At 33.5% G+C, this 108,885-nt stretch overlaps 6 protein-coding genes and 1 non-coding gene across 8 annotated transcripts; 6 read left to right on the forward strand and 1 right to left on the reverse strand.

The window, feature by feature from the left end:
• Positions 1–4,754: 4,754 nt before the first annotated feature.
• LOC134282807 (uncharacterized) lies at positions 4,755–22,350 on the forward strand. 2 transcript variants are annotated; one of them, XM_062765197.1, is made up of 4 exons: positions 4,755–5,391; positions 5,500–5,562; positions 20,235–20,279; positions 21,928–22,350. In XM_062765197.1, exons 1-4 carry the CDS (start codon positions 4,776–4,778, stop codon positions 22,326–22,328), a joined length of 1,125 nt encoding a protein of 374 aa, XP_062621181.1. In that variant the 5' UTR covers positions 4,755–4,775; the 3' UTR covers positions 22,329–22,350. The 2 variants fall into 2 exon arrangements, with proteins under 2 accessions (XP_062621181.1, XP_062621182.1); XM_062765198.1 differs by lacking the exon at positions 20,235–20,279.
• On the forward strand, positions 22,350–86,986 carry LOC134282806 (ankyrin repeat domain-containing protein 17-like). Its single transcript, XM_062765196.1, has 3 exons — positions 22,350–25,223; positions 38,518–39,011; positions 86,042–86,986. Exon 1 carries the CDS (start codon positions 22,365–22,367, stop codon positions 25,017–25,019), a length of 2,655 nt encoding a protein of 884 aa, XP_062621180.1. The 5' UTR covers positions 22,350–22,364; the 3' UTR covers positions 25,020–25,223; positions 38,518–39,011; positions 86,042–86,986.
• On the forward strand, positions 34,805–38,315 carry LOC134282808 (uncharacterized). The gene is made up of 5 exons (XM_062765199.1): positions 34,805–34,829; positions 35,142–36,146; positions 36,234–36,819; positions 36,863–37,896; positions 38,017–38,315. The coding sequence occupies exons 1-5, from the start codon at positions 34,805–34,807 to the stop codon at positions 38,313–38,315; spliced, it is 2,949 nt and encodes a 982-aa protein (XP_062621183.1).
• On the forward strand, positions 70,221–90,224 carry LOC134282809 (uncharacterized). Its single transcript, XM_062765200.1, is given in 10 exon segments — positions 70,221–70,314; positions 70,763–70,822; positions 71,052–71,671; positions 73,689–73,692; positions 73,926–73,988; positions 75,980–76,024; positions 77,719–78,853; positions 83,912–84,081; positions 84,298–85,044; positions 88,503–90,224. Coding segments are annotated over 8 exon segments (3,978 nt in total). The 5' UTR covers positions 70,221–70,314; positions 70,763–70,822; positions 71,052–71,071; the 3' UTR covers positions 89,717–90,224.
• A 6,113-nt stretch (positions 90,225–96,337) lies between these two features.
• On the forward strand, positions 96,338–105,311 carry LOC134282811 (uncharacterized; the record flags this gene model as incomplete). The annotated part of the gene is made up of 3 exons (XM_062765203.1): positions 96,338–96,443; positions 104,509–105,145; positions 105,249–105,311. Coding segments are annotated over exons 2-3 (454 nt in total), but the record flags the coding sequence as incomplete, so codon positions are not given.
• On the reverse strand, positions 99,729–99,801 carry Trnas-gga (transfer RNA serine (anticodon GGA)). Its single transcript has one exon. It is a non-coding gene; the product is annotated as a tRNA-Ser (tRNA).
• Positions 100,692–102,839, forward strand: LOC134282810 (uncharacterized). Its single transcript, XM_062765201.1, has 3 exons — positions 100,692–101,081; positions 101,531–101,851; positions 102,045–102,839. Exons 1-3 carry the CDS (start codon positions 100,692–100,694, stop codon positions 102,837–102,839), a joined length of 1,506 nt encoding a protein of 501 aa, XP_062621185.1.
• Positions 105,312–108,885: the final 3,574 nt, after the last annotated feature.

Consider the following 108,885-nt stretch of genomic DNA (forward strand, 5'->3'; position numbering starts at 1 on the left):
AAACGCATAAGGTTCAAGTGATGTTCCATTCATCCTGAAAGTTTCATAAGATTTCGTTGAGCCGTTTTCGAGAAATCGCGTGCACAAAATCGGTAAGAAAAAAAAAAATAATAATAAAAGTGAAAAAGAAACCGAAGAAAACAATAAGGTCTTCCGCTGAAGACGGAAGACCTTAATAATAAAAGTGAAAAGGAAACCTAAGAATAACAAGAAGGTCTTCCGCTGAAGACGAAAGACCTTAATAATAATAATAAGAAACAGAGTAAAAACAATATGTTCCCCAACTTCGTTTGGGGAACATAATAAGAAACAGAGTAAAAACAATATGTTCCCCAACTTCGTTTGGGGAACATAATTAATTCTAAAAAATAGATCTAATAACTTTTTGCTAATTCATCCGGTGTTTAGTAATAAAAGAAAACTCATATTCAGCTAATATTTTCTCCGGTACCACTGAACTAATTTAGGTCAACTAGGTTCAAGTGATAAGCATCAATAGATTTAAAGCACGTAAATTTATAAAATGAATATCTATATTCCATTTTTTCTTTGGAGGGGGGGGGGGGGGTATTGGAAAGAAATAAAAAACATAATTTAGAGTTTTTACAAAACTTATGGAACCAGTTGACCTTTTAGTCGCAAGTTTTTAAATTTAAAGAATATCTAAGATCAATACGGTCTCAACTTTGTGTTGTATACTTCTGTTTATAGAATGAAATTCGGCACTTTGAAGCCAAACTCGGAAAGAAACAGAATTGGATGAGCTGATATAGAATTAGACAGGAAAAACATGTAAATAATACATTAGTAAAAACATTTTAAAATAAAATGATAAACCATTGAGATTTTTTGGAATTTAATTGATTCCAATAAACATGCTTTGCATCTTTCCTCAAGCTTAACTAGAAATGGTTCCAAGTATATGAAGGCAAAGCTGTATAATATTATTACATTTTAATTTAATCACGTTTTCAGATTATGAGAATACATTATTACAGTACAGACCATTGATGCTGGAAGTGAGTGGATAGTGTTACTGGAGACTCAAGGATCCAGAAAATAGATCCATAAATTGTACAGTGTATTCATGAAAGTGGATCAAATAAAAATGTTTAATCGAAAAGTAACATTCTTGGTTTGTCTGTTAGCATTTTTGTTGATGTAAATCTAATAACTATCAATTTTTGGCATGCAGATTCATAAGTAGATAGTAGAAGAATCTGAAACATATCTTTATATTCTGCATTTTGAAGTGTCATAATTAAAACGAGGTCATTTTAAATGATCAATCAATTAATTTCAAAACAGAAAGAATTAATTTCAAAACAGAAAGAGGGCTAGTTTAAAGTCAGACGACACGTTCCTCAAATTTATGTTTTGTATCTCTAGGTATTATATAAAAAATATTCATATTTGTCATTCTCTTCTGATTTCTACATTGTTTTCAAAATGTTTTTACGTAAATATAAATACAACAAAAATTTCGATATATGCCATTCAAAAGATTACCCATTTAGGGTTATTAATATGAAATATCTTTTAGGGCCAGTTCAAGTTTAGACATTCATATACCGTATATATATATATATATATATATATATATATATATATATATATATATATATATATATATATATATATATATATATAGCCCTTCCAGATTTTTATTTTAGGTACCAGCAGCTACTGGGATCTTAGGTGTCTTGCAATATTGTTTCTTAATTAGGACAGCAGGAGAATATATCGTAGGTTCAATACCAAAAGTTGCAGTCATTCGTTCTGACAGACATGGTATCATTTTTGAAAGTGCATGGTGTGGGGTAGGCATAAAAGAACTGCAAGAAAAAAAGTGGAGAAATTCTCCAAACTTAAGGGGGGGGGGGTTAAACATCAGGTAATGTTGAGATGGCTGATTGATATGGTTTTATATTAAAATTATGTGAGCTGTCATAGTGACTCTCTCTCTCATAAACTAGAATTATTATGAGCGAGCTCATAAAATGATATCAACCCTCCTGGTATAACATAAAACGTTTTTTTTTTATTACAAAAAAGGTCCAAATATTTATTTTAAACCTTTTTAACATTTTGCTACTGCTGATTTACATACCCAAATGACTATGACATATACTCAAGTCATAGGTAGTAAAACCTTTGTGTAGAACACAAACTTCCAATTTCTCTTCATTCGAAGTAAAATATGTTAATGTACGAAACTCATAAATAGAACACTTTTACTGCAGTGACCTTGAAAAAGCTATGTTGTTGAGTCAAGGTCAAAGGTGTCCAAATGAATTTTTGGTCAAGGTCATGACAAACCCACAGCTCAAATAATAATCCCCTAGATGAAACTTCAAGTCTTTTCATTAGAATATTACAGAATGGGCAAAGATTGCACTATTCTACCAATGACCTTGAACTTGTTCAAAATGACCTTGGGTCAAGTTTTGGACACATCTCCAGATCATAAGCAATCTTAATATCAAGTTTGAACTTTCAGTGGGGCTTCATTGAAATGTTATGGACAAGTCAAAATTTTACATACATATGGATATGTGACAAGGTGATTCCTATAACCCTCCCCCCCCCCCTCTTTTATTTCCAAGTTTCGTTTGTGAGGAATATGAATTCCTTTTGAAATTTAATGTGCATTTATTTATCAACAATAGTAAAATTATGAGTATGCTTTGATCAGACCAATATGACCAATATAATGAACACTGTACATGTATTCAATTTACCCCGACCCCTTCAAAAAAGCTTATAAATGCCAGATTGTCACACATTTCAACCATTTGTAACTTTTTTCTGCTAAAGTTGCCTGCAGATTTTATTGTATAGATATGACATATAGATAACCCCTAACAAGATCACAGCATTCATTTTTCCAGCTGTGGTTGTAGATTTTGTGTATATGGTGATAAACATATGTAATTCTTTTCAAAATTAATAAGCATTGTCGCCATGTTCTTTTCCCGTTGTCATGGCAACAATATCACTACAGAAATTTTGTTTTTCCTGTTTTTTAAGAATAAAGTAATTCCATCTTTCAACAAATAAAGTAACCAAAATACCATATCTTATCACGTTCAGAAGACATATTCATAGAAAAATGTCTAAAAATCATTGATTTTCATAAGGATTTATGAGTCCGTTGCTAAGGAAATGAATTTCCTTGGATACCAGTCCCTTCATACGTTCGATAAAAAATTTAATTGTGTTTTAGCATTAGGTAGGACAAAATCTTTCATATACCAAAAGCTTTTGAAAAAATAAAATTTTGACTTTCCATTCAATGCTCGATGCTTGCTGATTTTGACTCTTTAAAAATATAATATTCATACTGAAATCGTATTGACATTGATGACATTTACACTGTTAAATCCATTGTCACTTTGATAGAAGCGTCAAAAGGGACACTGACCTATTACCTAGTAGACCGTACACTTTGATATCCATTAAAATGGATTAATTAAATTCAATTATCTAAGAAAGAGTGAAATATTCGAGGGCCAAAATCAGTGGCAACCGCTTAGATCATGCTTTGAAAAATGGAAAGCACGGAGGTGGAGAAGTAAAATGAACCTTTGGTTGGTGTGTCTTGGGATTCAATTTCGGAATATTGTCTACAGATAAATGCATTTTTAATATTTTAAAGAAGCCATACAGTATTAAAGAATACCAGGTAAGTCTTTAAGCATCAGTAATTAAAACGAATAAAATAAAACAAAGTGCATAGTGGCGAACTTTCGTTTTCATGCACAGTAACTTGAAGGTACAGACACATTTTATTTAATAAATTTTGCTGCCAGAAAAATGATTCAAATGATGTTAGGTATTAGATAAGGTCCAATAACAATGCTAATGGTAATTATATAATATAATGTTTTAAAGTCTACTTTCGTTTTAGAAAAAACACTCGTGAAAATTGTTAGTATAGCGAGTATGCGATCGGATCTAACATCTAATTTTAATTAGATTGACTCTATGGTAATCTTTGTCAATGTTACCGGGTTCAATGTTATTAAATTCTATCTATCAATAACTAAAAGATCTAGGAAAACATTTACTGAAGACACAACTGGTATTAATAAATGATCTGACACTTTCCTAAGATCAATTAGACATTTAAAAAATACAAATGCACGAGGAAATTCTTGCTTTGGTCATAACTTTGACGTAGCGAAAAATAAGAATGTCTGACACAAAATTTCGTGATAAGAGTTTCCATAATTTAACGGTGCAATAACTTTAGAAGATCATACTTGTACAACAACTTGTAGTGATTCTTTTTGTTTCTAGGATATAATAGGACCCTTACTTTAGGTCATTAGATCAAATCACCGAGTACAAAAATTGTTAATTTTATAAATCTTAAAAACTATATTTTTGAAAAAAAATCTTTTGTTATTGAGGAAGTATTTTGAGGTCACATATGGCATGCGGGTTTGTTACTGTGTACATAAAGTAACACAACTACAAAGTTAAATGTTCATTTGGACACATTATTTTAATTCTTGAATTGATGTAGTCTTATCTTTTCTACTAAACAAAAGACATAAAAAATATACACATGTACATACATAACATTCTAACGAGTCGTAAATTTGCAGTATGGCACTCTAGCAAACAGGCTGAAATCAGTGAACAGTATTTTAATTTAAGCAATTTTACTAGTTGCCTTAGTGCATGAGCAATGTGTAGTTTTAGATAGTTCTAATTTGTTTGTTTATTATCAAATTTTTGGATTGTTTGTTACATTTCAGAAAAGCATTATGGCCTCCTCCTCTTACGCGTCTACAGAGGAGACGACAAATGCCTGTAGAGCCTGTCGGCTTCTCCTGGGTCCATGTACAGATGAGTTACGTGATGTTTTACTTCACCATGTACCTCTACCAACATTCACACACGTTCTGAAACACAACAGGAGTAATCTGCCCCGTCTGACAGCCCAACAGATGAATCTTATTTTACCCAGAGGTAGTAGTTATACAGGAAACTATCATGATATGGACATTTCCTTATTGTACACACTACTTAGAAACATTTGTGGTATACCGCCACACAACAATGGCTGGGGAAATGATCCAGACCCTACAGACAGATCTCTCTCTGCCAACATTGAGAGGATTCGTATTGCCAGAAATCAGTGTGTTCATTCTTCTAGTCCCGTCCTCTCCAATTCTGATTTCAACACAATCTGGTCCACTGTCAGATCAGCAGTCGTAGACCTTGATTTTTTCCTAAATAATGGAAACCAGTTTGAAAGAGAGGTGGACTTTTTGAGACATGAGACAATGGACCCTGTCCGTGACTGCCATTACATAGAAGAACTTAGGAAACAAGCTGAAGAAGATGCAGAAACAAGAAAAATGGTCCAAGGCCTGAAACGTAATTAAGATGACAAAGTTTGACATTTAACCTATGAATAATTCTTTTAATAAACAATGTTTGAATTTGTTTCTGCAGTTAATGCTTGCTTTATTTTTTTTCTTCCAGGAAAATTAGAAGAAAGTGAAACGGATAGAATTGAAAATCACAATAAAATGCTGAAAATTGTTGGTAAGTACATTTATATTAAAGAGAAAACTGAATTACGTTTTTAGCTCACCTGAGCCGAAGGCTCAAGTGAGCTTTTTAGCTCACCTGAGCTGAAAGCTGAAGTGAGCTTTTCTGATCACATTTGTCCGATGTCCGTCTGTCTGTCCATCTGTAAACTTTTCACATTTTCGACTTCTTCTCAAGAACAGCTGGGCCAATTTCAACCAAACTTGCCACAAAATATCCTTGGGTGAAGGGAATTCAAGTTTGTTTAAATGAAGTGCCATGCCCTCATTCAAGGGGAGATAATTGGGAATAAATGACAAATGGTGGCATATTTTAAAAATCTTCTTCTCAAGAAGCATTGGGCCAGGAAAGTTGAAACTTATGGAGAAACATCCTCAGGTAGTGCAGTCTCAAGTTTGTTCAAAGCATAACCTCTGGGGGTAGGGCGGGGCCAAAATGGCCAACCAAAGTTTTATATAGGAAAATTCTTTAAAAATCTTCTTCTTAAGAACAGCAAAGACATAATTGCTCATATTTATATGGAAGCATCCCCAGGTAGTGTACATTCAAGTTTGTTTCAATCATAACCCCAGTGGTAGGTTGGGACCAAACTTTTGGATTTAAACTTTCCAGTAGTAGTGTAAACCAATTTCTAATTTTTCCTAGCCACAATGTTCGGGTGAGCGATGTAGCCCATGGGCCTCTTGTTAGAGATAAAACTTAAGTTTTTTAAACTGCTTTGAAGAATCCCTAGCCCTAACCGTTCAGATGTTATGGCTAAGATTAATTTTTTTTAAAGTAGGTCAAACTCCAAGGTCAAAGGGTCTAAGTTCTTGTTATCAAATGAAAGGTCTTGTCACAAGATTTAAATATGTAAATTATGAAAGCACTAGCCCTAACCTTTTAAAATGTATTCTCAAGGTTTGCTTTTTTAAAGTAGATCAGACTCAAAAGTCAAGGTCAAAGGGTCAAACTTCTTGGTATCCAATGAAGGGTCTTCTCACAATGATTGCATATATATATGAAGAATGAAAGTCTTATCCTCTACCATTAAATAGTTATGGCCAAGGTTAAATTTTTTTTCACAAATACAAAAATCTACAAGGTCAATGTCAAAGGGTCAAGATTGTTGGTATCCAATGAAAGTCTTTAAGCAAGAAATACATATGTAAAGTATACATGTCTTGGTATCTACTGTTCAAAAGATATTGCCATAGGAAATGTTTAAAAATTTCATGTAAAACTGGGTCAAACTCCAAGGTCAAAAGATCAAATTTGGTGGTATCCAAAGAAAGTCTTTTCACAAGAAATACACATGTGCAATATGTGTGTGCACTAAATTAAATGTTATGGGCGAGGTAACATTTTTTTCCGGACAAACAGACAGAAAGACAGCTAGTCAGACAGACAGACACGACAAAAACTATATACAATAAAGTGTTTTGGATGTGAAAGCAATTGATAAAACACATGGAGATAACGAACAGTATTCAAGATCATAAGCCCATTTAACAATTATAAAAATATAGGAGCAAAACACCCACGGACCTCTAAATCATCAGAGATGGAATCAGGTGGTATGGAGGAATGATAATTGTTCTGCGGTACTTTGGAGTGTGGGTTATAAATCATGTCATTCATTCCGGTCTGCACACATCAGTTTTGAGATAGTCCCATTCCGAATTTTATTGTATTTTCGAAACAAGATGTGTTTGTGAAACACTATGTGCCCGGCGTCAACAAAGATAAAATAACATATTTTTAGCATAAAGGTCACAGTCAAGGTCACTAGGTCATTGGTCATTGTCATTTGAGAGAAGTTGATAAGTGAAGTATGCATTCCAAATATGAAGTCTCTATCTAAGATGAGCTTAAATGTTATATCCCTGGTGTTGGCGTCCCACTAAGAATTTCACGAACAGGTCCATTCCCAAGTAATTATAAGCCCTGTCTGGGCCAAATTTGTATGGATGATGCTTCTAGGGATGGACACTACCAAACTTGATTCGGATGCTTGATTTGACCTTCATTTTCCAAAGCTCTCCATAAGTTTTCAAGTTTTCTTGGAGTAGCTCTATATAAAATGATCTTTTTGAATTTAACTTGCACAGATGAGACAATTTCAGGCTTGCCTTGGATGTAGGAAATGAAAGACATTTTATTGATTAGGGAACAAGATAAAGTTTTTGGAACAGGCCAATTCCCAATTAACTGTACGACCATCTTAAACAAAACTGCATTTTAAAGGTGCTATATTTTTTAATTATACCCCCCACAAACTTCGTTTGTGGGGGTATATAGGAATCACATTGTCCGTCTGTTTGTCTGTCCGTCTGTCCGTCTGTCTGTGCAATCGTGTCCGGTCCATATCTTTCTTACAGAGGGACGTTAGAATCTACTACTCCACACTAAGATTGCTCATGATCTAAGGGTGTGTCATGACCTTGACCCAAGGTTATTTGGGGAAGTTCAAGGTCACTGGAAGAAAAATTTCATAATTCGTGTCTGGTCCATATCTTTTTTATGGATAAACTTGGTAGGTTTTTGTTTCACACCAAGATTACCCATGACCCAAGGGTGTGTCATGACCTTGAACCAAGGTCATTTGGGGAAGTTCAAGGTCACTGGAAGAAAAATTTCAAAATTCATGTTTGATACATATCTTTTATGGATAAACTTGGTAGGTTCTCATTTTACACAAAGATTGCCCATGACTCAAGGGTGTGTCATGACCTTGACCAAAGAACATTTGGTGAAGTTCAAGGTCACTGGAAGAAAAATTTCATAATTTGTGTCCGGTCCATATCTTTTTTTATGGATAAACTTGATAGATTTTCATTTCACAATAAGATTGCCCATGACCCAAGGGTGTGTCATGACCTTGACCCAAGGTCATTTGGGGGAAGTTCAAGGTCACTGGAAGAAAAATTTCATAATTCGTGTTTGATACATATCTTTATTATGGAAAAACTTACTTCTGAAAAACCCAGCGGGGGTTTTTTGTCCCGTTTAGACAGTTCTAGTTCCTGCTGATAATTGTGGGTTTATTTGTAAGGTTTGAGACATAAAATCTTGAACATCTGTACAACAATGTGAGCTACAGCTCATTAAAACTGAAAATTAGAAATATCAGCAAGTGTTAAAAACATTTTTTAACATTACACAAATAATGTAAATCTATTTGTTCCTTGAGAGTAATGAGTGGACATGCATCTATTTAAACAATAAAATGCTTTCTTTGTTTGTTTATACTGGAATGAACGGAAGCAGCTGTTGCAGAAAAAATACATAACCCGCGTAAGCGGGTTTATACGCGGGTTATGTAAATTTTTTCTGCAATAGCTGCGACCGTTCATTCCAGTAACAACAAACAAAGAAAGCATTTTATTGTTTATATTTATATCTGTTTAAATAATCAATTAAAGTAGGATTAAAAAGATTAATTAATATTTTAATGATGCGAACGTCCTTATACGTTTCATTGATGGAACAGCTACTGATTAAGAAATCTGTACAGGCGACATGCCAACTGTAGTTTATGCAGTGATGAACGCAATGGGATTTCTTAAGAGATAAAGGAGAAAATATTCAGTGGATGTAAATATTTGAAGATAAATTAATGAGTTTGTTGTGGGAAGTTGTTTTGGCATATATGATCAAGCTTGTGTTATCTTTATCTCCTGGGAATTTGGCACAAGAATTAAATATCTCTCTAATCTCTTTATTTTAATTTATTGTCTTGTCGGAAATTTCTGATAAGTGACTTAGAAGTGATTTATTCTTTTACTTTTAAGTTGTTTATTCTGGACTTAAACTTCACTGATACATTTAAGTTATAAGTGAATAATAAGTTACTCTTTAAGATTTTATATGCAAATGAGCTGCTTGATCTATAATTTATTCATAATCCAGTATTAGCCACTTATGCTTTATGCAAATATAGTCACATATAATTGATTATAAGTGACTTATAAGTCAAGTATTAGCTGTTCATACTTAATCAAATATTAGTCGACTATAAGTCACTTATAAGTGAAGTACAATGCTACCTATAAAATCTTAATTTAGAACAAAACTTTCAAATCATGCGATGGTTGTATATGCTCAAAGTTTTTTTTTACATATGCATATGTTTCTGCACTTTATATGAAATAATCAATCTTAAATGTTATGAAAAAATCCCTTTCATATGACATTTCTATGATGATGCAAACTTTACATTTTAATTCAGTTTACAAACAAGAATGTTAAACAAAATGGCAACAAAATTTAATGACCTTGAATTTTCTTCAAATTTATTAGCACACTTATTTTTATATTCATATGAAGCAGAATTTATGCAAAATCTTATGCGTGAAAAGAAGAAAACATTTGCTGTGGCCTTCAACTCGACATTTAGATATATCGACGACGTATTGTCAATTAAGAATGGTAATTTCCATTCCTACGTCGATACGATATATCCTGATGAGCTTGAGATAAAAGATACCACTGAGTCTGACAATTCTGTTTCATACTTGGATATTTCACTGGAAAAAGAAATTATTAATGGTAATCTAACAACCAAGCTATATGATAAACGTGATGACTTTAATTTTTTTATCAACTTCCCTTACTTATGCAGTAATATACCTTCATCACCTGCATAAGGAGTATATATATCTCAATTGATTCGATACGCAAGAGCATGTTCTACGTATGAACAATTTCTAAAACGAGGTAAATTATTGATAAACAGGTTGATGAAACAAGGGTTTCAGCAGTCTCGTTTAAAGTCATAATTTCGTAAGTTCTATGGTCAATACAATTACCTTGTCAGCAAATAAAATTATCATTGAGTCAAATGCTAACTGACGTTTTTCATACCAATTGTTAGTCCATTATTTATTCACTGAATTGACAACGGATTTTTTCCGTTATTTTCTGATCATGACAAGGAGCACTCGGGGGGTTTGACCCGTCGGCAGGGGATGCTCATCCCTCCATGGCACCTGATCCCACCTCTGATGTCTCGGGGGTCCATGTTTGCTCTGCTCTTATTTTGTATTGTTTTATGGACTTGAATACTGTTCATTATCTCCATATCCATCTGAAATCTGAAAGCAACCAAGTCAGTTGATTCAAAATTTCAGGCAAAGGAAGTTAAAATAGAGAGATTATATGAATTGAACTTACTTGTTGTACCTCAGATGTGAAGGCATACTCAAAATAAATCTGAAATCTCCTCCAACATCTTTTCACAGACACTAGCTTAGTTTCAAATTCTTGTTGCTCATCTCTGCAGAGACAAACTTTTGATTGGTTACCTTGCCTACCCATAATGCTCCTTGAGAGGAGTCAAGTATAGGGTAAAAATTCTAAGTCTACACTTATTCTTGATTGACACATCCTTGCACTTTCACAAATTAATTTTATTCTTAATCCTTAGGAAAAGAGGCAATCTCGTTGTGTATAAATGAAAAAATATTAATACTATAATCCATAAAATTCAGAGTAGACATGTTCGAAAGCAAAACAAACACACAATATATTGTCAGTCCGTGCAGTTGTGGTAAGCAGACTGTGACGTTTGAACGCACCCGGTGAATTGTAAATATAAACAATAACAGAACTCGAGCCCTGTTTACAAAAACTGTGTACATAACACGGGTGTGCTTGATTTGCTACACTCTGTAAGCAACCCTTGGTTAGGAATGACGATATTAGTGAGGGAGTTTCGCTTTCTAACATTTGTACTTGGAATAAAACTATTTTTCTGGATAAAAGTTTTAAGGTTTCGTCAAAGTTCAAAATGTCTAAAAAATTATTTTAACAATAGCTCCAAAACTATGTGTGGTATAAAGTCAAAATGTTTACAGATTATAAATATATCTTTGATTGATAAATAGAAAGTATCGCATGATTACAAATATTTTAAAAAAAGATATATTTTGAGAAAAATTGTATCAGAAAATATGCATATTTTAAGAAAAATGCACCTGCTTAATTTTGTCCTTTCTGTGAAAACCAACATTGTAGAAATAATATATGTTTATTATTGAAGGGCAAGTTGGACGTGAATGGTCTCTGAAAGGCTGTTATTGAAAGCATGCCATGTATAAAGACAAGATCCCTATAGAATCTGCCATTTGCAATCTACTTTCAATCTTAGTCTTAACATTTGGACAAAATAAACAGGGAAAACAACTTTCCAGAGGCTATCCAAGTCCAACTTGCCCTTCATTGATAAACATATTTTGTTCCTGCAATGATGGTTATCACTAAGAGCACGGAATTAATTAGGTGTATTTTTTTGAAAATATATGCATTTTTAGAAGAAGTTTTCTCAATTAATATTATTCCAAGTATTTTTTTATCAAGTGATATTTTCAATCTGTTAATCAATGAAAAATTTATAAACTGTTAAAGTTTAAACTTTATACCTAACATAGTTTTGGGGCTATTGTGAAAATAAATTTTTGGACATGTTGACCTTTGACGAAACCTTAATATTTCTCATTAATACACAACAAGATTGCCACTTTTCCTGAGGATTAAGAATAAGGTTAAAATTTGTGAAAGTGCAAGGATGTGTCAATCAACCCGCCAAAAAATTTTAAGTTTTAATAACTTTCAAATGAAATAAGATTTTTAATTATTTTTTGTGTGAAATGCTATTAAGATATATATGTTGTAATATTATAGAAAAAATATTGACTTCAAATCTGTGTCCAAGTACGTTTAAGCTCTTCTAAAGGATGTCAAAATAGTCTGAAAATGGCCACACACACCAACCCTGCCCCTTTGAAAACATTTGCAATATAACAGAACAGTAACTTTATTTCGACCCGTACATAAACGAGTCTTTACATATAACACATCAATTTTGATAAATAAGTTGTATCTATATGAATGAGTGCTGAATATAATAGTAAGAAATAAAAACTTAGAAAATACAACACATATTAAAATTATAAATGCATAGTATGCTCGCGCATATTTGCAGCTGACAGCAGTTCATTCATTCATTTAAATACATCATTAGAGAAGGGAGCATAATTTATTGGTGTTTAATTTTTATATTAACAAGAGTTTGAACTATATAAATTTTATACGAATTAGAAAAAATCCACATGCAGTTACACATATATAATTAGGGCCCCCTTGCCCTATAGTGATCAGTCTGTCCGTCCTTCTGTCCGTCCGTCCGAGATCGCTTGTTAGGAGCATATCTTCTCTCTCCATGGCCCAATCTGGGTCATACTTCACCAACAGGGTGCCTTTGGGTAAACGGTGTGCAGTGACCTTGAATCTTGTCTCTAGGTCAAAGGTTAAGGTCATAGCAGAATTATTGAAAAATCTTGTCCGGTGCGTATCTTCTCTCTCCTTGGCCCAATCTGGCTCATACTTCACCCACAGAGTGCCTTTGGGTAACCGGTGTGCAGTGACCTTGGACCATGTGTCTAGGTCAAAGGTCAATGTCATAGCAGAATTTTATGAAAAATCCTCCTTGTCCGGAGCATATCTTCTATTAGCTGCAGATCTGTAGCTCTCCGGAAAAAATATATTGATAAACCGGACAGCTACAGTGCCACCCATTGAAAAAACTGTATATTTATTGGGCACAAAAAAGTGCACTCCATTCTAGATTTATTTCTCAATGTTTTTGAGTTGGCTCGCGTAGCGAGCTACTCCCTGTCGACATAGCCGTTTCAGAGCTGTAAAAATTTTCACGCATTCATCAAGGTGATCCATACGCCAAATATAATAGTTCTAGCAAAAAATGCTTTGGTTTGAGTGATTTTATAAACTTAAGAGGTAAAAGGTAAAAACTGAATAAAATTTCATACTGTAACATTATTTTTGCCTCATATGCTTTTAAAGAAATTTTTGATTAAATACCTGTATGATGTAAAATTACTGCGTATGAATATATGTTCAAGCATGTTAGGCGGATCTAATCTTCCCATCTGAAGTTTATTTATAATTGACTTAGAATACTCTCTAACACAAACACCTGATGCTCTCATTAGCTGCAGCTAGTTGTTGCTGAAAATCTATATTTAGAATCCAGATTTGCTGTGGGAATCTTTAACCTAATTATCCCATAACACTGACCACTTCAGCTAATGTGCTGAAATTCATTATAGAATCCAGTCAAAACAATATGGAAGCCCATTAGTGCCAACCTGTATATATAAAGGAAACGCAATATATACACTCTATTTATGAACCGAACATGTATCAGACATATAATATTCAATCTCTTAAGATGCAAAATAAACCGAATATATTCAGGTATGGTGCCCATATGATTGTATGAAAAAGCTCAATTGACTTGAGCGAGTCATCTCGCAGGCCCTTCAGGCCTTTGATGAAAATTGTAATATCATAAATATTGCTAACCATGTGCTCCTTCTTTTGCTGTTTCCACAACTTAACAGTGTGCAGTGACCTTGAACCATGTTTCTAGGTCAAAGGTTAGGGTCATAACAGAGTGATATGAAAAATCTTTGTCTGCAGCATATCTTCTCTCTTGGCCCAATCTGGATCATACGTCACCCAAAGAATGCCTTTGGGTAACCAGTGTGCAGTGATCTTAAACCATATTTCTGGGTCAAAGATGAAGGTCATAGCAGAATTTTATGAAAAATTCTTCGCCTGAGCATATCTTCTCTCTCCTTGGCCCAATATGGATCATACTTCACCCAAAGAGTGCCTTTGGGTAACCAGTGTGCAATGACCTCGAACCATGCTTCTAGGTCAAAGTTCAAGGTCAAAGCAGAATTTTATGAAATATTCTTGGCCGGAGCATATCTTCTCTCTCCTTGGCCCAATCTGGCTCATACTTCACCCACAGAGTGCTTTCGGGTACGTAGTGTGCAGTGAAGTTGAATCATGGTTCTAGGTCAAAGGTCAAGGTCATAGCAGAATTATATGAAAAAACCTTGTCTGGATCATAACATCTCTTTCCGTGGCTCAATCTGGCTCTTACTTTACCTGTGGATTGTCTTTTGGGTAGAGGGTGTGCAATGACCTTGAGGAAAGTTTCAAGGTCAAGTGTCAAGGGTCAAAAATAGCCGTTCTAATTAAATTCTTTGGAGCATATTTTCACTTTCTTGGCTTTATCTGGCCCATGCTTCACAAACACAGTGCCTTTGGGTAACTAAATGTAATGTGCAGTGATCTTGAACCATTTTCTAGGTCAGAGGTCAAGGTCATAGCAGAATTATCTGAAATATCCTTGTCAAGGTTATATCTTCTCATTGGTCCAATCTGGCTCAAACTTCACCCACAGAGTGCCTTTAGATAACTGATGTGCAGTGACCTTGAACCATGTTTCTTGGTCAGAGGTTAAGACCAGAGCAGAATTATGTGTCAATCCTTGTTTGCAGCGTATTTTTTCTCCTATTTGTCCAGTGTTGCTCAAACGTCACTTACAGAGTGTCTTTGGTCAGTGAATGTGCAGTGATGATCTTGAACAAAGTTTCTAGGTCAAGGGTCAAGGTCAAAAAAAGCCTCTCGTTTTAAAGTCTTTGTTCGCTGAGTAATTTCTTTTCCTGAAGTCCACTCAGCCTCAAACAAATTGATTGGATATGGAACATTTGTGATTTTCCTTCCATATTATGATAGAGGATATGCAACAATTTTTATAGAGGATACATTTCTAAAAGTTTTTAAATTGTATTATTTTTCAGGAAGTAATACTTTTTGGCCCATTTTTTCTAAACACCTTTAAAATAAACCCTTTTCAGCTACGTTACATTTTCATGTTCATTGCTAAAAGCGGGGTCCTTTGAGATGGCCACCATCTCAATGATATCCAGTTGACAATGTAGAGAGTAAAAATAAATCAACCATTTTTAGCCCACCTGAGCTGAAGGCTCAAGTGAGCTTTTGTCTCCCAGTGTATGTCGGATTAGACAGGTTTCACTGTATATAGGAACAATTTTAAAAAATCTTCTCAAGAACCACTAGGCCAGAAAATCTTAAACTTATGTGGAAGCATCCTGGGGTAGTTTAGATTTCAAATTGTTCAAATCATGACCCCCAGGGGGTAGGGCGGGGCCACAATGGGGAATCAATGTTTGCAATTGGGAATCAAAGAATCCTATGGAAGTGTATATTTCAAATTGTCTAAATTATGATCAGTTGGGTAGGGTGGGTCACAATATGTATTACAAGGGGGATATCTGGTTATGAACAGAATGGTAAAAGCTTCCAAGGTGAGCGATGTGGCCCATGGGTCTCTTGTTTGGAAGGTGACTATAAATAGGTGTTGATGAGTGCTGTATTAGATCCATCTGCTGCAAATTAACTGGAGTGAAGTGTGTTGAAACTCAGAGTTCAGCTTAAAATTAAAAATTCAAACTTTGACTGCTCATATACTGTTGATAAATTTTCGTGGGCATTAGAGTTCTTTATTTGTTATCTAAAAATGTTTCGTGGACATAAAAAAAATGGGTGGACTTAAGGTAGGTCGCGGGTTACTGCATAAAAATTCTTACGAGAAAACATATCCTAAAAATTTGATATAATGTTCCTTAGAATTCATAGCGTAATATCTGCAATTTTTATTAAATTTACCTACATATGTACGTAGTTTTAATTAGGGATGTCAACGAATATTCGAGTACTCGACTATCGTTCGATCATACCGACTATCGACTAAAATTTCTTTAGTCGGTTATTCGTTAAAAATGTGTTTCATCAAAGTAATTTTGAATTCAAGGCAATAAACTTATATTTGCCCATTTCATTATTTACAGATGAATATTTTCCTATGTAAAATTAAGGGTATGGTATAAGTGCTCAAAGGAAATTATTTGTACATCGATGTATGTTCGGCGAACATGTCTTCAAAATCTACAGTTTTGGTATAGCTTAAAAAAAGGTAAACAGTGTTATCAAGGTTATGTGAAACAGAACTTGTACTCTGCAGTGTAACATCAAACATGGTGTATCATATGCCAAATCAGTCAAACATTTACACAGACTTCAAGTGAAACTTTCCTAAAGTGAAGTTCTTCGCAAAAATGACAAAAAAGCATATTACGAAAGAAAATCTAACATGTTTATAAATAATTAATGAACTCTTCCTGTTTTAAATGGAGAGGGCATTTGTTTAGTTTTGTAGATTCAAACTAAAACTGACGTGATACAACTATCCAGAAAGAATATTTTGAATTAAACGGCTATTACAAAATTGTAAATACATGTACATTGGGGTCAGTTACATTGTATGAGAGTTATGATCAGTAATTAAACCGTGTTTTCTTTTTCTGATATTAATTTCATACAATCATTGATTGTTTGCACAAAATTTCATAATTAAGATTTATCCCAAGCTCTCGCTCTCTTTTTGTTTTTATAAGAGACACGCTTTAATTGTTTACCTGTCAAAGATCATTGACGGACACGTAGAAATTGGCTTCAATTATGCGGTACATGTACTACCGTTATGTAAAGGAAGGACACATTCGAGCGTTTGATATTTTGCATTTAGATAAAATGTGCAGCTAATATATTAATTTTGAAATTAAATACATTGGATTCATATTGACGAACAGTTTTTATAATTGTACTACATGCATGTTTACAATTCAGAAATTCATTGGATAATGGTGATAGCGTAGGTTAAATATCGTAAACTATTTTGTAAAAGACAAACAATGAAAATGATATTTTAAAAAAAAATCAAAATTAAACGAGTATTCGACTATCGTTCGACTAAAGCATCCGACTATTCGACTAAGCTGTCCGAGTAAAATTGACATCCCTAGTTTTAATGCAATGTTACTGTAAACGCGGTATAGTTGTTAGTACTTTTTTCACGCTTTACTATTGAAATGTATGGAAAAATGACGTTTTTGTGAAAATAGTTTCTTTTAAAAAGGTTGGATAACATTTTAAAGACGTAGACGAATTAGTGAGGAATTTCAAAGTGTCAAGATGAGGTAAAATCAAAACTATTAATATAAAAAAATCAATATGTCTTCTCGCTAGATTTTTTGCTAAATAATTTCAAAGTTTTCTGTTATACTGCTAAAATGTTGTGTTTATGGCGTTATTAATATCTACAGCGTCATTCGTTGAACGTAGTCACGTTAACAGTACGAGTATAAATATCTTGACCTTTGGAATATGCAAGAATTAGAAGGTGACATCGATACAAAAGTTAATTTTATTCATCATTTAATTTATTGCAGGGACATATTAGGATGACCAGCAACTTATTGAAATTCGTATTCTGATAACAGTCAGAATGAACGATATAAATATATAAATCCTCGTGCAGCGACATTAACATGCAGCGACAATGTTCAACGCGAGTGAAAAAATATTAGTACATGTTCCCGTATTTTTATGAAATTCATGGTCAATAGGATTTCAGGCATAAATAAAAAATTTGATCACTTTATTTGAAAACGGTAAGAAAAACATTCCGGTACTGAGGAAATAAACCATCCCGATACTGAATATAAGCGCGCGGGTGGGGGTGTACCTGCAATGTTCTTTCTATATTAGTCGCAAGCTATAGTATATGCCACAAAATCTCAACCATTTGTTAATTTCGAATTCGCTGAATCAAATTTCAAAACACAAAATGTAAAACACACTTGCATTTAGCTTTTACACGTTGAGCTTTTGTTATAAAAAAAAATACAGAAAAAATGACTTGTAAATTGTTTACAGTGTTTAATAAGTCTTACAGTCCAGGGTGTTTGAAAAAAATTGATTTTTAAATGCATTTCACAATTTATAAGCAAGCAAAACAAGGCGAGTGCACAAGATTTAAATACATAATCACAACCAAACAATAATGATGATGATAATTTTAAAAACCCCAGGAAAATACATGTTATTAAATTTAACCCATTTTTAGTGATGAGGATTGATTTCGTCCTGAAAAGTATACGCATATTTTCGCCCCAACTTTTATTTGTAGCTATGATACAATACGCATGTTCCCCTGATTTTCAAATAACGTGCGCACATACAATCCCTCAAGTTTCCCGCTTTATTCATGATAACTTTCTTTCTGCAAGCCATAACCTTTACGCTGATTTATTCTGATTGACTTCTAGCAGTTTAGTTACACTTAAAAGAAAATAAATCATTGCTTTCATTTGGTACTGTATTTAATTAGTCCTAAGATATTACATATAATAACACCATAATTCAGACTGAAATACAATTATAAAACATGTACGAGGTTTACATACAAAAGCATGCACTTTGTATTAATATACTTGATTCATACATACTTGAAGTCATTTGCAGAGAATTAAACGGGAAACAACGTAACGTTGCCTTTGTGACGTAACTGACGTCATAATCAAATGTGCACAAAACAACTGCTCGAATCGTTGAAATTGTGTACCAAAATTGATGACAAAAGCAACCCCGCGACCTACCTTAACGCCCTATTTTGGATCTTTTTGCGACTCCTCTACCAAGCTGAAAATGAAGTGAATCCCAAATATATTACAAGCAATGGAAAGAGCTACATATACTTGGTTATATTAGGTGGAACATTATTGCAAAAACAATGCCCTATTGTTATGTATCAACATTGAAGCAACGATACACGAGTGTCGTCTTCCGGAATTCTACATGTATCCGTAGTGGTTTTTATGTCCCACAATCAATATTTATAAGAGGCGGGGGTATCGATCGGCGTCATTGTTGACATCTCTCTCTCTATCTTTCTCTCTCTCTCCAAAAATTTGAATACGTGTTTAGCATATTACGGCAATGTCAATATGAAATTATTTTAAAAATGTGATGACACACAAATTAAAACATTATTTAATTTGCCAAATTTTGAAAACGGCAACAAAACATTCTCAAAGACACAATTTAGATTGAGGTCAGGTTGAAGAATACAATGTAACTTTTTTTGACGAGTACACTCGCAGGTGGACATCACGTGACGAATTGTAATATTTAACAGGTCAATCGCAGTCATAACAATGGAAGAGAGAAGTTTATTTTGAACATGTTTTTTGTAAAATTAAATGTGAGCGCATGTTTGTCGGCACTTCTCCTTTAAATATAACATTATTTTGTTTAATATACAACTACAGTTTTCTTAAGAACAGCCGACAAACATGTGCTGACTATGAATTCAGATGATAAAAACGCGTGACCCTGATTATCTATTGATATTCAAGAAATCTTCAGGCACCATGCCTTAGATATTTATTTAGTTTACTTCGAAAAGATCGTTTTAAATTCACGTCCGTACCATGAATACACAGTTAAGATATTGGGGGTTTATATGATGGAAAAAATAAAGATTTTATGAAACTTAAATTTACGGCATTTTTTCTGGCCAGTTAAGTCCACCCATTCTTTCCATGTTTCGAAATTAAACAAATGCAAAATATAGTCATATAAAATTTCTTGTGGCAATTGTTATCGACGAAATAAACGAAATTTAACGCCCTACGAATATTTCTACTTCTACAGTACTTCCTCCCACCAATACCAAAAATAAATATAGGGGATATGCATTAGTAATTGTCCCTGTATATTTATTGAATGGGTTCAATGGCAATATGTATAAGTCGGATCAGTGACAAGATGTAGATGTAGCCCAAATCTGTTTTAATATACCTTTTGAAATAAAATAAAATAAATAAAAAGAAAGTAATTTTCATAAAAATGGTGCCCAAAAAATCTTATTTATTTTTTTTTTTCAGGTGAAATTAAAACGCCAGAGTCTGTAATCCCTTTGAATGTCAGAGGTATGTTGGTGATTTCAAAAACAAAAACTGGCAAAGTGAAATAATTTGCACAAAATTCGTTAACCTTGACTTTTTTTCAGTCAAAACCAAATATTGTACAGTTTAACACACTTTTTAAACTGGCAGGGTTTTTTGCACAAATTAAAGTCATATTTTTCTTGCAATAAAATTTAAAATTATCGAGTTTCAGTACACGACACAACCATTATATTATTAAATATTTCGTGTTAAAGGTGCAAAGTCTCCACAATCATTATCTTAAGTTTCAAAAGTCAATGTTCGTAAAAAGAATTTGTTTATAGATTGTACAATGTTAAATGTGTATGATTCTATCATAGGTATTTACAAATTAATTGATTTTTTTATACTATTTGCTTGAATACAGCACCGAAAAATGACAAAACTGCATAAAGAAATCATTTAAAAGGATTGGATGATAAAGTGTTATTTATCTTTCAACATAGTTAATTGTAATTATTGAAAAGAAAAGTATTTTAAATTTATGGTCTGAAAATTTTGAATTCTGCGTTGAAAAGTATCTTTCAAGATTCTATATTTCAGGAAGTTAAGCTGAAAAATGCCATCCTTTTAGTATGGAAAGCAGTTGAACAGATGAGAAATACTAATTTCATCTTGCGTTTAGTGTCATATTTATGTACAGAAAATACAGAAGTTACATGATTCGCATTGTTTTTCTATCAAAAGGCAAGGCAAAAATATGCTTTAACATGTCTGAACGGATACCAAGATCATTGCATTTGACGAGAAACCATAAAAAAACCATTTGGAAACTCTCATTAAATATTATGAAGAGCATGTAAAAATCCTACAAATTATTGCGTGTAATTTATGTTTAAAGTAACGGAATAAAATCAAAATCAAGTTAGAAATCATTTCTAAAATATATTTTGTTGTTACGTAACACAATTTTGCATCATAACAATGTGACTTCAATTTGTGCAAAAACCATGTCAGTTTAAAAAGTGTATTGAGCTGTATTTACATTATTGTTTATATTTCCATGGTGGCAATAGACATTCTGAAATACATTATTAGAATAAATTATATATATTTCTTTCTTCAGAACTGTGTAAGGAATAAGACATTATAAAATCTCCATTTTTTGCTTTAGTATATGTAAAAGAACTATTTTTTCTTGATAATTAACATTATTTGTCTCAGTCGCTCGCACGGAACAGTGGTTAGAACGTCTCCTGTAGAGTCACTAAAAGCTGAACCTTATGTACCAGGGTCAAATCCACTACAGGAGTATAGACTGGTCCTTCCGATGAAACCTTTTTAACTCAGTCACTAGGCAATGGTGCCTCTAAAAATTGGGAATGCCATGATGTCTAGTTTAAAGCATAAACCAAAGTCAATCGTTGGAAAGTTGTTGCATGATGCTCAGGCTAACTATATATATAACTATAAGGCCCATGGGCCTCTCGTTAAATATAGAACAGAAATCCATAAATTGCTGCACTTCCTCAAATTCAACCCTGCTTACTTATCTTTCTTAAATAATACTTCATTAAGCATTTGCTTATTTTGCATGTGTTAAACGATGAATTATTGGGAAATCTGGATAATTACATTATTGACAAGATAAAAAAAATATAGAATAAACTGCTGAAACAATTTATTTTAGATATTTTTGAAAAAGATATAAAACTATGGAAAGAGGAAGATGGGGTTTACAGTGAAAGCCACAGTTTCCCTGCAATGTTGGATCAAGTCAAAAAGCAACCTTACATGACATTTGTTGGTATCCCAGGATCAGGAAAATCAGCAACCATTCACCACATAGCCCTGATACTCCAGAAGGAAGAATACGAGGTTGTACCAATTATAGACATCAGGAAGATTGAAGATTATTCTGACTCTCGTCATCCACAGGTTTTTGTCATTGATGATGTGGTAGGTGTTTTAGGTCTGCAAAAGCAAAAGTTAGAGTCATTGATAGACTATGAAAAAAGAATTTCAGGTCCTTCCAATAGAAATACAAAGGTATTAATGTCATGTAGGGAAGCAGTGTTTAATGAATGTTAAAAATCATTTTTCTCAAATGAAAAAAACACAATTAAGATGCATTGTTCCAAAAATGCATTGAACAATGAAGATAAAAAAGCCATCCTTCAGAAACACGGCTTGGATAGAGAGTTGTTGACCCCTGCATTACTGGAAGACACATTGGGTATGTTTCCTCTGTTGTGTAAACTATATTCAAAAGAGGAGAAATTTAGAAAAAATGTTGAAAGGTTCTTTACCCGTCCAGCTGAATGTATTTTAGAAGAATGTGATAAAATGCAAGTGCAAAATAGTTTATGCTATTATACATTGGTCTTGTGCATGTTAAATGACAATAAACTATCAAAAGAAATATTGAAAAACACTGGAAACGCAGTTTTCTGGGAGATGAAATCAAAAGTATTAGAATGTTGTGAAGTTGAAAGTAACACTGATGCATTTAAATTTGTAAAAGCATTGGCAGCTATGGAGGGGACTTACACAAAACTTTGTGGTACTGAGTACACCATTATTCATGACTCTGTATTTGAAATCCTTTCATATCATTTTGGTTCTCAGTTTCCAGATCTTCTTTTGCAATATATTAGCAGTGGTTACATTGCTAATAACGTGAAAGTACAAGAAGATAAAGGAGAGTCGGAGGTTGAATGTAAACAAGTTGAAAATGAAGAGTTTAATGGTCAGGAGAATAAAACATTAAGTAGTGAAAGAAGCCAGGATTTGTTTGATCTCTGTCTTAGGTTAAGAGAGGATAAGTATCCAATGTTAGCAGAGCGTTTGTACAGAGACATAGAAAATATGGAGCTGTACGATGTTTTTATGAATAATATTTTGAAACATCCTAAGGTGTGTCAGGCTTTTATTGAGCTGTTAGAGACCAAGTCTTACACTGAGTTAAAGGCTTTATTCCTGTCAGAACAGAAAGATGTATCTAAGGTTGTGAGTAAAAGAGAGCGTGTGAGTGAGAAGATTGAGAAGAGGAATGAGAGGAGCAGGGAATGGCGCAGACAGAGGGTGTTAGTGAATGAGAAATATGATGAGAATGGTGATGATAGAGAAACAACATACAGTGTGAGGGTTATCAGTTGGGTGGTTTACTACGGACACAATCAGATCCTACAATATATTTTAAAACAGACTGAATTACACAAAGAAACAAAGATTGAACTATTTTGGAATTCCTTTAGCCCCAGGTTAATATATAAAGCTAATAAAAGAGAAAATAATGTTGAAAAAAATAATGCAACAGTCAAATTATTTTTATTAAACTCCATTTATGATACAACAAATCAAAAACAGGAAAATAGTCGGTCTGTTTTTGAACATGACCGCTTATTTGTATTGAGTTGTTACAGTGGTGATTTGCAGACTGTAAAAATTTTAATCAAGTATGTCGATATAAAAATGACAAGTAAAACAACCCAATATTTGTTGAATGATACACCACTGACAGCAGCATGTTGGGGTGGACATATGAGTGTAGTGAAGGAAGCTATAGAAGCTGGGGCTGATATCAATCAACAAGGTAAGTATCATACACCACTGACAGCAGCATGTGAGGGTGGATATTTAATTGTAGTGAAGGAGCTACTAGAAGCAGGAGCTGATATCAATCCACAATGTGACCATGAAACACCACTGACAGCAGCATGTGAGGGTGGATATATGAGTGTAGTGAAGGAGCTTATAGAAGCCGGAGCTGATATCAATCCACAAGGTAAGTATCGTACACCACTGACAGCAGCATGTAAGGGTGGATATATGAGTGTAGTGAAGAAGCTTATAGAAGCCGGAGCTGATATCAATCAGCAAGGTTTGTTTTATACACCACTGACAGCAGCATGTGAGGGGGGATATACGAGTGTAGTGAAGGAACTAATAGAAGCCGGAGCTTATATCAATCAGCAAGGTAAGTATGAAACACCACTGACAGCAGCATGTGAGGGTGGACATATGAGTGTAGTGAAGGAGCTTATAGAAGCCGGAGCTGATATCAATCACCAAGGTGAGGATGATACACCACTGACAGCAGCATGTAAGGGTGGACATATGAGTGTAGTGAAAGAGCTTATAGAAGCTGGAGCTGGTATCAATTTACAAGGTGAGTATGATACACCACTGACTGCAGCATGTAAGGGTGGACATATGAATTTAGTGAAGGAGCTTATGGTAGCCGGAGCTGATATCAATCAACAAGGTGAGTATGATACACCACTGACAGCAGCATATAGGGGTGGACATATGAGTGTAGTGAAGGGGCTTATAGAAGCCGGAGCTGATAACAATCCACAAGGTAAGAATCATACACCACTGACAGCAGCATGTTTTGGTGGACATATGAGTGTAGTGAAGGAGCTTATAGAAGCTGGAGCTGATATCAATCAACAAGGTAAGTATGTTACACCACTGATAGCAGCATGTTATGGTGGACATATGAGTGCAGTGAAGGAGCTTATAGAAGCCGGAGCGGATATCAATCTACAAGGTGAGTATGATACACCACTGACAGCAGCATGTGAGGGTGGACATATGAGAGTAGTGAAGAAGCTTATAAAAGCTGGGGCTGATATCAATCAAAAAGGTGAGAATAATATACCACTGACAGCAGCACGTGAGAGGGGACATATGAGTGTAGTAAAGATGTTACTAGAAGCGGGAGCAGATAACATTCTACAAGATAAGGCAGAAACACCATTGACAACAGCATATTAATGTGGACATACGAGTATAGTGAAAGAGCTGCTAGAAGCCGGAGCTGATATCTATCAGAAAAGAGTATAATACATCACTTGATAGCAGCATGTAAGGGTGGACATATCAGTGAAGTGAAGGAGCTTACAGGAGCTGATATCGATCAAAAGAGTGACATTAATACTCCACAGACAGTAGCGTATAATGGATGATATATTTGTGTAGGTGGGATTGTAGTGATAGGGCTTCTAGGGATAGGAACTGGTCTCAGTGAACTAAATGGGTATCATATACCACTGACAGCATCATGTCGGGTGGACATATGAGTAGCTGCTATAGGAGCAGACTAATATCAAACAGTAAGGTTTGTCAGATACTTACTCCTCTGGTAACAGCGAATGAGGGTGAGATGTTATGAAGATTTACTAGAGGTATGATATTTGAATGGTAAAACAAGACGAATGTTCAGCGAGTTAAGGATAAGCGACATTTTAATATAAGTGTTACTTGTACAGAAAAATGTGCGATTCAGTAAAAGAGAGAATTGTGACTCTGGACAAAGTTATAATGATGGTGGTTTAGTTTTGATGTCTGTGTTAGACGTAAAGGGTTTGTCGGTTTGAATACCTTAAATGTACTGAGAGAAAGATAGCGCTGAGTAAATCAAATTAACATGAAGAATTGATATATTTTAGAAAAAGGTACCTCTTTATAGTGTACATTCAAATATTATAAAAGTAAGAGTATATATCCTGACATAATTCGCAATGTTTTCTCTACCTTCAGTTTTAAAGGTGTCATAAAATTTTGATTTGTTAATATTTATAAGCATTAATATTTGCATTGCTTCAGTAAGAGATTGTTTTGATCAGTCTTCAGTCAGTATGTGTTGCTGTAAGTCATGTAAATTATCCAACTCCTCATGCAATAAAAATGTTTAGTTGCACTCTCATCTTGAATCATTCTGCAAAGGTGGAATAATTTTAATTACAAATGGCATTGAGTGGAAACTGCCATTCTCTAAAAATAATTATATTTTACCTGTTCATCCTTGACATCATAAAGATAAGGATCCATTTTTTGATTCAATACTTCAATATTTTATATTATGGCTGTAATACGTCAATTGTTTGGTTAAAAATGAGTTTACAGTATCATATGAGAGTTGAGGCAAAATTGTGTGAATGCTTTTAGATTTTATTTTTACGTTTTCTGTTGTCCCCTGTTGGCTCTCGTGGTTTTTCTCTGTTGTAAAAGATTGTTCATCAACTTATTGTTAATATGATGTTTAATATTGCATTTGTTTTAAAAGAAATAAATCTTTGAATTAAAAAAAGTAAATTTTTAGAATAAGTCTTTTTGAAAGTGATGGAAGATTTGTTATATTTTTTTTAATCACATAATAAAAGTACTAGTAATTACAAAGATGTTTATCATTTATTTTACTTTAACATATATACACCATTTTTTAGCATTATTTTTTAGTCTAATGCAAAATTTTCTTATTGAAACCTGGCCGAGTCATTGTATAATCAGACATATATTTAGATCATCTAGTGTGCTTCAACTTTTGTCAAAATGTTTTGAATTTGTTATATATAACTGTACGTATATAGATACCTCATGGTATGTAATATGTTGAATTCATTTGTTACAGTTTTCAATGGATATTGTGTATATCAAATAAATGGACAATTGTAATTGATTAATGTTTAGTTTCAAGTAATATTCAATTTATTTGTCCCTTCAATTAATTCTCTTCTCATCTAGGAAATAAACTTACTGTAATGTTCAGCTTCTTTAATTTTTTTTTGCTGTTCTTATAGTCGAATAGCTTATGCAATAGTAAGGTGCCCATCGTCTGTCTGTCTAGTTAGTTGTCTGTCCGTCTGTGAACAATATAATAGAAATATTTTCAAAATGCTACTCCTCCCAAAGTTTTAGTCTGATTTTAAAATAATTATCAGACAATTAGACTAGACTAAATTACAAAAATCTATTTATTGTTTTTTTTTTATTTCGCTGGACCTTGTTGCCATGGTTACTAAAAAAATGATATTTCTTTGATGCTACTCGTCCTACAGTTTTCATTTGATGGCAATAAATCTTTGCCAAGAAAAAATCTACATCAATGATAATTTTTTAAAGCTTGATTTCTTTCTATTGAAAAGATTTAAGTTCAAATGCTACTTCTCTCCCTTCGTTATGAGAATAAACCGGTAGAGCAACAATCTCCTCAGAGTCTTCTGTTCTTTTTTTTCGGCTGAAGACTAAAACTTACAAATAAGCATCGAATATCGCTTCCAAAAATGTTAATTAAAAAATAACAGTGCCTCTATATCGAAAATATGAAATATAATTTTCCAACTGTTCATGTTCTTCTTCATCCTACAACTATAATCTTTCTGAACACGTTATTTCTGCTGATGTAAAACATTTATTAATGAGAACATTAAATCACTTATTCTAAAAGGGCCAAAATAAGGGGATCCTGATCTTTCAAATAGAGTCATATCTTTATTTTAATATGTAGTAATATTATGAATTCTATTAAAAATAACGCTAGACAACGGACCAACATAAAAAGACCTTGACAGTTCGTCAGAGTGGATGAAATATGTGGAGATAACAAACAGTATTCGAGCTCAAAAGTCCATTAAACATAACAAAATAGGAGGAAAGCAAACACAGACCTTTAAAGCATTAAAGGGGGATCAGGTGCCATGGAGGAGTGAACATCTCCTGCCGACCGGCCACATCCGCCGTGCACTACCTGTTATGTTCGGGAAAAAAATCCGGTGAAAAATCAGTGTTTGATAAAAAAAAAAAGTCAGTATTTGAATTATTGATAGATTGTTATTATTGACAAGGTCATTGTATCGACCATAGAACTTATGAAATGATTTTAAACGAGATTGCTGATATTCTTGCTTCATTAATTTGTTTGTCAATATCTTACCTCGTTTTATAAATTGTTCTTACGTAGAACATGCTCTTCCGTATCGAACCAACTGATCGAGATATATAAACTCCGCATACAATATTGCTGCATAAGTAAGGGAGATGACGATAGAAAAGTTAAAGTCATCATGTTTATCTTAGAGTTTGGTTGTTAGATTACCATTTACATCTTTTTTCTAGTAAAATTTCCAAATATAAAACAGATGTGTCATATTCTTTAATATCTTAGATTTCAAGCTCACCGGGACATATCATGTCGACATGAGAATTGACAATACGTAATCAATCTATCTTAATGTCGAGGTGATGGTCACAGCAAGTGTTTTGAACAAATTCTGCTCTGCTTCAAACTCCAATGAATGAAAATGAGGTTAAGCTCCACCCATTCTATGACGTAAGCGGTCCAACATCTCACTCAATGGTCAAACATCAAATTTTTTTTATGCCTGCTCACCAAAACGTTAGAAATGTTAGACTTTTTTCGTATAGATTTGTATAAAAACAAATTTTTAAAGGTATAACAATGTCAAATGTCCCATGCCAGGATCGTTACAGATTTTCTCCTACAACAGAATATTAACACATTACCATGGCCCGCACTCAGTCCGGACCTTTCCCCCATCGAGCATTTCTTGAACATGTCTGGACCTGCCAATGTCCAAGAACACGCTGCAGCACTGCAACAGGAATGGAATAACCTTCCCCCAAAGTGACCTCGGAAGTCTCATTAGGAGTATGCCTTCCCGAATCCGGGCTTGTTTGGCCAACAAAGGGGTTTTTACCAGCTACTGACTCCGTTTCACAATGGTGGTAAATTTGCTGTGTGACCCTGTGTTGGTGTCGACACTTATTCTAAAGAATCTGTCCTTTTCTTACTGCACACGGGGTTTTTCAAAAATTGATAATTGTTTTTTAGAGCTGTTCTGAGATTTGTTTTCTTCCTGATGTCCATGATCTGCATTTCATTGTCCTTGTAAATCAAACATCCCTTCTTTTTTTAATTAGGATATAAAAATGCTAAAGATGTCTGAGATTCTGTTTAATTTTTGAGACAAGGTCTTCTAACATTTATTGTCGGAATACATGTATATTCCATTTGTGCCCTATTATTAGAAGACCTGTGTTTTATTGATATAAAGCAAAATTTATTTCACAACTTAAGTTTGTACATGAGAAGGAGAAAAGTTAACACTTGACCTCAATTTGAAATTAAGATATATCGAGAACAAAATATTTAAACAAATATACAAGCAAATATAACTATCACTGGGTCGTATTTTGTCTGACTTGTTTAATACCAATTGTTAGGCTTTTGTTTTATGTACTGAAATAGACTACGAATGTTACGTCTACCTGATCAATAGATACCGGTAAACCTCACAGAGTGTGTGGCCGGTCAACAGGGAATGTTTACTCCTCCTTGGCACCTGATCCCACCTCTGAAATTTCGAGGCTCCATGTTTATGCCCTCTTCACATTTTTGTTTATAATTTTTTAGATCATTCTCTGCTCGTTATCTTCACCTCATACATTGTTTTAATTGACTTGTTAATCTTCTAATCTACTGGTATCCCGACAGAGATTGCTGTACTAGACACTCAAAGTATCAGACACCATGTCGATTTGTATTCGTATTAAGATGTTGTCAAAGATATATTTACATGCCCAAGAATTTTCCTTAAAATTCTTTGCAAATTAAAAGACTGCCCATATAGAAGGTCGATATCTTTCGGGTAGATAGATATTTCAATTATCCACTATTCGTCAATATAGAGTTACATAGTGAAAATATCTTACAGAATAAACAATACTATTTAGAACATGTGGTTTATTCATAAATCTGTTTAATAATAAGCATTTAACTTAATATCGATTACATAATCTAAACGTGACATTGAATACATTGTTAGGTACAGCGATTTATAGCAAAATATAACTTGCTCGTTGATGTATCCGATGATGGTTGGTAATTAGCATCTGGCAATATGATCGCTAATTTTTTCGCCTAAACTGTGTTCATGTCCCTTTAAGTATTTAATAATAATGTTAGACATTGAATTTTTATTTCAGATATCAAACCAAACGTTTAACCCAGGAAGAAAATAACAATAAAGCAGATTGTTTTAATGCGCCTGGATTGAAAGATCCAAGGAGTATACTGTTTTTTCCTATCTATCTGTCTGTTAGTCTGTCTAGCTGTTTGTCTGTTTATCTGCAAACTTTAACCTTCGCCGTCACTTTTGAACCATGAACAGTTAAGACTTCACATTTAATATGCATACTCCACTTTTAAACTCTTTCAAATGACATCAAGGTCAATGACCTTGTTACCTTGACTGTGACCTTTATGCTAAAAACATTTTACAAAAATTAATTAATCTTGACTTGTTTCAATTAAAACAACATAGTGTATGTACATTCTGGTTTATATTCACATGGTGGCAATGGGAATGACAAATTGTAATAAATTGATTCAGAATTTTAATTTGATTTTGAATTTAAAACATTTTAGCATCAATACATCTTGAAGGACTTTCTAAAATACATAATAAGAAGAATTCATATATTCCTTTCCTACAGAATTGCAAGAGATAAGAAATTATAAAATCTACCTTTTTTGCTCTTGTATATTGATTGATTGTATATTGTTTAACGTCCCTCTCAAGAATTTTTCAGTCATATGGAGATGTCACCGTACGCCGGTAAAGTGCTTCAAATTTAGATCTCTATTTAGTCTGCATCATCCAGACGTTTGCGTTTACCTCCACAAACAGTTTGTGGAGGTAAACGCATATGTCTGGATAATGCAGACTAGACTTATACTGGGCACTCAGGGCAATTGAGCAGTGAATGTTCTTTATCGTGACACGGTACCTACGTTTGTAAGTAGTGGTGTTCCAATCATCGATTATAATCGAAAATCAGTCGATTGCTGACATAATCCAAGCAATCGATTGCATTTTCAAAATTCTGATTAATCGGTTTATTATTTTATTTTACAAGCATAATAGTTTTTAACCCTAATTTTCCATCCACAGCATTGCTTTTGACTTATTTGTGTAAGATAATGGTGGAAATAAACAAACTTTTGTATTTCTACCCGGATAACAAAGCATGTTTCTGGGCATGGGCATACGTTTGGTTCTATAAAAGGAACAAAGGACCAGCTGGATCACCACAGAAGGTGGTCATTTACCTATTCTTACCATTTACTTGTTTAAATTGATATACTTTTTACATATCCGATTATAATCGATAATTAGTTAGTTAGAGTAATCCAATCATCGATTATGAAATTCTTACCGATTCCTATCACTATTTGTAAGGTCATATCGAAATACCCGTGACTTTCACTTCTAGTGCCAAGAGCTTGGCGAAGGAAGTCACCACCTTTGTTTACGTCTAAGGTATGACGCGGCGCCGCGAACGAGAATCGAACCCAGGCTAATGCTCTACAACTAGGCTACCGTGACCGGTGCTCTCGTATATGTAAATTTGTAAAAGAATTATTTTGCATCCCAACACCGACAAATTGTGGTGTCTCCAAATGAGCGAAGAATTCTCGGGAAAGACATTAAACAACAAACATTATTTGTTGCTGGTTTGAAAAGTTTAAATATAAAAAATGTCCCAAAAATATGTAATTTTAATCAATTAGGAAAACTCAAGAAAAAAGAATTTTGCTGCAAGAAGGATAAAATTGAGATAACGAACAGTGTTCAATCTCAAAGTCTATAAAACAATACAAAATAAGAGGAAAGCAAACATCAGATCAGATTAGAGGTGGAATCAGATCAGAGGTGGGATAAATTAATTTTATTATAAAATGTAGTGTACCTTATTTACCTCTTTTGCTTAAATTGAATGTTGATAACTGTTTGTGTTATCTTCAGCACAATCTTGTTTCTTATTATAAGTTTCAATACAAAGCACTTATAAACTGAACGAGAAATGCATTTCAGATTTTAAAATTTAACTTTCAGGAACCCAATTATTTTATTCATGTTATGAATTATACAGCAATGGATTCACAATAAATAAACATTTAAAAAGATATATAAAAGTTCAGATCGATTTTTTAGAAACATAATTTAGGTGAAAGCAGGGGAAAATGAAAATATGTTTTCAATACGTAAATCGGCTTTACCAATTAAAATTAGAAAGTTTTAAAAAGTTGGGTTACAGTGTAATCTATGGTTTAATTATAATTGATTTTCAAATCTAGAAACTTTTAAATTTCTACAGAATATCCTTAAATTGCAACAATTCTTCAAATTCAATCCTGCAAACTTATCTTTCTTATAACCACAAGCATGTACGGTGGTTGTCCGGTAAAATCATAGACAAGATGTCTCGCGTGAATAATAATCATCACTGCATTCTGAAATTTTCACTACTTTATAGTACACATCTTTTGGATAAACATAGCAAATTTCAAATAGATATATTCATAAATAAACGAATTATGAGATTTTATGTTATGTTTTCTATCGCCTTACGGCGCACGGATGATAACGTCAAAATGCCTAAAACAGTGTCAGATGCCTTAAGTTTCATCTTTTCACTAAAAATAAAGTTGGATAAGTCCCACTTAATTTTCGAAATTTCATTTGAAGCACATTTGTAAGTCTCCATAAACAATTGAGGAACCAATCTGTTACAAAAGTACGATCTTCTGAAGATTTATAAGTAAGATAAGGACAATATTCCAACATCATTTAACTAATAGACAATCTTATATTGACGCGGTCAACATTGACAGCGTCTTTAGCTATTACAATTGTAGTTTATCTGTAAGTCTTGTACTACCTTGAGAATCGGTCTAGAAAGACTTTACTCAGAAAACTCCCATTTCATTTATATATTAAAAATTTGGCAATTTGGGGGGATTTTTTTTCTTCTGTATTCATTTTAAGTTTTATACGGCGCTATTACACCATCTGAATCATAGCAAACTGATCTCCGGTGCGCCATAACGTCACCAAACGTCACCATTTTTCGTGTGTTCTGTTTACCACTTTCCCTTTTCAAATACTCAGGAAACTGTCAAAATTTGACCAAATGCATTGAAAATTTTAAGAAGACAATAAAATAAATTAAGGAATGAAATACGGCTAATTTTAACCCTTATCTCATCTATTTAAATCTTTTGTTTCAAATCAATACTCCTCTATTCTCTTATAAAACCTTCGTTTTTTGACCGTGCGCCGTAGGGCCTTACCCTGTGCACATTGGAGCACTATAAAATCTATATTTTTAGGAATATTTTATCCAAAACATTATAATTAACTTAAATATGATAAATATACATTCACAGAAAATTTCAGCTTATTACGTCCATTATTTTTCGAGAAAAATGCTTTGTCCACGATTTTATGAGACAACGCTCGTACACCATACTTTATTAGGTATCTGCTTATTTATTAAGAGCTATTCTCTGTAATGATTTGAACTTTTATATAGGAACTGTGGCACGCATAGTCTCAGAATTTCTCCAAACTCTCTATGATAAAAGTCATTGATACCCTAAACTAAAATCAGGCAAAAATTGGTTGCTATGTGTTATTGTTACCATGGCAACATGTCTGAAAGTTCGAAAAATAGCAGTTTATAACATGTTTAGAGCTCCACATTTAACATCTGCGGCAAAGCAAACCATTGGCAATGACTGTATCCAAAAGTTGAAGGTCAGATGTCTCAAATGCATGATAAACATGTCTGGTAAATCAACTCTTTTAACGTTACTATGGTAACAAAGTATTCAAAAGTAAAAAAAACTTCATTAAATCTTTTAAAGTCATACACATGAAAATAAAAAGCAATTATAGGATGAAATGTGACCAAATAATAGAAAAAAAGAGCCTTGAAACATATACCAAGAACAGAATATGATATTTCATTTTGGTTTTTATATCACAAAGAGCCTTCAAAGTAACATTCTGTATGTTTAAATCTGATCTTATATTTTAAAAAAGCACATTTCCTCATAACTTATGATCAATTTTATAAGATGTTGGTGGGTTCCAAGTTTTCCAATTTGAAAAGAAATTCAGATTAGATTCTTTAGATAGAGCGTTCCTATGGAAATAAGCAGAAAATATATGCTTAAAAACCTGAAAAATATTTTCTTTCCTTGGATACGTACCTTTAAATGTAGATTCCCAAAACTTTTACGATTGATGTTTATTAACAGCTAACTTGACTTAAATTTTCACTATCATCTCTAAGTGGAGGCACGAAGTTGGTACACAGGGTTTAATATTGATATAAAATTCACAAAATCGAAAATTTTCCCTTCTTGGTTACCATAGCAACAGTGTTGTTTTATGTATCAAATTTTATCAATATATGATATTCAACTTCAGTTCTAATAGATAAGTACTATTCAAACTGAGTCCTTTAATTTGTTTCTGGATTAAATGACAATTTAATTCTTAATACAGCGAAAAATAATTCACTTATAAGCAGTAGTACTTTGTTTCCATGGTAACACTGCTAAGTAGCAATTATACCCAATTTTTCTTATGATTTCGGTGTTGCAAGGTTCTAAGGATGCATATTTGCCAGTCTTGAATTTTTTATGTTTTTCCTCAAAACAGTAGCAATAACCCAATCTTAGTTACTGGTTTTGCATGGTTACACTGTGTTACCATGGCAACCTATACTTAAGGTAAAATATTTTCATTGTTTTTCTTAAGTTGTTCATTGAGTTTGAGCATGTAATACCTACCATAAGTGAATACAGAGTGTTTTTTCAGCATTTTAAATATATTCCAAAAGTACCCTTGGTTACCATTTACTTAGAGATGTATTCTAAACAGTTTCTTTACAGTATAACTGACATCATGGTGTCATGTCTTTGTGAGAATGGTTTGTTTGCCTTTTCTAGCTTTTATCAAGCCACAGTCAAGATTTAAAGTGGCTGTAAATCTCGATTTTTCAAACTTTTCCGGCTGTTTCCATGGCAACCGAGACACATAGCAAGGCAATTTTGTTTGATATTTCTTTCTGGTGTCAAGTACTAAGCATGGGTGAAGTTTCATAAAAATCGGTGACCATGCGTGGCAACGAAGTTTAAGTGGTTACAGAGAATGGCTATTAATTACTCTGAAATCCGGGTAATTACATTACTAACAAGATGAAACATTTATGACATAAACTCGATATAACAATTCATTTTAGATATTTTTGAAAAAGAGTTCAAACGATGGAAAGAGGAGGATGAGGTTTACAGTGAAAGCCACGGCTTCCCTGCAATGTTGGATCAAGTCAGAAAACAACCTTATATGACATTTGTTGGTGTCCCAGGATCTGGGAAATCAGCAACGATTCATCACATAGCCCTGATACTCCTGAAGGAAGAGTATAAGGTTGTACCTATTATAGACATCAGGAAGATTGAAGATTATTCTGACTCTCGTTATCCACAGGTTTTTGTCATTAATGATGTGGTAGGTGTTTTAGGTCTGCAAAAACAAAAGTTAGAGACATTGACAGACTATGAAAAAAGAATTTCAAATCCGTCCAATAGAAATTCAAAGGTATTAATGTCATGTAGGGAAGCCGTGTTTAATGAATGTTACAAATCATTTTTCTCAAATGAAAATAACACAATTAAGATGCATATTTCCGAAAATATATTGAACGATGAAGATAAGAAAGCGATCCTTCAGAAACACGGCATAGATAGAGAGTTGTTGACTCCTGCATTACTGGGGGACACATTGGATATGTTTCCTCTGCTGTGTAAACTATATTCAAAAGAGGAGAAATTTAGAAAAAATGTTGAAAGGGTCTTTACCTGTCCAGCCGGATGTATTTTAAGTCAATTTGATGAAATGCAAGGGCGAAATAGATTATGCTATGCTACATTGGTTTTGTGCATGTTAAATGACAATAAACTATCACAAGAAACATTGAAAAACACAGGAAATGGTGATTTTTGCGAAATGAAATCGAAAGTATCAGAAAAATGTAAAATTGAAAAAGACACTGATGCATATAAATTTGAAGAAGCGTTGGGAGTGATGGAGGGTACATATACGAAACTCTGTGGTGCTGAGTATACATTTATTCACGACTCTGTGTTTGAAATTCTTGCATATCATTTTGGTTCTCAGTTTCCAGAATTGTTTATAAAATATATCAGCAGTAGTTACATTGCTAGTAAATTGAAAATACAAGAATGTAAAAAAGAATCAGAGATTGACAATAAGCACGATGATAATGAAAAATTTAGTGTTGAGGAGCAGGAAACTTCAAGCAGTGAAACAGTCCAGGACTCATTTGATCTCTGCATAAGGTTAAGAGAGGATCAGTACTTTATGTTAGCGGAGCGTTTGTACAGAGATATAGAAAATATGGAGCTGCATGATGTTTTTATGAATGATGTTTTGAAACACCCAAGAGTTTGTCAGGTTTTTATTGAGGTGTTAGAGACAAAGTCGTACATAGAGTTGAAGTCTTTATTTCTGTCAGAACAGAAAGATGTGTCTAAGGTAGTGAGTAAAGGAAAACGTGTGAGGGAGGAGATTGAGAAGAGGGATGAGAGGAGCAGGGAATGGCACAGACAGGAGGTGTTGGTGAATGAGAAAAAACATTATAGAGAAACAACATACAGTGTGAGGGTTATCAGTTGGGTGGTTTACTACGGACACAATAAGATCTTACAATATATTTTAAAACAAACTGAATTAAACAAAGAAACAGAGACTGAACTATTTTGGCGTTCCTTTAGCCCCAGGTTAAAATATGAAGCAAAAAAAGGGGAAAATAACATTGAAAAAAGTATTGCAACAGTCAAATTATCTTTATCAAACTTCATTTGTGATGCAACAAATCAAAAACAGGAAAATAGTCAGTCTGTTTTTGAACATGACCGCTTTTTTATTGGGTTGTTATAGTGGTGATTTAGACACTGTAAGAATATTAATCAAGTATGTCGATATAAAAATGACAAACAAAAACATCCAATATTTGTTTAACGATACACCACTGACAGCAGCATGTAGAGGTGGACATATGAGTGTAATGAAGGAGCTTATAGAAGCCGGAGCTGGTATCAATCAACAAGGTAAGTATGATACACCATTGACAGCAGCATGTGAGGGTGGATATATGAGTGTAGTGAAGGAGCTTATAGAAGCCGGAGCTGATATCAATCCTAAAGGTACGTATCATACACCACTGACAGCAGCATGTGAAGGTGGACATCTGAGTGTAGTGAAGGAGCTTATAGAAGCTGGAGCTGATATCAATCCAAAAGGTGAGTTTGATACACCATTGACAGCAGCATGTAAGGGTGGCCATATAAGTTTAGTGAAGGAGCTTATAGAAGCCGGAGCTGATATCAATCAAAAAAGTGAGTTTGGTACACCATTTACAACAGCATGTAAGGGTGGACATACGAGTGTAGTGAAGGAGCTTATAGAAGCTGGAGCTGATATTAATCTACAAGGTAGGTATGATACACCACTGACAGCAGCATCTAAGGGAGGACATATGAGTGTAGTGAAGGAGCTTATAGAAGCCGGAGCTGATATCAATCCTAAAGGTATGATTGATAAACCGCTGACAGCAGCATGTGAAGGTGGCCATATAAGTTTAGTGAAGGAGCTTATAGAAGCCGGAGCTGATATCAATCCTAAAGGTACGTTTGATACACCGCTGACAGCAGCATATCAGGGTGGACATATGAGTGTAGTGAAGGAGCTTATAGAAGCCGGAGCTGATATCAATCCTAAAGGTATGTTTCATACACCGCTGACTGAAGCATCTAAAGGTGGTTATATGAGTGTAGTGAAGGAGCTTATAGAAACAAGAGCTGATATCAATCCTAAAGGTACGTATGATACACCGCTGAGAGCAGCATGTAAGGGTGGTTATTTGAGTGTAGTGAAGGAGCTTATAGAAGCCGGAGCTGATATCAATCCTAAAGGTACGTTTCATACACCACTGACAGCAGCATGTGAAGGTGGACATATGAGTGTAGTGAAGGAGCTTATAGAAGCCGGAGCTGGTATCAACCAACAAGCTAAGTATAAAACACCCTTGACAGCAGCATGTGAGTGTGGCCATATAAGTTTAGAGAAGGAGCTTATAGAAGCCGGAGCTGATATCAATCCTAAAGGTACGTATGATACACCGCTGAGAGCAGCATGTAAGGGTGGTTATTTGAGTGTAGTGAAGGAGCTTATAGAAGCCGGAGCTGATATCAATCAAACAGGTAAATTTGATACACCACTGACAGCGGCACGTACGGGTGGACATATGAGTTTAGTGAATGAGTTACTAGAAGCTGGAGCAGATAACTTTCAAGATAAGTCTAAAACACCATTATGCTGTTGTCAATGCTGACATACAAGTGTAGTGAAAGAACTACTAGAAACCGTGACTGATATCAGGAACGTGAGTATATTACACCACTTGATAGTAGCATGTAATAGTGGACCTATGAGTGCAGTGAAGGAAGGAGCTTATTGATGTCGGACCTTATAATCAAAAGAGTGATATTAATACACTACTGAAGAACCATATAATGGATGATATATATGAAAAGGACGAGTGTAGTGAAGGAGCTTCCGGGGATAGGAGCTGTTCTCAATGAACTTAATAGGTATCATGTTTCATTGACAGCATTATGTCGGGTGGAGATATGAGTAGCTGCTATAGGAGCAGACTGATATCAAACAGTAAGGTTTGTCAGATACTTACTCCACTGGTAACAGCGGATGAGGGTGAGATGTTATGAAGATTTACTAGAGTTTTAATATTTGAAAGAACTGCTACAGACTGGGGCTAATTAACATTCACAAGAGTTCCTTAATGCATTCTGCTAGAACTCATGTATGCTAATTATATATACTGTGGAAATCGTTTTTAATAAAATTGAGACTGTTATTTTTGCAAAATCAATTGATGATTTAAAATTTGCATTTTATCTGTAACATTTTTTGTTTAGAATGATTGATGGACAAAGTTTTTTGGTGGGTGATTTTATAGAGATGATATTATTCCCCTGGATGTGTGGGTTGATGTTATTGTCAGGGTAAGGTTCTGTGCTATTCTAACATGGTCTGTCTGTAAAAGGTTAAAGAAGACGAATGTTCAGTAAGTTTAGGATAAGCAATACTTTTTTGAAATCGTTCATGTGTGCATATAAGTGATGCATATATTGAAGAATGTGCGATTTAGTTAAAAGAGAGAACGATGACTCAGGACAAGGTCATAATGATGGTGGGTTTAGTTTAATTGTCTATATTAGACTTAAAGGGTGTGTCGGTTCTAGACAGGACATGGTGATTATTGAATAAGTTTTAAAAATCGAAGATTTGTTTGAATACCTAAAACATGCTGAGAGGAAGATAGTGCTGATTAATCAAAGAGATGTGAAAGTTGATGTTCTTTAGAAAAAAGTAATTCCGCATAGTGTACATTAAAAAAATTATAAAAATAAGAACATATGTCCTGACATTATACGCAATGTTTTACCTACCCTCTCTTTCAAAGGTGTCTTCAAATTTTGATTTGCTATTATTTACAAGTATTAAAACTTGCTTCAGAAAAAGGTCGGTCTTTATTCAGTATATGTTGTTGTATATTATATAGAACGATTTAACCCTTTCTTTGGACTTTCAGTACGGCGTGACTTTCTCGGCGCTACGTAATGGCGAATACCAGTAGATTTTTATTGGTTACGAAATTAATAACATCAGGAACTTAAAATTGTTGTTGATAACGATAAGACGACTTATGCCCCACCTCTGTACCGTGAGAGAACTTTTAATTGGCTATTTACTTTATCAGTTGACATCTGTCGCATTTCTATCATATGCATATTGCAACAGTGAAGAGACGCTGTGTAAATTTCAGAAAGCTAATTAGGTAACATCGAGAATGCCACGCCTTATTGAAAGTCCAAGCTAGGCGTGTAATGTTCCTAAATTGTCCAATTCACCATGCAAAAAAAAACAAGTTAGTGCATCCACTCTCATTTTGAATCATTCTGCAAAGTTGGGACAGTTTTAGTCACAAATGGCATTGAGTGGAAACTGCCATTCTCTACAAATAATTAAATTTTACCTGTTCATCCTTGACATAAAGAGAAGGATCCATTTTTTGATTCCATACTTCAATATTTTATATTATGGCTGTAATGCATCAATTGTTTGGTTGAAAAGAAGTGTGTATCATGAGTTGCTGCAATATTGTGTGAATGCTCAATTATTCTTTAATCTTTATCATTACTTTTTCGTTGTCCTCAATTGTCTCTCATGGTTTTTCTTTTCAGGTATTGTTCATTTATTTGTAAATGTGATGCATAATATAATATTACATTTGTTTACAATTAAAACGAAAACATCTTTGAAATAGAAAAAGAAGAATTTTTGAAAAAATATTTAAAAGAGTTAGAATATATGTTATTATATATAAATTTTTTTAATTAATCACATAATAAAAACAAATACAGAGATTCTTATCATTCATTTTACTTTAAGTTACATATACAGAAGTTTTTGAGTATTAATTTTCAATATATTGCAAAGTTTTTTGATGGAACCTGAACGTTACATTGTACATATTCAGACATATACTTCGATCATCTAGTTTTTTTTTTCGATTTTTGTGAAATTTTTTTTTACAAAGTTTTATATATAACTGTTTATATATACTTCATAATATGTAATACATGAACTGTAAACGTATTATATGCAGCATGTGCGATATTTGGCGAAAATTGAATTTGGGACAAGTTGGTGTTGATTTGATTTAGCTCATGTCCTAATGTTCTTATTTAAATATAATTACTAGACATTAAGCAAGTGTACTTGAATAAGCGAGAGTTTCTTACAACCAAATGTGCTGGAAAGTATTCAAAGCTTAATGTAATAAGTTTACAGTATGTTGTTCAATTCTGTTGTCACAGTTTTCAATGTATATTTTGTATATCAAATCAGTGGACATTTGTAATCGATTAAAGAAATGTTCAGTTTCATGTGTTATCAATTAATCTGTTCCTTAAATGATTTTTTTCTCATCATTATGTTAATAAAAAAAACTTACTGTAATGTTTAGCTTTTTTTAATTTTTATAGCTCTAATAATCGAAGAGCTTATGCGATATTAAGGGGTAAGTCGTCAGTTGTCCGTCCAGTTGTCTGTCTGTGCAACAATACATAGAAATTTCTTTGAAATATTTTCAAAATGCCACTCCTCTCACAGTTTTGCTCTGATTTCAAGATAATTGGCACACAAGTAGAATAGACTAAGATACTTAATTCTATTATCGGTTTTTGATTTCGATGAGAACGGTGTTGCCATGGTTACTAGAAATATACATTTTTTGAAATATTTTCAAATGATACTCCTACAGTTTTTGTTTAATTGTAGTAAATATTTGCCTAGAAAAGACTAAACCAATGATATTTTTTTAAGTCTGAGGTTTTGCTTCTAGTTCAAATGCTACTTTTATTGCAGCCCTGGATGCACTAACTTGTTGTTTTTTTTTTTTTGCATGGTGAGTTGGACAATTTAGGACCATTACACGCTTAGCTAGAGGACCGGGCTGCTCTATATATATTAAGTTTAAGTGTTGGTGTATGGTGATTGGGGTGGGAGAAGTATTCAGAATGAAAAGTTTTCTAAACATTGAAAGAGTGTTAATCAAAATGTCCTTTCCTTTTCTAAATTACGAGATACATAACATATATACTTCGATAAAGTGAATCTGTAAAAATAAATAGGCTTCACATATTTAATATATAAAGTTGTTGATCATTACAATCGAAAAAAAAAACGACGGATCCTTTTTTGTAGAACTATAGAATTTTACTTCTCGCATAAAAACGTTCTGTGCATAGTTCATCTTTTATATTCTAAAATTAAAAATGAATACATTTTTAATACACGTGATGCATGTGTCTAACTTCAGTTTATATTTAATGCAGCGAAAATTCACATGAGGTTTTGATCAAGTTTTAAATAGTATTGTTTTTGTTCGATTTCTATCCGACTGTAAGTTTTCAAAATATTCGCAACTTTCGTCGCCATTAATTAGGCGCATGCCTTTTCACACACATCAAAGCGGTTTGATGATCAAGATCCATTTCCATTGTTCACCTTATATATTTCCCGGGCACCAATTGATGGTTACATCAATGTTTACTTGTCATCAATGTTTACTTGTCATCAATGTTTTACTTGTCTTCCTTTGTTATAACAATAAACCAGTAGAGCGACCGTCCTGTCAGAGATTTCTGGTCTTTTTTTTTAGCCTCAGGCTTTGAATAAACATCGAATATGGCTTTCAAACTGTTTAATTTCAAAATATTTACTATGCCTAGATATCCATCCATCCAATCCTCCATCTTATCCATGTTCTTCTTAAGGTTATACTCAACGTAGTTTGAACCTTTTTAGATTCTTCCTTGGAGTTGAAGAGTTCCACTAAATGAAGGACCTGTGTGCAATATTTTTGATCTCTATATTTGTACAGAAGCCCGTTGAGGCCAGGTCAGAGAAAGAAATATTTTTTATTGCGTTTAATCGCAATAATTATTGTGTTTAAACGCAAAACATTGCGTTAAATCGCAATAATAATTGCGTTTAAACGCAAAATATTGCGATTTATCTCAATAATCATTGCGTTTAAACGCAAAGCATTTTGCATTTAATTGCAAAGGATTGCGTTTAAACGCAATGTTTTGCGTTTATTCGCAATAATTATTGCGATTAATTGCAATAATTTTTTTTGGCGTTTAGTCGCATTAATATTGCGTTTAATTGCAATTACATTGCGATTAAACGCAATAATATTGCGATTAAACGCAATAATTTTTTGCATTTAAATGCAATAATCTTTGTATTTAAAAGCAATCATTTCTATTGATCTTTGAAGAATGCAGTGGCCCCATACTGATATGTAGTAACCTTTGAGGAGAATTGTGTATTGTTAAGCCTTAGAAAGAAACAATTTCAAGCTTCAGCATGTAAAGATATCTATATTCCTGTTAAAGTTTTGCTCAATTGCTTACAAACACGGATGACATTTCCTATATTGTTTTCTCTACTTTTAAACTTTAATAAAGCTACGTAAACTATTTCATAGAATTTTCGAAATAAAAGACCCGAAAAGAAATAATGATTGAAAAACTATAACTCCACGTTGCGGTCACAAAGTTTAAACCCTTTACCTGTATAAAGGGCTTAAGGAAACAACTGATTAAATGTTTAGACTTATGTATAATTATGTACATAAACATATTATGTATTTATGTATATTTACAGCCTTTCTTTTGATCGCGTGCAAATATGTAAACACAAGAATACGAGAACTTATGAGATGGAATCATTTGAAATAAAATATAAATCAAATGAAAACAAATTAGCCAATGTGTTCTTCCAAATTGATATGTCTAATATTTATGATACCACTGAAGCATCCTTCATTAGCTGTGGTATTTAAGGAATTGATTTATGGCTGCGCACAAAGTGTTGGGCTGTAATAGCTTTGAAAAACTTGGTTGTTAGGAGACCATTTTCAAAAAGACACAAAACCAAACGGCTAAGTGTACTTATTATAATCTTTGCATCTAAACACCAAAAATTTTTGCGATTAAACGCAAAAAATTATTGCAATTAAAGCAATATTATTGCGATTAAACGCAAAACTTATTGCGTTAAATCGCAAAGGCATTGCGTTTAAACGCAAAAGATGCGTTTATACGCAAAAGATTGCGATTAAACGCAAAGTACTTTGCGTTTAAACGCAATGATTATTGCGATTAATCGCAATGTTTTGCGTTTAAAAACGCATGCTGATTTTTTGTCTAAGATCATAAATGATGTTTTGAATCTAGAATATCCTGGAAAATCATCAGTAAATAAGGTACGTTGCATATGTCCTTAACCCTGCAACCATAGTCCTTCTGAACACGTCATTTCAATATTCAATCACTTATTTGAAAAGGGCCTAAATTAGGGAACCTTGATCTTTCAATTGATGTTATATTTTTTTCAAATATGTATTATAAATTCTATTGAAAATTACGCCAGACAACGGGCAAAACATATAAAGCATATAAAGACCTTGCCTTCCACTGCAACATGGCGTGACGCTGGGATTTGTTGCTTAGGAATGACTCTATCCACGAAAAGTTGCGCCGCAGATTCTAAAGTGTTTTTTTAAAACAGATATTGCTGTACTGGACATTAAAAGTATTAGATACCATGTCCATTCGTACCAAGATGCTGTCAAAAATATGTGTGAAATTATAGCTAATTGTTTTTAACAATTAACCTTCTTAAAAGTATATGGTAGGTGTTTTTATAAACGCAATAGAGTTACTTCTCTTTGCTCACAAACTGTTTCGTATTATGAAGGTCAAGGATTCCAGCACCACTACACAAAGACGGTCCCTTCTTAATCAAGCCAGGTATGGCTTTGAGCAGTACATTTTATAGATATAGCATACTCTTACTGGGGGATTGTAAAATTAATAAGATGTAGTAAAAGGGTTAACCAAAAAAAAATTGTAAGAACAATTTGAACCCCCATTTCATTAGTTAGGTTCCTCGATCTCTGCCCCCTCCTCCCACCCACCCACACACACCCTTTCCAACCCTACTTGTACGTGTTTCCATTTTACGGTATTCTAATCTTCATGTAATTATTTTTGGGAATATTGCATAGAGTTTTGCAAAGAATCGATTCCAAATAAAGCAATGAATGGTCCCCGCAAATACTCGGGGAATCCGTCATTATTAACGATCAAAATATAAATCAAAGACAGGCCTTGAGACCTACGAGTAACTATAGCAGACATATTCCGATAACGTTATCAAATAGACGTGGAATTACGAAAGGGACTCTAAGTTTGCTTCCAAGTCTTATATTATATTTCTTTTTCTTAATATGAGTAATCCATTTTGTTAAAAAAATATTTTTAAAAGTGACGCATTTTAACGAATTCAAACATGATATAGAATGTCCCGTCCTATGCACACACGGCAAGGGTAAGTTCCTATGTGAACGTGTTTCATAAATAATTATTTCAAAAGAGGGTAAGAAAGATTTTTGTCTTTTAAATTAAATAGTATTAAGGTAAGATAAAATTCTACTACCGACACACGTGTTGTCTGTAGTCCTGGCGGAACCAAAACGACACCTAAATCTGTTAGAAAAAGCGGGAGCAACAAACTAAAAAGTCTCGCTTCACTCTGTCGCCAGAGCTAACTTATCAGGCTTCCTTTCGACCATCTACTCGCCAGAGACTGATGGTTTTTTTACTAAACATTTGTATTGTTACACCTGAGCATAGTAAAGAACACAGCCATACTAAACATATACATGTATTATGATACACAGAATTAGCAAACAGTATATGTAAGACACCAGAACCAGCACAGACGTATCTATTAGATTTCTTTCATTACGATATTCAATGCAAAAAAAAGAAGAAAAGAAATAGAATTTCTATGAAGAGATAAATATCAAACGATTCGAATAAAAGGTATGATATCATAGTGGTCAGAATATATTTTGAGTTCTATTGAAAAGAATGGCAATGTCGCACAAAATATGCCGGCTTCAATTGGAAAACAAGGCAACACCGGTACCGGTCAGAATATAAGATTGATTGTCTGTTGATTTACGTCCCATTCGAGATTTTTTCACTCATATAGAGACGTCACCATATACCGGCGAAGGGCTTCTAATTTTGACATTTACTCGGCACTCGGGGCCATTGAGCAGTGAGGAATCTTTATATCGTGCCAACACCTGCAGCTGACACGGGGCCTCGGTTTTTAAGGTCTCATCCGAAGGACGCGCAACTTTCACTTCAAAGTGCCGAGTGCATGGCGAAGTAGCAGTTGCAACTGATTTTTGAGATACGAACTCACGACCTACCGATCACGAAGCGAGCTCTCTACAAACTGAGCTACCGTAAACGGTCGTCAGATTATAAGAAAGACAATATGTCGCACCGGTCAAAATATAAAAAGGCAATATATCTTACGGGTCAGAATATGAGAAGGTCAATATGTCCTACTGGTCATAATATATGAAGGCAATGTGTTGTACCGGTCATAATATAAGAAGAGCAATATGTCCTACCGGTCATAATATAAGAAGAGCAATATGTCGCACCGGTCATAATATAAGAAGAGCAATATGTCCTACTGGTCATAATGTATGAAGGCAATGTGTCGTACCGGTCATAATATAAGAAGAGCAATATGTCCTACCGGTCATAATATAAGAAGAGCAATATGTCCTACTGGTCATAATATATGAAGGCAATGTGTCGTACCGGTCATAATATAAGAAGAGCAATATGTCCTACTGGTCATAATATATGAAGGCAATGTGTCGTACCGGTCATAATATAAAAAGCGCAATATATCCTACTGGTAATAATATATGAAGGCAATGTGTCGTACCGGTCATAATATGAGAAGAGCAATATGTCCTACCGGTCATAATATAAGAAGAGCAATATGTCCTACCGGTCATAATATAAGAATAGCAATATGTCTTACCGGTCTGAATATGAGAAGGGCAATATGTCCTACTGGTCATAATATATGAAGGCAATGTGTTGTACCGGTCATAATATAAGAAGAGCAATATGTCCTAGAGGTCATAATATAAGAAGAGCAATATGTCGCACCGGTTATAATATAAGAAGAGCAATATGTCCTACTGGTCATAATGTATGAAGGCAATGTGTCGTACCGGTCATAATATAAGAAGAGCAATATGTCCTACCGGTCATAATATAAGAAGAGCAATATGTCCTACCGGTCATAATATAAAAAGAGCAATATGTCCTACTGGTAATAATATATGAAGGCAATGTGTCGTACCGGTCATAATATAAGAAGTGCAATATGTCCTACTGGTCATAATATATGAAGGCAATGTGTCGTACCGGTCATAATATAAAAAGCGCAATATGTCCTACTGGTAATAATATATGAAGGCAATGTGTCGTACCGGTCATAATATGAGAAGAGCAATATGTCCTACCGGTCATAATATAAGAAGAGCAATATGTCCTACCGGTCATAATATAAGAATAGCAATATGTCTTACCGGTCAGAATATGAGAAGGGCAATATGTCCTACTGGTCATAATATATGAAGGCAATGTGTCGTGCCGGTCATGATATAAGAAGAGCAATATGTCCTACCGGTCATAATATAAGAAGAGCAATATGTCCTACTGGTCATAATATATGAAGGCAATATGTCGTACCGGTCATAATATAAGAAGAGCAATATGTCCTACTGGTCATAATATAAAAAGAGTAATATGTCCTACCGGTCATAATATAAGAAGAGCAATATGTCCTACCGGTCATAATATAAAAAGAGCAATATGTCCTACTGGTAATAATATATGAAGGCAATGTGTCGTACCGGTCATAATATAAGAAGAGCAATATGTCCTACTGGTCATAATATATGAAGGCAATGTGTCGTACCGGTCATAATATAAAAAGCGCAATATGTCCTACTGGTAATTATATATGAAGGCAATGTGTCGTACCGGTCATAATATGAGAAGAGCAATATGTCCTACCGGTCATAATATAAGAAGAGCAATATGTCCTACCGGTCATAATATAAGAATAGCAATATGTCTTACCGGTCAGAATATGAGAAGGGCAATATGTCCTACTGGTCATAATATATGAAGGCAATGTGTCGTGCCGGTCATGATATAAGAAGAGCAATATGTCCTACCGGTCATAATATAAGAAGAGCAATATGTCCTACTGGTCATAATATATGAAGGCAATATGTCGTACCGGTCATAATATAAGAAGAGCAATATGTCCTACTGGTCATAATATAAAAAGAGTAATATGTCCTACCGGTCATAATATAAGAAGAGCAATATGTCCTACCGGTCATAATATAAGAAGAGCAATATGTCCTACTGCTCATAATATATGAAGGCAATATGCCCTACTGCTCATAATATGAAGGCAATATGCCCTACTGCTTATAATATATGAAGGCAATATGCCCTACTGCTCATAATATATGAAGGCAATATGCCCTACTGCTCATAATATAGGAAGGCAATATGTCCTACTGGTCAGAATCAGTTGTGAAGGATGAACACTACAATTCTGAATGTTTGCTTAAATCCTTTATGCATATACACTTAACAAAACTTCTAAGTGATATCAAAAAATGTCTTTATTTAAAAACTACTATATGGAATGGTATAATATCTTTAAATTATTACAAAAAATGAGTCTTTTCAACAATTGTAATAGGAAAATTCAATATCACCGATGAAAACCAATGTTCCGTGACGAAGCTTAAAAACAATAAATCTGTACTTTGCGGCACGTAGTTCTTTTTTAATAAGCATCTTTTTGTGATCATTATCAAATTTTAAAAACTGTTTTCACTAAGAAAAACACAAAACATTGGCAAAATTATTAAAAAAAATCGGTGATCGTGGCAGTCTTTTATCAGCTCAAGCAGTCTGAATTATCCTTAAAGCAGCGCATTTACGTGCTAAACACCCCAGGAAATTGACCAAAAGGCATTTGTGTGACGATACACTGTCAAATTCCCGGATCTGAATCCCATTGAACACATTTGGGATTTTCAAAGAAATGTCAAAGCCCCCCCCCCCCTTTTTTTTCCTCACAATAACAATTGTTTGGAAAGATATATGCAGTACATGTAGGTTTGGCAGAAGATGGGTCAATTTCTTATTCAGGGGTACATGGTATCCAACAATAAAGATTGTCTTGTAGTAATTAGAGCGAGTAGGTGTTACTCAATCGACATTTTTTGTATGAATTTTCATTTTGAGGGTACATCATTTCTTGAGACTTTGTTTAACATTCTGACGAGATACTTACATGAAATTTACGAAAAATCGATTTTAAATCTGCATCATTAATCGAGAATTAAAGAAATTATTTATTGTTTGCATTTATTCTTTAAAACTTCAAAAATGTTAGGTGAACACTTAGAAGTTTGGTTCAGTGTACATGTACATATACAAGTTGATTGTATTGAATAAGTGTTGCAGATTATTGAGGGACACAATTATCATTAATGAGATCTTAACGATTGGAAAGGTAAATTGTAAATCACTGTAGGGAAGCGGTTTTAGTGGATATTATTACATGTTCGTTTGTTTTTACTTGGATTTTTACATAATAGATTGATTTTTATATCAGACAATGTTTTTTATTGAGCAAGAGCAATATACAGTATATGTTTACAAAACTTTTCTAAAACGATCCTTGAAATCACAAGATCGAACAGGTTTAAGCGATAGTTTGTCAGATTACTTTCACTTTTGGTAATGAAAAATAATTACATCTTTAGGATGCGAGTACTTTGATAATTTTAATTTTTTCCGAGTAGACGAAGTGAATCCCGGCACACAAAAATGATAAATCGGTATGTTAGCAATTGTGATTTACACAACATATCCAATGTAAACTGTCCCTTCTTCCAGTTTACAAGGAGGGAAACCCACTCCGCGACGAAAGAGCGCATCAAGGGAAGTAATCGCAAAACTTGCGTATTTGACCAAGCTGCTTTTAATTTTTTAATTGACGTTTAAAAAAGATTGGTACAAAATAGTCAACTTACACCTTTCTAAACTTGATTTCCTAAATGGTCTGATTTAAAAAAAACATGCCAATTTAGAACACCCGTGTCCCCCACTTAAGAAAAAAAAGCATGCAAAGCATCTAGGGAGAAGGGCACTTTTAGAGAGGCAGGAAGGGTCATAAGAAGGTATCAATTTTAATTGCAAAATCGCAAAGGTTTCTGGAGATATAGCCTGAAAATGAACGTATTAAACACACACACACACATAAAGTATGAAATAACGACCTTGATTCTTTACCTCAAAATGAAAAAGGGTCTTTCTTACGCCATAGGTTGTTGTGGTTTAAAAAAAGACCATGCAAAAGCTCAAAGGCTTCTCGACATACTGCACGGTAAAAAGTGTTGAAATAGAAATTTTTAAATTATGACCTTGATCTTTGACCTCAAAATCAATAGCAATCTTCTTAAGGCCCTCGGAAGTTGTTGTGTAAAATTTCACTTCTCGAGATATCGCGTGGAAATGAAATGTTACAGACTGAAATACTGACAGACGGGCGGACGGACAGAAGGACCGAAATTAATACCCCCCCCCCCCCTACTTTTAGCTTTAATAGTTAGTGTTAGGTAGAATTTACTGATTATCATGGTGTTCAATAGGAATTTCCTGATTTACGTTGAACTGATTCTACTGAAAATAAACTAACAGGAGTGATTTAATGAGAACCAACTCTAGAATTTAAAGCGTATTTGATGTTCTTCGAATTATATCAACAAATAAGGAGAGTAGCGTATTAGACACCTTTGGCTAACGAATGACTCTGTGAGCAAATATAACCTATCACTTGATCGTATTTTGGCTGTTTTGTTTCATACCATTTGTTAGGCATTCGTTTTTATACTGAAATAAACTACGGAATGTTCCGTTTACCTGATCAATAGATACCAGTAAACCTCACATAGTGTGTGACAGGTCAACAGGGGATGCTTACTCCTGCTTGGCACCTGAAATTCCCAAGGTCCGTGTTTATGCCCTCTTTATAGTTTTGCTTATAATTTTTGAGATCATTCTCTGCTCATTATCTTCACGTAAACATTGTTTTAATTGACTTGTTAATCTTCTAATTTTCTGGTATCCCGACAGAGATTGCTGTACTAGACACTCAAAGAATCAGAAACCATGTCGAATTATATTCGTATTAAGATGTTGTCAAAGATATATTTACATATCCATGTGTTTTCCTTAAAATTCTTTACAAATTAAAAGACTGCCCATATTGACGGTCGATATCTTTCGGGTAGACTAATATTCAATTATCGACTGTTCGTCTATATAGGGTTATATAGTGAAAATATCTTACTGGGTATATCAATACGATTTAGAACATGTAGTTTATTTATAATTCTTTTTTTAATAATAAGCATTTAACTTGATATTGATTGCATAATCTAAACTAAACGTGACACTGAATACATTCTTAGGTACAGCGATTTATATCAATTTATAACTTGCTAGTTAATGTATCCGATGATGGTTGATAGTTAGCATCTGGCAATATGATTGCTATATTTTTTCGCTGAAACGGTGTTCATGTCCCTTTAAGTATTTAATAATAATGTTAGACCTTGAATCTTTATTTCAGATATCAAACCAAACGTGTAACCCAGAAAGAAAAAAACAATTAAGCAGATTGTTTTTATGCTTCCGCATCGAAAGATCCGAGTCGTATGTTGTTTTTTATACGCCTGGATCGAAAGATCCGAGGAGTATACTGTTTTTGTCCTATCTATCTGTCTGTCAGTCTGTCTAGCTGTTTGTCTGTTTATCTGTTAGTCTGTTTGTCTGCAAACTTTAACTTTCGTCATAACTTTTGAACCATGAATAGTTGAGACTTCACATTTAATATTCATACTCCACTTATTAAGCTCTTTCAAATGACATCAAGGTCAATGACCTTGTTACCTTGACTGTGTCTTTTATGCAAAAAATAATTTTTTTCTGAAAACTTTAACTTCTTCATAACTTTTGAACTATGAAAGATAGGGACTTCATATTTGTTGTGCATATACCACTGAATATTATCTTTTAAATGACATCATGATGAATGACCTCATGACCTTGAATGTGACCTATGTGCTAAATATAGTTTTTGTGTCGGCAAACTTTAAACTTCACCATAACTTTTGAACGAAAAAGATAGACTTGATATTTGACATGTATACTCCACTAAATAAGCGCTTCCACATGACACTAAGGTCAATGACCTTGTGACGTTGATAATGTCCCATATGCTAAAGATAATTTTTTACCTTTGCCATAACTTTTGAACCATGAGAGATAGAAACTTCATATTTTGGTATGCATACTTCACTAATCGAGTTCTTTTAAATGACACCAAGATCAATGACCCTGTGACCTTGACTATGACCTATCAGCTAAAAATATGTCTTTTTTATTTTGTTGCCACCGGGCGCACTTATCAGAAATTTACAAAACACAAGAGAACAGTTTCAGCTATCCTCTTTAATTCATGTAATGAAAACTATGTAGTCAAACACCTTTAGCCTGGTTAGAAAATTAACAGCAAGGAAACAGATGAAGGTTCCTCAACATGGTTTATATAGGAAAAATCCAGGTTTTTTAATATATATTATAAGAATGAGTAAGATAAGAATGCCAGACACCCTTTAACTGTTAATGTCATAAACGAAATTCTGTTAAAATACAACCTCACAAACAGTATCCATGAAGCCACTCGTATCACGGGTTCATCGAACACACTTATTGACCCAATTTTAGTTAACCCAGATTTGTCAGTTCTTCACTCAGGCGTGTTACATACAGATAGCACAATCAGCGATCAAAAAGCAACATACATTTTCCTTAAATCAAACATTAATCTAGACCAATCTTATGAACAGAAAGTGTGGGTATACAAAAATGCTGACATTGACAAACTTAATTCACTTATTGAAGATACCGATTGGGTTAATCTTATTTGTTATGCACAAAATGTTGATCAAGCTACAGAAACTTCTCTTTCACATTTATGAATATAGTAAGACAATGTATACCTGAATAATCTGTTATTATACGGCCCAAAGATAAACCATGGTTTGATTCTGCTCTGCGAAAAACTCTTCGAATAAAAAATAAACTTAAACGAAAAGTTCAGAAAAGCAAAAAAAAAAAAAGAATCTGATTGGATAAATTTTAAACAAGTGAGGAATAAGTTTAACAATATGAAAAAATGTGCAATTGAAAATTACAACAATAATTTAGAATTACATCTTACAGATGCTAGCAAAAACAACTCAAAATTATGCTGGAAAATACGTAAGGATGTATTTAAAACCAAAGCTGTCTCTGATATCCCACCATTACAATATACAACAGATAGTGGTCATACAAGTATTGTTTATTCAAACGAGGAGAAAATAGATGTACTCAATAATTATTTTGCATCTGTATCATGTGTTGATGATAGTGGGTCAGAATTACCTGAGATATATCATGAATGTAACAGTCAAATTAGTAGTATATGTATTACGGAGCAAGAAATAATTGATATTGTAACTATACTTCCTACAAACACAGCTTTTGGTCATGATAATATTAGTCATAAGATGTTAAAATCTGCAAAGTTTACTATTGCCAAACTCTCTGTTTATTGTTTAATAGATCTATAAATGAATGTATTTTTCCTTCTTCATGGAAATTAGCAAATGTACTTCCTCTTTATAAAGAAGATCCTTCTTTGATGTCAAACTATAGACCTGTGTCATTGTTGAGTTGTGTTGAGAAAATCATTAAGAGGATTGTATTTAAATACATTTATAATTTTTTTTCATTACAATAATCTTTTTTATAAGTACCAGGCTGGTTTTTTACCTGGTCATTCAACAGTATACCAGCTGATAGAAACATATGACAACATTGTTAAAGCTATTGATGATGGAAAATTTTGCTGTATGATTTTTTGTGATCTCTCGAAAACATTTGATCGTGTTTGGCATAAAGGTCTCTTATTTAAGCTTAAAAGATATAGGATTATTGGTAATTTGTATAAATGGCTTGAGAATTATTTGAATTATAGGTAACAAAGTGTTACGTTTCGTAACTTACTATCTACACCCAAACCCTTATATGCTGGTGTTCCCCAGGGCTCAGTTTTAGGACCACTTTAGTTCTTAATTTATGTTAATGATGTTGCTGATAATTTGGTTACTTTTTGTAGGTTATTTGCTGATGATAATTCTTTGCAGCATTCGTCTCATAACATGAAAAGAACTGAAATAGACTTAAACAAAGATTTAAATGCTCTGGAACTTTGGTCTAAATAAAAATGGTTATTGAAATTTAATCCCTCAAAAACTAAGGCAATAATGTTTAGCACAAAGAAAAACATAGAATATCCTAAGCTACTTTTTCAACAATGTCAATTAGATTTCATCTCTGAACACAAACATCTCGGAGTACTTTTTTCACACGATGCCAGTTGGTCACTGCATATTGATAATATACTGTTATGCCTACAAAAAATGTCTCTTTTGAAAAAATTGAAATTTAAAGTAAATCGAAAAACATTCTCACTCATGTATACTTCATTCATAAGACCGCAACTTGAATACGCGTCAGTGGTGTGGGGGTACTGTCAACATGGAGATAATGATAAGTTAGAAAAACTTCAACTTTATGCAGCTAGAATTGTAACAGGATTAACAACTATAGCTTCCAAAGATTCACTTTATTTTGAAACAGGATGGGAACCACTTAATTGTAGAAGACAAGAAGCTAGAATAAAAACAATGTTCAAACTTCATAACCATTTAGTGCCAGAATACTTAATGGACATACTCCCTAATATGCGATGTAACACATCTATCTATTCGATAAGAAATTCTCATAATTATGATATTCCAAAATGTCGATTACAAACTTACAAGTCTACTTTTATCCCGACCTTAGTAAACGAATGGAACTCCATTCCATTTGAAACTCGAAATTTACAGTCACGGTCAAAATTCAAATCTAAAATTAGCAATAAAAAATCTTGTTCTACTCCACCTTTTTATTTTGATTACGGTAACAGAAGGCTAAATGTTCTTCAAACCAGACTACGACATTTTTTTTCTCTTTTATTGATAACAAACAATGATATAGGTAACACACAGAAAAACTACATTACACATTGACATATGATGATTCTTTTGATACAGAATAAAGAAAAGCTATAGATAGTACATAGATAAACTACATTTCGTACATATTGACATTTGATGATTCTTTTCACATAGAAAAAAGAAAAAAAGAAAAGCTATAAATAACACACAGATACACTACATTACATATTCACATAGAATAAAGAAAAAAAAGCTATAATCAATTATAAAGAATAATTAAAATGATAATTATACTAATAATGATGATAATAATAGATACGAGAAGCAAATGTTGTAAATTTCTTGTATAATGGAATTATAAAGAATAAAGTATGTTCCTATGTTAGCATGATAGGCCACCTTCCATACTTCAAGAGTCCATAATGCCCTCATGCTAACACACAGACTCCACAACTGGTTTTGTGGACCTGCTGGTAACATAATTTACATTTACAAATTAATACAAACTTTTTTCAGCAATTTGTGAATCTGTACATTTTCATATGAGAATTCTGCAATATACTGATATGTATTTAAAGAGGATTTAACAAAATTAAACAGGGAATCTTTGTTACAAGTTGTATCTGTCAATCTACACTTCATCTTATATTTAAAAATTTTTAAGGCAATGTAAGATATCAATGTATTCATGCCGTTGGTAACATCTGTGTTTTCATAAAAAACCTATTACAATATGCTTCCAACTTATTTTGAAACCTAAAATTGTACTTATTTTGTGCCATATAAAATTTGAGTCATTACAGTTAAATAAAAGATGTATTATATTTTCTACATCTCCACAGTTAGCACAAAATTCTTTCACATTTGGATTCCACTTGCTCACACTCAGGTTATTGTTTAATAGTTTATGAAATAATTTAGAATTAAATTCTGCTATATGCTTATCAGACATTTTCGAGATTTTCACATGATAAATGGAAGCCCATAGATACCTTGGAGTATCAAACAGTTCACTCCAATAATTTTCCGTTATTCGTCTCAAAAATTTCTTTTCGATGAAAATTTTATAAAAAAAACAGATGATTTTATTTTATTTATTTGTGTATACCTGTTTCCTTTTAATAGTACAGTAATATTGCGTCTTATCTTAATATACTGTGCCTTTTCACACACATATATTTTTGAAAATTTATCAAAGATAGTCTTCATAATGAGGTATTCACACAAGATATTATTTTTGTATAAAATTTTATCATAGAAGTACCTAATATCTCGGAATGTCCCATCTGCGTTATAGAGGTCTCTTATGTATAAAATTCCTGATTTAATCCAATTTTCAAGATAAATTGGTTTGTTTTTATGTGTAAAAAGTTTGTTTTTCCATATTGGTAAAGATAAAAATTCATCCGTAGATAGCTTTGGCAAATCCTTAATCATTTTACATGCATTGAATGCACAGATTGATTCTTTATAAAAGATGGGAATGTTTTTTAGCTCTTTGTAATCATCTACATTTGTTAAATTGGTTTTTAAAATGTATTCTAATGACAATGTTTCCCTATTAAAATGATAGTTTAAGAATGATACAAGACTAGAATTTGTATTTAGTAACCTTGGAATCCAAGATGCCTTGGATGCTTTGAGTTTAGATTCAATGTCTATAATGTTAATACCACCTTGTTTTTCATCCCCAATAAGTGTATTTCTTTTTATACGGTCTTTACTATTCCATACGTAGTTAAAGATTAATTTATTTATTTGTTTAATAATTTCTTCGGGTGGATTGGGGAGAATGGTTGCATTATATTGCAATTTTGAAATACACAATGTATTAATAATTTCTTTTTTTCCAAAGATTGTTAATTTTCTCTTTTCCCACGATTCTAAAATCTGTTCTATTTTATCTATTTTATCTTGCCAATTTTTTTCCAAACACAATTTTTTGTTGTGTCCTACAAATATCCCTAATGTTTTTACTGGATCAGTAGTCACTTTTATCCCTTCAATACTATTGTACGAATTTCTAAAGGTTCCTAGTTATAAACATTCCGATTCATTAATGTTAAGATTTGGTCCTGCAACTTTTGAAAAGTTTTGTACCACTTTAATTACATGTTTGACAGATTCTATATCTCTAAGAGGATTTGTAGAATCGTCTGCATGTTGAAGCATCTTAATTTCATTATCATTTTCAATTCTAAAACCGTGTATATCCTCCGAAGAGTTGATGCGTATAGCTAATATTTCAACTGCTTAAATAAATAGTAAAGCAGATATTGGGCAGCCTTGTCGTATGCCTCTAGTCATATTACATGTTTTAGAAATAAATCCATTATTTTTTACTCTAAATTTAGGGTTTTTATATAATATTTTTATCCATTTCATAAAATTTGGTCCAAAATTCAGAGCTTTTAATGTTTCAAACATAAAAGACCATTCAATAGTATCGAAAGCTTTTTCAAAGTCTAAGAAAAGTAGAATTCCGTTTTCATTTTGATCTTCACAATAATCAAAAATATCCTGAATTAATCTGGCGTTATATCCAATATATCTACCTTTTATATAAGCTGATTGGTCATTGTTAATAAGTTTTAAAATAACTATTTGTAGTCTTCTTGCTAGAACAAATGCTAATATCTTATAGTCACAGTTAGTCAGACTTATAGGTCTATAATTTTTTAGAGTAGATTTATCGCCTTTTTATGAATAAAACTTATGATTGACAACTTTTGTGTCCCAGTTAACTCTTCGGCCTCAAATGATTTTAATAAAGCATCATAATAGTATGTTTTTATATCATTCCAAAATAATTTATAAAACTCTACTGGTATCACGTCTAACCCTGGTGATTAATTATTTTTCATATTTCTGATAGCTTCTTCACATTCCTTTAATGTGGGAATATCATCACAATAACTTTTTTCACTGTCTGTCAATTTGGATGAGATGCCTGTTTTTGAAATAAAGTTTGTGATTTCCTCCTTCTGAGGGTTTTTAGATGTATAAAGATTTTCATAAAAATTGCATAGTGATCCTAAAATTTCATTGTTTTTATATAACGTTTTTCCCTCGTCAGTTATTTTTTCAATTACATTACTTTGTTGCCGTTTATGTTCTAAATGTAAGAAATATGGTGTACATTTCTCACCATATTTGATCCAATTAGCTCTAGATCTGATATATGCACCTTGTGATTTTCTCTCATAAATCTCGTTTAATTCTTTTTCAAGTTTTTGCTTTTCTTGGTTATTTATTTCATAAAAAGGTCGATTTTCGATATCTTTAATTTTTCTTTCTATCAATTGGACTTTTTGTTTGAAACTGCTGCTTTTTTGCTTTGAGAAGTCTATTGAAAATTCTTTGATTAAATATTTCAAAGTTTTCCATCGTTCGTGCGGACAAACTATTTCTTTTAATTCAGAATCTTTATCTTTAAGAATTTGAAGAGAATATGAAGAACTAACCCTAACCCTAACCCTAACCCTGAGTTTAAAAGTATAGTCTTTATCTAATAAATTAGATGTGTTCATTTTCCAATATCCTGACCCTCTTTTATTTATGTTCAATATGAAATCTATTCTTAGTCTAAGATGATCACTCATCATATTTTGTTTAACTTGGGGAGAATTTATCACAGTTAAAGAGTCAATGGAGAGGAAAAAGTTATCCGAGATCAAAATATAATCAATTCGACTACTTGGTATATGTTGAGCATTGCACCAGGTAAAACCAGATTTGTTTTCATTTAAATTTCTCCATGTATCAATCAAGTGAAGTTGTTTAATTAAGGAACAGGTAACCAGGTAAAACCAGATTTGTTTTCATTTAAATTTCTCCATGTATCAATCAAGTGAAGTTGTTTAATTAAGGAACAAAATTGATGTGTACTTATGTCAAAAGAATTATTTTTTTTCATCAAGATTACAGTTTAAATCTCCGCCAATGAATAAATTGTCTTTATTTAAAACATGTTTTCGTACCCATGATTTAGTTGTTATAAAAAAAATCTTTTCTATCAAGCACTTTGTTGGGAGCATAAAGGTTTACTATACAGTATGATTCATCCTTAATTTTAATATTAAGTAAACTTTTTCGACCATCAGATGATTTATGACAATTAATGAATTCAAATTGAAAACCATTTCTAACAAGAATAGATACACCTCGACTAGAGGATGAACTCGAAAAACAATGATAGCTGTTTCCTAGCCATCTAGAATTATAAACAAATTCTTTTGATTCAATATAATGGGTTTCTTGAAGTAGAACAATATCAATATCTAGATCTTGTAGCCAATCATATAAAATTGTACGTTTATTATAATCATTCAGACCCCTTACATTAAGGGGAAAAAATTTCATTAGATCGTTCATTATTAGTTCATAGAGATACCTTATTCGCTGTCCGGATGCTGGCTGTCATCCTCTGCACAAAGGCTATCGCGTGAGCGTTTGGTTGGACCGTCTTTCAGCTGACTGACGAAAGAGGTCACCTCTTGTTGTACATTTTTCAGAGCTTTTCGAGCGGGTTGTCTCGGGACTGAGAAACTGCGATTTAGGCGATTTTTCGGGCGGTGCTTCTGAGCCACAGACATGATAACCTTACTCAACTTATTTAAGCCAGGCCATTCTTTGGGATTGGTATTCAGTGTAGCATGTTCACCCAGTCCACTTCCCCAGAAATCGTCATAGGTCGCTTCGACAATGACACATTTTGATCCACACTTTGTAATTTTCTCACGAAATGGATCAACGTGGCTGAATTTAGCTTCAATGATATTTGTCATGACCTCTGACTTTTCAGTTTCCCAGGCGGGATTTGTTGTAACGGTGTCACCGATACGTTTTGCTTCAAGGGCTGTAGTCGCTGTTCTGACTCTTTCTGCGGCATTAACATCACCACTGCGTAATGCTTTTGTTAACTGAAAAGCATGTTCGGCGGATCTATGGGTCTCACCGTAAACTTTGATATCCGTTGTGTAGAAATTCGATAGGATATTTCTATGGCCATGGAAAGCCACGAAATTATAATTTTGCTTTTCGTGGTGTTGACAATCCTCTGAGCCAGGATCATGGCCTGTTTGTTTGCAGACTTTGCATCGCTGTTCGTTTTTGCAGTAGCGTGCATGGTGACCGTTTTTCCAACAGTTCTTGCACTTTATGTCTTGTTTAGGTTTATTTTGGCCATAGTGAAAGATACGGCATTTACGACCGGCACAGTATGCAAACCTAGGCAAGGAGGTTTCGTCTGGTAGTGGAACGATATATACAAAACGATTCCCATTAAGAACGCTGGTCATTTTTCCTGTGACAGGATTTCTGATATTTTCAAAGCGTAATTCACTTTTAAGTTCAACATTAAAGCCAAGTAGCATTTTAATGATTTCTGTATCTTGTAGTGATAGAGGAATACCAGAAACTGTTACTTTCAGCACAGGGTCATTTGGATTCTTGGCACCAGTGGAAAATGGGTTTGAATCGTATACAGAAACAGTTTGGTTCCTAAACTGGAAACCTCCAAGAAGCAGTTTTTGTCTGCATTCCTTGTTTGTTAAGTAAATGCGCCAAAGATCTCGATCTAGTTGTAGACATCTCACAGTGTCTCCAACACTCAGTATAACTGACTGAAGAATATCATAGTCTGTTATGCTCTGGCTGTCAGCAACCAATTCGCTGTTTTTGAAATAAACCGGTTTATCTGTCCTGTTATCCATTGTCCAGTGATCACACTGATCGCGCTGATCATACAGGTAAACGCAAGTGAGAAGTTTCTCACCTGAACACTCGATAACCAGGTAAACAAAAGTATATACACACAATGGAAAATGAATAAATCACTAAATAATCCAAAGAAACACAAAATTTATAGGAAATTAATCCAAACTATATACAATGAAAACAAAAGCACTGGCTAGTGCAAAAAACCCGATTAAAATCTCGAGTTTGATAGAATAGTTTGTTCAAAACACAGAGCCTGCATAAACACGTCCGTCTCGGAGCTCGACACGTGACCTCTACGACATAATTGTGTATTAAATAATGACCTTTATAGATGCAATATAATATCAAGTCTCTTGTGCACATGTGGTAAAGTTGTGGACACATATCATTATTTCTTCGTTTGTCCAAAGTATGCTAAAGCCAGAAATGACTTTTTAAATAAGTTTCTACAATTTGATAAAATCCACATTCTAGATACACATGTCTTATTATGGGGGATTGATTCACTGAATGTTGCAGAGAATGAACGTCTCTTTTCTTTAGTTCAAACATTTATAAAGGATTCTGGTAGATTTCCTTGAATTATTATACCAAATTTATGTTTTTTTCTCAACTTTGTATGTATTTATATACATATCTGCAAAATGCATCAATTGTTTTAATTTGCAAATATTGGATAATTTATAAAGCATGTTTAACTGTGACAATATAAATTTTTAATGTACATGTAGGGAGAAAGCATTATAAATTTTTAGAACTTGTGCCTAATCCCATTGTAATTATAGTACAATAAAATATGTTCAAACCAACTGTTAATCATGTTACAGATATTCTACTTTTCTCCCATATTATTGTTAATTAATTATAGAGAAAGAGGAGTCAAACCAGGGGGGGGGGTTACTCTGAAAACCAACAACCATCCAGCTTACTTAAACAAAGAGTTTGATACAAAGGCGGCAGGCAAAATACTCGTAAGTATGATATATAGCAGGAACCTCGGTTCGGAGATTTCCATAGAGATAGGTTATAAATTAGCGTACTTAAACGGAGAGTTTGATATAAAAGTGGCAGGCAAAATAAGTATAAGATATAGGCAGAATCTCGGTTCGGAGATGTTCTCATTCCTGTTCCATAGAGATAGGTTAGAAATGCTTACAGTTATATGCAATTCAGTGATATGAATATATAGCAGCATTATTTATAATTTTCATAATTGTGCTACACCTGAGAACTTTACCAGGAGTTTATCTAATGAATAACCTGTTTTCTCCTTTATGCAGTTGTCGTGCTCCATTTCCCAGACATAAGAGTACATTAAAGCTCCTTGTTTAGGTGTTTGGATTCTCCTTCATTACTTATGGAAAATCTGGTTAGCATTTTGTAAAGGACAGTTCATCTGCTGCCTTCTCATTTTTCAGTCTTTTTTGTATCATCTCAGTTTAATAGACATTCCAAAGCTTCTAATAGATCTATAAGGAGAAACATACTTTTCACCTATATATTTACTCCCTATATGTTTGGTCTTAGGTAACATTGATACGAGCTTTATCGTTAGCGGTTATACTGCGCATGATTCTAGATTCTTGTGAGAAACACGATTTCAAACGACATGACGTTCCTTATTGCTTAGTCTTACTTGCTTGACCGACACGATTTTCTTTGTAATCTCTGACATTGCTATTTTATGTTAAGAGAGGATTCGATCTCAGGAACAACTCTCAAAATATGACAGAATGTTTATTATTATATTTTTTTCAAATTACATTAATATACATTGAATTTCAAACGTGTATTTTCGATTATTACCCTATAGGTAAATAACATTTCATCTTTTTCTTACAATTTGACCTTGTTACTAGTGTAATATTTACTTTAAAGGTACTTGGACACAGATTTGAAGTCAATATTTTTCTATAATTTTCTATAATATTACGACTTATATATTTCAATAGCGTTTCACACAGAAATTAACAAAAAATCTTTTTTCTTTTAAAAGTTATTAAAACTTCAAATTTTTTGGTGGGTTTGATTAACACACCATTGCACTTTCACAAATTTCTGCCTTATTCTTTTTTTTTTTTTTTTTTTTTTTTTTTTTTTTTTTTTTTTGTCGATTTATGCAAATGATTTTTTTTTTATTATTATCCATTGTATTACATACAAAATTAAATTGAAATAACCGCAAAATTACAATGGATATTTAACACTCACACACCCATCCATACATCCATTTACATTTTAAATTAATATGAAGGTTGCTTTATATTAACACGCAATAATAAAAATTAGTAATAAACAAACATCTGATATATAATCTTACATTTGTTCAAAAATATTTTTCCAAAAAATCCATTGTTCTTCAAAATATTGTAGATTTGAATTGGTAATAGATATACATCTTTCAATGTTGTATTTCATTTTCAAAAAGCTTAGTAAACCAAAAAAGGAAGGTGTTTTTGATTGCAATTAAAATGAGAAAATATATAGTTTTGTGTATAATATCATAAAGTTTTCAATTCTATTATCCTTAGTAAGTGGTAATTCACCCAAGATAATATTTTCAACATTAAATGCAATTCTTTTTGAAATTATTCTGTAAATATATGAACTCAAATTCCTCCATAGAGATATAATATGGTCACAATGAACAAATACATGCAGTACAGTTTCAGTTTCTTGGGCACAAAACCTACAAACATCAGTAGTTTTCATATTGATTTTCTTAAGATAAGAATCTACAGGGAGGATCCTATGTAAAATTCTATATTGTAACCACTGTACAGAAGAATCAGAAGTAGTCTTAAAACAAACTTTAAAAACATCTTTTATACAAATAGCTGTCACACCAAAGGGAGACAAATCTTTATTCCACTTTGGAATTGCTGTAGGTATTATATCATTTTTGTTTATATAGTTGTAAATTCTCTTTGTACATTTTTCATAATGAAAAATATTTTCAAAATAAAATGGTAAATTTGGCTGACAATGTTTTTTCAAGTACATTCTATCTATTGACATGTTCTTTAAAAAATTAGAAATTGCAGAAATAGTACTATTATACTGCATTACACAAACATGGGAAATACTGAATTTTTCTTGGAAGGCAGATTTTGATAAGAAATTACAATCTTCTGACAAAAAATCTCCAATATTTTTTACTCCACTTTTATACCAATTTTCTATAAAAAATACTCTTATTTTGCACCTTAATATTTGAATTATACCATACAGGAATATTACAAGCCTTGCATTTCATTTCCAAATCCTGATCTACATTCTTCACAACTTGTTGCCATGAAACAAAAACATCAACCAAAAAAAAAATATTTTTCTGTATTAGACTATTTAAAATATAAGCATCACCAAAATCCATAAATTTATTTACAACATCTCTACCATTAATTCCTAAAAATATGTCTAGCCATGGCTTACTCCTTTCTGATACCAATCTTTTGACCCATGTACATTTCAATGACTTTAGGAAGTTATCAACATTTAACATTTTTAATCCTCCAGATAAATAATCTTGAGTAACTATATCTCTTTTAACTCTATCACTCTTTGATTTCCATATAAATTCAAAAAGGTCTTTACACAATGAAGATATTATGTCATAGCTAGGGGTAGGAAGAGAAATAAATAAATGAGTAAGTTTTGGTAAAATAAGCGATTTTACAATGGTGACACGACCAATGGGTGTAAGTATTCGCCTTTTCCATTGTTGGATCATTGATTGATTGATTGTATACTGTTTAACGTCCCTCTCCAGATTATTTCACTGATATGGAGACGTCACCATTGCCGGTGAAGGGCTGCAAATTTGGGCCTATGCTCGGCACTCAGGGCCATTGAGCAGGGAGGGATCTTTATCGTGCCACACCTGCTGTGACACGGGGCCTCGGTTTATACGGTCTCATGGATCATTGATTTAATTTTTGGTAAAACAAGTTTGTAGTTTATGTCAATAATATTTTCTAACTCTACAGAAAAAGCTATACCAAGCAAAGTAAAAGTTGTGGATCCCCAATCTAGTTTCCATCTTGGATGATGAAAAACTTGACTTGAAAATTTTTTCGAGCCAATCCAAATAATTTTTGTCTTCGAACTTTTTATCTTTAAACCAGATAATTTTGAAAATAAATTCAATGTATCAAGAGCAGCAAATAAAGATTTTGGTGAACCGTCAAGGGCAAGCGAGGTATCTAGTAGCTCTTGATATTACCATTGAAGACAATAGATTTACCCTGGTAAATGTATATGGACCGAATATTGACTGTCCGGAATTTTATGAAAAGGTTACAGATATTTTTCTAGAATTTGACAATGAATATTTTGTACTATGTGGCGACTTAAATATTGCTCTTAATCCAGAAATAGATACATACAACTATGTTAATGTAAATAATCCAATGGCTCGTGAAAAATTGATAGAAATTATTGAAGACTTACAAATGATTGACTATTATAGGATCTTGAATCCAGATAAAAATGGAGGAAAAAAACCCTGTCAAACAAGGCCGTTTAGACTATATTTTAATATATGAAGGATTATCTAATCTTGTTGAAGAATTTAATGTTAAACCAGGGTACAGATCTGATCATTCTATTGTTATTCTAGAAGTAAAATTTAATCCCTTCAATAAAGGTCATGGCCTGTGGAAGTTTAATAATAGTTTACTGAATGACGCAGTGTATGTTGAAAAAGTGAAGCAAACTATACAAAAAGTCAGAAGACAATATTTACAAAACATAAATGATATTGAAAATAATGATATATTTGTTGAAAATATGGATGACTCTATATTCCTGGAAATTCTTCTTATGGAAATACGAGGAATATCTATTTCATACTCTTCGTTTAAGAAAAGAGAGAGAGAAAAGTTAGAAAAATCCCTTGTAGAAGAAATAGAGAGATTGGAAACAAGTAATGAAAATAATAAAGATATTTTGGAAGAAAAAAAAGTAACCCTTGAAAATTTAAGAAAAGTTAAAATGCAAGGCCATTTAATTAGATCCCGTGCTAGATGGGTAGAAGAAGGTGAAAAGCCGACAAAATATTTTTGTAATCTAGAATCAAGAAATTATGTTAATAAAATTATTAAAAGGGTTGAAATTGATGAACAACATACTGCTTATGATCAATTTGAAATTTTAAACCAAGTTAAATCTTTTTATGAAGAACTGTATTCAAATAAAGATTCAGAATGTATTGATATGGATCTGAATGATATTATCGACCCAGCGGAAGTTAAAAAACTTGACGAGATGACTTCAAATAGTCTTGATAATGATATTGAAGAAAGTGAAATTTTAGATGTTCTTAAGAATATGAAAAATAACAAGTCTCCAGGGAGTGATGGTTTTACTGCTGAATTTTTCAAATTTTTCTGGATAGATTTGAAGAATTATATTTTAAATGCAATTAACTGTATTTTTTCAAAGAAAGAACTTCCCATTTCTCAGAGACTTGGGATTATTTCATGTATACCCAAAGGTGATAAACCAAGACAGTTCTTAAAAAATTGGCGCCCAATTACTTTACTAAATGTTCTTTATAAACTTATATCTGGATGTTTAAGTCGTAGAGTAAAGTCGACTTTAGAATATCTTATTTCTGATACACAAACAGGTTTCATTAAAGGTAGATTTATTGGGGAAAATACAAGATTTATTTATGACTTAATGTCTTATACAGAGTCAAATAATATTCCTGGTCTGTTAATGCTAATAGACTTTGAGAAAGCATTTGACTCAATTTCATGGTCCTTTCTTTATAAAGTTTTAAAGTATTTTGGTTTTGGAAACAACATAATTGAATGGATTAAAATCCTAAATAATAATTTTAAAGCTTCAGTTTTACAATGTGGTTTTTTATCTCAACAGTTTTTTTATTCAGAGGGGTTGTAGACAAGGAGATCCTGTTGCTCCCTACTTGTTCCTCCTTTGTGCTGAAATCCTTGCTATTCTTATTGAACAAAACAGAGATATAAAAGGTATAATAATAAATGAAAAAGAACACAAAATCTCTCAATATGCAGATGATACCTCGATTGCCCTTGAATTTCTACCTTATTCCTAATCCTTAGGAAAAGTGGCAATTTTGTTGTGTATTAATGATAAATATTTAAACTTTTATCCAGAAAAATAGTTTTATTCCGAAAAAAAAATGCTAGAAACCAAACCTCCCTCACAAGTATCGTCATCCCAAAACAACGGGTTGCGTACAGAGTTTAGCATATCGAGCTCACCCGTGTTATGTACATAGTTTTTGTAAACAGGGCTCGAGTTTTGTTATTGTTTATGCTTAGAATTCACCGGGTGCTTCAAACGCCACAGTCTGTTTATTACAACCACACGGACTGACAATATTTTGTGTGCGCAGCACAGTTAAGGTTACAAATGGAAATATCGGCGATTTTTTAAGATAAAAAATACATACTTTATGAGGATGGGCGAATCTTTTTAGGAATTCACTGATATCAAAAAATGTAATGTGGTTAAAATCTACATGTTGGGGACATTTAGATTTTTTATTTAGACTTGTCATTTGATGTCGACGTCACATGACTTTGACAATTATACTTGCAGTTTAGAGGTCATCTATAAATTTCAATATTGCAAGGGCATAACCAAGCTAAAATCTTAGTTTATTTTATAATCCTTTTCAATACTATATGTAGTTTGTGAAAAGTGCTGCGAACCTATATAGATTCCCTTTTTTAATTGGCAAAATTTAATTTGTTGGACGGCAGGTTGAATATTTTGCTGGTCAACTACATTAGATATAGCTATAATTAATTTATTTGCAAGATTTCAAGAGGTTCGCAGCACTTTTCAAATATCTTAATGCTTCTTGAGTTTATATGTAAAATTTTGACAAGATACATTGAGGGTATGCCCTTGCAATAAATCGATTTATTAGGGCCCTTCCATTACTTTTTCAATGAATCTGCATACAAACACACGACAGTATCGCTTGTCTGATAAATGCACGTACAGTTTATAAATAAAATACTAAAATAAACATCGCATCTAAGTTAATGGCTTTTTATTTTACCGCAAATAATATTTTATTTGAGAACAAAAGACATTTTTCATTGTAAAAAATGTGACTTGATCAGCCTCTCACTGTGTAAAAACTGCGTCATTTTTGCGAGATGACGTCACATTGACAAGTGCATTGCGATCGATGCATCGTTTATATACTGTTGTGTGGGATTTAATAAACGACAAAACTGCATGTAATAGTAAGTTTGTATGTAGTATACAGCTATCCAGCTGTTTGAAATAGCAAATAATTTCATTTTGTGGTATTTTGTAGACCGTATATTATGCGTGACGTCATAGTTAACATTTCCCGTACAAATTAGGCCCCGCCTCCTTACTGTAACCTTAACTGTGTTGCGTGTCTGTTTTACTTTCGAACATGCCTACCCTGAGTTTTCTGGATTGAAGTATTGATATTTTTCATTTATACGCAACGAGATTGCCACTTTTCTTAAGAATTAAGAATAAAATTAATTTTGTGAAAGTGCAGGGATGTGTCAATCAAACACGCCAAAGAATTTGAAATGTTAATATCTTTTATTTTAGTTAGATTTTTAATTAATTTTTATGTGAAATGCTATTAAAATATATCAGTAATATTATAGAGAAAATAATAACTTCAAATCTATGTCCAAGTACCAATAATAATATGCATGAATATCTACATTTACTACCAAAAAACAAGGATTTAAGTAATATGATGGACATTGTTGTGAAGTACATATCCTCATCAGTGTTTAAATGCTGAAATTTCCTTTGATAATATTTGCAAAGTTATGTAAAAAATTATGTGTGAAAAGTAGAAAACACTTGCTATGGTCTTCAAATCGACATTTAGATTTATCGACGACATTTTTTCAATTAATAATGGTAATTTCCATTCCTACGTCGATACGATATATTCTAGTGAGCTTGAGATAAAAAATACCACAAAATCCGACACTTCTGTATCATACTTGGATATCTTACTTGAAAAAGACACAAATGGTAATCTAACAACCAAGCTTCATGATAAACGTGATGACTTAACTTTTCTATCGCCAACTTCCATATGCAGCAATATACCTGCATCACCTGTATACGGAGTATATATATCTCAGTTGATTCGATACTCAAGAGCATGCTCTTGACAATAGAAAAGTTATAGTGATCGCATATATCATATAGCTTGGCTGTTAGATTATCATTAACGTCTTTTTCAAGTAAATATCCAAGTATGAAACAGATGTGTCAGACTCTGTGGTATTTTTTATTTCAAGCTCACAGGATAGATCACATTGACTAAAGAATTGAAATTACAATTGTTTATTGACAATACATTGATATATAGATCTAAATGTCGAGTTGAAGGCAACAGCAAGTGCTTTCTTCTTTTCATGAATAGGATTTTGCAAAAGTTCTGCCTCATATGAATACAAAAGTAGATCTGTTGATAAGAGGTTGGTGGTAAAATAAAGGAATGAGGGTGGTTTCGCTCCAATAGCGTTCGCGCCCGGTGGTTTCGCGCCAATCTCTTGTTCGCGCCGAGTGGATTCGGTTTCTACTGTATAACTGTATAACTGAAGATACCGCTTATCGGATAGTCGTTTGATTAATCATAATGTATATATTAAGATATAATAAAGAAATGGTATATGCAATGAAATGGGAAGTCTAACAAAGAATAATCGTCATGCAGAAGAATCCTTGTTCTACATAATTTAATATTGTAAATCAAATGAAAAACAATGACAACATTCATTGAAAAGTCAATGAGATTTGTGTTAATTGTAAAATAAATTTCTACTTTGACAGCCAGTCTTAATTATTCCAAATTAGTTCAAATATAGTCATAATTTGGCTAAAAGTGGCCTCACTTTAAGTATTAGGCCTAATACAAAATGGGATAATTATCTTACACATGACATTTACGCTTGGGGTTAATTAATTACACGGTACTAAGTTGTATAATTACAGGTAATCGGGGGAAGCCATACTGTATACTACCCATATCTTACCTGTAGATAAACGGGGCGAAACCACTCGGCGCGATACCACTCAGTGCGAACACGTAATTGGCGCGAAACCACCCTACACCAAACAAAGAAAGGGTGAATTATTCTAGAGCCGAAATAACTGGCAACCGCTAAGACCTTGCGTTGAAAAGTGGAAATCCCAGAGAATAAAATGAACCTCTAGGGGCGACTTCGATTCGTACCCGAGTACGTACTAGAGTTACTTGAGTTTCAATCGAACGACCATAGTTACTACTCAAAATACGTCATATGACCTTATGAACTCTACCCAAGCTAACCCAGCCATACAGTAGGATTACTTGAGTTTCGATATGGCGGCGTCGAAAGAAAAACCCGAACGTAGGAATTTTTTTTACTAAATATTATATTTAGCATCGCTTATCCTTAAAAGCAAACTTCGAAACGCACTTTATACATGAACGCTTTATAATTTATATGAATATATGTTTATTAGATTAGATTTTTCAGGTTTACTGCCCGATAACAGCAGAGACATAAATTCAAATTCGAAACCAAAAAAGTTCAGAGCTGAAAAAGAAAAACATATCAACTGCAGCAAAAGCTATAGAAAAAATTAACTCAACAGATGATGTCAAAAAGGACCTATTAGACCGCCTTTTAAAACTCATAGAGGAAATATATTTTATTTTCGCTACCCTTCAAACTCATATGAGTTCGCTTGAAAAGCACATGTTTGTGTAAACATCCGGTCATGTGACGTCAACGAAGAGTTAATACTCGGGTATGAATCGAAGTCGCCCTAGTAGATTTGTCTTAGGATTCAATCTCGGAATATAGACTACAAATATCTGCATTTCATCATTTATAAAAGTCGGAACATTAAAGAATATCAAGTAAGCTTTTAAATGTCAGAAAAACAAATAAATTTAAACAAAAAATAGTGGCGAACTTTCGTTTTCCTGCACAGGCACTTGAAGGTACAGACACGTTTAATGCTTACGTGTTTTATTAAATTTGAACAAAAACTGCCAGCAAAAGGATTCAAATGACGTTAGATATAAGATAAGGTCCAATAACAAAGCTATTCGAAATTATATATTTTTTTAACGCCTACTTTCGTTTTAGGAAAACAATGGTGATTCACGACTCTGGAGGATCTAAATTTCTTCAAATTTTAAAAATCGCTGACAACAAACAGTTTATATGATCGATTAGAAATAGTTTAATACTTTCTATTGTTAGCCTAACTCTATTAGAAATCCTCTCATGTTCATTTATTGGTAACATTCTTCTATAGTATGATGATTTTCCTAGTTAAAAATAATCGTGTTAATTTTTCAGATTCTACGGACCCTGGACCCAATTTTAGAATGGAAGGAAAACTTTGGAGACATCAATTCAGTTGGTATTTTCAGAATTAGAATGTGAAAATATATACATACATAACATTCTAACAAGTCAGTAAATTTGCAGTATGGCACTCCAGCAGACAGGCTGAAATCAGTGAACAGTATTTTAATTTAAGCAATTTGACTGGTTGCCTTAGTGCATGAGCAATGTGTAGTTTTACTAAGATAGTTCTAATTTGTTTGTTTATTATCAAATTTTTGGGATGTTTGTTACATTTCAGCAAAGCATTAAATGAATGCTATGGCCTCCTCGTCTTCCGCCTCTACAGAGGAGACGACAAATGCCTGTAGAGCCTGCCGACTTCTCCTGGGTCCGTGTACAGATGAGTTACGTGATGTTTTATGTCACTATGTACCACCGTCAACATTTCCACACGTCATTAAAATTAAGAGGAGTAATCTCCCCCGTCTGACAGCTCAACAGATGAATCTTATTTTACCTAGAGGTATTAGTTATACAGGAAACTATCATGATATGGACATTTCATTATTGTACATACTACTTAGAAACATTTGTGGTATACCACCACACAGCAATGGCTGGGGATATGATCCAGACCCTATAGATCGATCTCTCTCTGCCAACATTGAGAGAATCCGTATTGCCAGAAATCAGTGTGTACATTCTTCTAGCCCCGTCCTCTCCAATGCTGACATTAACACGATCTGGTCCACTGTCAGATCAGCAGTTGTGGACCTTGATTCTTTCCTTAGCAATGGGAACCAGTATGAAAGGGAGGTGGACTTTTTGAGACAAGAGACAATGGACCCTGTTAGCGACCGCCATTACATAGAAGAATTGAGGAAACAAGCTGAAGAAGATGCAGAAACAAGAAAAATGGTCTGAAACGTAATTAAGACGACGAAGTTTGACATTTAACATATGAAATAAAGCTTAAGGAGGTACAACACACCTACCCCTAAAAATTCCTGTCGTTTAATTTTCGTTATTTTTGTATATTTAGTATATGACTATATCTACTGCATGTATGCACATTTTGGTCAAAATCGTTCGAGTGGTTTTTGGACAGGAACTTCCAAAAGTTACCCCCCTTTAGTTGTTTACAAGGAGAGAAAAATTTTAATCAATGAACTACTTAAACCTTGATTTTCAAAAAAGCCAGGTTAGATATAAATGTCAAATTTCATTGACTTATTCCTTTAACCATTTAACACAAAAACATAGTCATCTTTTTTATATACATATCATCAAAACAATTTGTAAAGACCTTAAAGTGAAAAACTATGAATTATCTAAGCCTTGAAAATTGTGTATTTTTCAAAATCAAAATTTTTTTGTGAAAAAACCTGTCGTTTAATTTTGGTAAAAGACTTTCTTTAGGTAGCTGAAAGCAAAAATAATCTTCATAATTTTTTGTGTAATTTTTGTTCGACCAGTTTTGATTTAATAGCGGAAAATTACCCCCTCCCCCTTTTTCAATAAATCACGTTCCCGCGCGTCTTTCAGACGGGGGTCGATCACTTTGCTATGAATCTACAAATACACATTTTAAAAAAATCAAATTTGAATATTGTTTTTGCTTCAAAAATACATTAACTTACAAATTAAAAAGTTCTCATATGTAAATCATATTTAAATGAGGGTATTTAGGCAATTTTCGAATACCCCTACCACCCCCACCCCTTCCTTTTTTTTCGTCGTAGACCATTAGCGTTTGACGAAACGTCGTTTACAGTGCAAATATACTAGTATTTCGTCATTTGAATCCCGGAGGTATGCATTAGTTTTTAATTTCATGAGTGCAGAATAAATATTGACTACTGTTTTTATATGTATCAGGAAAAAATTACTCAAGGATAATAGTTTTAGTCCATATATATATGCGTTATGCATTCCATATCACATGAAAGCTGGATACGAATTCAAGTTATGTTGAACTTGAATATGTTGATTTTTAATTTTATTTGCTTAAATTTTATTTATGAAAAATGTATGTTCAACTCTCCTGTGATATAAATGGAAATAATTGTAGTTTCTCTCTTGCATTATTTCAAATGAGACAGTATGTGGTCGTGGGGAAACATCGACATTTGCATAGATGTACACCCTTCATGATATTATACGCATGCCATTCTTTCAATGTCGTTGCTTCTAAAGTTAAAATGAAAAATCCGTATTCGTCCACATTAACTTCAAAATATCAAACATTAAACTCTTCATCTATTTCAATTGATATCAAATCGCACATTGATATTTTAAAAAAAATCTTATAGGCTACGTTTTGTTTTGATTCGAGGAAATGCGAACCGACATTGTTGACAGAGAATGTCAAACGATTTGCTGCGACAGGATAATCATTAATGCCGATAATTTCAGTACTAGTGAACAATTCTTTTCAATTTTATACTTACATTGTGTGTATGAGGTCTATAGTATTCAATTCTCGGATTTATCAGGTCTTGCTGTAAATGTGTATCTGATTCTGTGGAAAACCGTGAATAAAGGGAGGAAAATAAATATCTCCTACATTTTCAGAGTTGTTCCTCTTTGATCAGTAAGGGTCTGAGAACAACATCGATTTTACATTGTAAAAAGTTTGTTCTTTTATCTAATTAAAAAAGAAAAACAATATTTACATGTATATCGTAAATGCACAAATTGTAATGAAGACCATTAATCGGAATGTCATATAGCCAATATTGTACATAATAATGAGAATTTCGGCAATGTAAAATAAAATTTTCAGAATAAAAAAAATGCTGCGCTTTGATCAAGAATACAATTTATTGTATATGAAATGAGATGAAATAAACATTAAGGGATGGTATTTTACAATGTATGTCTGGCATTTTACGGAGTTTAATCGGGTTATTTAAAAAAAAACTTATTGATTGAGTATGGTACGCATAATAAAAGCCAAGCCCCATATCACATTTTTCTTTTATGATTGATATACATCGTGATCGTTTTACTCGTCCTTTTGACGCTTTATTTTTGACGTTAAATTTGACTTAACGTCAAACGTTGAATTGAAATCGCAAGAGTTATCTCCCCCAGTGTGTTGTACGTCTTTAATACTGTTTAAATTTGTATCTGCACTTAATGCTTACTTGAAATCTGTTTTTCTTCCCAGAAAAATTGGAAGAGAGTGAAACTGAGAGAAATGAGAATCACAATGAAATATTGAAAATTGTTGGTAAGTACCATTGTAACATTGATACATATTTATGAGCTCATAAAACTGTTCTTTAAAACTGTATGATATTCAGATTCCACACAAACTGATATTCTAATATTATGAAAAAACAACGGAAACACTTTAACTTGTGTAAAATAAATAATGATACATAAGTATTTGAAATAATTTCAACTTTAGTATCTACAATGTATTTGAGGGTTGGGAATGATATTTTCTTTGATTGAAAGACTCTATTACAGACATACTATTTGTGATGTGAATGTATGAATTATCATGTTATATTTTCTACATGAAATACTGTATATGCTAATTGCGTATAAAGAGCTAACCATTCGTAGATTTAATCACATCTTTAAAGAAGCTTAAAAAGATGATAAACTAGTCTAACGACTTTATACACAGTAAGCGCATGTTTGTCTATTGTTCTCCGTTTAACGGCAATTTGTTTTGATAATCATGTGTAAAAACAAGATTGAATAAAGAATAAATTAATAAATTAAAAGCTATTATATCAAAGAAATCTTTCTTCATTGTGAAAAAAAAAACAGTAAAAGCTTCCACTTTTATGTAAAAGGTTTAGGTGCAATTGTAAGAAATTTTTTTTGTGGTACTTAGGAGTGTGACTAATAGGCAATCATTCCTCTGTATAGAGCCAATTCAAATTTGTTTTAATCCTGACCAAGAATTCTCGTACTAGCATGATAAAAAATAAAAACAATGCCCTGATATCTTAGTCTATATCATGGTAAGGTCCCTCTTGTTTTCACGGAAACTTTTTCAATAGCAATATTTGGGGAAAATATATTTTGGGAACATGTCACCAGACCTTAATATAATGCTGTGAGTGTTTGCTTAAATATATAAAATAAAGACATGAAAGTATCGGGTACACATGATGTAAAACTATCTTCTATAACACATTTGTTTATAAGTTTAATTCAATAACCTTCTTCTTTCCCTTCATTTTCATCAGTATAAAGCAATGCCCTCATTGGCCAACCTTTTCAAAGCTGCTTGTTTGTTGGGTACTATCAGATCAAAGGGGGAGGATGGATTATTCTGACAAGCTAATTTACTTTCGCTTTTGTACCAAACTGGAGCTTAGTAGCGAGTTCTTCTTTCACAGTCGCCCAAAAGTTTGGTTAAAAAATCGAGATTATTATACCTCTATTGATAATACTCGATTTTGATTGGCTTGTAAGAAAACTTTAAAACACAACAATGATTCCAAATGGTCCTGCTAATAGCAATAAAAAAGACCTGTATGAAGGAAAGCAGAAAGATCAAATTAATTTTATATCTAAAAACAGAATACATCATAAAATTTAAATATCCCAGTAGAAATCCCAGATTTTTTAAAGTCATTCTTACTGAGTATTAATCACAAAGTCCTAATAGAGAAACTTAGAGTGTTCCAAGGAATGCATGTGTTGTATGCTTTAAGCTTCATTAAAGGAGTAACTAAACTCTAAGAATGGTCAGCTATTCATCTGATACAAGTGCATAGTTTATGAAAAAAAGAATAAAAGTCTATGGATACTAAGACTCTATTACAGACGTGGGAAAACACCAATAAACAAATAAATATCGAAATTATTTGATGTAAATTAGATATTGTTAATATATTGTAAAATGCAGTATCACATTCATTGTGCTAAGTGTAGTATGTTCCACAATGCAAGTTCAAATGTTAAAATGCCCAATGAAAATCTAAATCAATTTAATTGTGAATGTGGATGATGGTCAAAATCCCAGTAAAAAATCTCTTTAAGCATTCTTTTGCCATTAGTTTGAAATAAAATCATACAATAAGTTTGCCTTTGATTGAAATTACTATTTATTTGTTTCATATTTATTAAGCTTATATCTAACTGTATGTGAAAAATGTAATGAAAACTTGCTTTGCAAAGGTTGAGTTTTACCACAAAAAAAAAGAGAATAATTTTCATAAATATGCCACCTAAAAAGTCTTTTTTTATATTTTTCAGATGAAATAAAAAAACCAAAGTCTGTAATTCCTCCAAATGTCAAAGGTATGTTAGTGAATTCAAAAATAATAATTGGCAAATTTGAAAAAAATTAATTAACCTTGACTTGTTTCAATAAAAAACATAGTGTATATTCTTGTTTATATCCCCATGGTGGCAATGGGATTGACAAATTATATTAAAATGATTCAAAATTTTAATCTGAAACTTAATTAAAAACGTTTTAGTATCAATACATCTTGAAGGACTTTCTGAAATAAATAATAAGAAGAATTTAGATATTCCTTTCCTAAAGAATTGTGCAAGAGATAAGAAATTATAAAATATACCTTTTTTGCTTTTGTATATTGATTGATTGTATATTGTTTAACGTCCCTCTCAAAATTTTTTCAATGATATGGAGACTTCACCGCACGCCTGTAAAGGGCTTCAAATCTAGACATATTCTTAGTCTGCATCATCCAGACGTTTGTGTTTATCTCCATAAAACAGTTTGTGGAGGTAAACGCATATGTGTGGATGATGCAGACTAGACCTATACTGGGCACTCAGGGCCATTGAGCAGTGAGTGTTCTTTATCGTGACACGGTACCTACGTTTGTAAGGTCATATCGAAATACCCGTGACTTTCACTTCTAGTGCCTAGCACTTGGCGAAGGAAGTCAATATCTTTGTTTATCTCTTAGGTATGACGTTGCGCCGTGAACGAGAATCGAACCCGGGCTAATGCTCTACCACTAGGCTACCATGACCGGTCCTCTTGTATATATAAATTTGTAAAAGAATTATTTTTTGCTCTTGTATATGTTAATTTGTAAAAGATTTTTTTTCTTGATAATTAATGTTATTCGTCTCTGCTCTTGTTTTGAATATTGTTTGATGGACTTGAGATTTGAGAACAATCTTGTTTCTTATATAATTTTCAATACCAAGCTCCCCGTGGGGATACGGGTTAGAATAGGTCCTCAGTACCCCCTTGCTTGTCGTAAAAGGCGACTAAATGGGGCGGTCCTTCGGATGAGACCGTATAAACCGAGGCCCCGTGTCACAGCAGGTGTGGCACGATAAAGATCCCTCCCTGCTCAATGGCCGTGAGTGCCGAGCATAGGCCTAAATTTGCAGCCCTTCACCGGCAATGGTGACGTCTCCATATCAGTGAAATATTCTGGAGAGGGACGTTAAACAGTATACAATCAATCAATCAATCAATACCAAGCACTTATAAAATGAACGAGAAATATATTTCAGATTTTAAAGTCAAACCTTCAGGAATCAAATTATTTTATTCATATTATGAATTATACAGCAATGGATTCACAATAAATTATCATTTAAAAAAATATATAAGAATTCAGATCGAAATTTTTTTAAAGATATAATTTAGGTGAAAGCAGGGGTAAATGAAAATAGGGATATTTTCCAGCATATAAATCGGCTATATCAATTAAAATTAGAAAGTTTTGAAAATGTAGATGACAATGTAATCTATGGTTGAATTATAATTGATTTTCAAATCTAGAAACTTTTAAATATCGACAGAAATCCATAAATTGCAGCAGTTCTTCAAATTCAATCCTGCAAACTTATCTTTCTTATAACCGCAAGCATGTACACCATACTTTTTTAGGCATCTGCTTATTTTTCATATGTAAAACGTTTAATTTCTCTGAATTCCGGGTAATTACATTACTAACAAGAAAAAAAAATATAACATAGCTTGCTGTAACAATTCATTGTAGATGTTTTTGAAAAAGATGTCATACGATGGAAAGAGGAAGATGGGGTTTACAGTGAAAGCCACGGTTTCCCTGCAATGTTGGATCAAGTCAGAAGTCAACCTTACATGACATTTGTTGGTGTCCCGGGATCAGGAAAATTGGCAACGATTCATCACATAGCCCTGATGCTCCAGAAGGAAGAATACGAGGTTGTACCAATTATAGACATCAGGAAGATTGAAGATTATTCTGACTCTCGTCATCCACAGGTTTTTGTCATTGATGATGTGGTAGGTGTTTTAGGTCTGCAAAAACAAAAGTTAGAGTCATTGATAGACTATGAAAAAAGAATTTCAGATCCGTCCAATAGAAATACAAAGGTATTAATGTCATGTAGGGAAGCCGTGTTTAATGAATGTTACAAATCATTTTTCTCAAATGAAAATAACACAATTAAGATGCATAGTTCCGAAAATGTATTGAACGATGAAGATAAGAAAGCGATCCTTCAGAAACACGGCATAGATAGAGAGTTGTTGACCCCTGCAATACTGGGAGACACATTGGGTATGTTTCCTCTGTTGTGTAAACTATATTCAAAAGAGGAGAAATTTAGAAACAATGTTTAAAGGTTCTTTACCTGTCCAGCCGCATGTATTTTAGGTCAATTTGACGAAATGCAAGGGCGAAATAGATTATGCTATGCTACATTGGTTTTGTGCATGTTAAATGACAATAAACTATCACAAGAAATATTGAAAAACACAGGGAACGGTGTTTTCTGCGCAATGAAATCGAAAGTACTAGAAAATTGTAAAATTGAAAAGGACACTGATGCATATAAATTTGAAGAGGCAATGGGAGTTATGGAGGGTTCATATACAAAACTCTGCAGTGCCGAGTGTACATTTATTCATGATTCTGTGTTTGAAATTCTTGCATATCATTTTGGTTTTCAGTTTCCAGAATTGTTTTTACAATATATAAGCAGTAATTACATTGCTAATAAAGTGAAAGTACAAGAATGTAAAGAAGAATCCGAGGTTGACAATAAACACGTTGAGAGTGAAGGGTTTAGTGTTGAGGAGCAGGAAACCTTAAGAAGTGAAACAATTCAGGACTCATTTGAACTCTGCATAAAGTTAAGAGAGGATCAGTATTCGATGTTTTTTTTTTTTAATAAGATTTTATTCAGGATATTTAAATAACAACAATACAAAAACAGTACAAAGATAATAATATGGAAACATGATTATATATATGTTGTCAAATATATCAATTGTTACATATTTATGTCAAGTTATTATAAAAATAATAAGTAAATTAGCTGGGTTTTTTTTCCGATTATAACAATTTTTATAGTGCATATACATATAATGGAATAACGGTTTTTTTAACACAAAGTATTGCAGAGGGTAAATATACAAAAAATATACTGAAACAGAATTGAAATAGCAGTTATGGTCCACCGGGGTCCTAAAATCACAAAAGAGTCCATCCAAACACTCCCCGGTGGACGATGCTACTTGAGACTGTTCTCTCGAAGTAGCTAATTAATTGATTAAAAAAACAAAAAAAAGAACATTTACATCATATTCACAATGTGTCTGCAAATTTTGTAAAAATATGTTGTTTATCACATTTCATAAAACGTAATACAGAAGAATATTGAATAAGTGCATTTTTGACATTTTTTAACAAATCTACTTCGGTTTCTTCCAGAGATTGAATTCTACAATACATTTTGTATTTATATATTTTATATGCAATAAAAGATATTAATAAATTCAAAGATTCAATCTTATCGTTTTTTTCCAAATAAAAGCCCAGAACAATGTGTTTCCATTTTATATCAATAGATAAAAACGTTCCTAGCTTTTCCCAAATCTGTTCAACGATTTTACATTCAAAAAGTAGATGTTTTGTGGTTTCAGTTATTTTGCATAAAGAACAGTTGTCCCCCTTGTCCTTTATCCATTTACTTAAATAGGTATTGTTGCAGAGAATATTATGGAGCATTTTATAATTAAATTCAGCAACTTTATTATCATTTATATCTTTAATTTTTCTCCTGTATATATTTTGCCATATACTTGAGTCATTTGCAGGAATTGAAAACTCTTGAGAAAGTTTAATTTGATAACACGGTTTAATAAATTTCTTATGTATTAAAATTTTATAAAAAAATTGGCATTTCTTACCATTTAGATTTGATACCCCTGTTGCGAAATGAAATCTCATTTCATTCTTAATGTTTAAATATTTGGCATTAGATAAATCACATTTTTTACACAAAGGTTTAATTGCTGATAGTAAAGTTTTATATTCACAAAGCCAGTTCGACTTTCTTTTAATAACAGTGGAAAGCATTTGTAGTGTTTTAATGTTCCCGTTATCATCTATTAAATCTTTTAAATAGAGAATATTACTGTTGACCCAGTTATTGAAAAATAATTTTTCTCCTTTTATTTTGATATTGTTATTATTCCAAATGGGTTGTTTCAAAATATCATTAGGTGATGTATTTTCAAAGTTACACATTTTTTTACATTCGTTAAATGAGCTTAGAATTTGTTTGTAGAAAAGCGGAAGTTTGCCTATTCTGTCAAGTGCATTTAAGCTAGTTTCAGAAAATTGTAAGACGTAATTCAGATTTAAATTCACTTTATTCAAAAAACTCTCAAAGATTTCAAAAAGAGTGCCCTTAGAAGATAGAAGTCGCGGTATCCACGCTGCTTTCAGAGCCTTAAACTTACTTTCTATATCTGTAATCGATAACCTCCGTCAGTTAAATCGCCTATCAGTGTATTTCGTTTGATTCTTTCCGATTTGTCCCATAAGAAATTAAATAAAAGTCTTTGGACCTTACAGATATATTCTTTATCTGGTATACACAATATAGATGCAATATAAACTAGTTTTGAAATTGCTAATGTTTTGATTATACACGATTTACCAAAAACCGTTAATTTTCTACGTTTCTAAGATTCAAATAACTTTTCAATGTCGTGGTATATTTTCATCTAATTTTTATTGTAGCATTCTTCTTTATCGTGTCCTATATAAATACCTAGACATCTTATTGCTTTATTTGTTGCTTTAATACCGTTGATTTCATCATACATATCTTTAAGACCCCCTAACAGGATACATTCCGTCTTGTTTATGTTGATTTTTGATCCGGCGTGATCACAAAATTCGTTAATAATTTTCAAACTAAAATCGAGAGATTTCTTGTCATTCAGAGCAACTGTTAGGTCATCTGCATGTTGTATATTAATAATTTCTTTATCATTTATACTTATTCCTGATATATTTGGTTCGTTTTTTATTTTAATGGCTAAAATTTCAGCTACAAATAAGTATAGTAAAGCTGATATTGGACATCCCTGTCGGATCCCTCTTGTCATACTACATGTTTTAGATAACCATCCGTTATTTTTCATTTTGAATTTAGGGTTTTTATATAATATCTTTACCCATGTAATAAATTGATCGCCAATATTAAATTTTTTTAACGTTTCAAGAAGAAAGTTCCATTCTACAGAATCGAAAGCTTTTTCAAAGTCGAGAAATAATAATATGCCGTCTTTCTTCTCTGAATTACAATATTCAAAAATATCTAAGATTAGTCGAGCATTTTCACCAATGTATCTGCCTTTAACATAAGCCGTTTGATTTTTATTGATTGTATATGATAATATATTTTGTAACCTTTTAGCTAAAAGACAAGCTATGATTTTATAATCCGTGCTTGTTAAGCTAATTGGTCTATAATTTTTTAACAATTGTTTTTCGCCTTTCTTGTGTATTAAAGATATCACAGACAGCTTTTGAGATTCAGACATTTCTTTTTGTTTAAAAATTTCTTTAAGTGCGTCATAAAAAATTGGCCCAATATTGTTCCAAAACATTGGTAGAATTCACATGGTATACCATCTAAGCCAGGAGACTTTTCTCCTTTCATTTCAAGTACGGCATTTTTGCATTCTTCAAATGTAGGGAATTCATCTAGCATTAATTTGTCCTTCTCGTTCAGCATTGGTACTTCAATATTGCTTAAATAACTTGAAATCTTAGCGGTTGGAATATTTGTAGTTTTAAACAGATTCGTATAATAATTATTCATTTCTCCGATTAATGAATTTGTTGCATTTATTAAATCGCCAGTAGGTGTTTTAAGTTCTTTAATTACATTAGACATTTGATTTTGTTTTTCCAGATTTAAGAAATATTTTGTATTTTTTTCGCCGCTCTCTATCCATTTTGCTTTTGATCTTATTTGCGCCCCTTTTATTTTTTTGTCATAATATTCATTTAAATTTGTATAAAGTGTCTTAAGTTTACTATTATTAATATTGTTATACTGGCTACTTTCTATATTTTCTATCTCTTTTTCAATTAGGTTTATTTTTTCTCTCATTTTCTTTCGTTTATTTTTTGCGAAAAATATCGAAAATTCTTTAACTTTTCGTTTAAAAAGTTCCCATTTGTCGATCGGATTTTGTACATTATCTACTTCATTAACTAAGTTTGCAATATTTTCTTTGTACTCCTTATTCTCTAAATATGAAATATTTAATTTCCAATAATTCGGACCTCTTGAATTTTTAGAGATATTAAGATACATTTTTAAATATCTATGATCACTCATTCTTGTACCTCGGGAATGAGTACCCGGTAACTTTCTTACTATAATATTACCTACTTGAAAACAGAAATTATTATTCATAAAAATATAGTCTATTTTACTAAAAGGGATATCTTGAGCATTACACCACGTTTCGCCTTTCAAATCAGGATGTTCTCTATTCCAGACATCTACCATATCAAGTTGTTTTAATATATTAATCAGATAATTTTTACTTTTATCTTGTTTGTCATTGAGTCGACAGTTAAAATCTCCACATAGAATTATGTTTTCATTTAAACAATTTTTGGTAATAAATGTATGCACTCTTTTGAAAAAATCAACTCTTTTGTTTATATCGTTAGGTGCATATATGTTTACAATTGTAAAAATTTCATTATCATATTCAACATTTAACAACATTTTGCTACCATCAATTGATTTTTTAACATTTAGTATTTCGATACTTATATTCTTCTTAAAAAGTATTGAGACGCCTTTACTATGTGACGAATCGCTGTATGAATGAAAAATTTTCCCATGCCATCCGGCATTATATTTATGTTCATTTTTTTCAATAAAATGTGTCTCTTGTAATAAAATAACATCACATTGAGATCATTTAAGCCATTCATATAATTTTTGACGTTTTTCATCAGAATTAAGCCCCCTTACATTAACTGAGAGAATTTGTAGTTTGTCCATAATATCTATGTTCTAGGTTAATATACAATAATACAATATAATACGTAAAATATTATAATAGTATAAACATACCGGCATCATGATCATGAGTTTCAATTCAAAGAAGCAGTCTGTAAGAGCATTACATTTCCTCGTTATCTCCGTTCGTCTCGGTTGAGGTATCACTTCCGGATGCAGAACCGGGTCCCTGCTGACGGGCGCGCATTTCACTGATCATCACTGATATGTCGCGCTGTTTGCTGCTCTGTTTTGAATTTTGCTTCTGTTGCGGACTGCTCCATTGATCGCTATCAGTATTCGATGTGAACAGAGCGTTTGTACAAAGATATAGAAAATATGGAGCTGTATGATGTTTATATGAATGATATTTTAAAACACCCCAGAGTTTGTCAGGCTTTTATTGAGGTGTTAATAACAGTCATACACAGATTTGAAGTCTTTATTTCTGTCAGAACAGAAAGACGTTTCCAAGGTAGTGAGTAAAGGAAAGCGTGTGAGTGAGCAGAGTAAGAAGAGGGAAAAATGGTACGGGGAGAGGGGTAGACAGCGTGTGTTGGTGAATGAGAAGGGTGATTATAAAGAAAAAACATACTGTGTGAGGGTTATAAGTTGGGTGGTTTACTACGGACACAATCAGATCCTGCAATATATTTTAAAACAAACTGAATTACACAAAGAAACAAAGATTGAACTATTTTGGATTTCTTTTAGCCCCAGGTTAATCAATGAAGCACAAAAAAGAGAAGATAACATTGAAAAAAATACTGCAACAGTCAAATCATCTTTATTAAACTTCATTTGTGATACCACAAATCAAAAACAGGAAAATAGTCGGTCTGTTTTTGAACATGACCGCTTATTTGTATTGAGTTGTTACAGTGGTGATTTGGAGACTGTTAAAATTTTAATCAAGTATGTCGATATAAAAATGACTAACAAAAAAACCCAATATTTGTTTGATGATACACCACTGATAGCAGCATGTAAGGGTGAACATATGAGTATAGTGAAGGAGCTTATAGAAGCCGGAGCTGATATCATTCCACAAGGTAAGTATGATACACCACTGACAGCAGCATGTAAGGGTGGACATATGAGTGTAGTGAAGGAGCTTATAGAAGCAAGAGCTGATATCAATCCACGAGGTAAGTATCATACACCACTGACAGCAGCATGTAAGGGTGGATATAGGCGTGTAGTAAAGGAGCTTATAGAAGCCGGAGCTGATGTCAATCCACAAGGTTAGTATGATACCTCACTGACAGCAGCATGTAAGGTTGGATATATGAGTGTAGTGAAGGAGCTTATAGAAGCCGGAGCTGATATCAATCAGCAAGGTATGATTGATACACCACTGACAGCAGCATGTACGGGTGGATATATGAGTGTAGTGAAGGAGCTTATAGAAGCAGGAGCTGATATCAATCAGCAAGGTATAGTTGATACACCACTGACAGCAGCATGTAACTGTTGGCATGTGAGTGTAGTGAAGGAGCTTAAAGAAGCTGGAGCTGATATCAATCAGCAAGGTATGTTTGATGATACACCACTGACAGCAGCATGTAGAGGTGGACATATAAATGTAGTGAAAGAGCTTATAGAAGCAAGAGCTGATATCAATCTACAAGGTGCGTTTCATACACCACTGACAGGAGCATGTGAGGAGGGACATATAAGTGTAGTGAAGGAGGTTGTAGAAGCTGGAGCTGATATCAATCTACAAGGTGAGGTTCATACACCACTGACAGCAGCACGTGAGGGTGGATATATGAGTGTAGTAAAGGAGCTACTAGAAGCTGGAGCTGATATCAATCAACAAGGTAAGTATGATACACCACTGACAGCAGCATGTAAGGGTGGACATATGAGTGTAGTAAAGGAGCTAATAGAAGCCGGAGCTGATATCAATCAAAAAGATGGGTATAATACACCACCGATAGCAGCATGTAAGGATGGACATATGAATGTAGTAAAGGAGATAATAGAAGCCGGAGCTGATATCAATCAAAAAGGTAAGTATGATACACCACTGACAGCAGCATGTAAGGGTGGATATATGAGTGTAGTGAAGGAGCTAATAAAAGCTGGAGCTGATATCAAACAAAAGGGTGAGGTTCATACACGACTGACAGCAGCACTTGAGGTTGGGCATATGAGTTTAGTGAAGGAGTTACTAGAAGCCGGAGCAGATAACATTCAAGATAACTCAAAAACGCCATTATACTGTTGTCAATGCTGACATACGAGTGTAGTGAAGGAACTACTAGTAACTGATATCACTCAGGAACGTTAGTATAATACACCACTTGAAAGCAGCATGTAATAGTGGACATATGAGTGTAGTGAAGGAGCTTATAGAAGTCGGAGCTAATTTCGAATAACAGAGTGATATTAATACACTACTGAAGTAGCATATAATGGATAATATATATGTGTAGGGGGTGTAATGATGGGGCTTCCAGGGATAGGAACTGGTCTCAATGAACTAAATAGGTATCATATACCACTGACAGCATCACGTAGGATGGATATATGAGTAGCTGCTATAGAAGCAGACTGAAATCAAACAGTAAGGTTTGTCAGATACTTACTCCACTGGTAACAGCGGATGAGGGTGAGATGTTATAAAGATTTACTAGAGTTGAAATTTCCTATATAAAGTAATAATGATTTTAAAGAACATTTTTAATATTTAAAGGAACAACTAAAGGCTGGGGCCAATTATCATTTACAAGAGTTCCTTAATGCACGTAGAAGGATGAATAAATACGATTATGAAAATCTGCTAGCACTCATGTATGGTAATTATATATACAGAGGACATCGCCGTTAATAAAATTGAGACTGTTATCTTTGCAGAATCGTTGGATGATTTAAAGTTTGCATTTTATCTGTAACATTTTTTGTTAAGAATGATTGATGGACATAGTTTTTTGGTGGATGATTTTATAGAGATAATATTATTCCCCTCGATGTGTGGGTTGATTTTACTGTCAGGATAAGGTTCAGCGAGTACGATTTTGTGCTATTCTAACATGGTCTGTCTGTTAAAGATTAAACAAGACGAATGTTCAGTAAGTTAAGGATAAGCGACACTTATTAGCTCACCTGAGCCGAAGGCTCAAGTGAGCTTTTCTGATCACATTTTGTCCGTCGTCCGTCCGTCTGTCTGTCCGTCTGTCTGTCCGTCTGTAAACTTTTCACATTTTCTACTTCTTCTGAAGAACCATTGGGCCAATTTTGACCAAACTAGATACAAAGCATCCTTGGGTAAAGGGAAATTTAAATTGTAAAAATAAAGGGCCAAGTCCCCTTACAAGGGGAGATAATCAAGAAAAGACAAAAATAGGGTTGGGTCATTAAAAAATCTTCTTCTCAAGAACCACTAGGCCAGAAAAGCTGAAACTTATGTGGAAGCATCCTGGTATAGTGTAGATTCTAAATTGTTCAAATCATGATCCCCGGGGGAAGGGCGTGGCCACAATTGGGAATCAAAGTTTTTCATAGAAATATATAGGAAAAATCTTTGAAAATCTTCTTCTCAAGAACCATTGGTCCAGAAAAGCTGAAACTCATGTGGAAGCATCCTGGGATAGTGTAGATTCTAAATTGTTCAAATCATGACTCCCGGGGGTAGGGCGGGGCCACAACGGGGAATCAAAGTTTTACATAGAAATATATAGGAAAAATCTTTGAAAATCTTCTTCTCAAGAACCACTGGGCCAGAAAAGCTGAAACTTATGTTGAAGCATCCTGGTATAGTGTAGATTCTAAATTGTTCAAATCATGACCCCTGGGGAAGGGCGGGGCCACAATTGGGAATCAAAGTTTTACATAGAAATATATAGGAAAAATCTTTGAAAATCATCTTCTCAAGAACCACTTGGTCAGAAAAGCTGAAACTTATGTGGAAGCATCCTTGGGTAGTGTAGATTCTAAATTGTTCAAATCATGACCCCCGGCGTAAGGGTGGGGCCACAATTGGGAATCAAAGTTTTACATAGAAATATATGAGAAAAATCTTTGAAAATATTCTTCTCAAGAACCACTCAGCCAGAAAAGCTGAAACTTATGTGGAAGCATTCTGAGGTAGTGTAGATTCTAAATTGTACAAATCATGACCCCTGGGGGAAAGGCGGGGCCTCAATGGGGAATAAGTTTTACATAGAAATATATAGGAAAATTCTTTGAAAATCTTCTTGTCAAGAACCACTGGGCCAGAAAAGCTGAAACTTATGTGCACATGGAAGGATCCTGGGGTAGTGTAGATTTCAAAATGTCTTAATTATGATCTGACAGTGGGGTAGTGTGGGATGCATATTGTATTACAAGGAGGAAATCTGGTAAGTAACAGAATGGTCAAAGCTTCTCAGGTGAGCGATGTGGCCCATGGGCCTCTTGTATATAAGTGTTACGTGTACTTAAGAATGTGCAGTTCAGTAAAAGAGTGAATGGTGACTCTTGACAGTTTATTATAATGGTGGTTTAGTTTTGATGTCTGTGTTAGACTTAAAGGGTGTGTCGGTTCTAAAGATGGCTCGATGACTATTGAATAAATTTAGAAGAATCAAAGATTTGTTTGAATACCTTAAATGTACTGAGAGGAAAATAGTGCTGAGTAAATCAAATAAACATGAGAATTGATATTCTTTAGAAAAGTAACTCCGTAAAATGTACATTAAAATATTATGAAAATAAGAGCATATAACCTATAACGCAATGTTTTACCTACCCTTCTCTTTTAGGGTGTCTTGAAATTTTGATTTGTCAATATTTACAAACATTAATATTTGCATTGCTTCAGTAAGAGATTGTTTTTATCAGTCTTCAGTCAGTATATGTTGTTGTAAGTCAGGTACATTGTCCAACTCCTCATGCAATAAAAATGTTCAGTTGCACTCTCATTTTGATTCATTCTGCAAAGGTGGAATAATTTTAGTCACAAATGTCATTGAGTGGAGAATGCATTTCTTTACAAATTATTAAATTTTACCTGTTCATTCTTGACATAAAGATAAAGATCCATTATTTGATTACATAATTTCAATATTTTATATTGTGGTTGTAATACGCCAATTGAATAGAAGCCGGAGCTGATATCAATCAAAAAGATGGGTTAAATACACCGCTGACTGCAGCATGTGAAGGTGGACATATGAGTGTAGTGAAGGAGCTTATAGAAGCCGGAGCTGATATCAATCCTAAAGGTAAGTATAATACACCACTGACAGCAGCATGTTACTTTGGACATATGAGTGTAGTGAAGGAGCTTATAGAAGCCGGAGTTGATATATCAAGCAAAAAGGTGGGTGTGATACACCACTGACAGCAGCATGTAAACGTGGACGTATGAGTGTTGTGAAGGAGCTTATAGAAGCCGGAGCTGATATCAATCCTTAAGGTAAGTATAATACACCACTGACAGCAGCATGTTACTTTGGACATATGAGTGTAGTGAAGGAGCTTATAGAAGCCGGAGCTGATATAAATCAAAAAGCTAAGATTCATACACCGATGACAGCAGCATATCAGGCTGGACATATGAGTGTAGTGAAGGAGCTTATAGAAGCCGGAGCTGATATCAATCTACAAGGTAAGTTTGATACACCACTGATAGCAGCAGTTGAAGTTGGACATATGAGTGTAGTGAAGGAGCTTATAGAAGCCGGAGCTGATATCAATCAAAAAGCTAAGATTCATACACCACTGACAGCAGCATGTGAAGGTGGACATATGAGTGTAGTGAAGGAGCTTATAGAAGCCGGAGCTGATATCAATCAAAAAGCTAAGATTCATACACCACTGACAGCAGCATGTAAGGGTGAACATATGAGTGTATTGAAGGAGCTTATAGTAGCCGGAGCTGATATCAATCCTAAAGGTACGAATGATACACCGCTGACTGCAGCATGTAGGGGTGGACATATGAGTATAGTGAAGGAGCTTATAGAAGCCGGAGCTGATATCAATCAAAAAGGTGAGTTTCATACACCACTGACAGCAGCATGTGAGGGAGGACATAAGAGTGTAGTGAAGGAGCTTATAGTAGCCGGAGCTGATATCAATCAGCAAGATAGTTGTGATACACCCCTGACAGCAGCATGTGAGGGGGGACATATGAGTGTAGTGAAGGAGCTTATAGAAGCCGGATCTGATATCAATCAAAAAGGTAAGTATGATACACCACTGACAGCTGCATGTAAGGGTGGACATATGAGTATAGTGAAGGAGCTTATAGAAGCCGGAGCTGATATCAATAAAAAAGGTGAGTTTGATACACCACTGACAGCTGCATGTAAGGGTGGACATATGAGTGTAGTGAAGGAGCTTATAGAAGCCGGAGCTGATATCAATCAAAAAGGTAAGTATGATACACCACTGACAGCAGCGTGTAAGGGTGGACATATGAGTGTAGTGAAGGAGCTGATAGAAGCCGGAGCTGATATCAATCAACAAGATGAGTATGATACACCACTGATAGCAGTGTGTGAGGGGGGACATATGAGTGTAGTGAAGGAGCTTATAGAAGCCGGAGCTAATATCAGTCTACAAGGAAAGTTTAATACACCACTGACAGCAGCATCTAAGGGAGGACATATGAGTGTAGTGAAGGAGTTACTAGAAGCGGGAGCAGATAACATTCTACAAGATAAGTCAGAAACACCAACGACAACAGCCCATTGATGTGGACATACGAGTGTAGTGAAAAAGCTACTAAAAGCCAGAGCTGATATCAATCAGCAAAGAGTACAATACACCACTTGATAGCAGCATGTAATAGTAGACATATGAATGTAGTGAAGGAGCTTTAAACGTCGGATCTGATATCAATTAAAAGAGTGATATTAATACTCAACAGACAGTAGCGTATATTGGATGATATATAGGGGGAGGGTAGTGAAGGAGCTTCTAGGGGTAGGAACTGGTCTAAATGAAGTAAATGGGTATCATATACCATATGATGGTGGGTTTAGTTTAGATGTCTATGTTAGACTTAAAGGGTGTGTCGGTTCTAAAGAGGGCACGCTGACTATTGAATAACTTTTTAAAGAATCAAAGATTTGTTTGAATACCTAAAACGTGCTGAGAGGAAGATTTTGCTGAGTAAATCAAATAAATATGAAAGATTAGAAAAAAAGTAATTCCGTATAGTGTACATTAAAATATTATTGAAATAAGAGCATATAACCTGATATTAGTTGCACTCTCCTTTTGAATTATGCTGCAATGGTGGAATAATTTAAGTTATAAATTGCATTGAGTGGAAACTGCCATTCTCTACAAATTATTAAGTTCACCTGTTTACCCTTGACATGAGGGCAAAAGATCCACTATTTGATTCCATACTTCTATTTTTATATTATGGTTGTTATACGTCAATTGTTTGGTTAAAAAATGAGTTTACAGTTTCATATGAGAGTTGAGGCAAAATTGTGTGATTGCTTTTTAGCTCACCTGAGCTGAAAGCTCAAGTGAGGTTTTCTGATCACCCGTTTCCGTCGTCCGCCCGTCTGTCTGTCTAGCTTTCTGTCTGTCCGTCCGTTAGTAAACTTTTCCCATTTTCAACTTCTAAGGGGAAATTTAAATTGGTAAAATCAAAGGCCAAGTCTCTTTCCAAGGGGATATAATCAAGAAAATACAAAAAAGGTGGGGTCATTAAAAAATCTTCTTTTCAAGAACCATTTGGCAAGAAAGCTGAAATGTATATGAAATCATCTTGGAGTAGTGTAGATTCTTAATTGTAAAAATCATGACCCCCGAGGTAGGGCGGGCTACAATAGGGAATCCAATTTCACTTAGATTTATAGGTAAAAACTTTAAAAATCTTCTTCCTAAGAACCATTGGCCAGAAAAGCTTAAACATATGTGGATGCATCCTTGGGTAGTGTAGATTCTAAGTAAAAATCATGACCCCCATGGTAGGGCGGGGCCACAATAGGGAATTCAAGTTTTACATAGAAATACTAGTATATAGGAAACAAATATTTAAAAATCTTCTTCTCAATAACCATTGGGTCAGAAAAGCTAAACCTTATGTGGAAGCATCCTGCGGGTAGATTCTAAATTTTCTAAACCCGTGGGGGTAGAAGACGCCACAATAGGGAATTCAAGTTTACATTAAAATATGTATGGAAAAATCTTTGGAAATTTTTTCAAGAACCATTGGACCAGAAAAGCTGAAACTTTTGTGAATTTTGGGATAGTGTAGATTCTAAATTGTCCAAATCATAACCCCTGGGGATAGGGATTTGATTTGGATTTGAGAATATTCTCAGACTTGAGAGCATTCTCAGACTTAAGTATCTTTTATAACAGCGAATCGCAGAAGTGTCATTGTATATTCAGACATATATTTAGATTATCCAGTGTTTTTCAACTTTTGTCGAAATGTTTTGAAATTGTTATTTATAACTGTATATATATACATCATGGTATGCAATATGTTGAATTCATTTGTTACAGTTTTCAATGGATATTGTGTATATCAAATAAATGGACAAATTTTAATTGATTATTGTTATGTTTCAAGTAATATTTAATTTATTTGTCCCTTCAATAAATTCTCGTTTCATCTTAAGTTGAAAATAAACTTACTCTAATGTTTAGCTTCTTTCTTTGTTTTCTTTGCTCGGATAGTCGAAGAGCTTATGCTATAGTAAGTTACCCAACGTCCGTCTGTCTAGTTAGCTGTCTGTCCGTCTACGAACAATATGATAGAAATATTTTTCAAAATGCTACCCCTCCCAAAGTTTTAGTTGGATATTAAAATAATTAACATACAAGTAGACTAGACAAAGTTACAAAATTCTATCTATCGTATTTTTTTATTTCGCTGGACGCTGTTACCATGTTTACTATAAAAATGATATTGCTTTGATGCTACTCGTCCTACAGTTTTGATTTGATAGCAATAAATCTTTGCCAAGAAAAAAAACTAAACCAATGATATTTTTTAATTTTGATATCTTGCTATTACAACGATTCAAGTTCAAATGCTACTTCTCTCCCTTCGTTATGAGAATACACCAGTAGAGCAACAATCTCCTCAGAGAGTCTTTTTTCTTCGGCTGAAGACTACAACTTACAAATAAGCATCGAATATCGCTTCCAAGATTGTTAACTACAAAATAACAGTGCCTCCGTATCGAAAATATGAAATATAATTTTCTTACTGGTTATGTTCGTCTAGAACATTGTTTTAAATCAATTTTAAACTGTAAACTAGAGTACTGTGAGCATTGAGCTCACTAAATGATCCCCAATGGTGGTAAATTTGCTGTGTGACCCTGTGTTAGTGTCAAACCTTATTCTGGAAAATCTGTCCTTTTCTTGCCGTACACAGGCTTTCGAATAAATTGACAAATATTTCCTTATTGTTTTTCTGTCATTTGTTTCCTTCATGACTTCATAATCTGTATTTTACTGTCCTTAAAAATCCAATATCCCCCTGTTTTCTGAATAGTATATTTAAATAATTGCCTGAGTATCTATGTAATTTTTGGAGACAAGGTCTTCTAGCATGGTGTCGAAATTGGCATAAATAGCATTTGTGCCCTTTTTTTTAGAAGACCTATTTCTTTTTTCATCATATAAAGCAGAATTTATTTCAAAACTTACGCATACAATTATACGTGAGAAGAAAACGCCATCAATTCGGCATTAAGATAATCATGTCTTTTAATTTTTCTGGTATCGCAACAACTCAAAGTATAAGATACTATGTCGATTAATACTGAGATGTTGTCAAAGAAAAAACTAAAATAATATTAATTTTTGTAAGCAATAATTTTCTTAACACTTAAGCATATGGTAGGTACTTCTATAAATACAACAGAGTTACTTCTCTTTGCTCACAAACTGTTTCGTATGACGAAGGTCAAGGATTTCAGCACATTCTCTAATGACGGCCCCTACAATGAAGGTCCCTTCTTTATCATGTCAGGCATGGCTTTGAGTAGTACATTTCATAGATATAGCATAAATCTTCCTGTAATTGATTGTAAAATTAATAAGATGTTGTGAAAAGGCAAGCCAAAAAAAGAACAATTTGAAACCCCATTTCATTGGTTAGGTTAAAAAAAATAAGAACAATTTGAAACCCCATTTCATTGGTTAGGTTCTTCGATCTCTATCCCCCCCCCCCCACACACACACACACACCCTTTCCTATCCTACTTGTACGTGTCTCCATTTTACGTTACTCTAATCTTCATGTATTTATTTTTGGGAATTTTGCATAACAACAAAGACAACAAAGAATCGATTCCAATAAAGCATTGAATGGTCCCTGGAAATACTCGGGAATTCTGTCATTGCTTTTGATACGAGTAACTATAGCAGACCTATTAGATAACGTGAGAGGATCTAACTGAACAAAAAGACGAGGAAATAGGAAAGGAACTCTCAGTTTGCTTCCAAATCTGAAGTTTTATTTCCTTTCCTAATTTGTCTAAAAATATTAGTAATCCATTTTGTTAAAACAAATATTCTTAAAAGTAACGCATTTTAACGAATTTAAACATGTCCCTTCCTATTATGAAAGTTTTTCATAAATAATTATTTTAAAAGAGTGTAGGAAAGATTTTTATTCTTTTAAATTAGACAGTATTAAGGTAAGATTAATTTCTGTTAAATGATTGTGGTTTAGAGGTCAAAATAAACAAAATTTATTAGAACAAAGCAATGTAATCAATTTCCTAAAACCTGAAAACATATCGCGTGGGTTAGATATTAGAAGACATCCCAAAATTGACCACAAATTCATGTTTCTTGTGAAAAATTAGGTTTGAAAAAACTGGTTTTAACACAGTTTTTAAAATGAAAATTAAAAGATATTCAGTTAAAGTATATCATTGAGGGAGTAAGCAAGATTCCAGTTCCCCAAGAATAGGACTATTTCCCGAGGCGCAGCGCTCCGAGGGAAATGGTACTGGTCGAGGGAAACTGGAATCTTGCTAACTCCCTCAATGATATATACTTTAAAAGTTTTATTATACCAATACAAATTTAAATTGTAAATATCACCTTTTTAAAAAAAAATATTAATTTACGGATTCACTAACCATTTTTGTCCCAAATATCAAATTAGAAGACAGTTAATCCCTAATTCTTATATAATAATTGCATTCTATTTGTAGTTTACGTCTTATTTTGTTGCGTTTTGTTATATGAAATACGTCACGAAGCATTGTGTTTTTGCGTCGCTCTATTATGATGTGACAATGAAAAGCTATAACCGCATGATTATTAGCATGATTAGCTTTCGACTGAGGGATTAGCTCATAAAAACTAACGCACAACGATTAGGCAGTTCACAGCGATTTCTAACAGGGAGTTAGCAAGATTCCAGTTCCCCACGACCAGGACTATTTCCCGAGGCGCAGCGATTAGCTGTTTCACAGCGATTTCTAGGGAATTGTTCAGATCTAATCATTTAATTTTATAGAGGGAAAAATCAGTAGAGGTATAATAACGTAAAATAACGTACTTGTTTTAGAAGAAAAAAATCCATCTTGCGTTGTTTAGGAATGTGATCACATGATCAATTTTTGACGTAATCTCATAAATATTCTTATTATACCTCTACTGATTTTTCTCTATATAAAATTAAATGATTAAATCTGAACAATTCCCTAGAAATCGCTGTGAAACAGCTAATCGCTGCGCCTCGGGAAATAATCCTGGTCTTGGGGAACTGGAATCTTGCTAACTCCCTCAATGATATACTTTTAAGCAATGAATTATAATTTTTTGCAAGATGCAGTCTCATAACTACAATGGTGTGTGCAAACAAATTGAGTAACTAACGCGCGTTAGTTACTCAATTTGTTTGCACACACCATTGCAGTTATGAGACTGCATCTTTCAAAAAATAATAATTCAATGCTTATATTTACATTTTGTAGACCCTGCATTATCCGCAATTTTATTTTTTTTAATTAAAATTCCCTCCTTATCCTTCATGTAAGTTGCAATTGATAGAACAACTTATGGAATAGCTTTAAGCAAGTTTCCCGCCAGAGTTTGTTTGCGCACAAGCCAAAATCCGCAAACGAAAATAGTGCACAATAAAACAGAAAACAATAATCAATTTTTCAATCTAAAATGATAAACTTTATTTTGCAGCAAAGAAATATAAATGAATGGTATTAAAACACAAAGTTTTCGCTTTGTTTAAACTGTAATGGTGTAGTCTCTATATTCACACCCCAGACAGACTTCGGTGATTTGGTCTTGCGTGTTATGTGTATTTATCCCATGTTTACCCCTTTATCCCGTGGATATAACCCATTGGATAAATTTTTCATATCCCACATTTAAGTGCAGTTATGACGTCACAATGGTTTCTGCGTTAGCGTGATGAAGTAAAATAAAGTGGAGTGCTATATAAAACAGTGTTAACATCGGTTGTGAAGCATTAAACATGGGATAAAAAGAATTTCCCATGATTTGTAGTTGGATATGATTTTTATTCAACTCGTTGTGTGTTTTTATCCCATCGCCAAGGCTCGGGGATAAAAAATCACACAAATCGTTGGATAAGAATCATATCCAACTACAAATCATTGGAGATCCTATATTTATCACTTGTAATTTTATTAGGCTTTTTATTAGGGTCAAAGTAAATGTAAATATTAACTGTATAATAACATGCATCACTTGTGTTTTGACGTAATAAAGAAATACCTGATAAGGATTCAAAGTGCAATGCGATTAAAATTGCAAGATTTTTGTGAAAAACACATGGATTTAATAAATAACGGCTAATAACTAGTCATTGATTGATCGAATTGTGCATCATCATCTATTTGAAAGAATTCTAAATATGGACATTAGCCTTAGGAGGTCAGGAAATCAAGCTGCAGTTAACGGCAAGTCGCTTTTACAATAACTTGTCTAACCTTAGCGCTCAAAATCGGTCATGTTTCGACATTAGGGTTGATTCACCCGAACTTTCCATAAGACTTTAATTGTCTTTGTAAAGCAAAAAATTTCATGAACTAAACCAAAGTGTAAGATATCGGCATGATTCGACATTAGGCCAATTCATGCAAGTTTTTGGCCGCAAAAGGCACTCATAATACTGCATTTTGCAAGCAAAAATTTCTTGAAATAGCCCAAAGTCAGGAAAATTAAAAAGTTATTTTTTAAACAACCCCAATTTTAAAAACTATATAACTTAACCTTTATAACTCGATCGGATGCGTTTTGTTAAAGCGAGTGGAAAATTGTGGTTTGTTTATAATCCTCATAGCAACGGCAAGGGAAATAACTGCTCATGCGCAATCGCGTGATTCTGAGGACCGACATACTAGAAACTTCACGTCTTGGGATTCAATCTCGGAATATAGTGTACAAATATCGGCGTTTTCATCATTTGAAAAAGCCTTCGAGTATTAAAGAATACCAGGTAAGACTTAAAGCATCAGAAAAACAAATAAATTAAAACAAAGCGCATAGTAGAGAACTTTCGTTTTCATGCACAGGCACTTGAAGGTATAGACACGTCTAATACTTACATTTATTAAAGAGTTTTGCAAATGTACTGCAAGTAAGAGGGTAAAAATGACGTTAGTTATAAGATAATGTCCAATAACAATGTGAATCTTAATTATATTGTTTTAAAGTCTACTTTCGTTTTCGAAAAACAATGGTGATTCACGACTGGAGGATCTAAATTACTTCCAATTTTGAAAACGCTGACAAGAAGCAGTCTACATGATCTATTAAAAATAATTTTACTATCTATCGTTCCGCAAAAATAAGGATGACGAGTTATTGTACTGGTAAAGGATGCATTGTACATTACGTCTTTAACAGGCATAACAGAAACGTAGACTGGTGTCTCATTCGTACAAATAAATATAATTGTAAAGGGTAACAACCATGATAACGGCTGGTGTCTCTGAACTCTGTGATCCGTTTTCGTTTCCCCGACACATTTAAATTTCTATATCAGCGTGAGTTTTTATCCGCCAATGAGCGAAGCCGGTAGAGGGCTCTTTACACTACTGGTCACCTGTCTGTATATCGAATATCAGACAGACAAGCCAATCTAAACAGAAACGTAACTCTTGTGGGTGCAAGATGTTTCGGGACTCCGACATTTCGGAACCTGACAAATACTACTCCACTATAATACTAGCGACAACACGGTTCGCGACTTGGGAAAAGACGATTCGGGACTTGGATTATTTTTTGGGGATTTCAACAAATTATTTTATTATGATGATATAGCATATTATTCAAAGTACACTTAGAATGCATAGTGCGTAATATTTCAAGCTAAATCCGAATTTTAATTTTTATATACATAATAAAAATTGTCATAAAGATATACTTCATTTGGGTTTTTTTGTCATAACAGACGAAGAAGAATAAATCTTTACATTATTAATTTTTTTTATTGCAGCCCGGAGGACCGGGTTTGCTTGATACATATAAGTTTAAGTGTTGGTGTATGGTTATTGGGGTGGGAAAAGTTATTCAGAATTAAAGGTCTTCTTAACATTAAAAAGATTGTTAATCAGAATGTTATTTCACTTTCTAAATTACGAGATACATAATATATTTACTTCTATAAAGTGAATCTGTAAAAATAAATAAGCTTTACATATTTAATATATAAAGATGCTTATTATATACTATCGAAAAAAACGACAGATCCATTTTTTAGAACATGAATTTTACTTCTCGCATAAAAACGTACTCTGCATAGTTCATGTTTTATATTCTTAAATTTAAAATTAACACATTTTTTAATATAGTTGATGCATGTGTCTAATTTCAATTTATATTTTATGCAGCCAACATTTACATGAGATATTGATCAAATTTAAAATGGTATCAATTTTGTTTAATTTTATTACCGTTTCCAACGGAGACGGTATTATATAGTTAAAGTTTTTTACAGTCTTCGGACTGTGCACTACCTCTCTTTTGTGATTGGTAGAAATTGCATGATGACAAAATTTTCAATTATTTCATTGGTTGAAATGCTGTTCAAGGCAAGGGAGATAACTTTCTGATGGTATAATTTTCGTACGACTTAACATTTTTTCAATATTTCCAATCTTAAAAAAATGAGAAAACGAACAACAAAATCAGAAGTAATTATTTCTAAATAACAATATTTTAATAGCAATAACTATAAAGGTCTCATTATTTTCATCAAGTTGCAAATAAGATTTGACTTTTATTGCTTGCTGGCTTTACGATTTATATTTATTTTTTTCCACTTATATGTTTGAAGAATTTAACGGAATCGGCCGGGGTTTGCCGAAGGTTTCGATCAGTTTCAGGAGATGACCAAGCGACAACCACGGTAGAGCTAATACCAGTAAAAAGCTAATGTAGAAATACGAAATCAAGAAATTCAAAAGAATCATACGACTTGAAAGATGTTAATCAGTCAACTGTTTATGTTGTAGCTAAAGACAGTAAGCTTTTTAAAAAGCTCTACTTGTCCGACTCTTAGTTTTCAAAATATTCGCGACTTTCGTCGCCATCAATTAGACGTATGCCTTATAACACGTATCAAAGCTGTTTGATGATCAAGACACATTTTCATTGTTTACTAGATATATTTCTCGGGCGACAATAGATGGATACATCAATGTTTACTTGGTTTTTTTTTCGTGTGTATGTGGTTGTTAGATTATTTTTAGAAAATAAAAATTTAAATATATGAAAAAAATAACGGTTGTTTATTGTTACATGAAATAATTCAGAATCAAACAATATTTATTTAATATAAATATCATTCCATCATCAAAATTTCAACAAAATATAAATGTTTTCAAAATGTTTTTAACTTAATTTTGTCTTTTTTCCCCAAACGTTAGTTTCGTATATAACGTTAGACCGACGTTTTCACTTAATTCTTAAACGCTATAAAATATTAATTCTCAGAACATTTGAGTAGTCTGAAATTGCCAAAATACTGGGACTGCTCTGAAATTAAACACGCTGTATTAGAGTGTTTTGATACCTCTCTAAAGACTGTGTTTGCTACAGATTTAAGCCTTGCACTAGATCGATTTATTAAGACCCCCCACATTACCCTCCGATGTACTTGCAAGCAAATATATGGCAGTGTCAATTAAATACGTAATGTACAGAAAATATATTAATAAAATTGTGAAGAAGACATTAAATTCAAGTTATTGGTCCATAGAATATCTATAAATAATATTTTATTTAATTAGAGAATACATATTTTGTTGAGAAAATATTACTTGATCGGTCTCTCACTGCATACAAACTACGTCACGTTGTAAGAAATGACGTCATATTGACAAGTGTATTGCGATCAGTGACTTGTTTATAATGTGTTATGTGGATTTAACTAACAACAAAACAAGTTTTTATGTAGTTTGATGATTTCGAACTGGTTAAATTAGGAGATTAACCCGTTTTGTGGTGTTTTAAAGAAACGTTGTATGACGTTTATCGTGTATGATGTCATAGTCAAGTTTTCTCATACAAATTAGGCTCTGCCTCCTTTTTGTAACCTTAACTGTGCTGCACTTTTGGTTTGTTATAGAGAGAGGTGGCATACCACGGATAAATGTTGGAGTTTACGACGTTGTGACAGGCCATCTATTTGACACGCCAAAATCATGAAGGCAGTCAATAGGGACAGACTATGCCAAGACAGGCCATATAATTGTAACAGGAAAGGAAATAATGCAGCAGACCAGACCGGGATTCGAACCCGGGCCACCTGAAACTCCGGTCAGGTGCTCTACCAACTAAGCTATCTGGCCACCGGCGATCGAACCCTGGACCCTTGTATCTCTAGTCAGGTGCTCTAACCACTGAGCTACCCAGGCCGATATCTACGGCCCTAACCATTACATCCCTCCTTCCTGAAATGGTCTTCGCCCTCGAAGACACAACCCAAGTTCTTATTGCCCCTGGCAGGACTTTCACCTGCAAGTCCAGGGGTGGTCAACGGCACCAAATCAGTAACAGGAAAAGAGAAAATGCATGGCTGGACCGAGAATCGAACCCGGGACCCCTGTATCTCTAGTCAGGTGCTCTAACCACTGAGCTACCCAGGCCGATATCCACGGCCCTAATCATTACATATTCAAGCCAGCCACGTATGACGGAACAAGTTCCTGGCTTGACTTCAAATCACATTTTGAGGCTTGTGTTGTTGTAAATGGCTGGGGAGAAGAAAAGAAAGGTCTGTATTTAGAAAAAGAAGAAAACTTCAAGCCACTTGACGCGAAAGCAGAAAAGAGAAGCTCATAGATTGTTGTTAGAATATACCAATCTTTTTGCAAAATCTGATAAAGATTTGGGGCGCACAGGAATTGACAAACACAAGATTGATACTGGGGAAAACCATCCTATCAAAATACCACCAAGGAGGGTACCTGCTCATCTAACAGAGAAGGTTGATAAACAGCTGAATGACATGCTGGAAAGAGGCGTGATCGAGCCATCAAACAGCCGATGGTCAGCGCCTATTGTGCTAGCGAAAAAGAAGGACTGAACATTCCGCTTTTGCATTGATTACCGAAAGTTAAATAGCTGTACAACCAAGGACACATACCCCTTTCCCAGAATAGACGAGTCACTGGATCAGTTGAGTGGTAGCTCGTGATTCTCTACTCTAGATCTCTGCTCAGGATATTGGCAGGTAGGGATGGAGCCAGATGACAAACAAAAGACAGCCTTTGCCACACGTCGTGGACTTTTCCAGTTTAAGGTCATGCCATTCGGCTTATGTTGTACTCCTGCACCATTTGAGCGCCTAATGGAAAATGTTTCGGCAGGCCTTCACTGGGATATCTGTCTTGTTTACCAGGACGACGTAATAGTGGCAGGCAAAACCTTGAAGGAAATGTTTGCAAACCTTAGAAAGGGTTTTTGCAGACTGCAAAATGCAGGCCTTAAACTAAAAGCAAAGAAATGCTGCTTGTTTGCCGAAAAGGTAACTTACCTGGGACATGTTGTGTCAGAGGAAGGTGTAGCGACTGACCCAAACAAAACAGCTGCAGTAAAACAGTGGCCAGTACCTACAAATGCAGCTGATGTACGCTCATTTCTTGGGCTATGGGGCTATTATAGGAGAATCATCAAAGATTTCTCAAGCATTACAAAATGCCTACACACGCTGACAGAAAAAGGTTGCGCCTTTGCTTGAGCAAAAGAATGTCAAGAGGCATTTTACTCCCTAAGAAATAAGATAACTAACACTCCAATATTAAGGCATCCAGATTTCTCTCATCCCTTCATTTTAGATACTAATGCCAGCAATGTGTCTATAGGTACATTCCTATCAAAGAAGATTGATGATCAAGAGAGGGTTTTTGCTTATGCAAGTCGGACGTTGACAAAGTGTGAGCGCAGGTACTACGTTACACGAAAGGAATTGCTCGCGGTTATCCACTTTGTCAAGCACTTCAAGCATTACCTCTATGGTAAAAGGTTCATAGTCCGCACAGACCATAGCTCCTTAAGTTGGCTTTTAAAATATTGAAGAATCCTAAAGGTCAGTTAGCACGTTGGCTGGAAATCCTCAGTACATTCAGTTTTGAGATACAACACCGACCAGGTACACAACACAGCAATGCAGACGCACTGAGTCGTGTGCCATGTCGCCAGTGTGGTTTTGATCCAAATTGTGAGAAAGATTTGAGAGGTTGCAAGCCAGACAAAGTGAGAGTTGTATCCCAAGCCAGTGGATCAAAGAAAGGAGATGACGATCCATTACTGTCTATGAAAGACATGGAAGATGAAAACAAAGACATATCCCTTGTAGAACGTTTGGTCAAGGAAAGGAAAAGACCTGAGTACAGTGTGGTTAGTGGTCAACGTTATGTGCTACGATCTTTATAGTCACAGTGGAACAATCTTGTATAGAAAATGACATTTTATTCAGAAAATTTTAAGAAGTCGATGGAAAGACCATACGCTTGCAGGCTATTGTACCAAGTAGCCAACGACGGACAATATTTGAGTAATGTCATTATGTGAGGACAGCTGCACATCTTAGTGTGCGAAAGACACTAGCTCGAATAAGGCAACAGTTCTATTGCAAGCAGGCACCAGAATGTACATAGCAGGTTGTGAAAAAAAGATGGGTCCTCAAATGAAGAAAAGAGCGCCCATGGAATTGGTTTTGAGTGGTTTACCCATGGACAGGATTGCCACGGACATCTTAGGAGAACTACCAATGACAGAGGATGGCAATAAATACATATTGTTGGTATCGGACTGTTTTACGAAATGGACCAAGTCTTTCCCAATGCCGAACATGGAAGCCAAGACAGTGGCAAAACTTATTGTTGAAGAAGTAATTGCCCGGTTCGGCGTACCATCAGTCATTCACTCTGACCAAGGTCGACAATATGAGAGTGTGCTTTTTGAGGAGATGTGCCAGGTTCTAAAATTAAGAAAACACGGACGGACTAGACCCTACCATACACAAAGTGATTTAATGGTAGAGCGTTTTAACAAGACGCTAGTGACAATGTTAAGCGCTTACCTGAACGACCATCATTCAGATTGGAACAAACACCTACCATTTGTAATAATGGTTTACATGGCTTCCGTTCACGAGACAACTGGCTACACTCCCAATTACCTAATGCTAGGAAGAGACGTGTCAACGCTTGACATCATTTTTGAAATGTTCAGATTAGGGCAGCACATTCCCAAAGAAAAATGGGCCTGGGAATTGAAAGAAACTCTGGAAAAAGCACACAAACATGTCAGGGAGAATATTAAAACAGCAATGGTTAGACAGAAAAAAGTATCACGACCAAAAGTTGTCATGGCAGAAATTTGAGCCAGGTTGCCAAGTCTTTATGTTCTTTCCAATTAGGAAGGCAGGTCGCTCGCCAAAATTTACCAGTTACTGGCGGGGTTCTTACAAAGTGCTATCAAAGATGACGGATCTTACCTACAAGGTTGACTGTGAACGTCGTGGAAAACCACAAGTAATTCATGTCGACAGAATGCGTCGAAGGTATCCTCAAACTTTGCAAGGTGAAATACCTGATGATGAGAGGACGGCACCAGAAGACGAGCCTGAACCTCTGGGTGATGAAGCAGAGGAAGAACATGATTTAAGTAACCATTCTGATGGAGACAATATCCCTGTAAGACACAGGAGAAAACCACAGTGGATGGAAGATTACGCCTTATATTAGAGTTGTCAAAATTTGTCTTGCATTACAGAATTGTATATAGATGTAAATTTTGTAAATAGTTAATCATATGCGGGACGCAGATTTTACTGCTAGATTGAGCCTTTGTAAATTCTTTAAATAAATATGAAATCAAATACTTAAAATTATTATTGAAAAAATTAAGGATAAAAAGAAAGTATTAGAAAGAAAAACACGATGGATGTCCATGGTCTTCACACAGCAGTTACTTAAATAAATCAAATACATATTTCAACAAAAAAATTTTAATTAAATTTTGGTCAAATTTTAACCAAATACATTTATAAAGGTAATGTATCAAATACTGTGTTAAGAATATAAAGACAACACCGCGGGCGTTTGATTTTCTCGGAAGGCGTGCTCCATGCCGTATTCAAACTTTAAAACTAATCAAAAATCCAATCTGTGCTTTTTACATTATAAATTGTGTATGAAACTAAAAAATTATACATGTATAAACATAAAAACACTAGTAAACAAGTTTTATTTCATTTCCTTAACAAAATATTTAGAAATCCCGAAACGCGTTAGCCCAAGTCCCAAAACGTTTTAACCCGAGTTCCGAAACGTGTTGTCAGGTCCCGAAACGTTGGGGTCCCGAAACATCGCGGTCCCAGAATAGCCATAATTCCTTCTTGTCTGGTAATTATAGTTATACAGAAGAAGTTCCTACCTATTAAGACTATGTTATGTTCAAAAGTGTACCCTGAATCTATACTCTATTATAATCTTTGTCAAGGTTACGGGGTTAAATATTATTTTAAAATTCTATCCATAACTACATGAAAAAAAAACTAATTTACTGAAGACATGGTTGATTATATATATACACATATAGACTAAATGCTCTGAAACCTACCTAATATATTTTAGACATCTAAAATAAAAACATAACTTTGACGTATTATATTGAAAAAATTACGACTTTTGTTATTGGAGGGGTCTTTGGAGGTCGCATATCATGCAGGTTTGTCACTATTTACACAAAGTAACACAACTACAAGGTTAAATGCTCATTTTGACACACTATTTCTATTCTTGAATTGTTGTAGTCTTACCTTTTCTATTAAACACAATACGTAAAAAAAAAGTAAACATGCATGACTTTATGACAAGTCAGTAAATTTACAATATGGTACTTTAGCAAAAAATCTGAAATCATTAAAAAGAATTAAAATGTGAGCAATTTTCCTAGTTATCCTAGTAAATAAGCAATGTGAAGTTCTATGAAGATAGTTCTGGTTTATTTGTTTATTGTTACAGTATGAGGGTTTTGTTACATTTCAGAGAAGCACCATATGAATGCTATGGCTTCCTCCCCTTACGCCTGTTCAGAGGAGACGACAAATGCCTGTAGAGCATGTCAACTTCTTCTGGGTCCATGTACAGATCAACTACGTGATGTTTTACTTCACCATGTACCTCTACCAACATTCACACAAGTCATTAAACAAAAGAGGGGTGATCTTCCTCGTCTGACGGCACCACAAATGAATCTTATTTTACCTAAGGGCAGCAATTATACTGGAAACTATGGTGACATGGATATTCCTTTTCTATACACACTACTCAGAAACATTTGTAGCATACCTCCACACAGCAATGGCTGGGGAGATGATCCAGACCCTACAGACAGATCTCTCTCTGCCAACATTGAGAGAATCCGTATTGCCAGAAAATCAGTGTGTACATTCTTCTAGTCCCGTCCTCTCCAACGCTGATTTCAACACAATCTGGTCCACTGTCAGATCAGCAGTAGTGGACCTTGATTCCCTCCTGAACAACGGGAACCAGTTTGAACAAGAGGTGGACTTTTTGAGACAAGAGACAATGGACCCTGTCCGTGACCGCCATTACATAGAAGAACTGAGGAAACAGGCTGAAGAAGATGCAGAAACTAGACAAATGGTCCAAGGCTTGAAACGTAATTAGGATGTCGAAGTTTGACATTTAACACATGAAATAAAGCTTTATACTGTTAATTTTGTATCTGCAATTAATGCTTAAAAATCTGTTTTTCCTTCCAGAAAAAGTGGAAGAGAGTGAAACGGAAAGAAATGAGAATCACAATAAAATGCTGAAAATTGTTGGTAAGTACCATTGTAACATTGATACATATTTAAGAGCACATAATACAGTTCTTAAAAACTGTATGATATTTAGATTCCAAACAAACTGACATTTTAATATTATCAAAAAACACCGGAATCGGGATCCCACAACGAATCGTGTAGAGTGGCAATATGTGTAAACACTTTAACACGTGTAACATGAATAATGATACATAGTTATTTAAAATAATTTCAACTTTATTATCTATTTGAGGGTTGGGAATGATATTTTCTTTGATTGAAAGACTCTATTACAGACATACTATGTGTGATGTGCATGTATGAATTATCAAGCTAGATTTTTTGCATGAAATGCTGTATAATAGCTAACCATTCTTCGATTTAGTCACATCTTTAAAGAAGCTAAAAATGACAATAAACTAGTCTGACGACTTTATATACAGTAAGCGCATGTTTGTCTATTGTTCTCCGTTTAACAGCAATCGCAAATTTGCTTTGATAATCTTGTGTCAAAACGAGATTAAATAATGAATAAATTAATAATTTAAAAGCTATTATGTCAAAGTAATCTTTCTTGATTATGAACAAAAAACAATAAAAGCTTCCACTTTTATGTAAAAGGGTTAGGTGCAATTGATAGAACTTTATTTTGTGGTACTTAGGAGTGTGACTAATAGGCAATCATTCCAATGTATAGAGCAAATTCAAATTTGTTTTAATCCTGACCAAGAAATCTCGCATGAGCATGATGAACAATTAAAACGATGCCCTGGTATCTTAGTCTATATCCTGGTAAGGTCCCTCTTGTTTGTACGGAAATTTTTTCAAAAGCAATTTTTTGGGAAAAAAAATAATATATTTTGGGAACATATCATCAGACCTTAATATAATGTTTTGAGTGTTGGCTTAAATATAACAATAAAGACCAGGAAAGTATCGGGTATACATAATTAAAAACTATCTTCTATATCGCTTTTGTTTGTGTAGAAGTTCAATTCAATAACCTTATTTTTTTGCCCTTCATTTTAATCAGTATAAAGCAATGCCCTCATTGGCCAACCTTTTCAAAGCTGCTTGTTTGTTGGGTACTATCAGATCAAAGGGGGAGGATGGATTATTCTGACAAGCTAATTTACTTTCGCTTTTGTACCAAATTGGAGCTTAGTAGCGAGTTCTTCTTTCACAGTCGCCCAAAATTTTGTTTAAAAAAATAGAGATTATCATACCTCTATTGATAATACTCGAATTTGATTGGCTGGTAAGAAAACTTTAAAACACAACAATGATTCCAAATGGTGCTGCTTACAGCAATTAAAAAAAAACCTGTATGAACGAAAGCAGAAAGACCAAATTCATTTTATATCTAAAAACAGAATACATTATAAAATTCAAATTTCACAGTAGAAATCCCAGATTTTTAAAGTCTTATTGTAGTTTTATAGTACTTATTGAGTATTAATCACTAATCCCTAATAGGGAAACTTAGAGTGTTCCAAGGAATGCATGTGTTGCTTGCTTCTAGCTTCATTAAAGGTATAAACTAAGAATGGTCAGCTATTCATCTGATACAAGTGTATAGTTTATGAAATGTTATGGGTCAGAATTACCCGAAATGCCAGCAAAGATCAATAACACAATTTAAACTTAACAATAATTTATTTACAGTAATATATGATAAGTATATGAATCATAAAGTACAAACTTAGCAAGAATCTAAGAATACATACATCAGAGTGTCCGTTGCTGCACACAATGTCCCAGTGAAAATATATCCCAGTTATATCTCAATAGTGCTTATACGACAAAGTATCCACAATTATTGTATATGCATTGAATTGACAGGGTATTTATACAGTATTATAAATCTAGAATATTCTAGAAATTGTTAAAACATGATATCACTGGAACAATCTGGACATATACAAAATTTAAGAATGTCCTAGATAAAATGACCAAACATGTTGACCACTCTGGAATGTTCAAGAAACTTAATGTTACTAATTATATACATAATGAAACAATACACATCTCACAACAGAAAAAAAAAGAATAAAAGTCCATGGATACTAAGACTCTATTACAGATGTGGGTGTTGAGTCACGTTTAGTACGCCGTCATGAAATGTCCGCCTCTTTTTGGGAAAAATCGTCACGTTATGTCCGCCGTCAAGAAATGTCCGCCCTTTTTTCAGAAAAATCGTCACACGATGTCCGCCGCTACAAAATGTCCACATTTCTCCCAAACAAATCGTAATATTATATTCCCCACTACAAAATGCCTGCATTCCTTTTAAAACGAATCATAATATTGTCCGCCGACAAGAAAAGTCCGCCTTTCTTCCGAAAAAAAAAATCGTTATATTACGTCCCCCGCCAAGAAATGTCCGTCTATTCTCGGTAAACTCGTCACTGATCACATAATGTCCGCCGTTAAGAAATATCCTTCAATATATCTGATTGTAATATCGTCTCTAATGTTCGCCATCACGAACATGGCGCACTTTCTTTTTTAAAAATTGAGACGTTTTATATACATATAAATTTGTTAACAAACTTTATATCATAATTATTTTATTCTTTTTATAAGAAATGTGGTAAGATGTTTTTACACAAATTATTTTAAAGACAATTGTCAATTTTCTTAAATTTTGATATTTTTAGTCTTAGTCGTAAGTTCTTTTGTAAAACGGGCCCCAGGCCTTTTCCGACTAGAACAAACCAATACAGAATTGCCCCTTTTTTAATTTTCAAATGATCACGTGTTTACTTCATCCAATAGGGAACGCGTTGCGCGGTCTCACCTGGCCGCAGGTAGGTATCTGTTTTACTTTGACCCCTGCTGCGCCACATGACAGGTTGGTAAGAAAAATGAAGACTATTGGGTAAATATTAAACAAACATTACCCGCATGTATGTTGTTAAATAATTAAAACAGATTGATGATGATGAGTTCATATTGATTTTCTATTACCATCATCTAATTGTTAAATAAATAATGTCCTTCCAGATTTATTTTCAAGCAGAGTGTTTCAAAGCCGGCAATGATATCTATTTATTATTCTTCATGTTTATTTTAACTAAAAATCATTTCTTGAATTAAAAAATAACTTTTCAATTTTAACCTATGTGTATTGATGTGTAAGGGATAATGCACATATATATACTGTATAATGTTATCATTTAAATGTAAAAATAAAAAATTAATACAAATTGGTTAAAATTGAAAAATACTTTTTCTAAGCGAAATATTTCAGTCTCTAATTTTATAAATACCTTAGTTTTCTTAAAAACTTCGTTATAATGCATCTTTCGGTTCATTGAATGCATACACTTTCTTGTTTTTAGCATCTTTTGTTGGGGGGGTGTTAATATTTTCTTCATGATGGTTGAAAATTGTAACTATTTGCTTAAACTTATATAAGTTTTTGCCTTTTATAATCTTACTAAAATTTATTTCAAAGAAAAAACGGCGTAATATTTATTAAACCTCCGAGATACGGGTGAAATTTAACCAACTAGGCCTTAAACAATAAGTTGAATAACAATCAATCGATCAATATTTATTATGAATCATTTAATTATACGAACAATGA

This window comes from Saccostrea cucullata, unplaced genomic scaffold, assembly GCF_032062105.1.
Source record: "Saccostrea cucullata isolate Sc308-1 unplaced genomic scaffold, CSIRO_AGI_Scuc_v1 ctg1157, whole genome shotgun sequence".
Lineage (NCBI taxonomy): Eukaryota > Metazoa > Mollusca > Bivalvia > Ostreida > Ostreidae > Saccostrea > Saccostrea cuccullata.

What these genes read in the sequence shown, in the direction of transcription:
- LOC134282807 (XM_062765197.1), top strand. Translation starts at nt 4,776, where the DNA reads ATGGCCTCCTCCTCTTACGCGTCTACAGAGGAGACGACAAATGCCTGT. An exon ending in AATGGTCCAAGGCCTGAAAC is followed by an intron (nt 5,392 to 5,499) that starts GTAATTAAGATG and finishes TTTTTCTTCCAG; the next exon opens with GAAAATTAGAAGAAAGTGAA. An exon ending in TAAAATGCTGAAAATTGTTG is followed by an intron (nt 5,563 to 20,234) that starts GTAAGTACATTT and finishes TTTTTTTTTCAG; the next exon opens with GTGAAATTAAAACGCCAGAG.
- LOC134282806 (XM_062765196.1), top strand. Translation starts at nt 22,365, where the DNA reads ATGCATTGTTCCAAAAATGCATTGAACAATGAAGATAAAAAAGCCATC.
- LOC134282808 (XM_062765199.1), top strand. Translation starts at nt 34,805, where the DNA reads ATGGTGTCATGTCTTTGTGAGAATG. An exon ending in GTCATGTCTTTGTGAGAATG is followed by an intron (nt 34,830 to 35,141) that starts GTTTGTTTGCCT and finishes AATTCATTTTAG; the next exon opens with ATATTTTTGAAAAAGAGTTC. An exon ending in CAAAAACAGGAAAATAGTCA is followed by an intron (nt 36,820 to 36,862) that starts GTCTGTTTTTGA and finishes GGGTTGTTATAG; the next exon opens with TGGTGATTTAGACACTGTAA.
- LOC134282810 (XM_062765201.1), top strand. Translation starts at nt 100,692, where the DNA reads ATGGAGCCAGATGACAAACAAAAGACAGCCTTTGCCACACGTCGTGGA. An exon ending in TACCTACAAATGCAGCTGAT is followed by an intron (nt 101,082 to 101,530) that starts GTACGCTCATTT and finishes AAAATATTGAAG; the next exon opens with AATCCTAAAGGTCAGTTAGC. An exon ending in AAAGACCTGAGTACAGTGTG is followed by an intron (nt 101,852 to 102,044) that starts GTTAGTGGTCAA and finishes TGCACATCTTAG; the next exon opens with TGTGCGAAAGACACTAGCTC.